Raw genomic sequence first — 141,763 nt, 5'->3', positions numbered from 1 at the left:
AGCATGCAGACCGCAGAGTCCAGGACGATACTCCCATCGGTGATGAAATCGAAAGAATGCTTGACTTGTGACTACAGTAGTGACCAGGCAATCTATTCTAATTGGGCGATATCGTCAATAACAGGGGTCAATTTGATGTACAATATGTGGAAATAAATGTCTTTAATATGCAGAATGATTCAGAAAAAAAAAAAAAGTTAATATGTGAATCTGCCCGTAAGTATCACATTTAAAATAATAAATTTGCCAGGTATTACGTCAGTCACATAAAGAAATATTTTCACATCAACCTCCAAAGTATAGTTAACAAGGGTTACATTCTCCACACAAGGCCAAAACCACAGAAGTTGTCCTCAAAAGCTTGTGCACATCTACCACTTAGTCACCTTGTGCACAATATCACAGTGCCAAACGTATCTAGTGTTGTTGATTAAATGTATTTGAAATGTTTTTGATGATGTCCATAATAGCATGATAATGGTTAACATGACATAGCATGACAATGGTTAACATGACATGTGTATAAAATCCTGAATCTGTTAATCTGCTGCCTCGATAGTCGACTAGCCAACTAATGTAGTCGACTAGCCAACTAATGTAGTCGACTATGTGTGTAAAATCCTGAATCTGTTAATCTGTTGCCCCGATAATCGACTAGCCAACTAATGTAGTCGACTAGGCTCGTGCTGACAGCAACTGGTTTTATAAAATGGACTCTGCACCTGCTGTTAAAAATAAGTTGTGCAATCAAAAGAAAGTAAAAAAAGTGTGGAACAGGTTCTTGGAGCCATCTTGGAAGATCTTCTTGAGAATTCATCAAGACACATCAAATTTGGCTTGGCAAGAAGAAGAAAATTCAGATTTGGAAAAGGTGTACTCAATCTAATCTTTGGGTTGTGTTCTTGTGTTCTAAATATAGTTTGAAACTCTCTGATTTACTATTTTCTGGTTAAAGCAAGTGTGTGTGATAACCTTGCTGTTTTTGGTTGTTAAAGCAAGTGTGTGTGATAGCCTTGCTGTTGTGTGGTTGTGCAAGTGTGTGGATGCCTTGCATTTGTGTTCCTTATCTTAGAATTTAGATTTATCAATTGTATTTGTAAATCTTGAAATTCTTGTGATATAGTGAATATATCTAGCTGTGGTTTGCTAGATGAACTGGATGTAGATTCGTAAGAATCGAACCAGTATAAATTTCTGTGTGCTTTATCTCTTTCCCTCTATATTTTGTTATAGTACAAATGCTCCGTACATCAAGCATCACACTATACCATTTCAATTGATTCAAAAGCAAAGGTTATTATCAAAACAATTTCAAAGTGCTAAAACTGGGCAAGATTTGTTAAAACCAATTCACCCCCCCTCTTGGTTGTGAAATATTGCTGCATCAATTCTAACATCTAGCACATATGTCGACATTATACAATAACTCATCTGATGGTATTTGAACTTTCAACGTCAAGGGGTCAAAAACTCAATAGTAACTTGCAGCAGTTGCACTATGTATACAGAAACAAACAGCAAAAAGATATGCCAAATATATATATTTCAGCAAGATCCTAGCATTACTCAGCCACACTGACTCCAACATTGATCTAGATCAACCAATTGGATAAGATTGTGTTGATGTGAAAACATCAACTATATACTTTAGTCAATTTGCTATAGGTGGAATCAGATGATACACAATCCAGTGATGAATGAGATGCGGGACCAATAGAAATGGTCAATAATGGCCAAGACCTTACCGGTAAGGATGTACGAGAATAGGAATATGACAAAGGTCAATACTTGATGCCGTTTTACATTGACAATGGAAGAAGCATCCTTCGTTTCTTTTTCCTTGCGAGTCTTACTTGCTTTGTAATTTTCATGCATAAAAGCAATAGGATTGTGATGCAGACTAAAATAAAAGCAAGTTGGATGTGCTTGAAGTACAGAGAGACTACCGAAAACACCAAGAAGGCTAAAATAATAAGTTCCCATATTACAAAAACCACCACATCCACCCTGCACCACACAAAAAAGGAGACGAAAAACATCATTACAACATATTATGTCATTAAAAAAGCATTGACAAATGCATAACCCACATAAAAAGACTGACAATCAGAGAGCATTGTCCACAGATATCCTTTTTGCAAATCATGATCATCTATTGACTATAGTATGTTTACGAATTAATGAGAAACTACCTATGATACAGATGTCTCTTCACAGATATTTTTTATATGTGCCAAATATACGTAATTTTTATTAAGAGTAACATATCTTAATTTACTAGAAATCCTTGTATTCAGACATGATAAAAGACCAAGATAGAGAGTTAAAGATAGAATATGAATTCTGTATTTTGTATTGACCTTCTACTTGTTTCCATGTTTTTGTGATTAGAAATTTTATTTGCACATTATTTGCTAGACTAATTAGATACTCACTAGATGGGCCTAATTAGTAGATGAGCCTAATAATCCTAGGTCCATAGTACAAGGTTTTGCAAACTTTTGTAAACAGTTGTTGACTCGTTTGAAATTGAAACTTATGATTTGTGAAAAAATTCTCTCTAAGTTCTTGTGGAGAAAAACTCGTTTTTTATCTTTGAATTGTTCATTCAAAGTGGTGAACTTTTATTTTACTCATCAATCATTCATGATTGTGATGTCTTCTTCATCTTCTAATCTTTTTCCACATTTTTTATGTTCATCACTCCTCTCCCCCCAACATTTAAAAACCTTCTCTTCCCAGTAATTGTAAAGGTGAAACATTAATTTGGGATTATGATTTAAGTTACCTTTCCAACTTCAACTAACATATACTGATTGATTATCATAGAAGATTCCAAAAGCTTGCGAAAGCTATGATATAATAAGCAAATAAATGTACAACTAGGAATAAAAATGAGTTAATGAATTTGGAAACATTTTAGAGAAGACATTCAGATTGAATAATCATCTCTGATTAGTTTAATTGAAAAGGGTATACCTGCCATCCTAAGAAATTGTGTCAACACTTGGAATTTAATCACAGATCCTAGACAAGTATTTCAGTATATATAGAGTCAAGATCAAATTCGATAGCATACCATTCCCCTTCCCTACACATCAAAGCCCCCCAAAGTGACCACTAACTAAGCCAATTATTTTCCTTCTGTAACCAGTGACTCTGCAAACTGCATGAAGTCAATTTCTCCCACCGCCTAATTTCAATACGATTTGTGCCACTATAAAATATCTCCTCCTTTCAGGATTAGCGAAAAAATAATATGAATCAAAACCTTGTATATCTGTCTGTATTACTATATCATTGTCAAGAAAATCAGCCCTATTTTAGATAACAATATTAGGCACATACCCAAATCAAGAACTGAATAACAAATGGTATGTATGGACAAAAAAACAAAAAAAAAGGTGGGTCTGGGAACAAATTGAATACTAATCCAAACAACCACGCCGAAACGAATAACCCTGTACCCCACCAATTTTTTTACTGTATTAAATCATCCTAATCATATCATATTCACAAGTAGAACAATATCCATCTCGATAACAAATATATAACATGAAATAAGCCAAATCATGGTGGGGGTGGGGGGCAAAACATTCCAGCTAAGAAAAATGAAAAATGAAAAAAATTAACCTAGCGATATTCATGATCTCGCAATCCCATGTGTACAATAATAAACATGAACAATAAAATGGGGGTTTTGATTAATAACAGGGCAAGGATTCCTAATTTGAAGAAAAAAAAAATAACAGAACTGAAATATGAATTGGGGTAGGGCATACCTGGAAGTGGTGATGTTTGAAGAAGTGGAGGAGAAGAACGAGACAGAGGCCCAGTCATGCTTGGATCGAATCTGATACTCGCGTAACTGTTCGGCCAGATTCGATCGCGTTATCATGTTAGCCTCTCTCTCTCTCTCGGGTTCTCCCTCTGTCTATTCCTCTCGCTTTCTCTCTGTGTCTCTCTCTCTTCTTAAACCGCAAAACTCTGATTCTCTCTCTAAAACGAAAACGTCGACTTGCGACTTTTTCAGAGCCAGAAACGAATTCGATTGTAGTTAGAGCGAACCAATCATGCATTCCATTTGTTGTAGTTTTACGTTCTGGGCTTTCAAATTGCCCGCTTGAAGCCCAATCATTAGGCCTAGTAATTAGTTTCTCTACGGCCTTCCATGGCACATTTTATGCCGAGCTTTTCTATTCTCACCCCTTTTTACTAAGTTCATCTAAAGCAAATAGTTTCTTATCTATAAAGATTACAACATATTTAGTCTTTTTTTTTTCTCAAAATAAAAATGTCATTAAATATTAACTTTGGGGATGAACTTCTTAAAAAAAAAATCATATATCACGAGTATAGTTATAGAAGAATTTATTTACTTTTATTTTTTTTAAAATAAAAATGAATTAGTTATTAATTTTTCCTGAGATTTTAAAAAATAACAGAAGGCAAGGTTCGCTCAACAGGTTATTCAGGTTCACACTCCTTGCGATTTGTATTGAGTGAAGAAAAAATAAGAGAGGTTCCGTCCTGTATCTTGGTTGTGGTGGTGGATTGATAGCCATGGCTTCCTCCTCAGCTTCTTCGACACCGGGCGCCGCCGCTGAGAACTCGAAGAAAGGGTTAGGGTTTTTGTCTCACGCGATGAAACGGAAGGACAGCTTCATTCAATTGTTCGCAATGACCGGAATCCTTCTCCTCAGCATGCGATCTTTAGGGCAGAAATACAAAATCCACAACCTCGAAGAAGATATCCGCGTCCTCAGGGACGAGAACACTTCTCTCTCCGACCGCGTCAGAAACATCAAGCGCGACCTCCTTCGAGAAGCTTCTCTTGACTCCTCCGGCCTCTTCGCCTCTCGCCTTCGCCGCCTCTTTTCCGCAGAATGATGATCCGTAAGTTTTTTCTACTGTTTTTGATCTCTCAACAAACAATTTCAACTGTTCCCGTGCTCTCTTGTAACGAAATTAGACTTGTCAACAATAATATCCTTTGAAGGTGTTTGTTGCTTTTTAGGAATACACCGCTATGCTTGTCGTATGGTAGTGATTCTTGTTGAGGATTTCAAATGTTTGGTCTTAGATATTCATATTAAATATAGTGTCCTGTGAGAGTGAATAATGAATAGAAGGGATAGACGATTTTTCATATAGCGGTTTCGACATCTATGTTTAGAAATTATAATCTTCCGTGTAGAAACTGATCTTAGTGATGCTAGTTGAATTTGATGATCAGATAACATTTCCTCTGAAATGAGGTTCAGTGGTTAGGAGTTTTGTTTATATATGTTAAGTGACTTTGCTGGAGTGATACTTGATTTTCCTTAAAACCTAATGCGAACCATTGCTCCTTCCAGCACATCTCAACTGCAATACGTATCTTCTTTGTACAATAATTCAGGAACAAATCATCAGTGTTGTCCTCAAACTATTACTTTCTCTAATGCAATAAATTGTTTTAAGTAATGTTTGAAATGTTCAAATCCATCATTTTAGTCTCTCTGTTAATGTATGCTAGTAAAGTTTAAGGGCCAATTTGAGTTTAGGAGGCTAGTTAATAGGATTTGGAATACTTTTTTTCTCGACTTAATTAGGGACTAATGAAAAGAGAGTAATAGTTCAGAGGGGGATTACTTTACTCATAATCCAATGGCTCCCCAGGTTTGTCCAATGCAGCACGACGCTCCGTCTACTTTAGCAAGTCCTTGTTCCTATAGGCTTTGATTTCTTCAATGTTTGCAATGTCTCCCTCTCTCTATGTTCTCTGGATTTGGTTAATTCATTACCTTGGTTTTTCATTCTCTCCTACATAGTGGTTGATTTAACTAACATGTCAAAAAGTACAGTTACGCCGTTATTTTACCTGTTTTTCTTTTGCTCAATGGTTTATATAACTACCATGGTAATCCTTGTTTACTTAACCCCTGATTTCATTCTTTCATGTACTTTGTAAAAACCGTTAAGATCAATTGTAAGCCTGTTCTTATTGGATGAGAATGGCTCCTGAAATGAATGTAACTCGGTATCAGTTTCTTTTAAATTGATCTATAAGACCAATGATAAGGTTCTTTATATAGACCGAGCTTATTTGGACAAATTTATCTATAAATTTCTTCTAAGCGAGAAAAATAAAAATGAAACTCTATACAAGTTAAAATTATGTTAGTGTACAGGCAATTTTGTTTGTTGAAAACTTATACGAGAAAGTTTCTATATAAGATAATTTTTTTTTTCTTTATTAGAAGGAATCTGTGGCGAAATTCATTCAAATAGGAATGACAATTGGAACCCATGATCACGATTCTTGTTATCACAATTTTATGAATAAGGTGTTTGTTCAAATTATTTCTTATAATGAGTGGGGCAACCCTCTTCCTTTTAGTTAGGCTAATTCATTCTCAATTCTAATGATATTATTAGCTTCCTAATGTTGCTAGTTAGCTAGATATACAGTAATCTGTGAAAGCTTAGAACTATAGATTCTCAAATTTATAATTGCCATCAGGTATTTTCCATTTATTTTTAACTGATGCCCTAGAGACAACGATTTAGTATAATCTTTTCTATATTATGTGTTTTAGTTTTTATTTAATTAATACTTTTTTTTTTCTGCTTGTTAACATGAGTTGTAAGATTTGTTAACATGAGTTGTAAGATCGTTTGAAGCAAAACTCTACTGATATGAAGCCTTCGACTTGAACCTACAATGTATTTAAATAAAGTAATTGAAAAAAAATCATAGGAAATTTAAAATCCTAAAAATGAATTTAATTTCTATACATTAATTACGCAAAGTCTTTTACATTATCATTTGCCTAGATATTGTAATGTGTAACGAGTTCTTTATGTTATTACGTGTCAATAAATATTTTTGAAAGTTAGATCTATCATTTCTTATTGATCTCTGCTGCCATGTGGGGTGGTGACAGATGTGTTGGTTGTTTGGAAGTATGGATTCATAGATTAAAATTTGTTTATTTATAGATTAAAAATAAAATAAAAGTAAGAAAAGTTATATGAAAAAAAAAAACAAGAAGTTAAGTTATGGAAAAAGTTAAGTTAGTCTAAAATATAATTTTACCTGATTATTTTCTGAGAATTACAAGCATGTGGAATTCGACTACTGAGTTAAGATTAGAAAAATATAGGATCTTGAAGAGAATAATCTAGTAGAAAAGTAAATTTAATTATTTGTTTTGAGATATGAATATTGGTCTCAAAATTAAAGTTAAAATATATAGAGAGAAAGTTTCTTAGAGTGTATTCAATTTTTTATAATAAAAAATAATAAAATTATTATCATTATCTGTATCATCTTTATGTACACAATTTTTATTTTTATTTAACCTTTTATAATATAATTATTAATTAATTTAAAAAATATATATATTTGTTAGTTAATTTTTTAGATGCAATCTATATTTTAAAATATTTTGTATAAATTCTTTGTATGTTCTCTTTTCTTTATAATTATTATAATTGTAGTTTCTACTACTAACTTTTATGTTTTTACTTTTATTGTTTTTTGTTTTATGCCGCTGAATATACAGTATCTTTAGTAATTATAAAATTAATTGAAATAATTTTTACAATTTTATTGTATATAGTGTTTTTTTAGATAATTCTTGATTGTAACAGGTATTTTAGATTAAAAAATAATTGGATTTAAAAAAATATCAAATTAAAAAATTAGTAAAATTTAAAACATCATTTAAAAAATAGTTATTTTAATTTAAAAACATATTTAAAGAACAAAATTAAAAACAATCAGACTATACAAAATAGAAAAATAATAGTATAATGGTATAGATAATGGCGGAAAAGTCAGAAAATTTGTATTCAAACTTTTTAGAATATATATGATAATAAAAATCAAGTTTAGTAAATATTAAATCAAATATATTAAATAATTAAAAGAACTGATGAAAAGTATAGGAAAAGAAAATTAAGATATAGTTTGATATAATTTCTTTTTATATATTCAGTTCATTTTCCTCTTGACAGGAGAAGACAAATTTATTGTTTATTTTCATCTATAATTTGGTTCCATTCCATTTTTAAGAATAATTGAAGTAAAGTTTAAATTTATTATTTCTATTTTTCATAAATTTTGTTTCATTTTTGAAAAAGAAAAATTATTTACCCACTTGATAATTAAATATTAATTTTAGATTACAATATTTCTGATTACTTTATATTGTCTCTCCTGTAAAAATTAAATGAAATTATTTAATTTTAATTTTAAATTGTTTATTAATTTAAAAAAATAAGATTTAATTATCAGTTTATTTTGTATAGTTCGTGTTTAAAAAAAAACATATCTGTATTAACTTTTGTTATGATAATAAAACATATTTAAATTATCCTTATGAAATTAAATATAAATAAATTTTATAATTATTGTTAGATATTTTATTTAATTTATTGATAATTTTTCATTATAAATATTTTTTTTCTAGAAAGGATGAAGTTAAAAAATTAAAATACAGTCAAAATGAAAAAAAGGTTAAATTTGCAGATAAACTGTAAAATTTATAAAATAATTATTGTAATTTGAAAATTCAAAAGGTAAAATTATAAATAAAATATGTGCAAAAAGAATCTTTATGTAATGGTATATATAAGTCTGAGCATACGTGGTATTTATAATTTCTTTTCATCAATGTGGGTCTAGACAATAAAGACTGAACGGTGTATGAATAGAAACTAATAAATTAAAATGCGTGTAGAAATTGAATTAATCCAAACTAATAAATTAAAAGGCGTGTATAAATTGAACTAAATAATTTTTTGAAATATACAGACTAAAAGATAACTTTGTTGACTGTAAGAATTAAAATGTGTAATTAAACCTAATAAAAATGCCATATAATAAAAGCTCTTAAAATAAATAATAGTCTCTCAAAATTTGTTCTAAAATATAAAAAAAAAAAAATCTCCAGTGAAAATTATATAAAAAAAATATTAGGAACAGTTAAAATAAGAGCGTTTTGGGCCCCATTTTTTGTTTTAGTAAGCTCAATCCGTAATTGCAATATTTCTTCCTGCACCTGCATATTTGCTTGCTTGCCGCACCCATATGACTATGAAAATAACATAAATATTCTTCATTCAAAAAAATTAACACGCTTAAATGTAGTTACATTATAATTAATTTGACATTTAGCCACAATAATATTATAATTAAATATATCTGAATGTACCTATTTATAACATTTGACAATAAAATGGATACTAGCTATAAAAAATTAATATAATTTTATGAGTTTATTTTCCAAATTATAAAATTTTGTAATACTTTTTTACACTTTATTTAGTTTTTTAATTATATAACAATTACTTTTTAATAGCATAAATTTGAATCTTTTAAAATATTAATTATTTTTAACAAATAATTAATAACCAACACACACTTAAATGTAGTTACGTTATAATTAATTTGATATGTAGTCATTATAACATTATAATTAAATACATTTGAATTTACTTGTTTAGTTTATAACATTAATAATATTATACATTATAATTAAATATATTTGAATGTACGTATTAAACTCAAACAACCTATCGAATTTTTATATTTAATATTACAACCAATATCAAATATATTTAATGTTATAAATATGTATAATCAATAACATAAGGTAATATTTGTTGTAAAATTTCATTTTGTGTAGGGAGTATCATTTGTGAGTAGAGGAGATTTTCCTGTTAAAATAATTATTAAATACATATTAATGGAAAAGAAGGAAAAATATATTATATTTACTGGTTATAGAAAATATTAATAAAGTAATATCAAATAAGTTACTAAGTTTGATAAACTTAAAATATTACATTAAATTTTTATATTTAATTAGTATGGCCATAATCAGTTATAATTGAATGTTATATAAATAGGTACATGCAAATATACTTAAGTAAAATATTAGTTTAATTATATTTAAAATTGATTATGTATAATGTAAGACATTTTTTTTAAAAACAAATTCTAACAAATTCTATGAAGTATTCGTTACTGTGAGTAAGAAATATTTTTTTTGTATTAAAAGAATTATAAAGTGCATATTGACGAAGGGGAAAAGAAAATATCTATAAAGTATTAATGACCGTTCAAAAAATTATCAGATGTGTTTATTTATTGTGTAATTTATTTCACTGCTCAATAAAGTGAAGACTAGTATTAATATAAAAGTTGTGTTTGGTTCACAAATTAAATTATAAAATATTTTTCGCTAATTGAATAATACAATACTTTTTCATTGTATTTTATGAGAATAATATAATACCTGAAAGTTACATTAAATTGAATGTGGAAATTCTATGAAAACCATTTTACTAGGATGATAATAGGATGACTCGGTATTAGTAAAATAACTGTACACGATCTCCTTAAAATAATGTGTGCGAGTTTTTTTTTGTTTTTTTTATATTTGTAGATATTAATAGATATTTATGAATTTTTTTCATATATATATATAATAGTTTGAAATAAATTTCTTAAAATCAATTACGTATAACATAAATTAAATAATATTTTAAAAAATTACAATTCAAATAAAATTACGTGCTGAAACATGCAAATTTAAATAAGTTATATCAAAATACAAATTTATAATTTTTTTCACCAGTTATTTTATTTTTTATTATTTCATTTAAAATTATTAAAATAAAATGTACTAATAATTATTTTTTAACAAAAAAATATAAAAAGGAAAAATAATTATAAGAGAGAAGATGGTATGGGAATGTCAGATACCATAATATCCTTACCTACCGATAAGTAATTAAATACATACAAAAATTACTCACAAATACAAATTTTGTTGTCATTTTATAATTTACATTTTTTTTTAAAGATCTTTTACCTAAATTTCATTTTATATTTTAATTTATTTGCTAAATACAATTTTTATATTAATTTAAAGACAAAAAGATATATTTATCTCGCAATAAAATGTAAAATCAATAATCTCCCATTTTTTTTCCTCCTATATAAAATAATAATATTACAAGTGTTTTTATGTACATTATTGAGTTTTTAATTAGTATTTTTCTATGTGTTTGTAAATCGAATTTCATAATCTTCAAACAAATTAAATAAATAAAACAACCATTTATCACAACATAAATTGTTTACATATATTACAAAAGGAGAATGATAATTTAATAAAGTTTTTGACAAACTAACTATTTAAGTAAAAAATATTATTTTATTACTTTATTTTAGTTAAAAAATAATAAAAAAATAATATATTTTAATTCCATTTATTGAAATGGCAAAGCATAATTTTCCATTCCGAAATTGTATGTAAAACTTTGCATTTTCTTATTACAAATTTTAATATAATATATTTTTTAATTATAATGCATGTAAATCACAATAAAATACATTACTTATATTTAAAATGAATATGGATTAGAATTTTCATAATTTTGAAAGCAAACAAAAATCATTGTACTAATTGAATTAATTAACTTTATAGCAAATACAAATTAATTTCGTGTGTTACTGTACAACCTATATTTCGTAAAACAAAAGAAAATCCCATTTTTACAAATTTTGAAAACGGAAAAGTTTTGTTTATTCCAAACAAACATATCATGAAGTAACAAACAAATCTCTTTGTGACATAGATAATTAAGAGCACACAAACAAAGTAACAAAAAAAACCAAAGCGGTGATCTAATCCAACAATGGCCGCAATTTAAAAGCGGAAATTGCTTAGCACTGTTACTTTGCACATGTCTTTGTTCAATTCTTGGGTTTAAAACATCCTCCGTAACTAATTATTTGTATGTTTGGTTGGAGGGAAAAAAACCAAAAAATTAGGCATAAATTTGAATGAAATTTTTTCCAAAAGTGAGATTAAAATTTAATTCTCTATTCGTTTGAACACATCATGTGTGAATCGTCCAAGCCCACAAAGAACCCATGTGGAGGACAAAACAAAACTGCATGGTTCAAATATAATTAAGGTAGTGTGTGAGGACCCACTACCGACACTTGCATCCAATTTCCACCCTCTGAAACAAAACCCTTCACTTTTTCATCCCTTCAATTTTTTTCCCTCTCTTACATTTTAACCTTTTCAATTTTTTCAATTTTTCACGGCTATATATATTACACAGACACACACTCACACATGCATCACTCCCTCTCTGTACCGCACCTAAATGTGAGCCACCCCTAATCATTTCTGACCCTTCCCCTTCCCTTTAAACCCTCTTTGTCCCTTCACACACTGTGTTGTTCGTAACTAAGAAACTGCAACAATGCATCTCAAATTGGCGGAAAAAGCTTCTGTTGCTGTTCTTCTCTTTTCTCTTCTTTCTATTTCTCACTTTCATTTTTCTGTGGCCGAAGACCCCTACAGATTCTTCAACTGGAATGTCACTTATGGGGACATCTTTCCTCTCGGTGTTCGTCAAAGGGTATGTCTCAGTCTCAATACATTTTTTTCTTGTTTTTCACCATCATCAAAATGGATTTGGATTTTTAATTCACAAATTAAAAACAGGGAATCTTGATCAACGGACAATTCCCAGGTCCAGATATTCATTCTGTTACCAACGACAACCTCATCATCAATGTTTTCAATAGTTTGGATGAGCCTTTTCTTCTTTCCTGGTAACTCTCCATTTCTTTCTGTTTATTGGAACATCTGTGCGTTCTGGGTTTTGATTTTGTTATTAAGATTGTTATTAAGATTAAAGAGTGTGGTCTGAGATTTTTTTAAAATATTTATGAAACAAAAATGTTCTTTAGATTCATGTTGGTGATGTTGTTGATGTCGTGAGGAGTTAGTTGTCTGATGCTGGGGTCGGTTGCACTTTTATTTAGACGCTTTGGCTGTTTGTTGAGTCATCAGAGTCTTGCTGGAAAGTGGAAACACTGAAATCTCGCATGTGCTGCATCGAATGTGTGGAAGCGGTTCCAGATCTAGCTTCTTTCTCTTTGAATTATAGTATTCAAAAGAAAATATTTCAATTGTTCAGGACAAAGGAAAAATGTTTTAGAAAAACGTTAAAAATTATCATATGATTCTTCGTGAAAAGGACAAAGCCACGTGATTGAGACACTGCGGTGCAATGTCTCAGTGGGAGAGTAAGGCGAGAGAGAGGACTTATTAAGTGTTTAATAATGTTTTTATAGAAAATAGAATATTTTCCTTTTGGAAAATATATTTATGTTTTTTATTTCTATATTTCTTTTGTTTTTTTCGTCCAGTCAAAGTGGAATGGAGAAAACCTTATCATCACAAACAACCCTCAAAGTCATGTCAAACTTAGATTTCTCTAGAAGAAACTAGGAACAGGGGTCAGACACCATAATCATAAATAAAATTTACAAAAATAAAAGGAAATGTTTTGTAAAATAAAAAATATAAAGGAAAGTTTCTAGGATTAGTGTTTGTGTAGGAAAGAAAAATTAGATTTAATAAATAATCTTAGGAAAAAAATAAAAATATTGTTATTTAAACCAGAGAATGTATTAATGTGATGGAGCGTTTACCTTTTGTAATTAATGGTGGACAAGCATTACCACTATGTTCCCTTAAAAAAAGCTATTAATGTGATGGTCCTTTTTTCGCTTTGTGAATCCAGTGTGACGTGTTACCTACTGCAAGTTTGTTTCCTAAAATCACGAGCACATGATTCCCTACGTTTACTTTTTAATCCTTCACTCAAGTAAATTTAACTTCCCTTATTATTTATCATAATGAAGTGTTTAAATTGTTAAAAATAAAGGTATAATTTTTGTTTAAGAAATAAATATATAGCTGAAATAATGATGCAGGAATGGGATTCAGCAGAGAAGAAACTCATTCGAAGATGGTGTTTTTGGAACAACGTGCCCTATTCCACCGGGGAAGAATTTCACTTACATTCTTCAAGTGAAGGATCAAATTGGAAGCTTTTATTATTTTCCATCTCTTGCGTTTCACAAAGCTGCCGGTGGTTTTGGCGGCATTAGGATTCTGAGCAGACCAAGGATTCCGGTGCCGTTTCCTGATCCTGCCGGCGATTACACTGTTCTCATCGGAGATTGGTACAAGTCCAACCACACGGTAACAATTCCTTTTCTCCTGCTATAAAATTAAATATTATTAAGTTTTTCGTAATTAATTAATACATGTCATATAAAAATAGCTACTCCTCCTTTACTTTTTGGAATTTTAGAGAATTTTAATTTTTGTTTATTTATTGCGATATTCAACACGTTATCATAGTGTTTAATTAATTTAAGGAAACGTTTATTTATTAGTGGAAACAGAATAATATAGAATACTATAAATAGACTTTATGTTATTTTATTAAAGTCGAAACTAGAAGCTTATTGTGCTTAGTCTAGACACTTACGTTTTGTTTAGGATGGATGGTGTAAAGTGAAAGATTAAATAAATAAATAAATAAAAAATAGTGAAATTTGAAACTGTTTAGATTAAAAAAAGTGAAATATATATATATATATATATATTTATTATTTATATTTAATATATTATTTTAATTATTTCTTTAGTGTAATTAAAATGTAAAGATTCAGAAAAAGTTAACCATTTATCTAATTATATTATGAACTATGGTTATTTAATGCAATTATAAGTAAATAAAATTTACAATGTAATTGATTATATTCAGAAATTTTAATGTTATATAATTAATTATATTTTAAAATATAGTTGATTATATGTTTTGTGTGCAAATCTCTGTATTTATGGCCTTTGTTTACTTTTGTTTCTTTTTCTTTATTTTTTAATGTTTTTATTTCTCAAATTTTACTTATTCTCTTATTTCTTAACTCTGTCAAACTTTTTTGTTGCCTTGAAACAAACGAGGAAGAAACAATTTTCCACAACCTTAGCTTAGAAGCAAGGGATTATCCCAACCTACAAAAAGCAAAAACATCCATTACCATGCCTTTCTCTTATTCTGTCTTTCTTGGAGTGAAGGAGAAGGAAAATTTAATTACTATTATTATAAGGTTAGAGAAACTTTTAATGTTTTTAAATATGATATGTATTAAAATTAAAATTAAAGTTTTGAAGTTAATTTTGTCCAAGAACTTATTTTATTGATTCTAAAAGTAAATAGTGTTTTTTTTTAATATGTCGATAAAAAAATGAACTCATAAATTTTTGAAAAAAATGATATTTTAACAAAGTTTTTTTTCATAAATTTTGACAAATTATCAATTTGAATAAAAAAAATACAAATTTAATACCTTATTTTGATTAAAAAATTATTCATTTTAATTCTATTTATAAAAACTTTGTCAAAATAAAAATCTTTCTCAAAACATAATTTTCCACTTTCGAATAACTGTATGCTAAGTTATAAATATGAGACAGAACTCGTGAAGAGTCATAAATAGCTGACATGCATGAATGCGTTGACTTGGTTGGGTGGCAATTCCTAGCCCTCCCATGCATTGCGTGTTAATAAATATTCATTCATTGATTCATTCATCACATTTTGAAAATCGCAAACTTGACATCACATTTTTTGGATTCTGTGATAAGAGACAACTTCCCCAATCGGTCACTGAAAATTGACAAGTGCTGATAATCGTAAAATCCAATAATTTAAAAGTGGTTGGAGAAATCGAATAGAATTAATCTATTTAAATATTGCATTATTATTTAATTATTATTAATACACATTTAACAAATTTGATGGGGACTACACGTAAGTCACCATAATCGAAGAAAAGATAAAAGGACAATAGGAAAAAGAATAAACTGTTTAACAAATATCAAGCGAATAATTAGTTTCTTATCACTTGTATGTCTAATAGAAATTAAAGATCCTATTAATATGTTTGAAATATTTTATGTTTAATGTTTTTAATTGACAAACTTTGTTCTAATAATGTCCCCTTGTATACTTCGTACATAAATAAAATATAGCCTTAAAGTAGTTGCTTACAAGATTTTAAAACTTTTGAATTATTGATGATAATTTATTTAATTTAAACACTTTTATTTGTATGAATAAATATTCTACTTATCTATCTGTTTATTTGTCAAGAATTTGGAAAATTTGCTAATTATAAAATTAAATTAAACCAAATTTGTTTGTTTGTTTTTTTTCTCTCTTTTTACTAAGAGCAATGATGTGCCATTTTTTAAGTGACTTTTGAATATTGAGAATGAGAAAAAGAAAAAATGAAAAATCACTTACAAGATGACACCTAAAGTTGTAAGAGAAAATTGTTAAAATTTAGTAGTTAAAAAATCATTTTTCTTTTACTAAATTTGTGGAGATCGATTGGAGAAGTGTTAGTCTTTAATAAGTGGATTTTAACTCACAAAAATTTAAGATGAGATTTGTATTAATTTTTGTAGATGAGGTAAGATCTTCAACAATTTCTAGTATCATTTTTATTCGAAAGATAAAAGAAATAAACGATGTTTTTCGGATTATATGCAGACTCTGAAAGCCCATGTTGATAACGGTAAGAAGCTTCCTTTCCCCGATGGAATCCTTATCAATGGTCGTGGACCTAATGGAGTGGCTTTCAACGTTGAACAAGGTACGATAATAAACCCTTGATATTTACTTCAAAAACTTAGGATAATCACGATACATTAATATGTTTATGATGTTTATGATGTTGACAACAGGAAAAACTTACAGACTCAGAATATCAAATGTGGGGCTGCAACATTCCCTTAACTTTCGCATTCAGAACCACAAAATGAAGCTGGTGGAAGTGGAAGGAACACACACTGTTCAAACTACGTACTCCTCTCTTGACGTTCATGTGGGACAATCTTATTCAGTGTTGGTAACTGCAGATCAACCTGCTCAGGACTATTACATTGTAGCTTCCTCACGATTCTCCTACAAGGTTCTCACCACCACCGCAGTTCTTCGTTATAGCAACTCTGCAGGCCCAGTATCAGGCCCACCCCCCGGTGGACCTACCATCCAGATTGATTGGTCCTTGAATCAGGCCCGCTCAATCAGGTATTCTGTTGTACAAATTGATACAAATTCATATAATATTTAAGTTGGTAGTCTTGGACTTTATTATATTTACTAATTCAATTTTGGTTTCTCTATTTTAAAATGATTATTCCATGTAAAATCATTTTTTGACAACTTGAGGTGTTATCGTTGGAGAAAATTACCAAAATTTAATTGTCTAAATATAATTGCTTTTTTTATTAGTGTTAATTTTAACTTTGAAAAGTACTTGTTCAGGACTAACCTTACCGCAAGTGGACCAAGACCGAACCCGCAAGGGTCGTACCATTACGGTCTGATAAACACGAGCAGGACCATCGTACTAGCGAGTTCCGCTGGTCAAGTGAATGGGAAACAAAGATACGCACTGAACAGCGTGTCTTATGTTGCCCCAGACACCCCTCTGAAGCTCGCAGATTACTTCAAAATCTCGGGTGTTTTCCGCCCGGGAAGCATATCCGACAGACCCACTGGTGGTGGCATCTACCTTGACACATCCGTTTTACAAACTGACTACAGAAGTTTTGTGGAGTTTGTCTTCCAAAACAACGAGAACATCGTTCAAAGCTATCATCTCGATGGCTACTCTTTCTTTGTCGTCGGGTAAGTTCTTGCAACTTTGCATACTCAAATTTAATTAACCACACTATGTTTTTACTAAAATATGTAAAAAACTGTTTATGTTATGCAGCATGGATGGGGGACAGTGGACACCTGCTAGCAGGAACCAGTACAACCTCCACGATGCAGTTTCTCGTTGCACGACACAGGTGAGTATCATACATGTGTGTTTTTTTTTTTGTGTGGTCTAACAACGTTGTTGATGTATTCTGTTTCTGACTGGAAGCTTTGATTGTTGATTTTGTTCAGGTATATCCGATGTCATGGACTGCTATTTATGTTGCCCTTGACAACGTGGGAATGTGGAACTTGAGGTCTGAGTTTTGGGCACGACAGTACCTTGGGCAACAGTTATATTTGCGGGTTTTTACAACATCAACCTCAATCAGAGACGAGTTCCCTGTTCCAAAGAATGCAATTCTTTGTGGCAGGGCAAGCGGTAGACACACGCGACCACTCTGAAGGGTTGACGCTAGTAGAAGAAGCATTCTAGCCTTAGAATATGAAGAGTAGTTAACTACTTATAATTTTATTGTTGAGTGCTTTCGTTTATTTATGGTAGTGAAACGATGAATATGAATGATTTTACTCCTAAATGACCCCAGCTCGAGGTCGCATTAATTCTTTTCCAGAGAAACATGTATTATCTCCGATTTTACTTGTGTTGTTGTTCTTGAGGTGAATCTGATTTACAACTTATAATTCATTTCATTGTTGTGCTGTTGTGATGCTTTTAGTTTCAGTTGCTACATACACAATTTTAACACTGATAAACAAATTGAGGTCGCGTATTTGGCCGTGATTTTAAAAGTTTTATTAACAATAAGAAAATTGTGTATTAAATTAATGTTTTATACATTTTTTTTTTAAATGTTCACTTTTACAATTTCATTCGATTCTTTTCTATCTTATTGGAATATAGTTGTGAGAGTAAATTTTACGTTAAAAAAAAAGTTGAGTATTATGATATAAACGAAAGATTTTGAGTTATGATTAATATCAATTCCTTTTAATATATTTGATTCATGTTTTATTGATAACTCTATGGAAAAAGTTATTATTAATATTTATAATTTATAAATTTATTATCTTGAATCGAAGAAAATATTGATATAAGTTTGAATTTATGTTTTATTAATATTATTTCCTTTTTATAATATTATCTTAAAATATACATCACTAATATTAGAGTTAAATATATTTTATTTTGATAAAAGAAATAAAATTTTTAAGTTATCTTTTTTCGAGTCGAGTCGTTAGATTTTTTATAATTATTGATCAATTAATTAATCTCTAAAGTAATTGTTATTTACAGTTTTAATATTAGTAATATTTTGTATTTTATCATTGTATTCTCTCAATTTGCTTACAATATCAAAAGTTTTTTCACTTACTTCTTTCTTATGCTCTTCTATGTTATTATTCACCACTACCATAACAATTATTTGCTACAACTTATAATAAGAACTTTGTTAGTAGGAAAGATGATGTATTTTTTATTTGTCATCCTTATGACTCCAGAAATTAAAAAAAAAAAGATCATTTGAATAATTAATCAGCCAAATTCTGTATCCAAATATTTACGAAAAACTATTTACAAAAGCGAAAATTTATGAAAAAAAAATATTTATTTTTAATTTTAAAATTTAATATCCAAATTTGAAACACCACATCAACGAACTTCACTTCACTTTTTATATCTATTAATTATTGTACATTGTGCAATTAGGGATGGCAACGGGGCGGGGACGGGTTTTGCTATCCCATACCCATCCCCGCATAAAAAATCCATCCCCATCCCCATACCCAAATTCAACGGGTATCAAACTTTTTTCCCACCCCATCCCTACCGGGTAACGGGTATAATCTTGTACCCATACTCGTACCCGTGTTCTAACTACTTCAATATTAATTTTTATAAAAGAAAAAAAATTACGGTAAAGAAAACATAATATTATGAACTATTCAATATTAGGAGGATTTTCTTCGATGCCAAATACCTTAAAATAAATTATAATTGTTTACATTTTATATTAGAATACCAAATAAAATTTCATGTGAACCAAAACATTTATTAAATTTGCAAACTACAACATTGATGAACTTAGTTGATAAAATTAAAAAATATTTCAAAAAAATATAAAAGGAAAACAAATATTCAAATTAAAATATATTTTAAATGTTTGTTTACTACAATTTTTTAAATTCTAATGAATCTCTTTTTTATACACTAATATCACTTAATCAAAATGACACAAAGAACAAATAATAAAAGGAAAACAAATATTCAAATTAAAATATATTTTAAATATTTGTTTACTTCAATTTTTTAAATTATAATGAATCTCTTTTTTATACACTAATAAAAAGTTATAATACATCACTTGATCAAAATGACACAAAGAATAAATAATAAACATAATAATAAAATTTTGACATAGATTTTGTATCTTTTGAACTTCAATATATGTTGTATAGTGACAAAAAAATATTCATAGAAATTACATTAAATTTTTATATTGTAGTAAATAAAAGTTATTTATACAATTAAAGTGAAAAAAATTACAGTATGATTAATAGTGAGTTATAAAATAACAAATAATTAGATAGAATATATCGAAATATTATTCTACATGATGAAAATAAACAATAAATAAAAATATTAAAAAACTAACAAATGTGTGTTTTAGAAATAATTTGAGAGACTATCGAAAGAAATCGCACAAAAGAAATCAAATGTATAATTAAGGTATGATGAAATGAAAAAAACCTTAGAGAACTAATTATTAAATTATGTTTGAAGTGGTTAAAAATAAATAGAAATATCATTAGTGACAAAAAAATTTGTCATTAAATTACAAATAAATTAGTAATTAAATTGGTCACTAAATCAAGTACCGATTCGATCATTGAATCAGTCACTAATTTAGACAATAAATCAACTACTACCACCAATGACGAAAAATAGTGACTGATATGGGTTACTGACTAAATCAGTCACCATTTCAATGTTTTGCTTGTAGTGAATTATCATATACTATTCCTAAATATCATTATATATATATATATATATATATATATAAATTTTAACCACTTCAAACAGAATTTAAAGTGAAAAAATTACATTATGATTAATAATGAGTTATAAAATAAAAAATAATTAGATATAATATATCGAAATATTATTCTACATGATGAAAATAAAAACAATAAATAAAAATATTAAAAAACTAACAAATGTGTGTTTTAGAAATAATTTGAGAGACTATCGAAAAAAATCACACAACGGAAATCAAATGTATAACTAAGGTATGATAAGACGAAAAATATCTCAGAGAACTAAGAAAACTTTTCAAATATCAACATATATACTTAATGGTTGAAAAATAACGAAAATTATTTTAATGAAACAAAAGAGTTCTTCAAATTAAACAAAAATTAATAATAATAATAATAATAAGTAAAAAAAAAAATTATATTACCTTAAATTGAGAGTATAAACATTCTCATGTGAAAGGAAAATTTATAATAAATAAAAAAATTAAAAAATAATATAAATATTCAAATGTGAGGCATAATTTTTTTTTATTAACATACATCATTTTAACATAATTACATAAAGGTTATGATAAGATAAAAAATATATTGGAGATGAGAATGAGTTTAATGACAAATGAAATAATTAAAAGAAATAAAAAATAGGAAAAAAAAAATATATATATATATATATATATATATATATATATGGGTTACTTGATTAATTGTGAATATTTTAATAATTTAAACGAGAATGAAGATATGGCAGTGATGGGTATTATGGCGGGTATATGTACATCCCCATACCCATCCCATACCCAATTGAAAAAGTCGGGATTCCCCATACCCAATTGGGAATTCCCCGTCAAAATGGGAACGGATTCGGACAATACCCACGGAGACGAGTTTATTTGCCATATCTATATCTATGCGCAATACAAACACGTCACTGTACCATGTCTAAATACATTGTATCAACTAACATACCAATTTATTCATCTCTTACTTTTCTTCCATCGATCTTCCTGTGAAAGAAATTGTTAAGTCATTTAATGCAATTTCGCATCTAACCATATCTCAATATTAATTATATCTATCGATTCTGAGATTAATTTTGTGTCTCAACTCAATCATTGAAGGCGAAATGGCGAATGCATCACAGTTCGACCCAGAGCTTGCGATTTCTCACAAATTCCCTGACGTAATTTTCCTATCCCTAATTTTTTTTTTTCATTTACTACTTATTTTCTTTGCGACGAACCGAATTATGAATTCTGAATTTCTGTTATCTCTGCAGACTACATACTCTTATACCGAAAGGTGAGGCGTTTTGTAAGTCAATCTTTCAATAAAAATTGATATTCAAATGCGCATGTTCTTGCAATTTAGTTTGACGTAAAAGGAGAATGTGAGTGAACATGCTTTTGATACGTGTTGAACAGGGATGCAGCACTTTATGCCTTAGGTGTAGGGGTGTGTTTATCAGATGCTGTTGACGCTGATGAGCTTAAATATGTTTACCATGAAAATGGTCAGGAGTTTATCAAGGTATAATTTGTTTTAAAACTGTTATCAGACAATGTGTAGTTTAACCTATTTTTTCCCCAATGAATTACCTTTGTTGACCACACATAGTGCGCTTGTGGGAGAAGGCTTGAGTTTTTTTCTCGCATGATATATATCCTTAAGAAACGGCGACAGGGTGGAGGGTTACTTCTATAGTTGGCTTAAGGATTAAAACTCTTTGCAGTCTCAATGAAAAGTTGAAGACCTTAACTCCAGTAGTTACCAAAATAAAGAAATAATGACGATTAGCTTATTTCTTCACCATTGGCAACTGCAAAAATATTGCTAAGAGTTCACTTTGGAGTTTACCAGAAGACGGTTGGAAGTTTAGCAGTTTTTTTTTTTTTTTTTGGGTGTACTTAGTAAATGATCAATTTAACACAATTTACTTTGACCCCAACTTAGTGAACACTAAGATTTTGCTACTAGTTCATTTCTGTTTAGGCAGTCTCTGGTGACATATAGTAATACTTCCTATTCACGCATCATTTTGTGTTTTATAGGTATTGCCTACGTTTGCGACTTTGCTTATAGGTAATTCTGGGGCGAGTAGTTTTAATCTTCCTGGCTTGGAGTGAGTTCTGCTTACTACTTTCATTATGTCTCTGCCTGTACTTCATGTACTGTTTGTATATAATCCCTTAGCATTTATTGTATTGTTGAATATATAATTTCTTCAATTTTAGCCTCCATATTCTTTATGTTGATCTTCTTGTTTCTCTGTCTTGATGCTTAACAAAAAGTAAAACTTTGTGTATGCTAGATATGATCCCCAGCTTCTGCTTCATGGACAACAATACATAGAATTATACAAACCTTTTCCTGCCAGCTCTCAGGTAAGGCTTTTTCATTAGAAATTGACATTCTGGACATTTAGATTGAATGGCCCATATATTGTTCCAATTTTGGCTCAATATTCCAACACATCAGATGGTATCAGCTGAAAAATCAAATTAATGGTAGATGTTAATGAAATTTTACTCATCAATTATCAGAGCACATAGAATTTCATCCTCAGAATGAACACTGAATTTCAAGTATCTGACAGTGTCATCATTTTTACCCATATGTGAAATAGCTATGTTAGCTTGGTGACATTTCATTCCAATGTAACTTACAGCAAGAAAACATATAGAATAACACATTTACTTGAGAAGAATGGCCTTTTGATTTTGGTTTAGTTTAATTGGAGAAAAAAAAGAACATATGCGGGTAACAGTTGAAGAATGAGTTCTGTATATTTCTGATATGTAAGTTGTTTGGGGTTAACTTTAACATGAACAAACCTCTAATTTCTCCCTATGTCCCTCAGGATCTTTAAAATTGTGATACTAAAAATAGTTCTTCGTGATTTTCATCAGCATGCTAAGGTTAACTTTCTATTATTACAATTTTCTCTCTTATTCTTTGTGGATAGAATCATGATATATTATTCTTGTTACAGATACACAATAAAATCAGTCTTGCAGGATTACATGATAAAGGTTGAATATCAAAAACTGCTTATACTTAGTGATTTGTTGTGTGTGTGTGGGTGTTTATTCTGCAGTCTCACTTTCACATCCTTGGAAAATGTATATCTTTATGCACATTTATTCATTTTTTTCCCTTAAAGATTGGATGTCTTTAATTTCAGGTAAAGCAGCAATTTTGGAGATTGAAACAAAAAGCTTTGAGAAAGATTCTGGTGATTTATTATGCATGAACAGGTAATCTGTTAGGCATGGAAGTAATGAGAATTTTAGGAAGAAATTTAAAGATAAAAGTAGTAAAGTTGTTAGTTGTTAGGGGGAGACTTTCTAGGAAGGTCTATATATTGTTATCTTGTGGATGTTGAGGGACGGTTTTTAGGAGTTGATGTTTGTGGCAGGAAGAACCTTCTGAGAAGGGACAACAGTTTTCCTTTGGAAGTTTCGGCTTTTACTATGCGTAAAGTGAATAATAGCAAGGCTTTATCTTTGTTTCTTTTTCTGTCTTGTTCTTTCATCACTGTTTCTAGGTTCCTAACATAATCCTGAAAACACTCTTTATAATGCTTTGTTATCATCACACTCAACTATCAAGTTGCTTGCAGGACAACTGTCTTTCTACGTGGTGCTGGTGGCTTCTCAAAGTCATCTAAGCCATTTTCTTATACAAACTACCCTTCGAATCAGACTTCAGCTGTTAAAATCCCTGAAAGTAAACCATTCTCGGTGTTTGAGGATCGTACCCAACCATCTCAGGCATGTATAGCTATGCAATATAGTTTGGAACACATTGAATTTTTCATAATCACCCTGCATCCCTTTTTTGGCCCTTCCATCATTTACTTTTATGTGCTCTGTTATTTTCCAAGACATTTGGAAAGCGATTTAGGATGTGTATCTTCAATTCGGAATCAGCTTACTTACCCACGTACAATGATCCTTTAATATAAATTGCGTGACATGTTTTCCCATGCATCTAAACATTGACGTTGATTCACCATGTCAGCTTCTAGCCATGCGCCTTAGATATTTTATTGTTCACTGTCTTTGGCTACCTCAGTCATTCGAATACCCTGACCGTAATGATTGAGCTAAAGCAATACACGGAATAAGTCAATTGAGCTAATGGAACAATGTGCTACGTATTTTAAAAGTCCAACTTATACCAAATGATTTTGAATTTTTAAAAGGAATTCCTTTGTTCCTTGCATTTGTAATGTTTAAAAAAGGATTAATATTTCATGCAGGTTTGCATGTAAGATTCTATTTCTTTGGTTATGGTAGTTTTGCACACACTATTAAGTCTGTCTTTCATCAACACATATTCCATAATCTGTATGCTGTCAATGCATTTTTAGCAGAAAGAACTTACATCTAGTTCGATGTCTTGCTAATAAGTTATCCAACCGATTAAGAACTGGTGGCTTACAGTGATGGTTTGACAGATAGTCTTCCAGCTGCTGAGGTGTCATAGGAAGAAAACTTGGGTGGTCATGGGTTTTCTGTGGTCAGGTTGTTTAGGAGTGTGCTGGCTGTCTGGGTATGGTATGGTAGTGTACTCGAGGTTGGGGTAACTTGGGCAGAGAGTTGGCCTTTGCATGGTAGCAGTGATCTGGGTTCTGTGGCTTACAGGTGTTAGGACTCTGACATTAGAGGTATCATATTTCATGATTTCAAAAGAACTAGGTAGCTGTTCTCCAACCTACTTTTTTTATTTTTATTCATTAAAAGCGAGCTTACATTTCAGAGCTTTTATTAAAAGAATATTTAACCTAACTCCTTTAAGAAGAGAAACCTAAAAAACTTATGCGAAATATTGTGTCCCAATAAGGACCGGACATGGGAAGTGTATGTGTTAGAAGGAATAAAAACAGTTAGGATGGTTAAGGAGGTTTGATGTTCAATCGATACCCAAAGTTGGCTGAGGGGGTGCCGGTGGGGGTAAATAGGACTCAACTAAGTGCTGAACGCACTACAATTGTAATTGAAGAAAGTGGTAGTATTCTTATCCTATCTTCCGTTCTTCTCTCTCTACTGTGTATTCTTCACTTTTCTAGCTCTCTGTTGAGATTCTTGAATCCATGGAAACCGAACACATCTTTGAAAACTTTTGATATGACTCTTTAGAAATTCTACACAGATTCTGAACGTTCTTCACTTTGGCAGGCATTGCTCTATAGGCTATCTGGTGACTATAATCCTCTGCATTCAGATCCCATCTTTGCGAAGGTTGCCGGGTTAGTACTCCATCCTGTATTCTGAATGCCGGCAGTGTTAAATACTTGAAAATTCTAATTACATTGCTTCGCTTTCCCCCTTTTCCCAGTTCAAGCTGGGGTTTGTGCTTAGGTGAATGAGAATTTTCCTCTCCTCTCAGCCATAGAACTTTTCGTTGATTGGTCATATGAATTATATGCATTGAGTTCTAGAAATAACGGTTACGTAGCATTTTCAAGATCAAATTCCATCAGTTTTTGTTCGATTTCCTTCATATGGATTGCATTCAATTGTTCGGCTGATCTAATTCTGATTTTTAACTTATTGCCAAAGATTCTCGCAGCCAATATTGCATGGGCTATGCTCATTAGGATTTGCAGTTAGGGCAATCATCAAATGCATATGCAGAGGAGACCAAGATTTGATAAAAAGCATATCGGGCAGATTTCTTCTACATGTCTACCCTGGTGAAACTCTGGTTACTGAGATGTGGCTTGAAGGCTTAAGGTTGAGTCACTCTCTGCTTCATTCATAACCATTTTTTCCTGCATTATCCACTTACAACTATTCAAAAATCTTGGGGAATTGCTATAGTGATTGAAAATTGAAATTGTGCAGGGTAATTTATCGGACTAAGGTGAAAGAGCGAACGCGAACAGTCCTTTCTGGCTTCGTCGATCTGCGCGGTTTAACTTCGTCACTGTGAAAGAATTCAGTTATGTGTTCAATAATATTGTGTAGGTTCATAACATAATACTCGCAGGGGTTTGCCACATTAAGTATCTGTTCAATAAGCCAATGATGCATTTTAGACAGATGATTAAAATTTAAAATGGGTATTTATGTAGAATAGTAAGGTGTTTTTCGCATGAACTTAACATATAGGAGAAAAAAAATTAAGATAACTGAACTTAAATTTTCCCATAAATTAAAATTAAACTATGTACTTTAAATTTGACATATTATATGTAAAAGTTAAGTTTAATTTATTAAAAAAAATTAATTTGTTATGTTTTTTTAAAGTTCTTATATTCTGATGATGCTGAATCCTTATCAATGTTTTGGCTAAATTAAACAACTCAAAGTAGACTTAAAAATTGATTTGATAAAAGAAGTGTACTTTTTTTTCTTATTCACCAATCATGACAACAGGAAAAAAAGTGCACACTTGATTTTTACTTTGTTCTTATTCATTTATGTTTCTTTTTATTCACAATATAGTTTGGCATAAGCGTCTACGTTGGTTTTTGCTGTCAGTTACAAATAGAATTTGAGAAAACAAAATTCTAATGTTGCGAAAATTGACCATTTCAATGAAGGAGTTAATTGGACGAGAAAATATTAAAAAAATAAAAAATATACATAACTCAAATCATATTGAAATTTAAATTATCACAATATAGTATCTAATATTTTAGACAAATTAATAAAAACACAAGTTCCTATCCAAATTTAAGAATATTGTCTAAAGAAAGGACCTAGTAGTATCTATAATATCAGTTAAACCATTAAAGTTTGTTACAACACAGGTGCATGTATCGATAAATAATTTCTTCCTACAGCCTCATCATTTTTTAAATCCATTTCTACCGTACCCTTTTTTGTTTTATTGAAATTCTCTCCTGTGTGCATCCCGACATCGGAATCCGGAATAAGCTTTCACAGAATATGATCTGAAATAGGGGTGGGGGGTGGGAGGTGGGAAATTGGCTTCCGAATTGTTGTTTCCGGATGTATAATATAATATATGATTTTGAAAAATTAAAATCCATAATAGTATACTTGGATATTTTTCGGAAAGATAATTCCAGAATAGATTTTATGTATTCTGGAAAACTAAATTCGGAAACAGAAATTTACTTTCCGGAAAATTTGTAGTCCGAGAGTTTATTGTCCAGAAGTATGGAAATGTGAAATTGATAAAGTAAAATCACTTATGTGTCTTCACATAGAAAGTCTGTGGTACCAAACATGCCGCGATCGGACGACCCAAAAGGCTCAGCTGTGGGCTTAGGGGCTGTGTAACTTTCCCTCGGTCATCAACCCCTAGTTCAAGGAACAAAGAGATGACTCAAAAATACGTAAAAGACAATTAGACATGTTTTGGTTAGATCCGTTCCAACCTTGACTGAGGACCTTGAACTAGTCGTTTTCTTTTTCACTTGGGGTACTTTGTAGTTTTGAAGAACATAAAATTTACGAGTTACTTCAGGGTCTTCATAAAGTACAAGTTAAAGGGCATCAAGTAGCATTTGTCTTTACTTTTTATATGGCATTAGAAACATACAACGCACAACTTTTTAAAAGCATTTATTATGAAATAAAAACAAAAAGCTTAACAAAGAGTAAAAGAGCTGCTATAATAATAACCTTAATTCCTTGCATAACGTACAAATTCCTTAAGAATGAATATCTAGGGAACAAATATTTTAGCAGACTTTAGTGAACCTAATGCCAATTAAATAATTGACAAAATCCATTGGGGCGTAGCACTGATAACTTGCAATATAATCCGTTAAAATTGTTCTCTCTAACCTGTGACCGAGTGGTTTCTATTCAATCCAATGTACTTCTAACATTTTAGCCATAAAACTGTACCGGTCAGCAGCTTCATCAATCTGGCAAATATATATCAAACTTGAGACTTGATATAACAAAACTGAGAAGGGAAAATCAACCAGGATCCGAAATCGTTACCATTTTCTGTGTTGGACGTCCAGCACCATGTCCAGACTTGCAGTCAATGCGACCAATTATAGGGTTTGTCTGGGGACTTTCTTCCAAGCTCGTACAGAGGACATGCTGCATGGTCTGAAAAATATTGAAATCCTCTTGGTGTTAAAAAAAGAAAGCTGCAGGACTATCAAGGTGAGTTTCTTGCCCATTCAGTAGTCAAATGAGAGTGAAACATATATGCATAAAAAATTTGACAATTAATTGAGTTTGTTTAAACAAATTTCTCCATAAACATAAGAAAGAAAAAGTTTTCTCATGAACTAAAATCAACTCACATTAGAAATCTCCTCAATTTCTCTAAAAAATAATTTATAGTTAATGCAAAACTAATTTTAGCAAATGTAGATATCTATTTTATATTTTCTTCTCCTAGAATGTTTGGAGAAAACATTAACTAGACCAATCTTCTAACCACTTATTTTATACTTTGCAACACAATTTATTAAATAGAAGTTAACTTGTGTCTACAATACAATCTGAATGTGAATTCATAAGAAGCAGACCAACCGCTAATAACTTCAATGTGTGCAGTGGCACAACACGATCATCATGATCAGCTGTCAACAGCATGGTTGATGGATACTGAATAGACTGATCAGTATGCTGTTCCCATGGTCTCCTGACATTATGTAGTGGAGAGTATCTACAACAGTGGATAATAGAAACAATCATTTTCAATACACAAGTTACATATCCAAACATTAGCAAATCACAGGAGTTCATTAAGCAATCTATTTTACCACATTTTTTATTCTATCCCATTTTACATATAAGAATTGAAAATCCTCAACTTCAACAAACCAGGAAGAAACTATATATATATATATATATATATATATATATATATATATATATATATATATATATATATATATATGATGCTTGAAATATTGGGAGTTAAAAACACACCAACAAAGAAAATAGGAATCCCCCAACAGAACTATTAATAATAAGATAACTGTAGCAAAATGCATAGGTTTATGCTCTGTACCTATGAAGACAACTTCAGCTTCAGGACCAAAGAATAATATGCTGTATATATATATATATATATATATTATATTTATAGAGTTCCTTATTCTTCCCTGTTATATTCATCAATGATAAGCGATCAAATGACAAAGGCTGAGGAAACAACGTCATCCTATATGAAAGTATGTCATAGATCTAATTCTAATGTAATGCCACTATCTCTTCAGTAAATCATAACTTGCTTATCAAAACAGGAGGTGCATGTGATGTGCTCTATGTGTAGTTTATGAATTCTAAAGAAGAAAAGATGGATAGACTGGATCTGAAGTTATGTAACAAAAAAATAAATCTGAAATTCCAGAACTAATGATAGTATGATACAAGTCCAACAAAGGGTTTGTCAATAAGAAATGTGGTAGGGCAAGGTTATGTGTTTAGCTATTTCTCTGTTCATTGTGCACCTAAATTATGATTAATTTATCCATGCCCATCAAATAAGTATTTCTGAAATGCCACATTTCAACTATCATCAGCCCTTTTAAATTGTCTAAATGCAACACTGCCAACGCCACACTTCCACCACCATCTCCATCAGTGCACTACGTTATCGTGAGATGCATGTAATTTCAAAAAATTTGCCACAAAAAATAAACAAACTAAACTTTTGTGATTTCATGTTACTTATTTCATACATCGCTGATATTTTAAGATAGGGTAAATCTTACTTGATTAGCCAATGAAACTCTTCCTCCTTTTCTGAACAACCATAATCTGAGGTCCAAGCATGACCTGGATAACTAATCTACATCAATATGTGAAAGTTAAAAAAAATATATACTGGGAATAACAGATTTAAAGAAACCTATGGTAAATTTGTGGAATCGTAGCATGTCCATTACACCAACATGAGCCAGAGCGCAACCAAATAAATCTGGTCTCTGTACAGAGAAGTAAAAATTTAATAAACAGAGAGATTTTTAATGAAAAGGTACAGATGAAAAAAACAGAAGACAAAGAAAATGAACTGGACCTGATTTATACAAGCACCAACAAGAAGTCCACCATTGCTTCCACCTTCGATACATAACTTTTTGGGTTGAGTATAACCCGTAGATACAAGGTATTCTGCTGCGGAAATAAAGTCATCAAAGCAATTCTGCTTCCTTGCAAGTGAGCCTGCTTTATGCCATTCCTCCCCATATTCTCCACCACCACGAATATTTGCTATGCAGAAAACAACACCTAAATGTCTTGTGATTACAATGCGACTGACACTGAAATATGGTGTAATGCTGATGTTAAAACCACCATATCCGTATAATAAACATGGGTGTGAACCATCCAAAATAATATCCCTTTTGGCAACAATGAACACTGGGATTTTGTTACCATCTTTACTACTCACGAAATCCTGAAATGTAGCAATTACATCAAAGAATTAGAACAATCAAGTTGAGCAACAAGAATACTCATGCAGAATTTGATTTCAAAACTGCCAATTTAATAAGGTGAAACTAAGAATTAGACGAAACGAAACAGTATCATCAGAAAATACATTTTTCTTACCTGTTTAACATGAAATTCAGATCGATCAAACCCAGGGACAACAATTTCACGAAATATCTTCATATCAGGAATCTCTGTTCCCAAGTTACACTGGTAGATGATACCAGGAGTTAAAAAGCTTGTAAAGCTAATGAAAACCACACTATCTTCACGCCGCCCGGAAACTTCAGAAACTGAGCCAATGTCAATTGGTAATTGGTGCAGCAAGGAACCTGTTTTTAAGTCTCTAATTTGCAGAGCATACTTTACATCACTCAAGTAACTCACTATCAGTTGGTTACCATTTACAGCACATGCTGACTCAAGTACATCTTTTTCTGACTCTTGGACAACATCAACCCAAGTAGTTGGTTCTTTCAAATCCACTCGGACTAATTTATATTTTGGAGCATCTTTATTAGTTAAAAATGTAAACACAGTATCATCATTCGCAATGACTTCATACCGTGCATCAAAGTTATCAATAAGTTTGACAAATGGGAGGAGAGAATTTCCACTCCGAAAGCTTTCCAGCCCATTAGGAATTTTGGACAAGTCACAGTAGTAAAGTTTGTTGACTGGATCACAATCTTCTGAAATATTGAGAAGAATGTACTGCACAATCAACAAAAACCGACAGTCATGTTCGTGGTAAATGTAAAATCATGTTCATATAATTCACTCTGGTCTTGTCAAGCAATAGATGAAAACAAAATCATACTATACTACACTACATTTTATTGCTTGCAAAGTTGTGAAATTGACGACTTTTCCTACAACCTTCTCTGATGCTATGTGACAACATAGATTCTCATTAGGTATATAAAATGTACATACTGATGAGTTGCTTACCCTTTTATGATATTTAAGTAAGATTTGAAAAGTAACAGAATAAAGCTCCAGGTTTGTAAGATGAGATGCTTCAAGAAAGAAAGATGCCTATTGAGCAAAAACATTTTATCACAGAAATATTTTTTACTTGTTATCATTGAAAATAAAAGCATTATCAGTTTAGTCCCTATAAATATTGTTTGATTTTAGTTCCTAAAAATTACAAAGTCATGCACTTTTGGTCCTTCATTGGTGAAGAACTAAGACCATATCATTTTTTTCTATAAAAAGTATGGATTACAAATGAATACATTATAGAAACTAAAACTGTCCCAATTTCAAATACTAGAACATATTTAAGCCAAATGGAAATCGGGCAAAGCAATATTATAAAGATCCAGGCTTTCTAATCAATGCTAAATCAGGTAAATAGATACCTTCTAAAAATTATGGAAGGCCCGGGCATCAGACATGAAGCATCAGTAGCATTAACATTAATTGCACATTTCTTATATTATGCGCATATAAAAAAAGTACAGATAAAGTCACATAATTATAAAGCAATGACAAAAATAAAGCACCTGGCCATCATCAGTAACACCTCCTCCAAACGAATATTTAGGGTTTTCAGGATCTCTCCAGCACAAAATATCTTCTGATTGATCTGTACCCAGAAAATGGTAATAGAGCTGATGATGAAGGTTAGCATTTGTTTCAGTCCCAGCATCTACTACTTCTCTATCTCTACAGTGTAAAAGCAAATAATTAAATTCATGTTTTATGCAAGATAAACTGAATCAATCCCATTATCATTCATCACCACGTTTGTAGAAAAATCACTCTTGACCAGGACAAGAAAATTGAAGATTGTTTACTCTCCAGGTTTATAATTTGCCATATTTGTAGTTGAAGAGAATAGCAAATTAGGATAACCAGCTCCCGCTGTCTATCTTCGTTTACGCCCAACAGATTCTATCAAATTGTAACGAACATGTGACATTTTGAAACTCAAAAACCTCTGGAACTGATAGCATGGTCGGATTCACATTAGATTAGAAACACATTTAAATATAAACTAACGTGATTTCACGTAAACATCCATAAGTTTAGTTCAACATTAAGAAACTTATTCTGCATCCAGAATTGAATCTGAATTGAAACAACTTTAGATAAAGTTTTGCATTAGGTGCAAAAATTATAATTGAGTTTTACTACTAATTTGCCTTTAAAATTAAAAATAAATCGCATCTTTTTCAAAATCAATTTCATACAATCAAATTCATTCAAAATTAATTTTGCAAAGTGCTATCTCAATCACAGACCGAGAAAAACCAAATCCTGTTCTTCCAGAAAAAAAAAAAAAAAAAAAAAGTGATAATACGAGATCACTTACTTTGGTGCTGGATAGCGGCTATAAAAGAAACCTTTGTTGTCATGCGTCCAACTAATTGAGGAAAACTTTACCTGAAACATATAATATTTACCATTACAACCATCAGTGGTTCATCTCTATACCTGTTGTTTTTTTTTTTAATAACGGCACAACATGATACTCACCCACAATAAAGTATCGGGCTCAACATTCCTGTCGTCAATTCGCAGCACTTTTATAGTCGTCCAATCGCTACCGCTTGAACTAAGCGCATAAGCCAAGTATTTACCATCTTCACTTACTGACAGAGTACTCAGCGACACAGTTCCGTCTTCACTGAAGCCATTGGGATCGAGTAACACCTCTGCCTCTCCCTCCAAACTCTCCTGAAATAATTCAACGTATAATTGAATCCGAGAAACTAAAAAACCAAACAAAGCATCGAGCGCGTAATAAGTTAGCTATCAAACCTGCACATAAAGAATATCTTGCGGCTGAAGCCCTGTGTTGTGGAAGTAGAAGTACTTATCCGCCCGTCTAAACGGCGCGTCGTAACGAGGATGATCAAAAAGCTTCGTTATCGTTTCCCTAAGCTTCTCTCTGGTTTCGCATTTTTGAAGAACCGAATCCGTCAATTTAACCTGTTCCTGTACGAACTCTTTCACTTCTTCCGCATCAGGATCTTCGAGCCTTAAACCGAAACAAATATATTAGAAGAGACTAAATGCATATAAAGACATTTGGACGAAACTTGTCTACAATTTCCGGAGTTTTATAACATTTTGGAATTAATTGGAAGTATAGAGAAAAATTAATCCGAATTGAGCATGAATAACGATTGAATTTGATTTGAGTACCATCGGTAAGGATCGGCAATTTTGACGCCATGGTAATCTTCGACGACGGTGTCGTCTCTGCGAGCAGGAGGATATTGCAGAGAGATATTTAGGGCAGAAAGCGAAGTCATGGTTGGTATTGCGAGGACCTTGAGGACGGATTAAGAACTGAAATGGCAATAGTCAACTTGGTGTGGAAGCGACTCGGGGCTCTAAATACTCCGAGATTTGGCAGCAGTACTCGCTTATTCTTCGGGAATAAGTATTCACCCTTTGTATCTTGGTGCTGTTGATGTTGATGGAAACGATGCAAATCAAAACTATGGTACAAATTTTGTAATGCTGTTAATAGCTGTTAATATATGTATTAAAATAAATTTTTTTATATTATTTTTTTTGAAATTTTATCTTTAAAGTTATCATTGCTTTTATTAAAATAATGATGTAATAAAAAAACAATTATTTTATAAATTAGAATTGTTATTTTATTATTAGTTTTTTAACAACTTTTTTCAATTTAGATGATTATTTATAATAAAAATATATATTACAATAATAAATTATACAAATCATTAATTTTTATAAATATTTATAGTAAAACATAAGACACATACACATCTCTTTCACTAGATATTTCTTCAAGTGTTTTTAAAGAAATCATTATTTAATAATAACATAATTCGTAATAATTGGAAAGTAGAGAACAATACTTCAAAAGTGTAAGACTCAATTATTTTGATATTCAAATGTTTTATTATAAATAATTTTATTATAAATTAGTTTCATTATTAGAGTTCTTTGATTTTTCTTTAAGAGATATTTTTTGTTATTTGTTTAATAGAATCAGTGAAATCGTATGATTAACCCTCGTAATTGACTCTTCAATTTATATATCAGTTTCACTATTTGCGTAAGTTGAGTTTCAGTCTTTTTTCTTGATCTATCTTTATTTTCTATTGCATGTGAATCTTTTTGTACTTGCATGTGTCATTTTAGTTATCAATATGAGTTTCTACTAATCAGTGGTCATAAGGGTATGTTTTAATCATTTTTGTGATATTTGTATATATAGATAAAGTATCATGAGTCCAAGAAGGGACTGGTGTCCTTAGAGCTGGTAGGGTCTTTTAAGTCGTTTTGTCAGATAAGGGAAGCTAATATGTATCTATATTATGTGATTTTGTCAATTTGATAATTGCGTGCTCCTACTTAGGGATGGCAACGGGTGAGGTCAGGTACAGATAGTGCCTACTCGCAACCCGACCCGCAAAAAAAAAATCCACCCACTACCCGTCCGTTTACCCACTGGATATCCGCTTAAAAAATATTCGCGGATATTTTTAAAACCCGCGGGTACCCGTGGATACCCGATACCCGTAAATATTTAAAAAAATATATATTTTATAAATTTTTTAATGTAAAATTATAAAAATAAAATATAAATAAAATAAAATTATAATTATAATTAAATTTGACATAATAAAATATACTGTTAATTTTAATTTTAATTAAATTTAACTTAATAAAATATAAATTAAATTTTATTTTTATTTTTTTGCGGGTAACGGGTACCTACGGATACGAATAGTATGATACCCGCACCCGGCCAATTTATAAGCGAGTATTAAAACATCCGTTATCCACTACCCGCAGGTAATAACTATCCGTCGCGAATTTTATCCGCAGATATCCACGGGCATGGGTATTTTTGCCATCCCTACTCCTACTATAATGGTTTGGAGATGAAATTGGCTTGTATGCTAAACCTAATTTAGTATATATAATTGATGTGGTTATGTATGAATCGACTTGTATGCTAAACCTAGTATGACTCAGTTATTATTGAACTAAAAAAACTTGAATTCAGTTCGATCCACTACAAGTTGGTGTATTAAACAAGTTAGTTCACTTAATTAAAAAAAAAAGATTAAATATATTTTTAGTCCATGTACTACTTATATGTGAAATAGAAATTCATCTTTCTCAAATTATATTAAATTCATCTTTATACTCTAGTAATGCATGAAATTCGCCCTCCACAACAAAAGGACGTTAACGTTGAGCTAACGTGCTAAAGGTCATGCTAACTGAACTAACATGTTAGAACACATGACTGCCATAAATCTTTCAATGTTCAAGAAATTGAAAAATCTTACAAATTCACAATATTAAACAAAAACTTTAAATAATTAAATGTTAAATTGATAATTCAACATTTTCATCACATTCTTATTCATATTTTGATATACACGATGTGTTTTAAAAATTTTAACACATTCAAAATACTCACTTATCTTTTCTACTCATTCAAAAATTTAAAATGTTTATGCAAAAAAAAAAATGTAAACGATAATTCCTTCGTTCCTAAATGTTTATGCAAAAAAAAAAAATGTAAACGATAATTCCTTCGTTCCTTCGTTCTATGTTAGTAAACGATAATAACTTGCATTAGCAAAACATGACTTTACCCAAACTCATTTCTCTTCACAAGATGTACAAGACAGAAAAGTAGAGGATCATCCCATACTTATGACCATACAAAACAGGCTTATGATAATATTCTCAATGAACTTAATAATATAACAAATGATAATCAGCTAACTGCTTTATGATTCTATTCTATCTCAGTTTCATGTATTTGCTATGAACTGAACATTCCCAAAGAACTTATAAATATAACCAAAGATAATTTGAGAACTGTTTCATGATTCTATTCTATGCTCAGTTATACACATTTGTTATAAACTGAACGAAACATGTGCTCAATTTAAAGAGACTTTAATTTCTCATGCATACTGTAACTGTATAAACAGTTCAACTTGTTATTACTGTTTGTCTCTTTTACAATTCTTTCTTCAGACTGAGAAAGCATAGTAGTATTTTTCATTTTACGATGTTACTTGAATAATATTTGAAAGGATGTCATTTCTCATGTTCAAAATACAAACCCTAAAACCTCACAAGATAAAAAGTTGTGCCTAATAATAACATCATGGTGGAAGAGGCAAGTCCCTTTACAGATTACAAACACACGTAAGTATTTTATACTTTTTCATGGTCCCCTTTGCTTGGAATAAGGGCCTATTCAAACAGCATTCATTCATTTACCTCTTCACATGATTCCTTTCCTTCCCTTTGAACTAGAAACATAACCTGTTTGGTATGAACAAAACAAACGGAACGGGAACAGAATGGATGGTCAGAGTAAGAAGGTGATGAAGGATATTTAGAGGGTCAAAAGAGGCATGTGAAGTTGTGGTGTAATAATGAGATGGTCCCATAATTAAGGCTAATTCCCAGCACTCTGCAAGGAGTACACTTGTACCAATTTAAATTGAAGGATTTTGTTTGTACAAAAAAAGATCGCTCCAAAACACATACTATGATCATTGCCTATGTCTATCTACTATGAACATTGCATAGCTAGCTTCTACCATAGCTGCTAGCTGTTGGGATGCAACAGCAGCATCTTTGAGGGGCCGCCACTATTTCAGACAGAGTCTCAGTCTCTCTGATGTCGTGCATTTTTGCACTACCCAATCACATTTCCTATCACATTCATCATTACCTTTCGTTTCACATTTTAATACAGTGACTTGCACACGTATTTTTAATATGAATAGCGTATACATAGGTCTACTAACAAAATTAGTTCTTGAATTATGCTTAATGCAGTAAGTATCCTCAATACAAAACAAATTCAAATAGCTTGAACTCATCGTAAACATAAAACAGAAGTCAAACTCTGAAAAGGTAGAAAAGGAGAAAAATAATCATGCTTACAGGGCACCTAGGATGAAAATTTTAATCACAAAGACTATTTTGATAATATATATATATATATATATATATTGATCACTTCTAGTCAAACTGTACCAGACACAGTATCCATTTTCAATCTTCCTATTGATAGAAAGGTATAATGCTGACTGAACTTTTATTGGACTTTTAACAAAAGGTAAAGACCTAATATCATTTCAAGGCAAGACAAGAGGAGAGAACAAAAGGTACTGAGTGTTGTAAGTAACCTAGTATTATTTGGCTACTCAGCTTTCTTCCCAGACCTGTAGGTTTTGAATTTATCTACCCGCCAAAGTGTGTTTACCTTACCATTCATTGAATATATATATATATATATATATATATATATATATAAAAGGTGGTAATGTCAGGGTTCAATCATAAGAGGGCTCTTGTAACGTTGTTAAAAAGGGTAGCAGTGTATTAGGGGCAACAGGGAAGGGTCAGTCATAAAAATTAATGCCAGCAGTTAAAGTACCATCTAATATCTATAGTCTGTGCTGCCTGCGGCTGGATATGCAAATCAAAATCATCAGAATCCATTTCAATTTTTTCACTTACAAATACACAATGGGAACACAGACAGTGATGATCATGCATGCAGCCATTAACCCCTCAGTGCAGTTCACATAAAATAATCAAATAACCAGACCCCAATAATATAAATCACGGATTCAAAAGTGAACTAAGAATAAAGATCAACAAAACATTTCTGCATGCACTCCGAAAACTACAGATCCTTTCCATGAAAGCTTCTGCTATCAAAATCAGAAATTCATTCCCACCGATCCTAGCAGGTTGCAGATTTACAAACTGTAAAACCTCTAATTGCAGAAACCCTAGATCCAGTAACTTCGAACAACTGCAAACAACTGAGGAGGAAGACAAAGACAGAAACAAAAACATAAGCTATCCGCAACACTGACAGATCATACACAAGAAGTGAAAGACCTCAATGCCATGGGAAACTCGTAGGGTTTACTGCAACCATCGGAGAAACCGCTAGATTCGTAGGGTTTCCACTTTCCAACACTAGCAGAAAGTAAAACAAGGTTCTCTACCCTTCATTTCTGACCCTGCAAGATTAAAACTTGAGAGACAAAAACATAGCATAATGTTAATATCACGAACACCCAGCAAGAAAAAATTTAAAATTAAACCCGATATTCTTCATGTAAATAGCTGGTGACAATATCCTACAGAGCCTTTATCAGACATGTAAAAATCACACAAAACCAAACATAAGACGAGGAAAAAACAAGAAGAATGGTGGGTTCAGTTTACCTACCAAGTTATGCTAATTAACAGGTAAAAACTTAAAAACCCACGAGTGAGAGCATTTTGAGAGTGAGATATATCACGAAGGCTTTACAAAGAGAAGCCAACACAGCTCTGTTGGCAGTATGTCCACCTCCTCGTAGTAGTGAAAAGTGTACGAGAAAAAAAGACACATGAAGTGGAGGTGGACAGAATGCCAAGAAACTCTGTAAGCACCCCTTTGTTAAACCTGTGTGAAGATGAAGTGAAGACAGAGAGAGAGATGAAGGCACAGCAGAAGAAGCAAAAAGAGAGACAATGAAGAGAAAGTTTGTGGTGTGGCCTATTTAAGATGTGATGGAGCATGAGAATAAATAAGAGAGAGAGAAGAGGGTTTGAGGTGGGTTTGATTATTGTTTAATTAATTAATTATTAATTAATGAGAGAGAATAGAGATGAGACTGAAAAAGATTTGATGAGCAATGAGATTGGATGGTTCATTCTTCCTGATCCTGAAGAAGAAGGGCATATTTAGAACGATCAAAGGTAGGATCATCATGGTTGTTCTCTTCTTCCCTCGTTCTTGATGAAAAGAAAAGAAGAAAAAAAAATCACTCTTTCATTCTTCTTCTTCTCTCCACAAATCTGTTCTTCTTCTCTCCTTTCACATCCTCGATTCTGATGCCCACAAAACAAACAACACACTTTGGATCTGTCTCACCAAGCTCTCTCTTTCGACACTTGGACGTGTCTGTGCTTAACATTTTTTCCCTCAATACTTTTCATAAATTATTACAGCTTTTATTATTGTATCAAAATGAATAATTAAATAATACCTTTTTATTACTGAATCTCTGAAAATGTTAAAAAAAAAATTATAGTTTAATATTAAACTTGAAAATATAATTTGGTTACAATTGAATGCAAATACTAAAGTGGACCATGAAAGTGTAAAAAAGCTTAAAGAAGAAAATGTATATTTAAAAGGGGGAGATACCTATGTTATAGGCTAAGGAATGAAATATTTAGAGTCAGATGAAAAATGGTTACCTACCTGTCAAACGGATTTAGGTGTGCTTGAGGTTAAAACTCGACTATGAAGAATATTATTAGTATGTTTGATTTTCTGTTCAGTAGTTTTTAATTGATTTTACATTTTCTAAGCACAAGCAGATGAGCAATATATTGAGTCAGATTTTTATTTAGATAAAGAAAAATTACATAATGTAGAAAATTTACTTTTTTTTTTATCCAAAACTTTCATCCTCACCTAAGGTTGGGCAAATGAAAGAGATGTTAAACCTTTGTTGCAATATTCACAAGATTTACTACAAAGGCCTTTTTTCCTCTTATTTTGAAGAGGTTATAATGAATTTTCAATACAATTATGATAACATTTGATATATGTATAATGGAATATAATTTCATATTTTTTAATAGTAAGTAATATTTTATTAGTATATTTGTTTTCTATATCATGAAAAAAAATACATAAAATTAAAATAATTAATTTAATTTTTTATATTTTATAAAATAATCTATTTTACTTTTATACATAGAATTTTTGATAATATTTTTAATTAAATTTATTTAACTTTAGTTCATATTTTATAAATTATTTTTTACATCAAATTATTTTCTAAAAATATATTAATTCAACACAAAATTTACATTACCACTTCAATTAATTCCCTTATAATTTTTTTTTTTTTTTACTTCTATGTAGCCACAGGTTTGGTGTGGCTGCATCTATACTATTGTTAGTGTGCAAGATTTTGTATTGTTGGTTGGTATATGCTTACAAAATGATACTTCAAGCCATATATATATATGGATATTTTCAAAATTTTACATAAAATTACATTTAAATATAAATGTATATAGAAATTAATAATATAAATAAAATTATAACATAACATAATAGTAAAATTAAAGTTAGTTTTTAAAATATAAATTCAAAAAAATTGTATACAAAATATGAGTTTTAAATAAAATTAATTATATACATTTAGTATAAAATTATAAATTTAAATTAAAAAATTATTGTTAATAATTGAAATAAAATATTACATATATATATATATATATATATATATATATTAATAATTAGTAATCAAAATACTCGCACATGCTATCAAAAGATATGTCAAAATTGTCTGTAATATACATGTTAATAGAAGAGCTTTCATCATGAATTTTCCACTAGACATTTAAATAATTTATAATAAAAAAATCCTGAAAACAATAAAATATAAAACTTGATTATAAAAAAAATGAAACTTAAAACTAGTCTAAAAAATTAATGAAATTCAAAATTGATCCTCACAAAGTAAGGTTTTTCTTTTACATTGTCTTTCACAATAGTTATTTAACTTGACACATTATATAACATCTAAACTATTACCTTATTTTTTTTCACGTGGTTATCATACAGAGAGGATCAGAATAAAGACTGAATTATGATATCTATATTCCTGTATTAATACAATAGTCAAAATCATTGGAAGAAAAAAAAATGCAGATTTTATCATTTTGTGTGATTCCTGCAGAAAAAACAAAACTACAAGAGTAAAAAACCTAAAACATAGGAATACTGCATACAGTTAGATTAACACTAATAATTTATATTAGTTCTTTTTTGCAGTAAATAAAATGATTTAGTTTAGTTGGTTTTTGCAGGAAAAAAAGAGGTAGAGAAAAAAAAAACAATGGAGAGGGACCTTTTTCATTTCATGAATGGAGTAAGTAAGGACCTACCTTCCACTACTTAAGAATCCAATGTATCATTTTCTGTCTTCAACTCAACCAAATAACTTTCAAAAAATCAAGTTAAAAAAAAAAAGTTTTGACCCAAAAAATTAGAAGTTGATTAAGTTTTGCATTGAATAAATAGTGAGTGAGAGAGCACAGCAGAGGAAGTATGATTTAATGTTTCCTTTTTGTCGTGTGAAACGTCGCACTCATGACGCCCACAAGCACAAAGCCACGCTCTTGGCTTAGAAAAACTCACTCATATAATGAATCACAACAACAAACTCCCACACAAATAATTACCATTACCATCTTCTTCTTCTTTTTCTATGCTACTTGTGTGTGTGCATGCATTTATGACACCAACCCATTTTACTTCTCTTATTTATTGCTTCAAATCTAACCCTCCAACCATAATTTAATATCTTCTTTCACCCTTTGGAAGTTCAAACAAGAAACCCAGAAGATATCAGCATCACTTTTTCTTCTCTCTCTCTCTCTGAATCACTGTCAGACACAGCTATGATTAAATCATTGGAACAATGCAAAATTATTAACACCCGCTTCTATTACTATTTACTATTACATTACAACACAATGCACCATTTTTTTTTTCTTTCTTCTGTTCGTAACCAAGTTCAACTCACTGTATTGTTCAACTCTCACTACCTTCTTCACTTCAAATACTGTTCTATTCTATTATTTCTTTCTTTTCCTAGTTGCTTCTTCTGACCAAACAAAATAATTTTGAGTTTTTTTTACTTATCAGATCAAATCTTTTAACTTCACTGTTTTCATTAAACTTTTAGTAGATATATTAATTAACTTTGTGTTTGTTTTCACTTTAGTAGACAAGAAATGTATTTGGTCCTTATAACACTTTACTTTATTCTAAATAAATTGACAGGTTGATTTACATGGAAATTGAAAAAAAAAACTTTTCAAATAATTATTTTTATTAATTTATATTGATCTATATATATTGAGAAATTGTTTGAGAACTATAAATTAAATGGAATGTGAGTTCTGAACATTTTTCTTTCAATTCTCCCTTCAAAAGTTTGGATTCTGCTTGCACCAAAAATGAAAGAGTAATATACTGACCATTAATCAAACTTAAAGGTTTATAATGATAATTCTCACATATGATCATATGTGACAAATCAAATTTTGAACTTTTATTACAAGAATTACATTTACTGTTTTATTCTATCTTGAGCTTTAAGTAAAAATAAAAATGCTTGACAATAAATATTAACGTAAATTGTTGAAATAAAATCCCATTATTATAATGAGAGAATACAATTAAGATACCAGCAATATAATGGTTTGTTTTATATTAATATCAAAATGATAGTTTTGACCATCTAAAACTTTTGCATCTCAACTCGTTTTATAAATGCACGATTGATTATTTTCTAATTTGACTGGTATATTTGACCAAAAAAGGTAAAAGATCATTTTGGTCGATTTTAAAAATAGAACTTCAATATGTATTTTTAATTTTGAAGTATAACAATTTAACATATACATATATACAAATTATACATCTATTTTAAAAAATTATAGTATTTTAATTTTATTTTTTTCTATTGAATAGATCGATCCAACTAAACATGTTTAGATTGCGAGTAAAAAAAGAATCCAATTCAAAGTAGGTAATATTTTTTTAGCTTCGTATAAATTTTTTGTACATATTTTTGGACCTGCTAAACAAACTTTACTTTAACATTCATAGTAATAATGAATTTAAAACTATTAATTAGGTAAATTTAAGAATGGATGAATGAGAGAGAAAAAAGAAAGTCACTGATTTCTACTAATTTTTTTGTGTGCGGTCTTATGTTGAGTAATAAAAATATATTATATTAATATTATAAATATATTTTAATATATTTTAAAATATTAAAATTAATTATAATCAATGTATTATGAAGATAAGGTATAGAAACGGTAAAAAAAAAACTTAAGAACTGTTAAAAAAATTCAAAAAAAAATCCAAATTCGACAAAAAAGATATATAAAGTTTAGAAGTTGATTAATAATATTGAAAAAATTGACCTGAGAAGATGCAGAAGAAACAACTTTGTAGTCCACTTTGAGTTTAACCTTTCAGAAAGGTACATGCCCTTTGCTCCCTGCCCTCTCTGCAGGGTAAGTGTCAACTTTTATTCTTCTTCCTTTTCTTTTCTTTTCTTTATTGAAAGGCATTTTTACGAGATGGTGCAACTGTGGGGACTAAATTTCAGGTATAAAAGTTACCATGGCGCAAACCAAAAGGGAGAAAAAGGGTGTTTCTCTTTTATCTTACCTTTTGCTGCATCAATTTTTTACTTTTGGGACACAAAAAGATTAATAATGAGATTATTCTAAAGTACTACTTATTGGGCTATTAAATATGCAGATTGGGTTTATTAGTGCCCTAATTGAATATCAAACAAATATTAGGCACACTCGGAACTAGGGAGTTACAACACTCCACTCAATTTTTCAAGACTCGATGCATATGAATCCACTATTCTTCATGATTATGAACCATTGTTATCCTAAATAACATGCTATCATTCATGTTCTTCATTTTATACAGAAAAAGTTTTTGGGCAATGATATGTCATGTTATGCCTATTCAAATAATGCTACTTTTGGGCCAACTACTTTCTCCCAAATAAAGGCCCAAACACTGTAGGTGCATTTGTGGGACCCCTCTCTTTAAAGTACTGTTAGCCTGGACTTATGTTTGTGTTGCTTTTGCTAGATGCATAGTTTACTTACAAGAATTTTAAGTATGAGATTTGTAACATAGATACACTTTTTTGCATGTAAATTAAAAAAGTAAAGTTCGTACGATATGATCTTTTATAAATTAAGTTATGAATGTTCTAACCAAAACTTTCTAAAATCTTTTAAATTATAGCATTTAATATTAGTGTTTGCCATTTTTTTTCTCCAAAGAACCGTAACTTCTATGTAACTTCTATGGAGAAATTATTATTTTGGGTGTCTTGATAATGATATAAATTAATATGTAATTAACATTTAATACTAAACAATTTACTCGTTTATGAAGAAATTAAAGAAATCAGATTACGCATAATTTTATTATTAGGTGTTTTTTCAATGAAATAGTTATTATATAAAAAAGTTTGTTATGATATAAGGTGCACTTTATTTATTTATTTATTTGTGAAATTATATTATTTATAATTGAGGTAAGATGTTCGACCCATTATGGAACGTGGAACTATACATCAGATGATCTCATAATAATATGATAAGTCAAATAAACAACAAAATTTATTAAAATTGATATTATGTAATTTTGGTATTATATTAAAAAATAACTTTAAACATAATTTAACACAAAATCATTTGTAGAATGACATTTATATCTATTTATATATTATAAAATTATCTTATTTCAAGTCAATATAAACGTTTTTTTATTTTTATCGACTATATTATGCAAATTTTAATTATTTTGTCTAAAAATAAATTTTAACTTAACATCGTGGTGGGTCACCAGTAGACTTAGGTAAGTTCCTAATTAAAGAAACGGTTTTGAAGTAAGATTTTGTTAAGTATACACTATGAATGTACTTTCTTTATTTTTTATGCCTAGTTGATTGCGGGATCTCTAACACTTCATCAATTTTTTTAGACATCAGATGATTTGATAATAGGTTGACAGGTCCAATAAAATTAAATTTATATGATTATATTATTAAACTAAGAAGTGACTTTAAATATAACTTAATTCAAAATATATTCATCTTTTAATATAATCAGATTTTCATATTATTATACTTTTTTTTGACATATAATTGATACATTACATAGTTAGGCATGTTAAAGCAGGTCAGGTATGCCAGTTCGCCAAACAAAAGGTAAGTCGGGTTGGAGTTTCCAACCCATCAACCCATCGTGGCACAATTCGCTAAAGTAGCGGGTTAAAGATGGACTAGTCCGTCCTAATCTGCCAACCTTTTTTCTATATTTAAAAATTAGAAATAAATAAAATTTTTATATTATATAAATATATATATATATATATATATTATAAATAAAAAATATAAAAAGTTACAATCAGTTTGTTGGCCCGTCCTGAGACAATTATAATATTCAACCCATTTTATTATAATGATCAAAATTAGGATAAATCAAATCGGACCGAAATAACCTGTTTTGAAATATGGAACGAAATAACCTCTTGTGACATATTGAAACTTGTTTTATAAGTTCTCATCGGTTTTACTTTGCAAATAAAGAAACTTTCGACTTTCCTGTTGCCTTATCTTTCGCATCAGCTTCACTTTCATCCCCAAAATGGATACAACCATTTATGCACACACAAAACAACCACCATTCTGCTTCATACGAAAAAATAAAAAAAGTAGACTAATCAAAACCAAAGATTAAATTTTTTACCGATCTTCACAGCAACTTTCATTGTCTTTGCATTGTCCTCTGTCTTAATTTTCAAGTTTTCAACGTCTGAAAACTTTTCCATTAATTTCTGTAACAGAAACGTATAATATAATGTAAATAAATTACAGTAATTAGAAAAATGTGATGGGGCAGAAAGTAGAAATATAATTTTTTCATCTGAAAACTTGTTCAAATAAGAATCAAAGGAATCAAACACAATACACATAATGAACTTAAAATTTGTATGAACGTGGATTTTGTCATAAAAATTAAGAACACATTGGATTTACAGCGTTGACACATGGTACGTTAAACAACAACTTCATAAAAGTAATTGCATTCTAAATAGAAAATATGCCTAAATGAAAAAAAAAAAAAATCTTCGAATTTGAAATGCAATGATGCAAATAGAAACAAAATAAAAACATTCAAACAAAAGAATAAACGCAAAACAAAGGGGCATTCCGAGAATCGAACTCGGGACCTCTCGCACCCAAAGCGAGAATCATACCACTAGACCAAGTGCCCACGCTTCTTTGTAACAGAATTTAAATAAACTAAATACAAATTCATATTCTTTCTCAGTATTCTGTTTGGGCTTTGCCTTACGTCTAGATTAACAACCACATTCCATTTCTTTACTTTGGGCTTTTCTTCTGTTCTATGTGATTTTTTTTAGTGTTTGGGTAGTTCATAGTACAACTTTGTATTATCATTAATAATGTACCAGTGAAAATTCAAAAGTTAAAACATTTATATCTTCATATATTCTATAATAAGAGACAAAAACAATTAAACACAGTTAGTAAAGTAGTTATCATAATTTTTTAATACATATGTACTATAATAATTATCACACACAAAAAAAAAAACATTTACCATAATACTAAAAAATAGAAAGGGCCGAAATAAACAAATGCGTATTTAAGTTTTACTTCCCTTGTTTTTTTTTATAAAACTAATAAATATTAAATTTAAATTTTGTTCAGTTTAACTTATTTAAAAATTTCAATTATTTTGATTGAATAATTTTTTTTAATTTTATTGTTTTCAGATAAAATGTTTTAACTACCACCAAATACCAAAAATAAAAATGAAAAAAGAAAAAGAATGTTGACACATTGTGCTTTAACAAATATATATATATAAAATGTCTTTACTATATATTTATTCTGATAAAAAAATTAAAAATGTCTATTTCGATAAAATTTGTACATCAATAAAATTATCTAGTTCTGGAAGTAATAATGTATTTTGACTAACTTTTAATTTTGATAATGCATAACTAATTACACTACTCAAATTTATCATATTTTTAATGATAAAAAAACCCTTACTAATACGATATTCTGTATAGTGAGAAATAGGGGAACAAAATCTATGCATAAATCAAATTATTATATACTTGACAATAATATTTTGAGTGATTTGGTGACTATAATAACACACAGTTGTTTAATCTTCATTTGTTTTATTTCAGGCAATTTCTTAATTTGAATTAAATAGACATCAAATTAAAAGAAAAAAAAAATCATCCACTCCAATGTCAGTTGATAAGGTTTGTAGAGCTTCTGGTATTATTTCCCTTAATTATCTAACACTTAAAATAGGTGTTCTATACTTCTTAAATGCACGCTACGGAAATTGATATTTTCTTTAATACTTTTAGTATCAAATATTTAATTAACATATTCTTTTACTTATTACGGTTATTCTCTCTCACACACACACGTTAACTGTCCTAATAAGTTAATTTTAACAGTTTTTTATGTAAATATATTTTTAAATATGAAAATATTTGTCCCAAATAATTCTCTTTGAACATGGTTAGCTTAAAAGTAATAAAGTGGCTTTTATAACTAAAATAATATATTTTTATCAAATTTTATATAAAATATAGCAAACTTGGTTAGAGATAATAAAATTTGTTTGACTTGTTAATTACTTATTTAGTTAAATTGAAAAAAAAAATGATATTGGGAGTGTAAGTGATAGACCACGCAGTGCAGGTGACAGATGGACGGTTGAAACATTGTTAAAGTGAATGGATAAGATATTAACGTGACCAACAAATAGGATAAATTCTGGATGGATATTCTAAGATTATTTTGGTATCAATTTTTTATATTATCCAATGTTTTGTTTTTGGTTGGAGTATTATAGCTTGCATGAACAGGGCTTGTTACTCTCCCTTCGAGCAACTTTGGGTCCAAAATTGTTTTGTTCAATAAAATAATATACGCATATTCGTCCCTCTTCATTATTAGTTAATTAATTCTCTAACTCAGGTTATTTTTAATCTAGATATTCATTTAACAAACAATGATAAGATAATGATATTCATTTCTCGAGTTAAAGATAGTAATATTTATTAAACATACATGAGTTTAAAAATTAAAAAAATCTGCGAAGAGTATAACAGCTTTATCTATAACAATATATAAAGGAAATTTTCCTTTTTGTGTCTACATTTCAAAATACTAATTTTACTCTTTAAATATAATAATTTTTTAATTTTTAAAAAATTGACTGTTACTTTTATAATTTTTTTATACATTCGGCTATTTCTGTTTATTCTCTTTTTCTTTATTTATCAATAATTATTCTTTCATCTGTTCTGATATATTTCACTTTATTTTTAATAAATATAAATTTAGTTTATATAACAACTTAATAATATTACAATTTTATCACCTACTAATATAATATCACATATATTTAAAAAATATATACACAGACGCGATAGCGACTGTGTTTATGCTAGTAAAATCTAATTATAATTTAACATAACTTTCAAGCATACCTTGAAAAATTATTTGAAAGTTACACTATGAATAAAAAGTAAAAAAAAATAGTTATAATGTATTTCAAGTCAATATTTTAAATTTAATAATTTATAAAATAAGAAATAGAAAATTGATGTAATAAAATAAATTATTATTTTATTAAACATTGTTTTATATGAATATTAAGAGTTGTCCGAAATTTAAAATGAACTTATAGATTCGTATCCTATCCTACTACTATACTATACAATAGAATGATAATTAGTTAGGTCAGACATGAAAAATCAAAAATGTGTATCTATTATCCGATAAAAAAAATCATTTGTTACTCTTTTTATTATCTATTAATATCCGTTTAAAAAATATTTGTTAATATTTTAGAACCTGCAAACATACTCAAGAATATTTTAAAAAATATTTTATATATTTTTAAAATAAAATATTAATAAAATTGTAAAAAAATATAAAATAAGTAAAGTTTAAATTAAATTTTAATTTTAATTAAATTTAATCTGATAAATATAAATTAACTTTTAATTTTAATTAAATTTAACTTAATAAATATAAATTAATTTTTAATTTTAATTAAATTCAACTTCACAAAATATAAATTAAATTTTAATTGATTTTTTTAAGTAACAAATATTCTCGAGGACATATAAAATGATATAACATCTGATTTATTTATAAACATTTTAACATCTGTATCACCTGAATATCAATTATTCGCTGTAAATTTTATATATAAATATTTATGGAAAGAGTTAATTTTATCATTCCTATTCATATCACAATCTATGTCATGTAAAATTGGTTAGAAAGAAAAAAAATAAAAAATGACACCATCCACGCTGATTAAATACTAGCCTTTAGGAACAATGAACTCATAACACATGATTACAATGGACATTTTGCCTAAGTAATGCAAAACTGTTACTATTTGAGATTTTGATTGTTTTTTGAATGTTCTCAATAAAAATAGTGGGAGAACTGGTTTTTGTTTTTCTTTCATTTAAATAATTGAATATTTTTTACTACATTGGTCATTCATAAGTACTAAAGAGTTTGAGTCTCTTTACACACTATATAAAAGTACATTTTTTATTAGTTATTATTGATTTTAAAGATAAATTTGTAAACTCTTTAACACACTACATAAAGACAAAAGACAAATATGTAAAAATGTACACTAAATAAGAGTCATATATTGAACAATCTTTATTAACTATTATAAATCTGTAAGAAGATGTATAGATATAAATTATACCTCCCCTCTTATGTCTAATGCAGGAAGATAACATCAGTTTTAACTTAGTGTATATTATATATATATATATATATATATATATATATATATATATATATATATATATATATATATATATTATTTTTTATATATTTTAAATTTTATAAGAGAATATTATACATTTTTTTAATATAAGAAACCAATTGTTTTTTAATAAAACATATCAGAATTTCAAAATGTATAAAATATTATTTTTTACAGTTTATTAAGAATTATATAGATGGGATATAATGTTTTGGTAAGAAAACAAATGTATTTATTAGATTATTAACTAATTAAGATACGCTTGCTGATTGGAAAAAAAAATACCATTTATACTATTATTGGTATTATTAAATACTAAAATTAAAATTTAATATTTATATTATTTTTCGTTTATATATTTTTAAAATAAAATATTTTTATTTTAAAATTTAAAATTCAATAAATTACATTGGATATCAACAAATATAATATGTTCATCTAACATGCAGTACATATTATATATATATATATATATATATATATATATATATTATGTTGTACTAGTATTAGTATTATTAAATATAAAGTTAAAATTAAATATTTATATTATTTAGTTTTATACCTTTATAATATAATTATTAATACTGTAAAATTCAGTAGAATACATCATATACTAATAGGATAGTCACTCATTCATCACAATTATATTTTCAATTTCTTAAACCTAATTATTCTTACTTTTTGGTACTAACATGGTTGGGATGAGTAAAAATAAATATAAACATAATTTTATATGTCAAATAGTAAAATACACATTTATTTATTACAACAATTTGAATGATTAGCACTGTATATATTTTATCATAAATTTAAAACTTGTAATATTATATGTTTTATCATAAAATTAAAATATTCAATATTATTAATTTAACTAATCAATTTAACAATTGAAATTTCATTAAATTTTATTTTATTTATTATATATAAACTAGGAGATAAATCTTGCACTTATTATCTTTTCTACTAGTTGTGTTCTCTTTCATTTGTATTTTGTGTAAAAACAAATCACATTCTCCAATAAACCACTAAGGACGAATCAAATAAGAACTGCTGGTAGATAATATTTGATATGTTGTAACGATACAAAATGGTAGATAGAGTAATATATTATATACAAAAAATGATTAAGTGATTAAGTTTGATAATATTTATTTAAAAACATTTTCAGTTATTTTCTAGATAAAAATATTTTTAACTGAGTAACAGTATAAAACGTCGCATTACTAATAATACAAATAATACACTAAATTTAACTCAAATTAAATGTCTTTTACCATTATTTATCTCAGTAACTATTCTTGATTTGTTGTGTTTATAATGACCATAATGTGAAATAAAGGTTCAAGCCGCGCGGGCCTAGTTTTATTTTTATTATTATATTTGATAACAATTTAAAACAAAAAAAATACAAAGTTAATAAATAAGAAACCTAGTGTGGTTCAAGGCATGCCTGCCTAGTTTTATTTTTATTTATATATTTGATAAAAATTTAAAATAAAATGCAGAGTAAGGTAATAAAAAAAAAAAAGGTATTGTGGTTATTAGAAATAGAGAAAATAGAATTAAATGTGTGATGTATTTGATTGTTTGATGTTTGAGGCATGGAAAAGCAGAGGAGTCAGAAACAGAGGTGCATGTCAACGCTCCTAAACTCTTCACACAGAACCACTCTGCAACAGTGTTCTCTCTCTCTCTGTCACCCTTCCAATAAAGGAACACAACCCAACCCAAGTAACATAGTAATATAATATAATATTTTTAATAATATTATATTATATAATAAGCTTTCTTTTTCTTGGGACTTTGTACCCTACTTACTGCATCCGCAATGGCAGAAAAAGCCAACTCTGCTGAGTAACCGTTCCCCCCACGCGGCAACCCTTCTTCTTTAATTCCCATTTTCTCCCGCTCTCAACTTCTCTCTTCCTATTTACTCCTTCATTCATTCATATTCATATTCATCCATCACCTTTTTCATTTCCAACACCACTTTTTTTCTTCTTCGTTTTCCACTGCCGTAGGAATGTCATCTGTGTCGGAAACCCACGCCGGAGAAGACGGAAAACACTACCCTGCTCCGCTCGCTCCTCATGACGACGTCGTCAGGGACTCCTCTCTTTTCTGGGACACTCTCAGACGCTTTCACTTCCTCATGGGTACCAAGTTCATGTGAGCTTCTATTTTTTATTCTTCCGTTAATTTGTTTATTTATTTTCAGACTTTTTTTCATTAATAAAAAATGTGGTGTTGATTTAATGGGGTTAAGGTTTGGTTTTGGAAAGTGTTTCTGTGATAGATATTGTTGTTATTAAAAATGGTTAAAATAAAATGAAATAATGTGGACCGTTTTGGCCTGGTCAACTTGTGAAGGATTCCTGTGATTGGAGGGAAGGAGCTAGATTTGCACGTTCTTTACGTGGAAGTTACCAGAAGAAGTGGCTACGAGAAGGTCCCTACAACCTCTTTACGACACTCCGATTATTATTTTATTTTTTATTTGTTAAATAAATTGACTAACTAGTGAAGAAATGGAACATGTTTTCTTTTTGTAACCCCCGTCAGGTAGTTGCAGAGAAGAAGTGGAGGGAAGTTGGTAGCATTTTCAAGTTCTCAGCAACCACCACAAGTGCTTCTTTTGTGTTGAGGAAACATTACTTGAGTCTTCTTTATCATTACGAACAGGTTCACTTTTTCAAAGCTAGGGGTTCTGTTTATACTCCTTCAACAGGTGCCACATTACATTTATTTTATATTTGCTCATTTTTAATTTTTGTTTAACCTGTTGATTAATGAATTGCGATTTTGCAGATGCATTTTCCGGGAACAGTCCTTCTTGGAGACCTGAATTAGCTATTGTGGAATATTCTCCTAAGCCCTCCAATAGTAGTTCCGAATCCCGTGCTGAAGGTGAATCGACAATTCTTTAAGTCAGGGAAAAAAAATTAAATTTCTAAGATTAAGTTGTTTAATTTTGGGTTTTGCTATGCTAGTTCTTGGAACTGTCATCTCTGTGGAATGGGTTGATTAATTTCTGATTCATTTATCGATGTTGTTGCTCTCTCTAATAAATAACCCACATCTTGCTAATTAATGAAACTCGGTTTCTCTTGCGTAAGCTAATTACATTATTGGCTGCTTATTCATGTCATGGACACAATTTATCTGGGACATACGTTGGTTGAATGTTGAAAAGGTTGACTTCAACAAACCCACTAATAAATGTTTAGTGTTATGTAAATGTAATTTGAAATGAATAATGGTTGGACAAGAACGATGTTGTAATTTTTAAGGTAGTGGTGTAGTTGGTCTTATTGGCATAATCCTTGTTGTTATAGCTGATGCCGTTTTAAGCCAGGAACAATAATGCACTTATTTTATGTAAGTTGTCTGCACTTTGAAAGTGTTTGTTCAGTGCTGAAATTTACTGTTTGTTGTGTTGTGTTGTTTGTAGAAACTTCATGTCTCTCAGGAAATGGAACAATAGAGGGAAAATTTGAGTGTGGTTATTTGGTGTCTGTGAAACTGGGTTCAGAGGTTCTGAGAGGGGTGCTTTACCATCCAGAAAAAATGGTTGCTCCTCCTTCGATTCCGCAGCACGAAAATGCGATTGTGCCATTCAAAAGCAAAGGTAACCGTTCTGGTCGTAGGAGAAGAAACAAGAGAAGGTGGGACCCTAACTATCCAAAGCCGAATAGGAGTGGCTATAACTTCTTCTTTGCTGAAAAGCATTACTCTCTCAAAGCTCTCTACCCGAACAGAGAAAGGGAGTTTACCAAGATGATTGGGCAGTCATGGAACAGTCTTAGCCCCGAAGAACGAATGGTAATTGTTTTTTTTTTTTTTGTTTCTTTCTATGTTGTTGTTATCTGGATTATTACAATGTAGTTTTTGATTAAAGCATGCATGTTGGAAAATAATAGATGTTGGTTAATGATGTTTGGTGCAGGTTTATCAGAACATCGGGTTAAGAGACAAAGAAAGGTACAAGAGAGAACTGACGGAGTACAAAGAGAAGATGAAGCTTAGGCAGACCTCAGAAGTTGGACTTCCATAGAATCTTACTGCTTACCCTTTTCTGGAAACCAAAGAAAGAATGGCTTAGAAATCTTGTGGACTTTTACATACATACCATTCATGAGGATAATGGTCCATTGGACATTATTGTTTTTTTTTCTTTATTTTTTCAGAAAAAAGAAAACCAGTGTCGATCCTTTCCTTTCGTTTAATCAATCTATTATCTTCCTAAGTTTGTTCTTTCTGGATGGATGGTACAATCAAGTATAGCGTGGTCCACACAATCTTTTATATTTTTAATCTTTAAAAAAAAAAAGAAAATTTGATTTAAAATCGTTTAACTCCTTCCATTTTTTTGTGGTTAGAATTTCTCTGAAGTGTTTTTTGAAATGAGACAATGCATCCATTGATATATAACTATTCATCGTATTATTATTTTCAAAACACTTAATTACTCCATTTTCATGATATTATCATTTTCAAAAGTAAAATATCCGTAGAATTCCTCCATTTTAATGAAAGATTGAAACCAAATATTTTCTAGACTGTTTTCCTAAAATAGATAATTACTAGGGGATTACACAAATGCTTGTTGGCCCAAACTTTGTCCTTGTAAGAAATACTTCGCTATGTTGCTTAAAAATATCAGTGGTTCCTGTAGTGGATTTATGATTTTGGACCCATAATACGTTAGTATCACAATAAATTAAATATAGTTATTAATATTCTTAAAATAAAACGTTTGTTCAAGTATACTTGTTCATATAAAATTTATGGCTAAACAAGAAATAATATGTCAAGAGACAATGAAAGTGATTAGATGATATTTAAATATAAAATAGATCTTCGTTGTTTAGCTAAATCAAATGTAAAATTGTGAGAAAAGCTTTACATCTCTTTAATTATAAAAGAAAAAAAAATAAATATAAGTACATAGAAATTTCTAAAAAAAATAAGACACAGATTTCAATACCAATGGTTCAACCATGAAGACAAAACTTTGGATACCAAAGAATACAAAGTGTTCAGTAACAATACTTTCTATATAGCTTTTCTAAAAACTGTTTCAATATACTTACGTATTCCTATCAATCTATTATGCAAATATATTTTTAAATTGCAAGTCACTTCCCTATCATACTAAGATTTCTAAGTTTTTCAGAATTGTTTTCATTCTATGCTAAAGTCAAAAGGTTTCCTATTTACAAATAAGAAGTATTGATTTATTTTTTTAAATTAGTTATATTAAGAGATAATTAACATAACTATGAATCACTTTTTATTTATTTATTTGTAATTATTAACTGAAATGGTATTTATAATCTTTGTTTGTATACTAATTACTGAATTAAATGTTTGTTAATAAACGGAAAGTGTAATTGATAATCCAATTATAACTCTTTCTAGTTAAGAATTAATAATCGAAACGTTAGGATTTAATTTTAACTGAAATAGTCTGACGTATGGAACAATTATAGTTACTTCAACACATAGCAAGTTTTCTCAATTAACTATTTCTAATGTCAATCTAATGAGAAAGAACTCTCACCTGGGAGCCATGTACGTCATAGAGAAATTATGCTGTAAAAGAAATTTGTATATTTTTCACAAAAAAGGAATATAAAGAATAACATACTATGGATGATACAATAAATAATATTATAAAATTTTAATATAAAAATGACACATCTCTAAAGCAAATGAAAATGATTTTGAGAAGAATAACGAAGAAGAGAAAAATGACCACACAAGACCTGAATCGAGATGATAACTTAGACTGAGGATGATAAATTCAATAGATTATTTTTATTATATAATATATTGTTCGTTTTGTATCTTAATTTCCATAAAAGAATAATAATCTATATTTTCTTCTTGAAAAATCATAATTATTACGCATTCCAAGTGCAAAAACTGTAACATAGTAGAAGTGGTCGTGATTTATTATGTGATATTGACCGCACACGGCTAGAAAATATTTTTTTTTTCACTGAAACATATCTGAAATGTAGTATTATACATGCAATCAAATTATTATCAATGACACACAATATTATACTATTAATAAGTATTTTTCACTGATAAAATGAGTATAGAAGTTATTTGTTTGCATAAAAAATAATGCAACCAACAGGAGAATGCCTATCATATGAATCTCTCTTTCAAAGAGAGAAACGAAAATAAATAAAGAAAGAAAAAGATGATGTGTGGATAAATTACAAATAACAGTGTAAAATACTAAAAATTAATTTAGTTGTGCCTGACTAAGTGTGAGTGTGATGTTATGGTAGTTTATGCGGGAGGCGAGAGAAACAAGGTGCGCGAGTGTTTGGTGGGTGGGTGATGCCATCAAAGATGTATATAAACTAATTTTTAATATATTAAAAAACGATTTTTTTATTGTGTTTATCGTCATTGATTAATCTGTATGGTTAATTTTTTTGTACAATCCACGTCGATTTGGGTTAGTCAAGGTGCGCATTGCTCTCCTCATTAATGATGTTATTTAAAACTCACTTCTATTAATTTCTCGACACAAGTGTCGGAACAATTTTTGTTTCATGCAGAGGTCTTTTGATGTCCTTCAAACTTTCCTTGTTCTTGTTCTTGTTCATGTTCCTCTCATATGGATCACTGAACTTTGCTTGATGACTCGGATTCAGTAAACATGGGAGACACAGCGAGTTGCAGTAGCGGAATTTTGAACTCTGGATGGAATCATCGATGTCCAAAACAGAGACAGAAGGTCGGAGTTTACAACGAGGTTTTGTGCAGACTTAAGGAATTGAATGTCCCAGAAGCTGTGGTTCCTGGTTTTGAGGACGATCTTTGGTCGCACTTCTATCGCCTTCCCGCAAGGCACACCAAATCTTCGTTTCTCTTACTTTTTTACTGTTTGATTGTTCATACGTTGTTTTGGTTTAGTTTTGGTGGTGATCATTTTTGGAACTTGTCATAGGAGTTGTGAATTTGTGAATTGAATTAATGTTGTGGTGTTAGGTATGCGTTGGACATGAATGTGGAGAGGGCAGAAGAAGTTCTGATGCATAAGAGGTTACTGGACATCGCAGGAGGCCCAATTACAGCAATCGGACCTGCAATTGAAGTCCGTCTTGTACAGGTCATTTTCGTAACCACAATGGCCACGAAACGCACTTTTTTTTTTTTAACTTTTTTTTTACCATCAAAATAAGTTTTGACTTCTTATGTTTGCTTCGGCCTTCATGGGTCAATTTTCCTTGAATTCCAATCACTATAATAGTATATAGTATATGTTTGTGTATGACGCACTACTGGCTATTGGCATTAGGCGACATTGTTGGCGAAGGAACCAACGTCACGCTTCCTTTTCTACAAACAAATTACCTATAAAAAATATATAAATGGAAATCTATTTTTTATTTTTTGATTTTTGACTTTATTATTTACTAATGGCCAACATTCCCTTTAATTATTAACTTAAGTCTCTTTAACTTTCTAAATCCTATGATCGAAATACAATTCAGAAAAATTCAGCATATTTTTTGATATTGTTTTTTACTGAATATTAAAAATACATTAATATATTCATACTTTATAAATTATTATATTGATACTTTACAAATATTTTTAATGTATTTTAAATCTTTAAAATTAGTGATTATAATGGTATTTTAAAAACACAACAAAAAAAGAAACACAAAAGAAACTCAATAGAAAAATCCAAATTCTTAAAAAATGTAAAAGAAAATATTATGTTTAGAACTTTGTCGAGGATTATAATTTTGTATGACAGATAATTTAGAGTTTAAGAATTAAAGATGTAATTTAGAGACGATTAAAAAATTACTCAGTAAAAATACTAATATTTGAATTTTCATTAAAATTATCAATTTCTTCTCTCCATTTACCAATTCTTTTCACTTAAAAATAGTACTTCTCGAAAACAATCTCAGATTGATAATAACAAATAAAAAATATACAAGTTTAATAGCTAAAAGCCTGCAGTGTAATTTTTTTCTTTTTAAATTGTTATCCAAAAATACATCATTGTGTTACATTTAAATTAATATGATTAATATAATTTTAAAGTAATTATTATAAAATTAATATACTTTATTGCATATGATGTTTTATGATTAAATAGATAAAAAAAATTAACCAGACGAAAGGTGTTTTCTCAAATATTTATACATTACAAATGATTATGCTCTGAATTCAATAGTACGTAGAACATAAATTTCTTCGCTTTATATATCAGGTTCGTTCTGCTTCTGCTGGAGGTTCTAGTAAATCCCTTCTTTCAAATTCACAAAGTAAAGTTTGTCCCGAAGATTCTGATGTTCCAGGCAGCATGAGGCATGGTTATGTCAATTTCTATTGTTTTTTAACACTATATTGAATTCATCACTAACTTTTTAAGTTGCATTATAAAGTTTTTGTTGTTCATGCTTTCTCAGCTTCCATCCTCCACCTGCATTCGGTTCGTCATCTAATATGGAACATAACACCCAGTTCTTACCAGTTCGAGACAGGGATAACTATTTGAATTTTTATACACATTATGCTCGGTAAAACTTCAATTATAATTTATTTATCAGTATACCTTTTCCACCAAATCTAGTGTTTATTTGTGTAAATTTCATTTTCTTTTTAATACCATATATAATGTATGTAATGATAATCTAAAGAGTTTCTTACTATCACTTTCCGTTCTCCTACTTACGGCAGGCCAATGCATGAAATCACAATTTCAACAAATGACAAACCAAAACTTCTGAGCCAGGTAATTAATTAATCTTCTAGAATATTCTGTTAGGAATATAAGTGTGAGTCTAAGTCCCACATTGATTAGAAATGAGAAAATAAAGCACCATATAAGGATCAAGGTCCATAAACTCATTGTTTTAAGGTTTTGGGTTGAGAGTGGTGTCAATATTTTATGTGGTTGGGCTCAGACCTCATTGGTGTTTGTTCTTTCCGGTCGTTGTCTTAAATTTTTGGATTGAGAGTGGTGTCAATGTCTTATGTATTGATTATTCGCTCTGAAAACCCTAATAGTATGATAATGTTTGACTGGGAGAGGAATGATGGGATTAAATTTCGTTCTGTACGCATAATGTTAATGGGTCACAGTCTCTAATTTCGGTTTTATTGATCTCATTGTTTTATACATCTATTGATAACAACATCAATAAAATCTTTTTCCCACTACACTGATAGCTACCAAAAACTATTGATATTGTTTTATAATTAGTGAGGACTGAACTTATGGATACCAGAATGCTGGTGTTATTAATCCAGGTGTCTGACTTGAGGTGTGCTAATATGCAGCCTCAGTTTACATTTCTTTTGTTAATTTTTGCAGAAATCAATGTTTCTATAATTTTAAGGTTTTGTGTTGAACTACAGTTGACTTCCTTACTTTCTGAGACTGGGTTGGACATTCTGGAAGCTCATGCTTTTTCGACAATAGACGGCTATTCATTGGATGTTTTTGTTGTTGGTGGTTGGCCAATAGAGGTATCTCCCTATTATTTTACAGATTGAAGTACAATAGTTCATTGAATTTTATTTATAGGAAAATCAACAAGTTTACATGACAGATGTGCATGCTTGAAATTTATAGGAGACGAAGAAGTTAAAACATGAACTAGCAAAGAAAATTCAGAAACTCCAGGTAGACCCTCTATATGTCACTGATAATGCATATTTACTTTATATGAAAAAACCCTTTTGCTTTATAAGAAAAATGGTCAATTCTGCCCAAAATTTCATATATAGTTATGGTAACAGTTTTACTGTCAGTCATAATAGTTCAATTTCCCTAGTTAATGACAGAAGATGTTCACTTTGAATAGAAGTTAACTGGTTGAATTGAGAAATATGCATACACAAGCGGTAGAATCTTTAATGTTCTTGACTCATATTTAGCTTAACAAATTCATTTTTGCTTGCATTTCCACTTATATAAGAGAGAACCATTCATAAGTTATTATTTTTGGTGGAAAAATTCCTGAAGCAACATCAATTGAAAGAAAATGGGAGTGTTCCTACTACTAGTACTACTGCAAAGCAAGAGCAAACAGGGATGAACTTTATCTGGAGAATCGATGCCGGGTGTCTGAGATTTGAAAAGAAAATTGCATCTGGACCTCTGAGTGATTTGTCAGTATTATCAATCCTTCTTCTTGATTTGTTTGTGGATCAGTACATTTTTGAGTAACTGATAAATTGAAACAGGTATAAAGGTACATTCTACAATCAAGATGTAGCTATCAAGGTTCTAAAGCACGAGAATTTGAATGAAAATATACAAAGGGAATTTGCTCAGGAAGTGTATATCATAAGGTTCGCTTTATCAACAATTTCCACTCATCACCGAGCCTTTTCTTCGAATTTCATTAATATTTAATGAAGATTGTTGTTAATTCATAGATTTTATAAATTTACTCCTTGCAGTCAAATTAAGCACAAAAATGTTGTTAAATTTGTTGGCGCTTGTACACAATCCCCAAACCTGTACCTGGTCACAGGTAAAACAGCGTTCTTGTTACTTCTTTCTTATTGATTAATGGGAAAAAGACACTGTCAATTTCAATGCATATTTTTTTTTTGACAGAATACATGCCTGGTGGAAGTATGTTCGACTTTTTGCATAAACAGAAAACCGCCCTTGCTCTTCCAACTTTACTCAAAGTAGCCATTGATGTTTGTGAAGGAATGAAATATTTGCATCAGAATAATATCATACATCGGGACCTTAAAGCTGCTAATCTTTTGATCGATGAGAATGGGGTTAGTTTACACTGTCACATTTACTTCTGACTCTATTGGCTTATAACTTCTTTGTAACATGTCTTTGTGTTTTACTTTTAAAATCTTTTCCGACAGGTAGTTAAGGTTGCTGATTTTGGTGTGGCTAGAGTGCACAATCAATCTGGCATAATGACTGCAGAAACAGGAACTTATAGGTGGATGGCTCCAGAGGTCTGTGTATATTTATGAGTATTGCAATATAGGGTTGATCACTTTAAATTTATTAAATGTATAACTTACAGGCATGGATGTGGCTGTTTAAGGACACGATAGGCAGCAGTTTTTGATGTAATAAGATGAATCTATAGACAGGTTGGAATGAGAATGACGGTTTTTGTTTTTGTTTTTTCTGATGAACAATACTTGATGCTAACATTGTTTCATTACTGCTTTTGGTTTCCTATGTAACAATCTCCAATAAAATACAATGGTAGGCACTCTGGTTTTTATCATGGAGGTTTTAGTTGGCTATGTAAAACAACTAAAAAGATTGATATTTCTTCTTGCCTTCTATTTCTCACTGTGTTGATTGTGATTAAACTTGTGATTCCCTTGACATATGGAAGGTTATTGAACATAGACCATATGATCACAAAGCCGATGTGTTTAGCTTTGCCATTGTTCTTTGGGAACTGCTCACAGGAAAGGTAGCATTTTTCCCTTCTTTTACTTTCTCTTGTTTGATATTCATGGAACCAAAAAAACTAGTTTCCAAATGAACAAAAATGAGTAACATTATTTAACAAAAAATGGAGAAGAAAAGACTTAATAGGTATACTTTAGACATTGTTTTATCAGTATTACATTACTTGCTCAGACTTCACATCTTTGGTCTATGTTTTGTTTTATGACTAAACGACAGCTTCCATATGAGCATTTGTCTCCATTGCAAGCAGCAGTAGGAGTGATCCAGAAGGTATTTCTCAACTACAAATTACATATCAGTGAAAATGGACACTAAATTGAAAAGCTCTATCTCTAGTATCTTATGCTACCAAGCCACAAAAATGTTGTGAAATTGAGTAAGTTTTTTGGATGTGAATTGCAGGGTTTAAGGCCAAAAATTCCAAGCAATACTCATTCACAGTTAGTGGAATTGCTTCACTGGTGCTGGCACCATGATTCATCTCTGAGACCCAATTTCTCAGAAATTCTGGAATTTCTGCTACGTGTGACCAAAACGGTATGTGTAGAGGGATTCTTGACAAATTTTGTGTTACATTCAAAAGAAAAATCGAAGCCTCTACACCACTACTTTTTCTTGAACAGGTTACTGGGGAATGTGAAGGCTAAAGAATGCATGAAAATTGTGTACACATAGACATGTGTGATTTCTCAATTTAAAGTAAAGTTCGTGATTGATTATGAAGTTAATGTTAGGGTTTGGGTAGATGTATATAAATTTGGATTTATAAATGATAGGAAGACGATCCACATGTAAGATTTTAGGGGAAAAACAAGTGGAATTCTGTTGTACATTGTCATGATTCTAAATGATGTTAAATATTTCTTAAGTATAATATGTGTTAAGGATATGTAAACAAAAAATTATTCAAGAAAAAGAATGAGGCAAAAAGAATATAGTTTTTTCTTTCTTTCTTTTTGATGTACGATCAAAATCCTCATTCTTTTAACTAGCGCAAACACATAGGTGTGTCGATTTTTTTATTATATTACATTATTTTAACGAATTTAATTTAATATTTGTATGTTTGTTTAAATGGAACATATATATTAATATTTGTATGTAATTTATAATTTGAAAAAATTTAGACGAAAGAATATAGATTAAATATTTACGTGACATAGGAAGAAAAACAAATAACATAATTATATTGTGAAAGTGGGGTATGCACTTATTTTAAGGGAATCGGATTTTTCTTTTTTTATTGTTGCATATGTTACAGAAATATAGTTTGACATTAAAAAAATTAGTTTTAAAATATATACCCAAAATATGTAAATCAAATAAGAGTATTCCTATTATATATTATTATTAATTATTAATTATTTATTTTAAGATGTAAAATCAATTATCACAAATTTTAAAGATAAGATCATCGAAAAAATATATACAGAACGTATATCTTGAATATTGTTATAGATTTATTTTAATAAGTAAAAGTTACTTATCAAAATTTTGAGGGTTAAAATTAGAAGAAAATGTGTATATCAAATAAATCATTACGAAAATCTATTTTTATTATTGATTTTTATGAATTAAGAAATAATGATAATAATACAATAGTTAAATTTTTTTATTATTGGTTAATATTTATTCAAAATCTATAAAATCGTGATTAAAATTCAATGAATAAGTGGGATCTACAATTAGTAATGTCGTGTCTTTGAATACTTTTCTTTTACAAATCCGTTTTTTCCTTCATAAAAACATTACTATAAAAAATAGACACCTTTAATTTCTTAAAAATATAAAGTACATTGATTTTTTTATTATAGAGAAGAATAAAAATGGGATTGGAGGAATTGTTCTTTTATAAAACTCGACCCGCATCCTACAACAGTGGTAAGTGATAATAAAGGCAGCAAATGGTGGAGAACTAGATTCTTGTCAAAGTGTGATATTTAAAAAAAATACATTGAAAATTTAATTTTTAATAGATTTTAATTAAAATGCAATTACTTTGGGTTGGTCCTTTTACATTAGCATGACATCCGTATTCTAGCTTTTGTACTTTTTTTTTCTTAAGAAAGTACTAATTTTTAGTTAGTATAAATGAAAAAAAACGTCATTAACTATAATAAAAATATAGTTTAACAACTAAAATAAAAACTGATGTTTATAATAAGACTTTCTTTACTCAACATTGTTTTTTCTTGATTTAACTACATTGATTTATTCTGTTGCTATTTTTTCGTCAATATGTATAAAACTTGTCTTTGTCTAATAGCTAACTCTCAATCAAAGAACCATACTCAACAAAAAAAGAGTCATACATATGATAAAAAGTAAATAGTTTATAAGTATAAAGAATGTTTATATTATTTATTTACTTATATTTATAAACTTACATATACGTTAAGTTTAATGATATTTATAATAAATATATAAACTTTTCTACATTGACTATGCCAAAAACTAAACTCCATAATAAATCTGATCACAAATCATAAGTCACTTTATTATAATATATTATCACAAGATAAAATACAAAAAAGATAATATAATTTTGCATGTTTACGCTATACTTTAGTTAAATTCAATTTTAAGTATAAATGAATTATTTTTTTCATCCTATGAATAGAAAAAGGGTTTTTTTTCTTTTTCATAATTAGTTTATTCAATTCCAAAATTTTTTAAAACCCTTTTAGTAATTTACAACAACTCATTCCCATTCTCTGACATATTTGCGCGTTATACATTGATCCAGTGAAATAAGAATGAAAGAACATGCATCAGTAAAAGTGCATGCAATGGAGCATTACCACAACTTAATGAATAATTCTGAACACTTCCAAACACTTTATTCTTTTGAACCTTTATTACATGCTTCAAACCATTATTCGTCACTTCCCACGGATTCATATATTTTGGCATCAATAGAGAGGTTATGTCTAAATATTCCCAATTCTTTCACCGTCTGCACACATTCTGGATTAGAGAAAGAAAATATAAAAAAAAGTTACAAAATGGGATGAATAAAGGGGCGAAAAATTCATATTATAAAATATATTTTCTTCACAGACATACACAGGAATAATATTTTTACATATAATTTTTTATTGTCTTACTGCACAAAGTTTAAACAGTCTCACTTTTTTCAATAGAATATTATGTAAATTTGATGTGCAGCGAGCATTTTTGGGAAACGCTTTTTGAGTCTAGCACAACATAAAGAAAACAAGCCTAAGGCTGTATAATTCTGTGGCGTAAAAGAGAATCTAATGACCCAAAGAGAGGAAGTTGTGCTTGATTTCGAAGATAACAATGGCGGAAGCAACAACAAAGATGAAAATTTACCATCGAAAGGTGCTGTCAACGGTTCAAGTGACAAGCTTCATCAAGACTCGCGGGAAAAACGCAGAGGCAGTGAATCAACAAGAAAGAGAAAGCAGGAACAGCAAAAAAACGAAGAAAACCACCTTCAAACTTCACATTCAGAAGAAAATGTTGTGAGGTCCTCTTCGAACAATTCAACTCCACGATACTCGTGGAAATCATCGATGAGCAGAACAAAGTCTCGGCTGATAGACCCTCCTGAGGAATCATGCGCAAATTCAGAGTCAAGTGAACAAAAAGTGGCAGAAAACGATGACAGTGTTGAGGACATGCCAGAAATTTACAAGAAAACGAGGTTCAGTGCGTTCTCACTGCTTCAGTGGCTATGTCTCGCCTTAATAATCGTAGCGTTGCTTTCAAACATTTGGGTATCGTGTTTGCAAAAACTGAAACTCTGTGGGATTCCTCTGTGGGAATGGGAGACAATGATTTTGGTTATACTTTGTGGACGTTTGGTCTCAGGTTGGGTGATTAAACTAATCGTGTTCTTCGTGGAACGCAATTTTATACTGCGAAAAAGAGTGCTGTATTTTGTGTACGGTTTGAAACACTCGGTGAAAAACTGTGTCTGGTTGGGTCTGGTTCTGCTGGTGTGGCATTTTATTTTGGTCAACGCGGTAAAGAAAAAGGTCAACGACAGGATTTTGTCGTGTGTGACAAAGGTTGTAGTGTGTCTGTTCATCGGCACTCTTTTGTGGCTCATTAAAACGATCCTCGTGAAGGTCTTCGCCTTGCACTTCCACGTGAAGACGTTCTTCGAACGGATTCGGGAGGCTCTGTTCAGCCAATACGTGATCGAAACGCTGTCGTGTGATCGGTTGAGGGAAGAGGAGGAAGGTGAAGATAGATCCGTTGGGAGGGTGTTGTGTGATAAGAAGAAGAAGAAGCAAGATGAGGAAATGTCGATTGAGCAGTTGCATAGGTTGAATAAGAGAAATATATCAGCGTGGAACATGAAGAGAATGATCAACATCGTCATGCATGGGTCGTTTACTACATTGGACGAACGTATCTTTTGTTCAGATGTTGAGGATGAGCCTTTGCTGCAACTTCGAAGCGAAAATCAAGCAAAGATCGCAGCTCAGAAAATTTTTCATAACGTTGCGCAGCCAGGATCCCAGTAAGGCTTCTTAATTACGTGTCTCATTCTTAGTTCTGAAGTTTATCAATCGAAAATGATTTTTTTATTTTTACAACTTTCTATTACAATTTTAGATGTCATTTTTTAGGTAGGTTTTCATTTTTTCTTTTCTCATTCTCAATAGACACATCATGTTAAAAGAGAAACTTATCAAAATTTAGTAGTTAAAATATGATTCCTGAAAACGAAAACTCTACGATCGCAACAGATGCATTTTCTTGCAAGATGTGATGCAGTTCATGCGAAGAGACGAGGCTTTGAAGTCTATGGATCTGTTGGGAGCAGCTTGTACAGACCATGGGATTAGCATGTCTTGTCTTAGAGAGTGGATGGTATTGTGCTTGAACCTATGACTATGTTTTATGTTCCTAAATTATAATGTCCTGTAAAACGGTTTTCTAAAAATCTTGTCTACAGGTGAATGCTTTCAGGGAGAGAAGGGCACTGGCACTATCACTGAAAGACACAAAAACTGCAGTGGATGAGCTCCATAACATGTTGAACATGATTGTTGGCATTGTCATTTTGATTGTCTGGCTTGCCATACTAGGAACTCCAATCTTACACTTCCTCGTCTTCATGGGATCCCAGCTTCTGTTGGCAGTGTTTGTGTTTGGGAATTCTTGCAGAACTGTTTTTGAAGCAATCATCTTCTTATTTGTGATGCACCCATTTGATGTTGGTGATCGATGTGAAGTAGATGGAGTCCAGGTAGAGGAAATTCCAAGTTTAATTTTGTTTCCAATAAAACAATAAGTTTTGTAATTGTCTTGTTTGGTTCTTAGATGGTAGTGGAAGAGATGAATATACTCACAACAGTGTTTCTGAAGTGCGATAACCAGAAGGTTACATACCCAAACAGTGTTCTCGCTACCAAAGCAATTAGTAATTATCAACGTAGTCCAGACATGGGAGATGCAGTGGATTTCTGCATTCATGTCTCCACTCCATTAGATAAAGTTGCAACTATGAAAAGAAGAATTATAGAGTATGTGAATTACGTTAATTTTTCAGTAAGGTCATGTTTGACAGTACTGTGAAATTTGGAACATTTAGTGTTACATGTTTTGTAAATTGTAGGTATATTGAAAGGAAGAATGAACAGTGGCATGTGGCACCAATGGTGATAATGAAGGATGTGGAAGATTTGAACAAAGTGAACATGTCAGTGTGGCTTACACACAAAATGAATTATCAAGACATGAAAGAAAGATGGAACAGAAGAGCGGAATTGATTGAAGAGATGATGAAAGTGTTGAAGGAACTTGATATTGAATACAGGCTTCTTCCTATTGATGTGAATGTTAGAAATCAACCTCCTCTGCTTTCGAACAAGCTTCCGTCCAATTGGAAAACTTGTGCCACCTCTCTCTCTTAGTCTCATTTTATTCAATGTTGAGTAAGTCTTTTTATGGTTTTTAAAACGGCAATGATACCATGATTTCATCTTTTTTTATCCACATCTTTTACTTTCTTACCTGTGTATCATTAATTAATATAAATATATCTAATTAAACTATGTCAAGAAATAAAATGAAATTCATCGTATAATTTTCCTTGTAGACCAACTTAACCAAATCAATCATAATACATAATTTATTCCATTTATGTAATACATTGGTTAAAGTTGTAGTCTCCTCTTGTTAGGAACACGGAATTCAAGTGTGAGTCTAAGTCCTACATCGATTAGAAATAAAAAAGTAGAGCATTACATAAGGAAAAAGACCCATAAATCTATTGTCTTAAGGTTTTGGATCGAGAGTGGTGCCAATGTCTTATGTGGTTAGGTTCAGGTTGTATTGGTGTTGGTTCTATCCAGTAAAATCCTGATTGGGCTCAGGTCTCATTGGTGTTTGTTCTTTCCGGTAAAAAAAATTATGATGTTCTTACATTTATATAAAACGTTTTTACCCTTATAATATCTAAATTTACTTATATAATAAATATTAATATGAAACAAAAATGATTTTATAAATAAAAATGAAATCAAATTACATAATATATTACTTTTAAAATAACAGAGTAACCTTAAAGCCAAATTAATCTTTCAGTACAAAAATAAGACAAATTTTAAAACGTTTTTAATCTAAATATTTATAATAAGAAGAATTATTTAGTTTTTTGTTTGTCTCTACACTGATATAGAGAAACGGGATGTTTTAGTGATAATAAAATATAAAAAACTAATTTATCTGTAAAATTCGTTTGATCAATTAATATTGGTAACTTTTGATAAAAATTAAAACAATCTTTTTTAACTGACTAAACATTTTTCTAACTTCAGTGTTTAATTTTTAATTGTGTGTCACAAACAACAACAACGAGCTAGATAACATAGCAGTGGCGTGTTCTCAAATTCAAATCCAAAAGATAAACGGGCTAAATGACTTCAATTAAGTCAAAGCCCATTAATGTTTACTTATGGGGTCTTCTCCCTGCACCTCCAACAGTTTTTCTGTACCCCCAAAATTTACCCTTATACCCTTATTTAACATACCGGTGAAAGTGGATGAAAGTGGGTACGGACGCAGTAAATTTCATTTACTGCGTCGCCAACATCCCTGCACCCCCAAAGCGTTACCATCACTATTTCTTCTTCTCCCGTTTCTTCTCCCTCCCTCCCACTCTTCGTTCATTTAAAATTTTGCTCAGTTTCATTCTCTGTGGTCTCTGAGAGTTTTAATTTTTCTGTCCTTCATTCTTTCATTGTCTCTGGTGTGGTGGTCCCTCTTCCGGTTTGTATCACTTTCATTAATTTTTTTTAAAGGAATGTTGTTTGTTCTCGCTGTCTCAGTTTGCGTTGTGTTATTCTGGTTGAAGGTTCTGTGATTGTTGGTTGTTTGAAGGAAGGTGCTATTATCACTAACTGCATCCTGTTATCTTCTCTGCAACTGTGGTACTTCCCGTCTCTCTAGGTTAGCCTTAAGCTTAATATTTTTTTTTGTTTGTGATGTGAAACGAAATTTGTTTTCCGTTTCAGAAACTATAACACAAAGTCTTATATGAAACGGATTCTGGCATGCGTTTCAAACATGTACCAAATGGATTACGTAAGCCGTTTCACGAAAAAAGTCAAAATGTATGGGAAACAGATTACGAATTCCGTTTCAGAACTTTACGAAACGGAATTCGTAATCCGTTTTCCATACATTTTGACTTTTTTGGTTGCACCCCCGTTCATAACAAAATTACACTTTGTTTTTGGTGGTGTTGGGATGCTGTAAGTCACCTTTCATAATTTAATAATATACACTTTGTTTTTGGTGTTTTAATTCAATAATGGCATATTGTTTTCTTCTTTATCAAGTTCATGGCTTCCTGCTATTTCATTCTGATATTGCTTTTGACCTAAATCCCTTTGCAGTCTTTGGCACTTTGCTCTGGTGGAAAAATGGATCTCACTCCTTGTCCACTCTAATTTTTTCCCAACTTATAGACTTTATAATTTTATTGTGGAAAATTTATAATTTTATATGTGGAAAATCTAATGCCATATCACATCACCACTGAACTAATGCAGCGCTACTTCTTTCTATTGACATGCAAGGAGAATATCATTTGCATTGTTGGCTTTAAAGGAATTTCCGTTCCAACGTGCTTTATTATTTATATGCATGACTTGATTTGACATGCCCTTGGGTCCCGTGTGAAGACTGCACCGAAGCTGGAGATACCTCCTTAAGAGTGACTCCGGAAGTCCAGCCTGAAGAGCCACTATTGTCCATTGCACTGGAAGATGATGAAGCATCACCAATGATATACTCCTCGGGGTTTTTGTTGAAAGATTCTACACGAGAAGTATCCCATTTCATGATCTGCTTAAGCATGGCTTTTGCAGCTTCATTCACCAGAGGTTGCAAAAAAAGTATTCGAGAAGAAACAAAAGAAATTCCCGCAGAAGCTGTCTTCTCCAGTTAAGGTGGTATCGGCTGCGAAGAGTAGCACCAAGATTAGCACCAAGAGTAGCACCAAGTCTGTGACACTTAAGAAGAAAAACCCAACTTCCCCTTTGTCTTCTCTTAAAAAGAGCACTACGAACTCCACGGCTAAGCAGTCTAACAAGAGGAAGTCTAAGGCTCTAAGCTCAGAAGATGACGATGTCACTGATTCTCATGATGAAGTTATTATAAAAATCAGAGATTCCACAATCCGTTTCCTATAAAACAAAAAAACAAAAAAAACCAAATGGAAAACGGATTCCACAATCTGTTTTCTTAGAAAAAAGGAAAAAAAAAATCCAAAACAGATTTTGTATTCCGTTTCAGGTTTCTGGGAAACGGGTTCTACATTCCATTTCCTTAAAAAAAAAATAATAAACCAAAACGGACTTTGTATTCCGTTGCACGCCTTGTTCGTTGTCAAATATTCAAACCATTTTCTTCTAATCTACTGCTAAAAATAATTAAATCAATTAAAATATAAATACACATGCGGTGAGGGGTGCAAGGATTTTGGAGGTGCAGTGTGGTGAAAGAGATAAAAGAGATAGTAACTGATTCTTTTACTATGGATAAACATGAAAATAAAGTAGGTTTTGAGGATACAGAAAAGATTATTATTGGAGGTGAAGGAAGAGGCCCCTTACTTCTTACTAATTTTTAAAGGTTATCTGTTTCATCATGCGCCTCCTTTTTTTCTTACTGAACGCCATAAAACTCTTAATGACCAAATTATCTCTCAATAAAACTATAATAAAAAGGTGAAAATGATCCCTGCACCTCCATCTTTCAATGTATTACGGGTTACACAATTCAAAAAGTATTTTTAAATTCAAATATATTTTTCAAAATATATATTTTGACACATTCAAAAAATACATTTTGATTTATGTCTTCAAGAATATATTTCTGAATCCGAATATACCTAAACGATTACATAATTTGGAAGACATTAAAAAATTTACATTCTAAAATATGCATTTTGAAAGATATTTCGAAATTCAGAAATATTCTCATAAATATATATTTTAAAATATTATTTTTTAAGTACTTTTCGAATTGTAATATCTGAAAAATATTTTTAGATCTAGAAATATTTTTTAGATTATACAATCAATGTATTTAAAACGAAATATTGGTCAATCATATATAAAAATTATTATTCAATTTATATTTATACAAATATTTACATTCAATTAGAGCTGTCAAAACGGGTAGTCCGACCTGACCCGGCTTGATCCACGATGGGTTGATGATTTAGTGAGTCAATCCAATCCGATTTACTTTTTAGTGAGCCAAAAAAATTCAAACTCGGTCCGACCCACCACGGGTTGGCGGTTTAAACGGGTTGGCTCATGAGTTTACTTAATTAAAAAAAATATTTTTTTTATATTTTTTTTCAGTCAAAACTAAATTGTAATTATAATTAAAGTTTAAATAAACTTTTATACAATCCAAATACAAATCAAAATAAAAAAAAAATACAAATGATTTATGTGTTGGATAAAAAAATAACTTAACATGATCCAAATGTAAAACCCAATTTAATAAAAAATAAATAAAAACATTTGTGTGACCCTTTTATTTGCGGGTTGGTGAGCCAACCTGACTCACCATGGGTTCAATCCGGATGAGCCAGGTTTTAAATGAGTCAGGTCAAAAATCAATCCGTATTAAAATTTGTAAAAAAATTTCAACCCAACCCGGTCCAAACCCGTGGTGAGTCGGATTGACTCGCAAGTTTCAACCCATTTTGACATCTCTACATTCAATTCATATTTATATTTATTTTCATTTGAAGAAAAATTGAACAAACACTAGTTTAACTTTTGCAATGTTACTTTTATTTGAGAAAAATCTGTTTCTTAAGAAAATAAATGACAAAAAACAAGTTTCTTTTCGACTTTATTTTAGTTTGACCGAATAAAATTTTCGCTTGAACAGAGACAAAATAAAGAGTAAGTATTATGTCTATGTTTTATTTTTATTAGAGCGAAAATCTTGAGCGAAAATCCTCAACAACATAATCAAACAGGATTTCAAATACAATTAAAAAAAACATTTTAATAATATAACTTCTAAACATTTTGATTAATTAATCCAAACCATATAATTTACTCAAAAGTTATCATTTACTCATTCCAAATCAACATTGATCCTTAATTTAAAGTATGCATTTTTATGTTCATATTAAATTTATAATATATGATAAAACAAATTATTGAAATTTACTTTACTTAGCTGCAATATCTAAAAAAATTATATATTTAACATATATGATCTAGCTACCAGATGAACTGATCAATAACAAATACTCAATTCATAACATTTTTAAATAGTTTCATCACCTGTAATCTTCAAAGCAAGCGTCATTTTCAAATTTGAGCAATAAAGCTACTAAAAATTTAGGAACATATAGTAAAGTATCTAAAATAACAAAATCTCAATGTACACAAGTTAACATGACAACTTTTTAAAAATAATCTCAATAAAATTAATGAAAAAATAAATTAAAATATTTAAAATAAATTAAAAATTTTGATTGAATAGAATTCTAATTACTAAGAAGAAATTTTAGAAAGAAAGAAGGAAAAGATCCAAGAGAGAAGAGGAAAAAAAAATGGAATGAGAGAGGGAGACCACGGGCTTTACAGTAATGCTAGAACATATTTACATCAAAAGAATAGTAAATTTGTTAGTAAGTTTTTTGAGTATTTGCATTACATAAACTCTGATTACAAAGTCAATAATTTAATATATGCAATAACAGTTCCCGATTCAATCAAGCTAAGTAAAATAATATATATTATAGGACATACTCACTATTTTTGTAAGGGTCAAAACGCTAAATATAACTATATATAATATATATTATATATTATATCATTTTCGTGTTTGGCAAGGACCTAATTTGTCAAAAGAAAAACAACCGTGTACAAAATCTAAGATCTTGTAATCTTTTTTAAGAATTGGGACCAGGTAAATGTTTAGTTTACAAATTTATTTGAAATAAAATATCATTAAGACAAAGATTTCATATACCAGTAATAAATTAAAATTTATCATACATGTATTTTTAAAATAAGGATCAAATAAATTTGTAGTTTGAAATTGAAATTTGTTTATCATATATTTTGATATGTATTGGTCCTAAAACTTAGAAATAAATAAATATAATTTTTATAATTTAATTATATTAAATTTTTTACATATTAAATTTATAATAATATTATTTATTTTAGCTTCTTTTTATTTATAGTTGTTAGATTTTTATATCTAAGAGAGTTGAACTCACAAGTTTTCTTTCCTTTTTTTTTCTTAGTTACCAGATCACATTATCACTCATTTATTTTAGTTTGTTGTTATAATTTCATTAATTACTTTTTAGTTCAATGTATAATTATTTAAAAAAAATTATTCTATTATCTTAAAAAAAATGTTTTGCAAATGTGGCGAAAGGTGTAAATTTGTCACGGGAATGCCTCAACAACAAGTAGGATTCAAAGTGAGTGACGACAAGCATCTATCCATGGATATTCATCATTAATGGTATTATATCAAGTTTAAGAATATTTTCATGTTCGAGGTTTTTAATTTGTTTTTCGAGAGAATTTAGGCGGTGTATCTGAGACGAGTTATACTAGTTTTACATATTTTTATTTTAGTAAAATAATTAAATTACATTATTTGAAAATTATTTATTTTTCATTTCTTTTATTTTATAAAACAACTAAATATTAAATTATTTTGTATTTAGTTTATTTCCAATGCTTTTATTATCTCTGTTTCTATATTTATTTTTTAACTTAAAAACGTGTATTTGAATGTAATGGACCACAAAAATGTCTTTAGCCAATAGATCTAGCAAGGGGTCATGTTAGTTTTCTTTTTTCTTCATTTAATTATTGAGAAAGTTGACAAATAAACTGTATCTATAGTCTAATATAATTTATAAAAACTAAACTTAGGAACAGTGACATAATAAAGTTTAATGATAATTTACAAAGATATTTAATCAGCGAAATTATATCTAACTCACTTGTTCATTAATTGAGTTTGAGCTGAATTAAAAATATATTGATCTATAATTTATTAGTAATAGTTTTTTACTATAATTATTATTTAATTATTTCAATTATATAAATTGACATTTAGTTATCAATTATTTTTAATATTACAATTAATGTTGCCTTATTTATATATTAAATTTGTTTGTTTGTTTTATATAGATTGCCATCTTAATTTTCACCCATTATTTTTACAATATTATTGTACAATTATAGTTAATAATTAATGAAATAACATTTTTATTTTTTATATTATTATTATAGATGCTATTCACTTTTATTATATACTTTAATAAATACATAAAATAAATTTGATAAATATTCTTTAAAAAGTTAAGACATACTCTACTTGTAATAATTTTATAAAAATAAATTAATAAAACATTATTTAATAAGTTAATAAAATTTATTTTAAAATGTAAATATTTAAAAAAATTTAACAAAAAAAAAATTAATCAAATTGACCGAACTTATTTTTAATTTATCTCATATGATTTAGGTTAACTCACTTTTAGATCATCGGTGAAAACTGTATTCTTTCTGTATAACAACAACCTGCATGAAATTTCTTGTTTTTTATATATAAGGAAGATGAGAGAGTGATTAGATATCATATCCTTTCATAAGCTTTCTCGATTCGTCGCGCTGATATGTAATGCTAATACTTTATTCATGGTGTTTCTTTGGTTCTGGATGAATTAAACTCATCTGAATTATTTTATATTCAATCACTCACGCAATGGTTGCTTTTCCATAATTTTAAAAAAATATATTTAACCAAAATATTACTTTTAATATATGAAAAATGATTTTTGATTATTAAATTTTAAATATTAATACCATGTTAGAAGTGAATTTTAAGTCTAAATCAATCCTACAAAATTGCTTGTAGATGAAGTTTACACCTCACTTATATTATTATAAATTGACATTATCTTTACTGATACTTTCAACAAATCTCTCACGCCGAGATATATCCGTTAACGATCCAATATAAAGTGAAACAGAATATCTAAAAAATTCACTAATAATTTTAAAATATTAAAAATAGAAAAATAAAAAAATAAAAACCACTACCGTATAAGGTTAAAAAAAAAAAAATTGCATATTATTATTTTCTTTAATATATAAACATAGTAGGTCCTGCGCTTCTCAAACATCCAAAACATTAATCCATCCAGTGCTCACTCACGTACTTTAACACTCTCCAATAACCTTCACCTCTTAGTTTACCGTTACTACCAAAAATGGCTACACTAGTTTCTGAACCATTCCAAGCCATGAGCTTGAAGCATGTTTTCAGTGCCTCGGGCATTAAGGGCAAACGAGTCACTGCACTGTCACCACAAGAAAATGCCCTCACTGATTTCATTCGAACAATCATTGCCGAAAAACCAGACATTGACTCTCCATTCAGCGTCCTAGATTTGGGGGTCGTAATGGCCTTGTTCGAAAAATGGGCCACAAAACTTCCCACAGTCCAACCCTTCTACGCCGTCAAGTGCAACCCCAACCTCTCCCTCATCGCCGCCCTCGCCGCCCTCGGCACCAGCTTCGACTGCGCCAGCAAAGCCGAGATTCAAGCCATTTTATCCCTCGGAGTCTCACCCGACCGCATCATCTACGCCAACCCTTGCAAACCCGAATCCCACATCCGATACGCCGCCACCGTAGGCGTCAACGTCACAACCTACGACTCTAAACACGAGGTAGAAAAGATACGCAAATGCCACCCCACGTGCGAGTTGATCCTCCGCATTAGGCCGCCGCAAGAAAGTGGAGCGCGCACCAGTTTGGGCCTCAAGTACGGCGCGCTTCCCGAAGAAGTCCCGGAGCTTCTGAGCGTGGCTCATGCCGCCGGACTCAAAGTTACCGGCGTGTCCTTCCACATTGGAAGTGGTGGAGGCGACGCGCAAGCTTACGAAGGAGCCATATCAGCGGCAAAGTCCGTCTTCGATACGGCTTCCCGACTCGGCTTGCCGAGAATGCGTGTTCTCGACATCGGCGGCGGCTTCACCTCCGGGCCGGTGTTCGACGCCGCGGCTATGAAAATCAACGCGGCGATTCAAGGTAGCTTCGGGAATGAAGAGGAGCTGGTGGTTATCGGCGAGCCGGGTCGTTACTTTGCCGAAACGGCTTTCACGTTGGCCACGAAGGTTATCGGGAAACGCGTGAGAGGTGAGTTGAGGGAGTATTGGATTGACGATGGAATTTATGGAACGCTTATTAACATTGTATTTGATTACGCTACCGTCACGTGCATGCCACTCGCCTGCACCTCGAAACCTGAGAACCCTTCTTGCATGGATTCCAAAACCTACTCTTCCACCGTGTTTGGACCAACCTGCGATTCACTTGACACTGTTCTGTCAGATTACCAGCTTCCGGAGCTGCAAGTGAACGATTGGCTCGTGTTCCCAAACATGGGTGCTTACACAACCTCGTCCAGCACTAACTTCAACGGCTTTAGTTCCTCAGTGAAGTCCACATTCCTCGCATACACCAACCCTATTACGCGGGAACAGACCATGTTGTAGTCCAATCCCAAACTGAAGATGGGCTTTTCTTAAACATGTGTTGTTTTTGATTTGTCTCTCTTTTGCTTGGGAAAGTCAATAATGGCGGAATGGGTGGTGGTGACCGCCGCGTGGTTTCTCTCTTCGGTGTATTTTTTTTTTCATTTTGTAATTTCAGGGCTTTTTATATTTTGGACTATGTTAGAATTAGAATTTGTATAAATGGGTTTATTATTTTCTTTTTTTGAAGATGGGTCAAGTTGTTGGACGTGAAGTCATCTTCCCTAACGAACTTTTTTTTTTTTTTTTAAATAATGTAGTACTATACTATAACATTTTTGCTTTTAAAAGAAAAATAAACAGTAAAAAAATTAATAGAATAAAAGTAAATTTTAAATTAATATATTTTAAAAAAATAAATAACTTATAAATTTAAAAAACATTGATAACTTATAAATTTAAAAAAAATAACGAAAACTGAAAATTAAAAAAAAAAATAATCAAAACAGTTCATTTAAAAAAAAGGAAAAAAATAATTGAAATATTTAAAAAAAAATAATGAAAAGTGAAAAACTAAAAAAAATTAAAACTGAAAAGTAAAAGGAAAAAGAAATGAAAAGTGAAGTCGTCATGCTACAGTACGATTTCACTTCTCAATTTAGTAGAAATCGTTATAAAAAATAACGACATTATTTTTTTTTAAAAGAAAAGCAAAACCGGTATGGAAGAGGACGGTTTCACCCTTAAAATCTTTAAAAAAAAATCAACTGATCCTATTTTAAATTTTTTGATAAAAAATCCTCATATACAAAAAAAACCTAATTTCAGACACCTAACTTAGATGTTCCGATAAACTTGGTTTATTGTTCATACTCTACTTTTGTAAGTTTCATGTTTTATATTTCTTTCTTTTTCGTTTTTCGTTATGTTTATAGGATAATAAAAAATAATTAGATTTTTTTAATTTTATGAATTATTTGAAAATCAACAGTAAAGAAAGAAAATAAACAAATATAATAATTTCTTTAGGGTAATGGTATTTCAACAAAAAAAAAAACTAATAAAATTTTACAAACTAATTTTTTAAGATAAAAAAAATACTACTTTACTACTTTATTTTAATTAAAAAATAATTATTATTTATACAAACTTTATCAAATTTGTAAAATAAAATCTTTCAAACAAATAATTTTCCCTTTTTTATAACATCATACACGTAAGAGTTAACTGGACTATACTTACACATTCGCCTAGGGCACAGGCTGCAGACCTAGGTGCGATAAAACTTATGAGCTTATCTTGACAGAAACTATTAAAATTGTGATTCAATAGGCTTCGTCGTACTAATACGTTATTTTTTTAACTTCAACCAATTATTTAATATTTTTAATTTATAAGGTTATTATAACGAGTATTTTAATAATTTAAATGAAGATGAATATTGTGATGGATATAAAAACTATTAAATCTTATTTTCGTATCCAATGAAAAAAAGTATGATATTTAATATACTCATACTCGATAAAAGTATAAATTTTCCGTCAAAACAAAGAGAATTTTTTTTTTGAACACCCTTACGACAAGTTTGTTTGTCATTTATACATATAACATCTGAATCAATATGTATAATATGTTATTGTATAAATTTTCTTATAGTTGAATATTAAGCTTTACACTTCTATGTTACAATATATATGATCTTATTTATGGAGAAGTTGTAATTTAAAAAAAAATGTTTAATTGGGCAAAAAATGATTTATTAGCCTGTGGACCTATCGCTACCTACACTCCCATCAAATATTTTCTCCCATCCCGTCAAAAACTTCCTGAAAATACTCTCCATAATAAGAGGAGCGATTTCGTTCGAATTTTTTTTTTCGAAAAATAAATTCTGATTACAGGGTGTAGGAAGCAATTTGGTAAGTTACAAAAAGCAGTAGCCCAAACATTTTAATTTGACATTTAAGAATGGATCGGATTACTTATAGCCATACCCATGATAAAAGATAATTTCATTATTCTTCTTTTTTTACTTTACAAACTACTTTACCTTTGTATCTATGACATAGATAAGTAAGTCTTTTACGAGTTGTTTTTTTTCTTCTAAATTTTAGGGATTAAATTCATAAATAAACCTAAATAATGAGTAGAAAGTTGCATAGTTTAACAAATTCAGCATGAGGAATGGAATTTTTCCACTCTGGTAATCATAGAAATCATATCACAATTTAGTGGGGATAAAATTTTGTTGGCAACATTATTTTAACTATCAATAAATAAGGATAACAAGTTGTAAGTACTGAAGAAGAAAATTTTCATATCCAATTTTTCCTATAAAATATTTTAAAAATAGCTTTAAAAACTATTTATTTTTTGTTAGATATAATGTTTAAATATATATATATATATATATATATGTATATATATATATATATGTATATATATATATATATATATACATATATATATATATATATATATATATATATATAATACCTTCGCAAAACATTTTCAAGACAAAAGAAAATTAATTTTTTTATAGGTCCTTACAAAACAAATATGATTGTATTGATTTTCATGTTACTCTTTGCAAAACATTTTCAATAATTTTGAATGATATGAGAAAAAGGTAACGGTTCTCTCTATTTTGTTTTATTCCTTTTTACTTTAATTTTTAACTATACAATATCAAAATAGTTTAAAAATAAAATTAATGTTAAGAAAAACATTACTTAATTACTCTGAGATTATTTTTTTTATACTATTCATTTATTTGTTAGTTATTTTTTTTATTCATCAAAATAAACGGAGATAATTTCTCTTAATTATATTTTTTTCGTATTTTTATTTATCTAAATAATCGTATATTTAATTGTATTTGTGGATTGATTATTAGTAATAATCTCAAACTCTTTATAGGATCTAATGTGTATGTGTGTTTGGTTTTCTGTTGGATACATCCAATATCAAATTTCTAAAATGAATCTATGTTAAAAAATTGTTTAAAACATTCCGAATTAATTTTTAAAATCAATTCAAGACGATAAATTGACATTTAGACAAAAAACACTCTAAATAAAATCAATTATTTTCTTTTATTTAGTTAGATAAAAAAAATAGAAAACACAAAAAATAATGTGGTTTTCTTGAAAGTTTGTGGTGAGTGTCTTACCAATAAGATTCACCACCACCTTTTTTTTTCTTGTGTTAATTACATAACAGAGATTCTACTGCATATGTATGTGACAGTGAAAGAAATGAAAAAAAAAAAAAAATCTACGCCACGTCAGAGGATAACATCTGATTGAACCAATGGCAGCAATGGTGATGAGATGATGAGATAAAATCTTCACTCTGCATTATCTGCATCACCCATTGCTCCTCTTCTCTCAGCCACACAAACACCAATCCACACCTTTCTCCATTCTCTCATTCTATAAAACACAACTTTAGCTTTGCAAACAAATTTGATTTCCCCTTCCACACTCAAACCTCACTCGCCACACCTTCCTTAACGAACAGACATGGCCGCCGTCACCTCCGCCGCCGTCGCCATTCCCTCATTCACCGGCCTCAAGGCGAGTGGAGCAACCAAAGCGAGTGCCGCAGTTAAAGTCTCAGTTCCCCAGGCCCCGCGCTTCGGCATCAAGGCTTCCCTCAAAGACCTTGGAGCCGCCGTAGTGGCCACCGCCGCCAGCGCCGTCCTCGCCAGCAATGCCATGGCCGTTGAAGTCTTGCTCGGTAGCAGTGACGGAGGTCTGGTGTTCGTTCCCAGCGATTTCTCCGTCGCCTCCGGAGAAAAGATCGTGTTCAAGAACAACGCAGGGTTCCCGCACAACGTTGTTTTCGATGAGGACGAGGTTCCCAGTGGCGTGGATGCAGGATCAATCTCCATGCCCGAGGAAGAGTTGCTGAACGCACCTGGTGAGACTTACAGCGTCACTCTCAGTGCCAAGGGAGCCTACAGTTTCTACTGCTCGCCTCACCAAGGAGCTGGTATGGTCGGAAAAGTCACTGTTAACTGAATCTCTGTGTCTGTGACAGAACAACAAGATTCCCGTGGTTCCTTCTTGTGATCTTGTTTTTGTAGAAGAGCTTAATCTACATCGTTCTTGTTATCATGGGATATATATATTGTTTATGTCATGAATGAACCCATATTATGCCTTTCTTGTAATTCATTTACTTCCTTTCGTGGATTAATTATTCTCCCTTTAATCCTCGCTCGTGTTGGTTCACTGGTTAAGTAACTATTATTTTCTTTGAATAATTAATGAAGTTAAAGAAATACTGTAATCACTTCCACGGATGACCAGAAACAAGTATACTCTATATTTAAGAAATTAAAATTATTTAAATCTTAAAAATTTGAAAATATCTATTGTATGTCAAGATAGTTATATCATGCAAATAAGTTTATTTAACTCTTCTTTTTGTTGATCTTTAAATTGTTGGAGCTGAGATTCATAATTCATTACGAGATCGTACATATTTTTTTCTCTCCTTTAATGAAAAGACTACAATGCGATGCACTGCAGAAAATAATATTTACAATTACGAAACGTATAGAAACCAAATTGGATATTAAGAATGTGCAGTTATAAGAGATTACAAAATTTACGAGTACGGATTTCACTCTGTTCAATTATATATATTAATTTATGGTATAGAAAAACATCTATCTATAATATAAATTAGCGATATATAAATATATTTGATACTGAAATGTTAAATTTGCATCGGCAGAGTGAGTAACAACTGTTGTCTGATTTAAGAATTGGGGATGCAAATGTACAAGTGGAAGGAAACGAATGAATGGTTTTTGGACGTTAGACCATTAGGCAGAAAAGAATTGATGAACATGTACAATGTGGGCGTAAAATGCAGTCCACTAATAATTACTATACGCAGCCTGTAGCATACTATATATACCTTGTAGATGATTCAAAAAATGTTTTAACTTTTTCTATACCAATTGAGCACTCTCATCTGAGGCTTTTTTGACGTAGAAATTAAGAGTGTCTGCTATGCCTATGTGGTTAATGCATCAGGAAGGTTGGATCTGGAGCCAAGCACCTTGCCTCCAACATCTGGGAAACACTCAAATCCAGGTATGGACTTTACCTTCCCATTGGCATTTATATTCACAGGATATTTCAACAGGTGCCCTTGCAATGGATTATTATCGTCAGATGTGTACCTCCTCCAGTTATCTTCAGCAATACTGTTCACACTTTTCACGCATTCCAGACTTTCAGGATCCTTGAAGCAACCTTGTATGCACCCTATGTGTTCTGCCCATAAAGACATCCTATACCCATATACCTGCAAATACCGTAACTAAGTTTTCTCCAATGAAAGACAAGCCTGATTCAATTCGTGACCCAATTTTACAAAAAGGTTCATGCGGAGTGACTCTCCCTAGTTAAAGGGGTGCAGAATGTTGAATAAGCCCGAGAGAAGTAGATAACTAACTAACTCAATTTACAGTATATACACTCACACACACACACGCACCAAAAAGAAAGTTATGTAAAATAATAATTGACAGCATATATTTAATGATACAAACCTGACCATGCGGATGTCCCTTTTTCTTACCCCATGTATGATGGGGTTGATACGCACCCATTGCTATCTCAGTGTCTCTTGATCCAGCCATAGATCGTTGATTGATATTGGCAGACCCAAGAATTACATATTCGTCATCCACAATCATTCCCTTGGCATGTACATAAATCATGAACCTTCGGAACTTTTGTGAGGCTGAAATCTGATTACATAAAGATGTTAATGTGATTAGATGCAAAACAAGAATAATAACCCCGAACTACTTATCCACCAACCAGTAAATTGGTCATTACTTCGCAATTAAAAAGCAAGAACTTGTTTTCTAAAATCTCTCTCATTGTAACTTGATATTAGAAATAAAAAGAAGTCTTTAAAAATGGAATCAACATTAAACGAAAAGTGTTTTAGAAATAATGTTACTAAATAAGCTGAAGTAAGTTCAACTGTCAATTGCTTGTTTATTGATTCGTTCCTTTAATAAGGTACCAAACTCAGAAAAATATTTGAACGATTACCGTTTCGCCATTATCTGGAGACGAACTACTTGGACTTAAAAAGTCATTTTTCAACGGCTCTCGGTTTCCAAGACAATAGAAGTTGAGATAATCTTGTGGATGATGGTCAAGTTCCATAACTTTTAATTCCCGAGCTATGACACTATACATCATTTGCATAGTTTGTGCCTGAAAATGTGAATTCCTTTTTAATTAATAAATATAACACTTACAATTGATCAACGAACAAATTTTTCCTATTTTAGACTTTTGCATGATAAGCTAGCAACGTAATTTTTTAACTAACCTGCCAAAAGAGTATCTCTTGCACAGAAGCAGAGGAAGGGTTACCTTCGGGCCACATTGGGATGACTATATAAACTGTAAATCTCTCCTTGGATCGTATCTTACTAACTATCTTCAGTGCCAACTCCATCGGAATTAGGTTATCAGCACCTGATCAATGAAAAAAAAAATGGAATTTTTGATAGGTAGAAAATGTTACAAAAAAAATATAGCGAAAAGAACGATGTCAATAACCAAGTTTGGTCCCACCAGGTGGGCTTTTATTGAGGGAAAAACAATGATCTTTCAAGTGATGCAGGTATTCAGGACACACAATCGTAGTAAATACCTTATAATTTACTTAGACCCAGTTTTTCATTCATCGAGTGTGTTAAGCAGATGTTCGATTTACACCATGGGACCTAAAAGCAACGGTATGGTGATATGATCCAAACTCATTCTTACTGTTAGGCCCAAAGGAAGAATAATAGCATATTTTGTCTTCTATTAATGATATTCAAAAAGGATATTATTAGGAATCCATTATTGTTTCTGTATTGTGTGTAACAACATTATTCTAGGATACCGACGTGTGTATCATTCTGTTGGAATCATAATTAGGTCTATTTCTATTTTTTCCTTTTGTTTAAGGAATTTTGTAGCGTTCTCTGCTTAAAAGCAGCAAAACCATGCTACAGGCTAAATACTAGTCATAGGTGCTTATATAGAAATTGTGAGCACTAAGCAGATGCAACAAGTTACATGAGTAAGTATCAATATTCTGCCAAAACCTGCATCTTTGTAAACTGGCCAAGCAAAGGATGATCCAACAAAATATTGATTCTCGATATAAATAAAATGTTGAGCAGATCTGATGGCATGTATATACGCTGTTTGAATACTCTTGTCTATAACCAGATTTTTTGCACACACAAGGTTCTGCAATGAATGGCAATAAAAAAGAACTTAACGAGACAGGGGAATCCAAAAAGTTGTAAGACATTATTATAAATATTGAGAAACTCAATGTTTGGATAACTTACCTGGGTCTCAGCTTCAAATACATCCTTAGGAAATCCTTTCAAAGAGCCAGAATCTATGGATCGAAAAACCTGTGAAAAACATAAACCAAGTACAACTAAACAAATTCTCTGTTGAAAAAAAAAACGGAACAGAAGACAGAAGACAGTGAACTAGTGACCTGAACATGCCAATTTTTAGGATCGCCTTCCTTCGAAACCCAGAGTTCAGGATCATCAGTTTGAATTAATTCTGAAGGACTAAGGATCCAAGAGATGCGTTCTAACTTGATCAAAGAATCATCGTGCCAGTGAGACACTCTTTTGAGCTTTCGACCCAACTCAGACCATCTCGTGGCCTTTTTCCAACGCTGCTCAAAATTAGCGAGTATATCATATGCAGCAGGGCCTTCAATTTTGCAATGTAAATCATGCCATGGTTGCCTTGGACCTTTGGTTCCCGTCTATTAAGAAAAGTGGAAGACGGGACACATTTCAGTTGGTAACCGTACACTTACGATCTCAATATCGGTATCAAAACAAACATCAAATGACACTTTATATTTATGAAGCAACTACATGATGCGAAGTGCCAATATCAACAGTATTTATAACAAGCTAAACCTGCCGAATGAGTGAAAGGCCTGAAAGCTTTTTGTCACTATTTTTAACATGTTAAAGAATTATAATATGTTAAAACAATGTCCTAGTGAATGAATATCTATACATCAAACTAAGAAGTCGCTATTAGCTTATGAACATGTATACTCTTATTAATTAACCTCACAGAATAAAACAACTCTACTTTTGCCTATTAGAGAAGGAAACAGGAACTGGACATAAACATATATCGACCTAAGAAAAAACGCTTTTATATGTGTGTGTAATCGATGCATGTTTTAGAATGCAACAACTTCTACGTCCTCAGAGATCATGAACTTACGCAAAAAGTGGGGTTATGATAATCGTCCTGATAAACAGTGTCAATATCGCGAAAAAGTCTGTGCTCAGGTGTATCATAGCGGCCATCACAAAGATCTAGACCACCTATAAATGCAGTTATCTTCCTATTATTGCCATGTGCTTGAGTATCCACAATCACACATTTCTGATGATGTGTAAAGAGCGTTCCAACGACCTGAAGTTTGGCGCCAAGTAATATAGTCAAAACATGTTATCAAATTTTCAAAAACAAAAATAAAGTGTTTTTAGAAAGAACAAGCAACTTTGTTGAGATTGAAAAAATCTCAACTGTTGATTGTTAAATTAACAATTTTTTTTTTTCTGGGTTAACTGTTAAATTAACAGTTTACATATGTCAGGCATGCAATTTGGACAACACAAAAGGAAGGGTTCCAACTAATTCAGTGACACATCAATGCAAAGTTCAAGGCAGGAATTTATCCTGTGAATGGGAATTAACTTCCTGTTACACTTTGCATGATCTTGTCAAATAAATTGTTTTTTGTCTATTTCTCTCTTCATTAACATTTATAGATTTTGATATGGCCTCCCCTGTTTACTGTCTATCAAGACAAAGAAGTATTATTTTATCATGTAAAATTTTAACTTAGGATCCATCCCTCCTATGCATATATTAAAACTAGAGAAATATTCTGAAGACATGGAAAACGAACGTGATCAAGTATCTAGAACTTTGTAACAGAAAAATGAAAAACTCTGGGAAAGCTGCTAAACCATAGCATAAAGCATGCCTGCTGCCTGAAAATGCTAAGCTTACTGCTGGCATATCTGGGTGACAGTAAACATCTAACTGAAGAATGCTTGAAAAACTTTCGAGTTTCTTCATCATGTGTTTGCATTACTCCAGCCTGCAATCAAATTTACAAACTTGTAAGGTTGCAAAAAGAAAAAAGTTAACAGACACCATATCCAACTAGGCAGAATGCCAAACAAAGCATATATGTCCAATTGGTTTAGATGTTCAAGCAACTGGGAAGTACAAAATCGAAGTGCATATAAGTTAGAAATTAGATGATGAACACACAGTCATGTGGCTATACAACATATCAATTGAATACGTAATTTGTCACTGGGTATTAAAATAAAGATTGAAGAGCAGTACAACTGTAAGGACCGATTTGAATACCAAAATCCAATATCAGTAACGGAGGATCATCAGACCATTCCTAAAAGTTATGTCACAAGCATGTTCCAATAAAAGAACAAAAATCACATCAACATGTTACTCCTCAGACTTTGTAAGCTAAAAATATAAATAAAAACTTCATTTACAACTATGTCTGGATTCTGTTAGGGAAATAAACTCTGTTTTTTTATCATAATTGGTTATTCTCAGTGTGTTTGCGCACCTATATTTTGTGTGAATCGAAGTTCTCAAATAATTAAGATTTGAGTTTCTTTTGGAAATTCAGTTTACACTATACAATTTATCAATTTTGAATAAAAAATGCAATACGTATTTATATGGTGAGAACAATTCCTGCTAGAAATGGAACAAAGATGAACAGTACTGTAATAAATGGATGCTTAATTTATTAAGTTGGTGGTGAGTTGTCACATGTCAGTTTAATTGACAAAAATCAATCAACTTACAAAATAGCAAATAAATACAAGAAGATTAAATTAAAACTGCAAAGCTATCATTCATCAGTCTGTACAGTAAAATTTCCATTTAAAAAAAAAAAAAAAAACAAACAAACAGAAACACGAATAAACATTGCCATCGAACATTCCATTTTTTCACCACAAAACAAGTACTGAAACATTCAATTTTCACCACAAAACAAGTACTGAAACGTACGTACCGTGTTAATGAAAAACTTGCTGTGCGAAGTCTTATCATCCCAAACCAAAAGTAAAACTCGCAAACCTTCTTGGGACTTGTACTTCAGCAACTCCCCCAAATTCAAACTACCACCGCTTGGTAAGGGTTTGGTAGGCTCTCTCACGAGCCTAACCTTGTGGTAGATGGACCAACCCACAATGTAAACCAAATGGTGCGCTTCCAAAATAGCGTGGCATATATCTTCCCAGCACCTCCCATGCTCAAACACCACACCCTCCTCTAACTCAACCTCCGGCAACATCGCCTCTGGCACGTGCGCGTCCTGATACAGCGTCACCGCCCCTCCATGCCGGACCGGGAAATACGAGTCCCGAACCACGAACCGATCCGGATCCGGTTCTTTGAGAGACCGGAACAAGCGAATGTCCTCGCACTTCGTGAATTTCATCGCTAGGCACAGCGCACAGTCAGGCTTAGGCGGCTTTCCGAACGAGCCGATGATCGGAAACCAGTCGCTGATTGGTCCACCTGCGAGGATCCTCTCGGCGGAGATGGTGACGATTCCGATGAGGTCGGCGCCGAACATGTCGTTGTCCTTCACGAAGAAGTCGACCTGTGCGGCCGGGTGCGCGAGTGGAATCTTGAAGTGCTCGTCCCAGGCAGGGCTCTGCGAATTCGAGATGACGCGGGTGCGCGCGACGGTGGCTCCAGCAAGGCACACGGTGACGTAAGGATCGCTGGTGATGATCTTGTGGTGGTGGTGGCGCGCACGGTGGAGCTTCCGTTTTGCTGAGATGGAGGTGCTGCAAGTGTTGAGGGCGGAGAAGAACCTTCGGACACGCTCAGAGAGCAAATCCATGTTGGGAAGGCAGCGAGCCTCGACGATTACCAGATCGAGGGTCCCATGGAGGTAGACCACGGTGCTGTATTTTTGAGACATTGTGATGGGGGAGGGATCACCGGCGGGTGAGATTAGATTGAAGGAGGTTCTGGAAGGGAGAGTGATAGGGAGCGTCGTAGAATAATGCAAGGCGGAACCTTCGAACGCTCGCTACCACGATACGGCGTTACGGAGGTTACAGCATTATTACTCCTCCGTCGGTTTATTTTTTCGCCGGCGAAACCCAATGGTATGTGCAATAAATATTATAACTTACTTAATATGGTGGCGTTAGCGGGAAAGAGAGAGTAACGGGATTGACGTTCTCTGCTGTTCGTTGCCGTTGGCGTCTAATTTTGGACACATCAACACGTGTAAATGGCAGATTTAGGGGACGTGCAGTGGTAATGGAACAAGATCCACTCGTGTGAGTCCAATAAATACTTTGTGGGCCCTTTTTTACTCCTTTGGGCCTGCCCTGTCACCTCATTCCATTTTCTACCTTAACGTATCCATATCCATCATTAATTATAAATTGCTGTCAAATGTCTTACTACCATACATCCTACTCTTATACAGACTATGCAGTTCTTATTATTCCTTCTTGTTAACATCTACATATTTATATTTGACAGAGAGATTCAACATAATTATCACAAAAATAAGACAAATCTAAAAATTATTAAGAGACCAAAATTTATTTCTTTAAAAAAATAAAGATTAAGGTCATAAGAAAAATCATTGAGAAACTATAAGTCAATATTTTAGAAAGAATAAAGAAAAAAAATATATAAATGCTATAAGATGTTAAATAATTATTCTATCAAATAAGACGTAACTGCTTTTGTGATTATCACATTCTTATTTGATGATAATATGTAGGGCTTATTTGATGATAATATGTAGGGGTGGGTGGCAATTTAGGACGAGTAGGCCGCTTGGTCCGTAGATTCGCAAAAAAAAAAAATATGAACAATTTGAAATATTGAATCTGTTGGTCTACACAAATTCGTTACGCACAGGCCTGTAGTTTATGTGAGGTGAAGGAGGCAAGGTGGGATAGACTGACCTACTCATTCGTTTACAAAATTAAATATTCTTATTTTTTCAATTTTCACACAATTCATTATGTTGTTATTGTAAGTTTCTTTTATTATTATTATTATTATTATTTATAATCATTGTATATAAGATAATGATTTTAGTCCTTGAATATGAAATATCTTTTTATGTATTTTTAGATTAACAAATTTATACTTATATTGTAAGGTGACACATTGTCATTTTATTTTAGCTATAATCTTCACTGTTATTGTTTATTGTCTTTGGTTAGTTAAACTAATTTGAATTATTTTGATAGAAAATGAATATCAACTATTATGGAAAAAAAATTATTTATCTCATTTTTGAATTACAAGATGGACTAAAATAGACGAAACATATCAAAATAGACCAAACTAACCCGTCTTTGTCATATATAATAATATAATCAATCGATTAAATAGATAAGAAAAAATCAAATAAAAAACTAAAGATTGATATTTTTTTGGCTAAAAGTAAACTTATTTTAAAAATTAGCATTTATTGATAACGCGCTTACGAAATAATAAAATTCAACCATACAACTTTACACCTACCTATCTTATCATGACTTCCCAGTTGCAACGTGATAACTAAAGTAGGATTAATAACACTTTTTAAATTTCATTATTTAATTATTTTATTCCATTTATTTTTACTATTAATAAAATATAATATTTCATTTTGAAAAAAATTAATAATATAATTAATTTTCATCTATCTAATATAAAAATTGTTAAGTAATAAATATTAATCATTTTAATCTATTTATAACAATTTATAATTGACAATAATAATTTACTAAATTGGCAACGTTAACTTCAACATATAAAATTATCATATTATATTATTTTAAAACATTAAAAAAACGTAATTGAATTTTAAAATAAATACATCGATATATTAACATAATTTAAAATTGAAAAACTTGACCGCATAAATAATTAAAAATCATGATTGAAACTTCTATTTCAAATTAAGCAAAACAAAACAAATAATAATAATCTAGGCAACAAAATAACAATGACCGTAAACTATAAAAGTTGACCTTCTTATCCTTTTATTTAAATCCCATAATTGATATAAAAGGAAACAGAGTATCGAATAGTATGAAACTATCAAATGTCCATTCTGGGAAACAGCTTATATAACATATTGTTTCCCCATAAGCATCACTAAAGACAAAACTCGTGTCGACCACAAAACGTTTGCTATCGTTAAAACTAAAAAGGCTCCTTCTGATTTATTTTTGCCTAACTCAAAATTGGAGGAACCACTCGAAGCATCATACTTTGAACAAAAGATACCATCTGTAATAAAAATTCAACCACAAAGAGCATGTAAATACATAAATATAAAAATTCAATGAAAATAAAGTGAAGTAAGGCCCGATTATACTTCAAATATAATAATATATAGGATAATTTTTTAATTGACAATTAAAGAATGCAGTCAGTTGTCTAGTATAAAAATATAAATAAGAGAATCTAACCTAAATGAGTCATTGATATATTTAGGAAAGCTTCTTATTAGGAACTTTTATAAAAGAAGATATAAATAACTAGTTAGATTTAGTTATAAATTAAAAATAAAGATATAGAAAAATTATATTTGAGATTTTCTACAAATTAACTTTTTATAATTAATGTGTTTTTTCTTCTTAAATTTCTCATGGAGACATTTTTCTATTAGAATTTTAATGTGTCGAAAATCTTATATCAGATAAAAACAAGTATAAAGAACCACAAAATTCATAAACTATTTTTTTTAAAATTTTACATTGGAAGTAAAGTCGCAATCTTTTATGAGTTTGTTAGAAATTTCATTGGTGCAAAATCTTTCTAGTATCTCCATTCAAAAACCTTAATAGCAATATATATTCATTTCAGTAATGATTCATACGAATATGGTATAAAATAATATGGAGAGACTCACACTTGTTATTTTAAGGTAAGTTAAAAGTTTTAAATTGAGTAAAAAACGAACAATATATAAGTAGAAAGACCAATAGAAAGACTTTATATGATAAGTAGTGTTGTGATATTTTCTATAAATCTTTTCGTGTCTCATGATTGTCTCCTCTCGAAAAATCTAACATTCTAAATATATCATAAATAAAAAATCGTGTTACATTTTAGTGTTGTGAATCTGCATTATGTGAATGAATCACCCTAGTTCAACTGAACACTATAACTAAACTAATTACTATTCACAATTGTAATAAAAATATTGGAAAACATCAATATCAATATCAGGGAAAAATTAGAACATTCTCAATCAAGTTAAGTTCTTACCGAAGCAAACCCAATGCACATTATACTAAATCCGGGAAAATTGAAAGGTGCCTTTTCAGAAAGGAAGAGAGCTGAAAATTGAAAAAGGTTCTTGTTAATAAATTGGGGTGACTATCAAAATCTAATGTCACATATTCGCATGCTCTCACCTGTTAATGGAGAGAAAACTAATGGAGAAACTATATGTGCAACTGAACATATGCCAGAGATGCAACCTTGAGCCTTTCCCTAAAAGGAAGAGAAATGAGGAGGAAAATTAAACAAATTTAAAGTTATCTACCAAATGTTATTGTAAAAAACAAAAACTGAAAATGAAAAATATTCTTCACTGTATTAAAAATATCTTAACCAGCTTGTTTAACGTTAATAAGTATTATTAACTCCGTACCTGCTCATGGGGACCAACTTGTTTAGACACAATACTTCGTATCTGCAAATGTAAAATGAGATCACTCACTCAGCATTGTGTTTTGAATAAACTATTTAACTTGAAGGATGATAATGATGAAGAAAGTTATGCTTTTAAAGAATATTGAAAGATAAAATGAGGAAGTAAAAACTCACACAAGGTTGTGAGAAAACAAATAAAATTGAGAACATGGCAGAAGCATAAGGAACCTGTCAAAATTCACACAGTATAAGTTATATCACATAAAAGGAAAAAAAGAAGAAACGCAGACAACAAAAGGATAATAGAGATGTATACAAGTGTGAATAATCAACCACTATATCTCAAGTTTAACCTTATAATGTTAGGGATCATAAACTCTAAGATATAATGATATTATATATGGAAAAATAATTTACAGGAACAAAAATGCAATTAGAAATAAAGTTGCAAAAGACATACCAAGGAGGACCACGCTATGCTGTAAAGGAACATCTGCATCCAATTTTAAAAATTTAGAATTTCATAAAAGAGAAAATGTTGTATGATTGTATTAAAAAAAAAATACTCACGTGTACACAGTGAAAGAATAGGCCTATTGAAAGTAGCCTTGCCTCGCCCAGAATAGGAGCCAAAATGGGCATAACAAGAAGCTATGACAATCAATATTTAATATTTAGATTCTTAGTACATGAACTCAAAGAAATTCAAGATTTATGGAACAACAAGAGGCATATCAATTAATTGATAATTGAAACATAACCATGTAAAAATACCTGCGACACAGTCCCTGAAATTCCAGAAATGACCATCAAATCAGCAAATTGATTCTTATCAAAATGAAATTGAGCCTTTAAGAAATACTGCACACCAAAGAAAACAAAGTGTTACCAAGGACTGAAACTTGACTAACTAGCTCTAGTTATATACATAAAAAATATTTTAATGTGTCAACTTGTCAAAGATAATGCAATTGTAAGTATCAATTAATCCATTCTATAAGGGTTTAAAATGAAAGAAATTAAAGTTCAGTAAAATTCTAATCAAATATAACAAAAGCCTATAGCAGGGTATGACTCCAATAAGCCAAGGGAGAGTTAACAAGTAAAGATATATAAATACAACATTCTTGAACACTATCATTTGGTTTGAAGCTAAGGAACAAGATTCAACCGATGAAGAATGTGTGTAAGGATCAATGTATGCTCTAACACTGATATATAAAACTGCATAAACTTTCCCAAAACCTAAACTTACAAATAAAAACAAATCAATAATGTGTGAGTGTGTTATAAAAAATGGAACTCGGGAAGGATAGAAATTAAAGAAAAAGGTATATGAAAGGTGGAAAAAAAAAATACCAGCATTGATCCATGAAGGCCAACATCGGCAAGGTTACTGAAGAATGCAACAATTGCTGCTTGTGTAATAGTGAAGCTGGAAAATCGAATCAAAGGTGTATAATTATGACAAAAAGAAAAAAAGAATGTTTCTTTGATGGGAGGAGAAGAAAGAAAATTGTTGTACCTGCTAGTGAGGAAGGAGGTTAGGTCCTTGAAAGAACGCAATGCTTTAAGAAGATGCTTGTTTCTTTCCAATTTTGCATCGACCGAAGAAACTGTGGGCTTTTGTTGTGAAATGATTGGGGTGTAAAGGTGTCTGTCATCAATGACTGAATCTGGAAGAAAAAGTTTCATGTACACTGCTCCAATCACAGCAATAAAAGTAGACACCTTATTCAGGGAAAAAGGTGTTAGCATTTCAATTCTAAGAAAAAAAATGAGAATAGGGTATTGTAATTGCAGAGAGAAAAGGGAAAGCAAAATACCTGAAAAGTTTGGGCAGTGGATAAGAATCGTGCTGATAAAGTGGCACATACGAACGCAGCGGATCCTATCCCTGAAATAATTCCAAATGCAGTGCTTCTTCCACTTTCTGGAATGTTATCTGCCTGAAAAATATAGAGATGTAGTAAAATTAGTGAATGTCTCAGAAAATGTGTTCATAAATTAATATCAAACAGAGTTGTTGGATAAGAAAATGTGTCCAAAAAACCGAGCATTATATGAAGTTGGAGAAAATTAACAATGACTGAGGATAAAGAACTTGATCAAGAAGAAACAATCATTGTGTCTCATCGCTATACAGGGTCAACAAAGTCATTTCCTTTCATATCAAACAAAACCACTACTGCTGTGCTACTTATAAGATGAGAAATGTCATAGTACATTATAAGATCTTGAGAAGGTCTTAAAGAGTTTGTATTTAATCAGAATATCACTGTGTGTTAAATATTTCACCTTGAAATAATAATTGTATAATATTAAATTAGGTTTAAAGGTAATTTTATTATAATATTGAATTAAATTTAAAGTTTACTTCATAAAAATAATAAATATGAATTACGTATTTAATAAATTGTTATATATATATATATATATATATATGAATTTGAACTTCAAATTTAATTATTTGAATTCGGAATAAAAAGTGAATTAGAGCTTAAAATTCGAGCTTTGAGGGAAAAAAAACATAAGATAAACCACAACCAATCATAGTGAAGGGGGAAAATGACCTAGAACTCAACAACAATTCTCCATCTAGATCAATTTAAAAAAGAGAAACATTTTTTTTTCAATTCTTACTAATATAGTAACGTTTTGTTTCAGTCTTAAAAAATGAATTATCTTATTTTTACTCTGTCGTTAAATAAAATGTATTCTGTGATTTTTTTATTTGATTAGATAAGATAAACGAAGAATCATATTGGTACATCTTTTCTAACACAACAGGTACCTCACTAGTAATCCATAATTGTACTGTCATTTATCATAACAAAATGCATTTGTTTAAAGAGACTTTTAATACAGAAATCATAATATATTTGTTTAAACCAATCACTAAGATAACTAAGGTCTTTTAAGAAATAATAATAATAATAAATAATTGAGTGAATAATAACTTATTTAAAGTCAAGAAAAATATCAAAGACTTACCACATAAGCTAGAGCGAGGCAAGGGACGCTTCCTTCGCAAACCATTGAAATGAGTATTTTGAACACATAGTAAACATAGAAGAATTTTTTGGTCCTGTTGTAAGCTAATATGCCTGTCAAACAAAGATCATTTACTATTTATAAACACCAAACACAAATTCATCACACGTGTTTTCTTAATCTACATGCACAATATTCGAATACACCTAAAAAGAATCAGGTGTATTTTTAAACTTGATTTTTTATTATTGCCATGTGTGTTTATGCAACTTCAAAAATAAAATAATTTCATTTTAATTAATTATGTGCACAACTTTTTATCTCTTTGTATATTGTGTAAAAAAAAAAAAACTTGCCTTAACGTTTAATTATGTAATATTACTTTACTCAAAAAATGAAACTTTAATTTTAATATACCTGTGGGAATGATTGTGAGGATCATAGGAACTGTGAGAATGGCCTTCCTCCCATACTTATCGGAGAGATTACCTAACAGTGGCATCATCACAAGCGTGCCCACTCCAATCATCTGTACAAAATCATGGGTTTTTTATTTTTATATACGGAGAAAAAAAATTTATATATATATATATATATATATATATAACACCATATAAGAAATTAACACATCTTTTACTTAAAAACTTCAAAATAATGAATTTACGCTTTTTATTTATATATTGTGTTTAATTGTGTGATTTCTATTAGACTCATATTTAAATTATTTCATACAAAAAATACATATTTTCTTATTCGTATCATTAAAACATTGGGTAAAAAATGGTAGTCATACTCTTGGTGCGGTATTTATTTGGTGGTTGCATCTTTAGGGAATCTTCTCTCTAATCTATTTTCATGTTTGAATTAGGTAGATTCCTTAAAAAAGTCAAACTCGTTATCTCTCACACCAACGACTTATTATCTATAAATTACTCTTTCTAAATCATTTTTAAAAATCTATGATTAATTTGTAATGGGTTGAAGCTACAAAAAAAAAAAAACATGTCGTGGAGACAATAAATATTTTCGAGACTCGATCAATGAAATTTGTATGATGAAAGATTTAATTAATTGAAAAATGTTCTTCTTGTGATTAGTAGTAGACACTATATTTCATTTTGTACTGTGTACTGGACCAAGTGATGGGTTTGTCCTGACATAACTCGTTACGTTTTTATTAGGCCCAATAAGAACTTATTAAAGTGGGCCTTATAAAGTGACAAGTGTTCTCAGATGGACAAAAACGGTACTATCGATAAAAAAAAAAAAAAACTGATTCACATTGGACGAGACAAAAGAAAACTGAAACCACGACAAGCAGAGGAAAAAGCATGGAAATGCATCAAACATTAACTGCTTGGAAAAAAGTTAAGCAACCGAGTGAGTTTTAAATTTTGGTAACAAGTTAGAAAAATTGGAAACCTATGAGGCTAACGAAATCACAAGGAAATTTCTTTCTCTGGTGGGGACAGGGTTACCCAAATAGACGTTATCTCCGTCACAATTTAACTTTACCACTAATTAATTGCTTTTGAATTTTGAGTTTCTCTACTCAACACTCATCATTTATGGGTTACACCAACAAATGAAGTATCATAGATTCATCAATTTTAAATTCGATGTGGACAATAATCTTTTAAAATTTTATCTGTCCCAAATTAATCAGAGATATTCCTTACGATTTTATTATTTTAAATTGTAAATTCAATTCTATTTAATTTTTCAGCCACCTGTGTTAGTTGGTAGTAATCGGCTTAAACATGAATTTTGTCAAGAAATAATTGCTAAATGTTATCTTTATTACGAAATTACGAAAAGGTAATGTTTTTAATTTAGGAAAAAAATGTACTATGCATTATTATATGCAAAGCAAAAAAAAATAATATCAGAAACAAAAAAGTTTGTTATCAAACACGCCATTTAACGCACAAAAAATATATTTAATATGTTCATCTTAGAAATAAATGTAGCAAAAATAAATGTATATCAAGCTTTTCATCCACGACATTTTTCATCGACGTTGAACCGAGAATAATAAATAAAAAAATAATAATTTCGTTTGCAATAATTTATCACGACTATATGTCTAAGTTATCATAATTTAATCGGAAATGAAAGGATGTAATTAATCCAGATTCTTTTTATTATGTAATACGAGGTTAATTTATTTAAGTCCCATAATGAGTGGGATGAATGTCTGAACTAACGCATATGAAAGTTGATTCATAAAATAGTTTTCCACCAAAAGGATGAAACATTAATACATGAAAATTTAAACACTTTGCTAAATTTGTTAAATATATGGAAGAAAGTGAGTTTCATCTGGTTTTATAGCAGTTCTCCTACGTTTTAGCCATGTTTTGTGTTGCTCACTAATGAGAACTTAACTCAAATTCCAGTAACTAATCACAGATTAAGGAACTCAAACATATAAGATTGAAAGCAGAATGAGTGAAGAAAAATTGCAACGAATGTATAAACTCACCGCTTGTTGAAAACCAGTGAGGTAGATGGCAATTGAGCATTCATCTTGTCCAGGACAAAGAGCAGCCATTGTTACATCAGTGATGGCTGGCACCACCATGAATATGGCAAAGTTGTGAAGAAACACTGTCATGAAGAGATGACTCAAACCATATAATTTCTCCATGATTACCCTCTCTCACACACAAACACACACTCTTAGTTTCCCTTTGATATGACTAAAGAACTACCTTGCTAGAATTCTAGGTAAGGTTTCAACTTACAGGGAAAGCTACCTCTCTACTTTTAGCCACACTACATGCATATTCATGGTTCACTTAGAAGCACCCTATATATAAGACTATGACCTCAAAGCTAATCATAAGAGACCAATGTGGTGTACCTCTCTCTATTGCTTTTACTTGTGTCTCACAATTTTGCATGAGTTCAAGTGAGTTGCACAGTGTGAAGGTAAAAAAGGAAGCAAATGCTTGCTTTTTTTACACAAATATAAATTAACAGTGACGGTATTGGTTTTTAGTCACGAAGCTGAAGTGCCGCTAATTATTTTTTCGAGTATTTAGTTAAATTCTGTCTGTTCAGTGGAATGCGTGGCGTCAAAGATTATATAAATTACTAGATTAACTTACGCCTCGAAGCGTGCAAGTTTATGAATACCCTTTTTTAAACAAGCAAGCAAAGCATCATCCAAATGGGCTAAAATAATATCTTGTGAAATTAATGGATTAAGTATATATAACTAATGCATTTAATTAGACAAATATTGAAAAGATAGGGGATTAATCTCTCGTTAAGTTTTAATTAAGGACGTGATGTTATATTGTATGTGTTTAATTTAAATCAAGAGTTTGAAAGCTTTTAACGTTTTGTCTCAGAAAAAATATCTTTGGGCCACTAAACTACATGTCATAGCTTCATAATTCGCTTGTCCTGTTTAAGTATGTGTACATAATTTTTTGCTTTGAATATTTAATAACGTGCATGAAAAAAAATCAAACGAATAAGTTTATGCTTAGTCATGTTGTTTATGAAAAGTATGTTTATATCCTGCCCACATAATTTAATTCATAATCGAATAAAGTTGTGTTAAATATCTAAAAAATTAAAAAAAAAATAGAATATGAATTTAAAACTTCATTAAATTTTATTTTCTCTTAAAGAACCTTTTTCAATATTTTTATTAACTTAACAAAATTCCTTATATAAAAGAAACACACAATATTTTAATATATGAAATTATTAGTTATAAAAACATAAAACTAATAATATAAAAAGTTCAATTTAATAGTTTTGTGTTTAAAATACGATTATAAGCATAACAAAAAAAATATTTTTATCTTTAAAAAACTGTTATATAAATTTATTTTATTTTAATTAGTAAAAATAATTATTCCAAAATTTAAATAAATATAATAAAATAAAGGATCAATAGTTATACCTTAATCCGTTTATTTAACATATCATTTATATCCAGTGGTATAGTGGTGCATGAAAATATAGCTTAGACATTAGTAATAATAAAGCTAAACTTTTTTTGGACAAAGTAATTAGTGATTATCATTTAAATAGATTTTTTTTTCAGAATCCAATAAATTTCAAATTCCAGAGATACAAGAAATTAAAAAGATAAATAATAATAAGACTAATTTAAAAAAAAAAAAATCAAAGCACAAGGCTCAATCTCTCTAATGCGATGCGAAAGAACTTTTTTTCAATTTGATTACTAACTCTATCTATAACAATTCTTATTCGCCTAGTTTTGTTATTGCGATTGATTTTTCTCTAATAATCATTGTTAGTTGATCATGTAAATCTAAATGTAATATTTAGAAGAATTTTAAGAACAATTGCGAAAAAAAAAAATAGTTTGAACTTAAGATTGATCATAACAAAATTATAATTTCATTTATTTTAATAGACTCTATAATATTTGTCATTAAAAATTCATTTCAGTTTAAGACTAGTTTTAGTTCCTAAAAAGTGTTAAAATTAATAAAATATAGCACAGTATCAATAAAATAAATTATCCACGCGTATTAAAAGTATAAAAAAATCATTTACTGTCATAATAAAATAAAATAAAAATTCTATAAGTAAGTTATTTTCTGTTACCAGCATTAATTGTCCCCTGATATTAAATAAGTTAAAACACGGTAGAATTATGTGATCTGATTGGTTACAGTTATATGTAAAAAAAAAATGGTTATATTTTAGTTGTCACAATCTTGAGTATATTATCAACTATAAATTTTGCTTTAATAGTAAGTGACTAATCCAATATTTTCATTATTTAACTTTTTCATTGTCCTTTATTATGCATCAATACAAAAAATTAATGAATCCTGTTATACCAATTTTCCATTTCATGGTGACAACAAATTAGTCACAAGGGATATAAACCATGTCGAATTCTTATTTGTGTCTAAGGATAGTATATCAACCATAATCTACTATTGTGGTAAATATTAAATTAGGGTACAATTTAGCAAATTATTTCTCGAATATTTGTAGGAAAGGAACAACTAAAATTAACTTATACATAAGTTCATTTATGAAATTATTTTATTTTTGAAATTTATTTATAAAATTACCGTATAAATAAATTTATTTTATTTTTTCTTATAAATGTTAACGAAACTTTTATCTAAATGTACCTTTCATTAAAATTGTTTTATGGTAGTTCAATTATGCGAAGGACTTATTGAGTAACCCATTTTATGATTTGTTTAATTCAAACCTAGTTTTTTGGATAAATATTAAGACCTTTTGAAATCTACTTAATTTAATTGAAAATTATATATTTCAAACCATTTGAAAGAATATTTAGAGAAAACAACCAACATATTTAAGGAAATGCAGTAATAATAATGAAATATTATCAATACACTACTGATATATAGTAATGTATAACAAAATATTTGAACATTATATATTTTTGTACTTCATTTTAAAAGTTTAGAAACGCTTTTAAGTGTAAGTCCATTATTAAGTCCCCCAGCTGTGGGTTTTATCACATATTAAAATTCATTAATACATAATAGTAATCAGGAGCGGATTATACAAGAAGCGGGAAGTGGCCGTGGCACCCCAAAATAATTTTGATTTTTCTAAAAATTATATATATGTACTTTTGGATTTTTTTAAAATTATATGTATTTTTGAAATTTTGAAATTTTTTAAAATTATAAGTAATACACTTTAAAAATTATAGAAATTAAATTGTGTTTTTTTTTATTTATAAAACATAATATTTAATGCTACTAAATAATAAAACATAAAAATGAATATAATAAAGAGTATAAATATTTAGGTTTAATTATTTTTTATCTTTGTTTTTATCAAAAAAATGTCAAATTTTGACTAAAAAATCAAAATAAATTGAGACTAAATCAACTAGAGAATCAACTTACATTTTTGAAAAAAAAATCAAAAAAGTAATTAAAACAAATATTTATTAAGATATTTTTTATTTTTTTTTTTATTTTTTTTTAGATTTTTACAAATTTGCACTCATCTTTCAGTCTCATATGTTTTCTTTTTACTTTTAAATAAAAAAAGAAATTAGAGACAAACTCAATACTTTTACTCTCATTTGTCATTTGTTTTCTTTTTTCTTTGAAGAAAAAAAGGCAACTCTCTTGTTTCATTTGATAATAAACTATTAGTTTAATAGTTATTAACATTATTTTTATTCCATGAACCTTTGTATATTATTTTTTTTATTAATATAGAAGAAAAAAAAATGTATTATCTGTTTTTTCAAATCGATTTTGTGACTTGATTATAATATATTTTTCTTTTAATAATTACTTCTCTCAATTTTTCATTAGATTATGATAAATTATTTTTTAACATCAACTTTTTTAAAAGTATATTGATAAAGAATGAAACCATAAAATGATAAAAGAGAAGTTGTTGGTAAAGATGAAAACAAGATAGATTTTTCTTCTTTACATATCTTAAAATATTGTACTAATGATCCAACCTAATGATCAAATTGTCCAATCAGAGAAGTTATTTTTTAAAGGGTTAAATATGTTTTTGGTCCCTCAAGTTTTAGTAAATTTTGGAATTAGTCCCTCATCAAAACTTTATACCAATTTAGTCTTTTATCTTTCAAAATGCATGAATTTAGTCCTTTTAACCAAATTTTGTTAAGTTTATTTGACGTTTCAAGCGTATTTCATGATAGTATTTAAGTTAACATTGAAACAAAAATGTGTTGAACAGTGTAAATAATTTAAATACTATCATGAAATGCGCTTGAAACGTAAAAAATAAACTTAACAAAATTTGGTTAAAAGGACTAAATTCACGCATTTTGAAAGATGAATGACTAAATTGATCAAAAGTTTTGATGAGAGACTAATTCCAATTTTCGCTGAAACTTGAGGGACCAAAAACATATTTAACCTTTTTTAAAGCATTATACTAATGATGTAATATAATAATCAAATAATTACATTATTTTGGCCCCTCCAAATTTTGTGGTCAAAATCCGCCAACGATAGTAATCATGTTTTTAGATATAATAGACTTTTACAATATTAAATTTAGACTTTTGAAGAAAAAAACACGATTAATTCATATCATTTTATTAAGAAATCTCATTATAAATAATATTCAACTTTTAACTAATATAGGAATGAGATGGCTATATACATGTCCTTTATATTTCATTTATATACTCGTCCTCGTAATGGTATTAATCTCTTTTTAGATTACAAAAGTATATTTAATTTGTTAAGTAATTTAGTAAACTTATATTAGTTTTCTTTTAGTTATCTGCTTTCTAACTTATTGATACACATTTGATTGTGTTTATTTTTATTTACAATTATTTGATATTTATTTAATAATTATTTGATGTTTACACGATTATTACTATTTTTTTAATAATATTATAGAAAATGATGTGTATCATTTTCACATTGATATTTAATAGTAGAGTTAAATATATTTTTTGTCCTTTAACTTTAAGTAAAAATTGAAATTAGTATTTTTTAAAACTTTGGTTAAATTTAGTCTCTCAACTTTATAACTGTGTGAATTTAGTCATTTGAACCAAATTTTATTAAATTTATTTGACGTTTCAAGTGCGTTTGGTGATAATATTTGAGTTGTTTACACCGTTTGACACATTTTTACTTTAATGTTAACTAATAAACTATCATGAAATGCATTTGAAACATCAAATAAACTTAACAAAATATGGTGAAAATGACTAAATTCACAAAATTATAAAGTTGGGAAACTAAATTGAACAAAAATTTCAAAGAGAGATTAATTTCAATTTTCACTCAAAATTAAGGGACAAAAACATATTTAACCCTTAATAATATAATAATTTTTCTTTTTTGTGATTTTTATTTTGGTAAAAAATATTTAATTAATATTTAGTATAATGAATGAATAAGTATCAACATGGATATAGGATAAACTCTTTTTTGGAACATATAAAAATGTAACATAAATTAACTTTATGCTTTTCAGTTACAACTTACTTCAAGTTTGATAAAGTAAAACTCCACAAAATAATCAAATAATAAAAAAAAAAAGAGGAGACAAATAAAATTCGTGTGAGGACAACATATATCTGAGGTTTCTATGTTGCCAAGTTGTTGTACAATTTCTAAATAAGAAAATGGTTGTTGATTCTTTCAACATTGTAATGATACAAGAGTTCGTTGTGACAGCAAGAGATATCTTTTAGCTGGTTAGTTTTTTGAGGACCAGTTCTTGGGGAACTAAATTTCGTTAAGACAACTCATTACAAATGTCTTATGTTCTATGTTTGCGGTAGAATTAATCTATTCTCAGACAATGGTGAGAATCTAGTAGTAATTTTTAATTCTTAATATCATTTGCACTTATTTAATTACTCATCACTTTTTCTTCCAATGGAATTATGACTCCAACTATTACTAATGAACCATAGTGGTTTATGAGGACTCAAAATATCATTAGAATGAAGTCTTTAATTATTATAAGTGTATTTAATCATCAACAGACATAAATTAATTAAAACATTATTAACTCATGTCGTATAGTAATTATTTTGTTTGCAAAGAATTGTTTTGCTTTCTTTTTCATTTGTATGGTTATTTAAAAAACTATAGTGTGTTTAATTTCAATGAACTTTTATATATTTAAAAGCTAATAACAAAGGAAAATTCAATTACAATATTAAAATATAATTAAATTTTATTTATTTAGAATGTCTCGATATTTTAAATATTTTCAGACAAATTTAAACATCTAAAATAGCATGAATAATTTGAAAGGATTAGATTAATACATGGTTAATCGTACAGTTTATAATTCAATAATTTTGAATATTCAAATACAACTTAAATAATTATAATCACTTCATAAAAAAAAAACTTTAAGCAACTCATATTAGTAATTTAACTATAAATAACGATAGACCAATGTTAACGAGTATCTTAAACTCACCTTACTTCAACAAATGATTCTACTTTCATTTTTAAATTCACCCTTTTCAATTGTTTACATGCTTAAACATAAGCTAACAGTAGTAAATAAACAAATTATCGTCTCACATCTTATTAAATAAATATCTTATATTTAATGGTAATAAGTGAAGCTGAAAAATTTTCAGAATCAAGGACCACCAAGCCATTGAAGGTTGTGTTTCAGAATCTTATAAGATTGTATTTCAAATTAAAGGTTAGGCTGTGTTTAATGAATTTTGTTTTTTTGTACGGATAAAATTGATTGTTCTAGCTTTATTTGTTTATAAGGGTGACTTTTGCAGTTTTGAGACGTGTGTTTGAAAAAGCAAATGAAAGTAGAGAAATAACTTTATTTATATAAATTGTGGAAAATTGAATTGAAAGTTGAGGGTTTATAAATGGAAGTTTTAGAAAGTGGAAATTATGATGGTCACCATCACATTTTATGTGGTAAGAAGTGATCTAAACACAAATGTCATCATGGTTATATGAGACGAAGTTTATTCAGATTTTTCTTAAAAGGGCAAACAAAAGAGATAAAGGTAGGTGGGAAAAAGGAAATGGGTGTGGGAAATGATGATTCAAAGGGTTACATAATGAAAACCAAGTGAGAAAAAGAAAAAAAAAACCCAAATAATTGTAACTTTTTAAGGAGAAATCATTCTAATACTATTTATTTAATTAAGAAGAAAAGTCAATACGTTGGAAAATTAAATATTGGTAACAAATAAATTTCATATTTAAGTACTGCCATAAAAGTACTAAATTATTTATTATTATAACCGGCAGTGCTAGTACATTCTCTCTTTCGAAACTATGTCTGTTCACATCCATTAAAGAGCAATAATTATTATAGTTATATATTCTTCCACAAATATAACTTTTGGTGAAATTAATGTTTTGAAACATATAGGTAAGGGTATTAGTTAAAAAATGTTATGAATATACATTATGAGAACAGTAGTGTTGGACTAAAGAGTAATATTGAAGATGATAGTTTCTGTTGTGTTTCACTCTGTGATTGTTTAATAAATTAATAGAAAGCAGCCAAAGAAGTTTCACGCGCAAGCACGTGGAGTGGAAAGAAAAGAGAAACAGGATTTGGGAGAAGTCCAGTAGATCAATTAATAGCGGGTTAACCCAGCCCACAGGCCCACTCCAGAAAGTAAACCTCAAATAATCGTTTTTCATATTCTTCAATCTCTTCACTTCACTACTCTCACTCCCACAACCGCAAACCACAATGGACTCTTTCTCTCTCCTCTGCACCGGAGCGCTCCTCGCCGGCGGCCTCTACTGGTTCGTGTGCGTACTGGGCCCCGCCGAGCAGAAGGGAAAGCGCGCCACGGATCTGTCCGGCGGGTCCATATCGGCGGAGAAAGTCCAGGACAACTACAAGCAGTACTGGTCGTTCTTCCGCCGCCCGAAGGAGATCGAAACGGCGGAGAAAGTCCCGGACTTCGTGGACACCTTCTACAATTTAGTGACCGACATCTACGAGTGGGGGTGGGGCCAGTCCTTCCATTTCTCCCCCTCGATCCCCGGCAAGTCCCATCACGAAGCCACGCGCCTCCACGAGGAGATGGCAGTGGATCTCATCCAGGCCGGCCCCGGAGACAGAGTCCTGGACGTGGGCTGCGGTGTGGGCGGCCCAATGCGCGCAATCGCGGCCCATTCCCGCGCGAACGTTGTTGGAATCACAATCAACGACTACCAGGTGAATCGCGCCCGCCTCCACAACAAGAAAGCAGGCCTGGACTCCCTCTGCGAGGTCGTCTGCGGCAATTTCCTCAACATGCCCTTCCCCGACAACTCCTTTGACGGCGCTTACTCCATCGAGGCCACGTGTCACGCTCCCAAGCTCGAACAGGTCTACGCCGAAATCTTCCGCGTGTTGAAGCCTGGTGCACTCTACGTCTCGTATGAGTGGGTAACCACGGATAAGTACCGCTCAGATGACCCGGAACACGTGGAGGTCATTCAGGGCATTGAGAGAGGTGACGCCTTGCCTGGTCTCAGAAGCCACACTGACATAGCTGAAACCGCGCGTAAGGTAGGGTTTGTCGTGGTTAAGGAGCGGGATCTGGCTAAGCCACCGGCTCAGCCCTGGTGGAGCCGCTTGAAGATGGGTCGGATCGCGTACTGGCGGAACCACATCGTGGTCACTGTTCTTGCCGCCTTGGGAATCGCACCCAAGGGGACCGTCGATGTGCATGAGATGCTTTTCAAGACAGCTGATTATTTGACCAGAGGGGGCGATTCCGGGATTTTCTCTCCGATGCACATGATCCTCTGCAGAAAGCCCCACGACAGTGACGACGACCACGTCCAAACCTGAGTGAGTTGAGTTGGCGACGACAAATTGGATAACGAAAACAAAAACACCTCCTCGTTTCTTGTCTCCGGTACTTTTTATTTTTTATTTTCATAATAATTATTATTATTATCTTTTGATTAAGTTATTTTAGCTTCTATTATTACTGTCAGTAGTATGAACTTGGTGTAATTCGGATTTTGATCTTTCTATTTTAAATTTTAATTTTGCAATGTATCACATTTGTTTGAATGAGGACGGTTTTTGATTGGGAATGAATCGAATAGAATGGGAGAGAAAATGTGCATCAGTAGTGGTAGTCTGGTTGATTTTGGGCTAATTAATTGGTGGAGGAATCTGAAAAAGTATCTGAAATGCTGGGATTTATGGTGGTGGTTGTTGAAGAGGATATTTTAATGAGTGGATTAATGAAGAAGGGTTTTGTCGTGTGGGAAGGGTAGGGTAGGGAAAGAACAGAGATAGAACAGAAGAAAACAGAAGAGAGCACATGTTAGATGGGTATATTAGCGTGTGATTAGGTGGAGACCACTGAGGATGGGATTAGCCTGGTTGTATTGTAACGTGGTTATGTTTGAGCTTTCAGTGTCTGAATCTGCCCTCGATGCCTGCTCAGTTGCTTTTTTGGTTTTACTCTTGTCACGTTCTGCCTCCATTTTTACTTCCCCCACACCCACCGTGACATCTGGACATCTGGCCCGCACTCTCTTTAGATCTGCCAAACCAATAACTAATATATGGGTACATTGTTTTAAGAAATATTTGAGTATTAGTGATTTTCAATAACTATCAATTATAACCCAGTTGGAAATTTAAAACCTATTTTATAAAAGTTATCTAGTATGTGTATTTGTGCAGGGTTTTTAAAATTATAGTATATTTATAATTTGAGTCTATAAAATATAATTATAAATTAATATATAACTAAGTAGTGGTATACTTCATGAACAAGTCTCTATTGAAACACAATTGGAAGATCCTATCCCTAGTTTCTATAATAACTACCAAAAGTATTTGTTGTTCCTGTACATGTGTCAAGAGTATCAATTTCTCTTGACATGCATAAACCTTTTTTGTCGGGTCTGGGAAGAACAAATTGTTGTTTTCTGACACTTAGTTCTTGTAAAGAGATTTTGATGAAGTTTGTAAATAAATATGTTAGATGTGTTTTTATTGAGTTCACAAATGACTTATTCAACACAAGTTAAGAGAGAGGATGATATTGTCTTGTAGTAAGTTCACAAATAATAGTATTGTGTTGACAGTTAAGGTGAACTGTAATGAAACCGTGTATCTTTCTACAGCTATTATTTAGTCACTTGTATAATTAAAAATTCATGAAAATTTAGTTGTCAATAAAATAATTTAATGTTTTATAGTGAATGGAACTAAATGCATTAATTGAAAAGTTTATAGATTTTGACCAAAAGTTTAGAAATTCCTAGTATTTATTAAATTATTAATTTTTTAAAAATTAAAATTTAGTTAATACATTTTTTAATTTACTTGAAAATAATATAATATTTCTACTTATTATTTTGTAGGGAGTGTTAACTTTGAGATAATGTAAAATTATATCTTCAACGGTTTTTAACAAACCCCACCTTGAGTAATGTGGTTGAGTTACCCACATGGTGTTTTTTTTTTCTTACCTCTGAAAAGTTGAGGTTTCTAACCAAACATGATATTTACATATGTTCATGTCATAAGAACTTATGTTAGCGAGAAAATAGTTTTTAAATGGAATAGAACAACGAGTATAATTTGATGCATAAAATGTAAAACATGAAACTTATATAGGAAAGAGAAAACTTAAGATTTGGAGAGAATAAAACTTTCTAAAAAAAAGAGAGTTAGAATATCTGAAACTCTATTATCTTTTAAGTTGTGTCGCGTAGTTAAAAGAAAGATGAGAAATAGTCTTATCATTTTAGAAAGCATTTAAAAGAAAACAGTTCAAAAGTAAAATTTGTAAAACCAATCACTAAATAATTAAAATTATAATTTATATATTAACATATTAGATTCAAATATAAATTTTAACTTTTAACTATTTTAAAAAACATCTCAACTAAATTTAAAAACTGGATTTTAGAATTTATTTGTATATTTCTTATTCTCTTACTATAAGAGTTTTCTGTGGATATAAAATTACTTCATTTTTATATGTTTTCTTTTTGTAATACTTCAAATTACAATCTCAATTTGTTGATCTGCCTAAAATATGTTGAAAGGTTGAGAACTGACATTGCTTTACTAAAGTTGCCTTTAAATTTTAATTAGAAAGTAGCGCTAAAAAGAATTACTTCTTAAAAAGAAAAAAAATTTAGAATTAAAGTGTGAAGAACTCGATTGCGTGTTCATTAGTTTTACTCTAAAAAAAATCATCTCAATCTTTATTTATATGCACTAAGTGAGTGCTAAAAGATGACATAAGTGACGGAATTTTTGTGCCTCTTATGTCCTCTTTAATAGGATTACTTTTGAATATAATTTAATGTCATTTAATAAAATTATCATCAAAATATATGATAATAAATTATTTATGTAAATATTGTTATTTGTATTTATTTAAAAAATCATATGAGAATGGAAAGATGTTAATAAAAAAATATTTTAAGTGTTGGTATGTAATGATAAGATTCAAAGAATTAATTAAGCAGACAGGTAGGTGGTAATATCAAAATAATTTTTTATATAAATTGACATAATCTTAATATTATTATTTTTTACATAAAATGATCAAAATTTAAGTGACATAATAAGGCTCTATCCATCATGAATGCTCTAAATAGAACATACTTAATTAACATGAAGATAGTTTTGTTAAATTTACTGTTAAACCAAGATTAACTCTCATTTATCCGCGTAATGGATTTCAGACAGGGACACGTGCACACAACTCAACCCATTAAGTGAAAGAATCATGTGATGTTAACATGCTTCCTTTAAAAACTATCTTTCATTTTAGAGGTTTTGTTGTATTTATTTTTGTTAGGTAAATATAATATTTTATTATTAGAAGTTATGGTAAAACAGAAGTAAGAGAAAATAAATGATGTAAGAGGAGTCTATTTATTACAGAGTTAGCCTTTACATCAAAGCATCAATTTCGAAAATTAAGGTGCTCTTTTTCAGTGTGTGGAAAGGATCTCGAACTCTGAACAAAAAAAATAACAAAGTAAAAATCATATTCCACTTTTCTGTGGAAAGGAACTTTCACTCTGGAAAATTTGAGACTTTTTTTTTTTTTTTCTCCATGGAAAGTAAAGGCACAGGAAAGTAGAGTTTTTTCTCATGTGAATTGATTTTATAAAATTATTATTATGATGCAGTCTTTATCATTCTTTCTGCAAAGATATTAACCTTTCAAAATATAATCAAATAATAAAAAGATATGAATAATAAAATGATATTTGAGACAGTAGCGACAATTACATGTTTAAAAAATTTATATTTATTTAAATTCCAACTGTCACGGTACCCAAACTACCGAACATAGTCAGAAAAAAAAAATTCTAGCATATGCATAGAAACAAAATTTGTGTAACATAAAAACTAAAAATTGTCAGCATGACGTTAATAAATTTTAAAATAACTCCAATATTTAGAACAATTTTAAGTCACCAAAATTTGGGGTGACAAATTAACATATCTTAAAACTGAATTTAATCTAATATACGTAGCGTTAAAAATATATTTTTCACAAAAAAAGTAGTTATAAAGAAAATTTTAAAGAAAAATTACATTTTTTTTCTTAATTTGTCTCCTTGAAAATATAAGTCATACAAAAAAATTGAATATATTCTTTTAAAATCATATAATTTGAAAATTAAAAATAACTTTTAAATTATATAATTTAGAATTTATTTAATTTTCTAAAAGTCATTTCAGATTCCACAACTACGAAAAATAATCTTCAAATTATACACTGATTTTTTTTTTCAATTTATGAATTTCACTATAAAAAAATACTAGAAAATTTTTTTATATAGAATGCATATATGGAGATGCAGGAAGAAACTACACATTGACTAAAATAAGGTTACTAGTGATGGTCTGATGTTGGTACGTGTAAAGTTTAGGGCTGCTTTTTTTTGCACCACATTGTTTTCTTCCTGCACCCCATAGCCTTATTGAAACGACTTCATTGCCTTAGTGAAAAATTCAATAAAACAATCTAAAATAAATCACTTAATCCTCTACTTCATCTCCTACACTCACCTCGATTTCCTTCATCGGTGAGATGCTTTTGAATATAAAATAGTTTTTGTTTTCCGGCAATGGTGTTTCCCAGCAAAATCAATGTTTTTTTTTTCTTTTCTCACTGTTGCAACCCTTAAATCCCCATGTTCTAAAAGATTCACCACCATCAATGACCAAGTTTCTAAATGTTTTGTTTTTACCTCCCCATTTTCGTTTTGCTGAAGAAGATCTTCCCAAACAGAAGCACCTCTCTTAGTCAAGAAGCTCATGAACCAACATATTCGTGGACATAGATGGAGAAGATGGTTGAGCTGGGTGTGGGTTTTTGAGTTCCGGAACATCCAATTTTTTTAATCCAAAAATACCTTTTAAACACTTAAACTAAAAAATATAAAAAAATTACATTATGAATAGGATATTCTGAAAATATATTTTGAACACGGAATAAAAGAATATTTTTCTAAATATACGATCTAAAATATATTATTTTATACTTTTTCAATTGAGTGTTTCAGAAAATATTTTTAAATCTGAAATATACCTTTCCGAACATAAATTTATAAAATTAAAAGAAAAAGTACACAATTTTATTATATTTTTGATGAAAGATAGTTTGAGAATTATAGATTTTATGGATTGGAGGAAAAAAAAAACGATGGATTTCAGGAAGAGGTAGTCCAAGTTTAGCTAACTGGTCCTTCAACTGTGGGGTATTTGTGTCGCGGAGGGGAGGATATAGAATCCAATTAAATGGTTCTAGATATTTAAATGCACAAAATTGGCTTCAATTTAAAAGTTACTTTGAATTTGGTTAAGTTTGGTTTTAAACTGTGAATCAATTTCAAAATATAAACTAATGTGAAAGAAAAAACTTAGTTGAAGTCCAAATGAAGATTTATTCATTAAGGTATAAGTAAAAGTATTTTAGTTAAAAGATCAAAGTAACGATACTTTAAATCAGATATAAGTTTAAAATTATGTAGATTAAATTAAGTTAAAAATATATAAATCAACGCTTCTGAAAAAAATTCTCTAATCAAAATTGATCGAAATAAACTAAGATAATTGACCAAAAGATATATTCATTGAAGTCAATGAAAGATAAATTGACTAAAATCGAATTTAAGTTTTTTAATTCAGAATGCTTTTGAAAATTCTTTAATCAAGACTAAGATAAAATGTTCAATTAAATTTGAGTTACACAATTGATATGCATCAGGATGAATTGATTAAGGTTGTGTTGATGATTTTCAAATTAAAATTGAGTTTATAATTGAATAACTAACTAAAGTGAGTTTAAATTAAGTTCAGGATGTTCTGGGCTATTTTTAGAAATCAAGTTAATCTGAATGAAAGTCAATTTAGATATATTGAAATTGGCTAAAGATTATCGGATGGAAAACTTATATATAAGATGGCAAAAGTAAGTATATTTGTCCGAGAGTATTTGAGAATAAAATGTGTGGTGTATAGTTAATATAAGTGAATAATGAGGATTTTAATATTTGTTTATAAATAAGTTAGGTATAAGTATTAGATATTATTTATAAAAATTTAAAATTAAAATTAAATTTATATGATATTTTATATTTTTATAAATTTTACTAAATATTTTTATTAAATATTTGTGGGTATACAAGTATGTATGGATACCCTCACATATTCACAAGTTTTAAACAAATTTACAAAAAAATTTTAAACAGTTACCTGATAAATAAACAAACGAATAGCGAGTAAATCTTCTTTTCATATTAAATAACGTAACAACTTATATTTAATAAACACAAAGTTAATAATTCCTAAACTTATCCTAATTCCTAAATGTATCCTATATATAAAGGTTTTATTGAATTTGGATTCTCGGTTGAGTTTTTTTGTGCTGTGTCTTCATAATACATTGATTATCACTAATTTTGATGTTTTAAAATATATTAATAAAATATTTAAAATGTCAACAAAGTGTATTTTCAATGCTCAGCAGAGAACAACACCCAAAAAACCAGTAAAATATCTGGACTCGGTTTTATTACATAAAATAACTAAAAACTAACGAAAAGATATCACCAAACACAAATATTATTTATATATATAAATATTGCACACATTAATTTTAGATTTGAAGAAAACAAAATCTATATCAAATTCATTAATTACATTTTTATTTTTAATTATTTATATACTAATATATATATATATATATATATATATATTGGGTTAATTATGTCTTTCGTCTCTCAACTATTACTAATTTTTTGTTTTAGTCCCTCATCTAACATTTGCACTATTTTAAACTCCGTTAATTTCATGTGACAGTTATCAAACGGAATGGCACTTAAGGATCAGTTTTCAGTTGACTTAAAAAATTTTCGGATGTGGTTATTTTTTTGGTAATGTGTGAGGGTTTGTGCCGCGCGCAACCATTGACATTGCCACAGTGGTTCCTTCTTCCTCAAAGACTATGGCCACCACAGACAACCACCGCAACACCCACCATTGGCACACCTCGCCGACATTGGCAGCGGGCCTCCTCCTTCGATTTCTCTCTTTTATGCGAGTGTTTGCCTCCTCCGTGATGTGGAGGAGCTTTCTTGGATTCTCAGGATAACCGGAAGGGTGTTGAAAAATGGTAAGGATTTTGTGGCAGATGGAGTTTTGCCTAAAGAAAATACAAGATTATCGGCTTTCTTCGAGCAGATTTCCATTTACTTGGGCCCTGCCATCGTCCTCTCCAACGCAGCCTCTGGCTTCTCAACGTTTCTCACCGTCCTCTGCTACACGGCCCATCCTTAATCATCTTCACCAATAACTTCGTGGCTTTATCAACTTCCTTAATCCTACACAATGCCCGAACAACCGCCATAAACGGCTTTATCGCACACCCCCTCTTCTCCTCAGGGATATCCTCCAGCATCTCCAAAGCCAATTTAACAGTTTCATCTTGTCCACAAAGCTTGCCAACCAAAAAGCTAATTGTACTCATCAGTGGTCGTTTCTTTTTCTCCATTGCCACCACATACACTCCATGGGCCTCCTTCTCCATTGTCACCTTCTTCTACGCGATGTCTGTCACCGCCATTTTCTGAAGAATCCAGTGAGAGCTCATCATCAAGGGTGAGTGTGGAATTAGGGGAGAAAAATCGAGGGTTGTTGAAAATTTTGGGGGAAACTTGATTTGGGGATTTTGGAAAAGCTAGGGTTAGAGATGCGTTGGTGAATTGATGAGCAGTTGCGAGCACCATGGTACGTGTTACTCGTGCAAGTATCCACGTCCACATTCTTCTTCTTCTGGAGAATGCGCGTAAAAGAGAGAGACTGAAGGAGGAGGTCTGCTGCTAACGCCGGCAAGGCACGCCTGTGGTGGGTGTTGTGATGGTTGTCTGTGGTGACCATAGACTTTGAGGAAGAAGGAACCATTGTGGTAGTGCCAGTGGTGGAGCAGTGCACGCAGAACAAACCCTCACACGTTACAAAAAAAATAACCACATTTGAAAAAACTTTAAGTCAACTGAAAACGGGATCCTCACATGCCATTTTATTTGACAACTGTCACATGAAATTAACGGAGTTTAAAATTGAGGACTAATTTCATCCAATTCAAAACGTCAGGAACTAAAATAGTGCAAACGTTAGGTGATGGACTAAAACCAAAAATTATAGCAATAATTGAGGAACGAAAAACATAATTAACCCTTTTTTTATTTCAAATTTTTATATGTATTTATTTTCGTCATTTAAATAGTTGTTTATAAAAAAAGTGAGTGAGAAATTATCAATTTCTGAGCAATAACTTGTAGAAAATGTTTTGTACAACCACAAATTACAGTTTGAATCTCGTTCTCTATGAACTTCAACTTGGAATAGAGTAAAGATCATAATTTTGATGCCATGATATATTTTTGTACACTACGATACTCGTCTACCATAACACCTTGCCAATTGCATTACTTGGCTGTAAGTAACTATTCATCTTCACATAAAGTGTTTCAAAACCAACTGAAAAATGGAAAGAAAAAATCAATCTTTTTGCATTTTGCTGTCACGAAAAAAACAAAAACAATCAGTTTGTCCCGTGCAACTGAAGTGGCATTGGTGGAGCCATGGTTCTTCTCTTCCACAGGTTAATTTCTTTCCGTGGTTTCAAATTAAGCACACCAACTCCACCACCAACCAAAATCGGTGCAGAAAAAGGTATCATAACCTCTTCATCCTCTTCTTCACCGTCACTACTCTCCACTCTATAGTCATCGGAATAGTAATCAATTTCCTCTTCATCCGCCGCCGCCGCCGCCTGAGCCACCCTCCAATCAAAATTAGCAAGAGCGTCACGTCCACTCGAGAACCTTCTCATCTGACTCACGTGCGGTGCACGTGCCGCCGCACCATGACCATCATCCCTGTCACGAATATCTCCCGGAGCAGACGCGTTGGACTTTCTTCCCTCGGATTTTGGCTTCGCCGCGTGGAATAATAACATCTTCTGAAACGTTGAAGCGTGCTTCTTCACCTCTGTGTCTCTTGAAGCAGTCGATGATTTGTTGCAAGCAACTTCTTTTGGCCTGGTCGCGCTCTTGGTCTTGGCTTGTTTTATCTGTTTCTTCTTGTGCTTGATCTGACCCATGCAGGAGATTTTCGGTGAAGTGGGTTCCTGAGAATAAACTCCATCGATGCCATTTCTATCGTGGGTTTTTCTTCTAGCTTCGTGTGGTATCATGGACACGATAGGTTTCGATTTATGGTCCCTTCCTGGGCTGAACGGAGGGTTTTGAAATGTCATGGTCACTGCTGCAACTGCTTTTGGCAGCACCTTCAAGATTTTGTTCCTAAGTTTTAGTTGTTTCACCATAGCCACAATTTGTGAAAGATCAGTAGAAGAAGCTGGAGTTGGATTTTGATAATGTTTGATAATGTTCTGTGTTGTGTTTTGTTTCAATGGGATCGACTCTATTTATATATATCACCTTGGATTGTTTGACTAAGGATAAGGGTGGAACATGTTATTAGTCTTTTTTTATTAGTTTATTAATCATTGATTGTGTCAAGAAAGGTAGGTATTTGAGAACGGGTTTTGGTCAAAGAAAACCAGTGGTGTGACTCGGCAAATTAAAAAACAGCTGTTAGTTTGGGCCAATAAATGCTAGTAACATAACTACAATTTTTTATTTAATATTAAATTACGATATGTGTTATTTTAGGTTATGTTTATGTAACTCAAAACTGAGGACAATTTTTTTGAATTAAAATTTTTATTTTGTAGGAGTTAGATTTTGCAAAATGATTCTTTCAATCCTTGGAATTAGATGATGATGTGACATTGATGGATAAGTTAATATTTAGTGTAGATTTAGTTAAGTGATATTTTATATATATATATATATATATATATATATATATTTTTAGTTATTGAGATTATTATAGGACAATAGTTATGTTGATCATCTGTCACAAAGTATATTCAATGTTTACATTTAACACGTAAATTTAATTTAATAATATGATTGTTTTTGAAAAGAAAAATATTTATTAAATTTTGTTAACTCTGATGTTATTTAGAAGGATATTGTTTTGATCATTGTTAAAATGATTTTAGTTTTTGATAAATTATGATTATCACCTCTTTCTAATTTTTTTTATTTTCAATCAAGATCTTTATTGGATAGTGACGACTTAGATTAGATAAACTCTTATTGTGTTTGTGATTAAGATTTTGCAATGTGTGAGAAAAAGTGAGAAATGTTCATGAACGAACATATTGATTAAGAAATTAAATAATAATAACGCAAAAATATGTCAACAACAAATTAAAAGTAATATTTTACAAAATTAAAATATTAAAAATATTTCTCTAATTAGAAGACCAAGAGAAACAATATACTCAGTTTGAATCCTTAATTAACTTTAGAAAAAAAAATTATCATTTAAATCAATTTGCTAAATGACAATAACAGTCTTTCATTTGCCAGTTTTCATCAAAGGAGCTAGTGTAGTAGTCTAACTCTACAACCTAAACATAATATTCTGTAAAATTGAAAAATAAAAACTTTCAAGTTGGAGGAGAAAACAATGATGACGCGATTTAAAGTTAATGCTTCTAATTATTTTTTTCTTATTGTCTATATTCAACATTTCATAAATATGTTAAGTGTCACATTGTTATTTTTGCATGTTAACTTTAACGTGCATGTGTCAAGCTATCTGAAAATATTTAACTAAAATAATCAATATCAATACCATTAATTCAGAAATAGTAATAACTGAAATCAAATTAACATATCTAATTAATATTTACAAATATATATATATATATATATATATATATATATATATATATATATATATATATATATATATAGTTATACGAAATTAAAACATTATTTACTTTATTAGGTAGAAGACGTAATAATACAACTAGTATACTTAAATATATGTTTATATCTGTAATAAATTTTTGATGTTTTGCGCCCTTGATGTGGTCCATTTCTGACTTGTTAAGTTTTGACCTAAATCATTGAACGGGGCATGTGGTTTTTGAAATAAAAAAGAAAAAGAAAAGAAAAAGACAAAGTTTTCGTAAAATAAGACAACTAGAGTCACTACATAAACGTGGATTTTTTCAAGAAAGTTTCACATCAGAATTTTAAATTATCGGTTGTCGATGTTTGAAATGCTTTTAAAATCTTCAATTAAGGTTAACAAGTTGTTTGATGTAACATCACACAAATTTATTATTATAATGGATATTTTTGTAATACTCATCAAATAAATATATTAATACTAAAAAATAAAATAATAATAATAATAAATGTTAAATAAAAGGATATTTTCATCGGAAAAGATTCCACCCTTTGCATTAATTGGACTGTTCATTAGGAGTTTTATAAGTATTAATTAGGTATAAATTAAGCACTCTCTGTAGTTTTACTTATCCTTTAGTTTTACTTTGTAAGTAAAGTCAAATTAAAGAAACAAATTAAACTGTGTCATCTCTCTTTTTTTCTAATAAACTTATGATATCTTTAGTCTCGATTATCAATTAAAGTTGTTTTAGGTAAACTCGTTTATTTTATGCAAGGTAAACTAGTTTAAAGAAACAAAACTATTTCCTTTATTTATTATAATTTTACAAGCTTCAAACTAAAATCTATTATAAATTATAATTCTTTTAAAGAACGGAATAATGCTGTTTAAGTGATGAATTGTAATTAATTTTACTTTTTTTAAGTGAGAAACTAAACTTTCTGACTTTATTTAGAATTTTCTGTTAGGCCTTCTTAATTTAATAAATTTAGATTTTAAATTTGTGGCGTTTCTTTATATATTGCTTATGCTTTAATTAAAAGAAAAAAATGTCTTGTCCTATTGCTTGATCTTACTTGTTTTCCAGTGTCTTTATATGTCAATAATGAAGCATATTTGGCATGTGGCTTTTGCTGTACTGAACTCTAATGTTCTACCGTCACATTCGTTATTGGAATATATACGACGCTGAAACAGCTAATTGAGCACGTGCACATCCGCGTAATCAACACGTGCAAGAAATGGTTTTCCCACGTTGTTTGTTCTGGAACTCTACACTCAGTAACCGTGTGAATGGTTTCATTTCAAACATATAACCGGAGTAAGGAGTTTAACAAATAATATTTTTGGAAGAAAAAAAAGTGTGTAAAAAAATATTATATGATTGCCGCATGATGGGTTCTAAGTCATCAAAAGTTACGCGCCGTTGATCAAATAGGTCAAAGGTCTTATTATACCACACTGAATATTTATTCAGCGTCAAACTCCAAGGATAACGTCTCCAGAAACAAGTATGTATCTTATGAAATGAATTTCAATTATCTCATAAAAATGCTTTAACTGTTATTCATCAATTATAATGAATTTCAATTGTCTCATTGGCTTTCATTCATACCTCACAAATGTGCAAACTACCAATTGGAGAACAATAACTCATTCGAGTTCCCTTCACATAACAGCATTTATCAATTAGGCTCAACAAAATGCTTCAAATCACATTTGTGCTTTTCCCTCTTGAACACCAGAATTTCGGCCACAAACCAAATAATAAAATCATGGTCATCACGTTTATAAATTTTCCTTCAAAAAAAAAAAAAAATACTCCATCGAAGATTTCAATCAGCTATAACACCATTCTACACTACGAACATAAAATAGCAATAGAGACTAGAGCACCTAAATTAAAAGAATAAGGCACATTTTGTCTCATCAATACCAATTAATAAACAGATACCACCATTTGTGTTACTTTCAACACTAACTAAAAAATGTGGATGAAGCAAACTCTACAAAGGGCGAGTGACGAATCCCCTCGAAACCATCTTCTCCACCAACTCTTCGTGCTTTTTCAACTGTCCAGCGTTTCTGAGCAGCTCCAGAACAGTTTCATAAACTGAGAGATTGGGTCTAAGGCATTTTTCTTCAACCATTTCCTTCAATAACTTGTAAGCATTGTTCCAGTGCTTCATTTCACAAAACATCGAAATCAAAATCCGGTAAGTGTTTACATTAGGCTCAACCTGATTCTCATCCATTTCCTTCTTCATTTTCAGAACCATATCCGTAGATCGCGACTCAGCAAACATCCTCATCAATATATTATAAGTCAAAGTATTGGGCTGGCACTTCAGCTCCTTCATTCTAGCATACATCCTGTGCGCACCATTCACATCATGCAACTTAGCTATGCATCCAAAAACACAATTGAAAGTGGACGCATTTGGAGCAACCCCTTTTTTCACCATCAAATTGAGAATCTTCACAGCCTCATCAAGATTCTCATCCCTGCAATGACTCTCAATGATGAAATTGTAGCTAATGGTATCTGCAGGACAACCTAGCCTCTTCATCTGATTGTAAATCTGCAATACCTTCTCAGTCCTCCCAGCCTTCACATGAACCCGCATCAAATTGTTGAAAGTAACAGCGTTAGGATCACACCCTGCATCAATCATCTCCGCGAAAACATCGTGAGCACGCGTAATTTGCCCGCATCGGCACAACGAATCAATCACAATGCTGTAAGTATAAACATTAGGCTTAATCCCAGCCATCTTCATATCACTAAACACCTCTTCAGCCTTAGATATGTTACCAGCACGACACCACCCATAAACCAAACTAGTGTAAACTAAAACATCAGGCTCAAACTTATGCTTGAGACTCTCAAAAAACGATTGAGCCTCATTTGCCCTTCTTTTTTTACACAAGCTACTAATCACAATTGAAAACGCAACCTTGTCGGGAGTGCAGCCATAGTCCTCCATGCGGTTGAAAGCGTGCACCGCCTCTGCAGGTAATCCGGCCCTCACGTAGCGGCGGACGAGAGCGGAGAACGTGTGAACGCTGATTTCGACGCCGCGAGTCTTCATTAGGTCGATCACGTGCCACGCGAGGTCGAAATGTCGCAGCTTTCCGGCGAGGTCGAGCATCTCGTTGTAGGGCTCTGGCGAGGTGGGAAATCCGTCGAGTGCGGTGGCCCAGTTGAAGAACGCGAGGGATTGGAGGAAGGGGATGCCGTGGCGGACAGCGCCGCATTTCTCGATGACGCGGCGGGCGACGGCGGGGGAGAGTGTGTGAGCGGCGGAGAGCGCGGAGAAGTCAAGGGAGAGGTCTGGGATGGTAAGGTTGGGAGTGGGGGGCGGGGCGTTAGGGTTTGGTGTGGGGTTTCTGCGGTGGTGTTCTTTGATGGCGGCGTGGAGTTTGTCGGCTAAGGTGGTTTCCTCGGAGGATAGGATTGGAGTTTGGAATGTGTCGTTTGAATCGGGTTGGAGAAGAGGTTCGGGAAGTGAAGCCGAAGAACAGTGTTGCTTGAAAGTGCAGGGTAGGAGCGGTGAGAGGGAGTGGCGCAACCGTGCACATGATTTGATAGAAGCCATGGATAGGTCAAGTAACGCTGGTGCGCCGTTCGTGTCCTCCGATTGAGAATTCAGAATCACTCAACTAAAACTATGTTAGTGGCGCCGAATAGGCTAAAGAAGAAGAAAATAGTCGTGGACCAGAGCTAACACAATGCCCAAATTGGGCTAGGTTATGTACAGTTCCTATTTCTTATTTAAAATAAAATTCAGGTATAATTTGTTTGGATTTTTATATAATTATTTAATATTTGTACTATATATAAAATATTTTTTTATTTATATTTATTTTTAAATAAAAACAACTATTTTATCAGTATTATCTTTTTAAGTGATTTATTATTTAAATTTACCTTACGTTTGCTTTCATGGAGGGTTCCTTCACAGTTTTGACATTGACTCCTAAGCAATGTGTGATTTATCGGGTGTACTGGAATAAATATTCAAGTAAAGGGCAAGGGGAGTTGTCAATCCCACCTGTGTATAAACAATCATTATGTTCCTGAAATATTGTCCACTTTGGAGCGAGGAACTCTATCACGGTTTTATTCTTAAAAAAAGTCTCGAATAGTAGAAGAGTATTTAAATTACATTTGATATTAACAAATTTATTAAATAATTAACATTAATCAAATGATATTCTATTTTATTACATTTATATTAAAATTTAGAATAGTTAATTTTGCTAATTAAAATAATATAATTATGTAGTGTTATACAATTGTAATTTATCCTGATAAATAATTGTTTATCTTTATATTCATTAATGCATATTTTACTTTATTTAAAGGATATAAATAATATATTACTGATAATTTATTTAATGCAAAAAAAAATTAAAAAAAAAGTTAAAAAAAGTTTAAATGTTTAACATTTTATGACTTGGTAATTAATTATGTTTTAATTTTTAACAACCTTAAAATCAAAGATAGACTGTTAAAGAGAAAAATAAACAGTACACCAACATTAAAATTATTTTATTACTTAAATATTATTATTTTCTTTTTTATATCAAATAAATTATCAATTATAATTCTATAATATTTTTGAATATTTTTTTCTTCTAAATAAAATAAATTACATCATTGGTTATTATTGTCACGACAATTGTGTATGAAATTTTTGTAAAATTTAATATTTATAATTATTCTTATATAGTGACTTAAACATTAGCAAGACCTTTCTATTATTATTTAAAAAAAAAAATTTAAGTTTTTTATAAATATTATTGAGTTATTATTTTTAATTTGAAAATTAATTTCGCTATCATTTGAATAAATTATAATTTTAAATTTTAACATAAATTATTTATAGATAATTTTTTAATGAATTTAAAGAAATAAAATTTTACAATATTTATTTAAATAATCAATTCAATTTATAACTTCAACAATTTTCAAATTTTATTAACAAAAGTTTTAATCATTATTAAATAATTTAAAATATGATTACTTTTAAGTCACATAATTTCATTATGAAATAATAATTTTCCAAAATACCATATTAAAAAATGCAATAATTTTAATAAATTTATTGAGTTAATATACCACATATGTTAAATTGATTTACAAAATGCTTGCTAATAAAATATCATATTACAATTATAAATCTTATTTTTTTAACTGAGTTAATATAATTCTATTGGTGAATTATAACAATGTTTCATTATAGATTGAAGTATGTTTTTATTTAATTTTTTAATTTAAGTGAATTATTTATTTTGTATGAATTTCATCGTATATGTAAATCATGTATGATCTCATCTAACAACCTCGGTTTATTACATCATAAATTATTTAATGTCATTTATTATATCATAAATTATTAATAACGTTGATTGTCTAGAAATCATATATTTCGAATAAAATTAGTTTAAAGTTATAGCAAGAAAAATCCAATTTTACTTGTTTGAAGACTTAAAAACATAATTAACTATTTAACTCTGAATGAAAAATATTTCACTCATTAGCTTAAAAAAAAAAGCAACATTCAAAATAGTAAAAGTAAATAAAAAATATAACTTTTAAGTATTTTGTATTAAGCTTGTAAAAAAATTGATTATTTTGTTTAACAGTCAGAATAAATTTTTTATTTGTTTAAATGTTTTATTACTAGTGATTATTACTTTCATCTTTTAATATTTAATTTGATCAGAGTTGTTAAAATGGATAATCTGGTCTGATCCGACTCGATTCACCATGGGTTGATGATTTAGTGAGTCAACCCAACCCGGCTTACTTTTTAGCGAGTCAAAAAAATTCAAACCTAACCCAGCCCACAGCGGATTGACTTACGGGTTCACTTAATTAAAAAAATATTAATTTTTTTTCGTCAAAACTAAATTGTAATTCTAATTAAAATCCAAATAAACTTTAATACAATCTAAATACAAACCAAAATAAAAAAAATACAAATTATTTATGTGTTGGATAAAAAAACAACTTAACATGACCCAAATGTAAAGTTCAACTTAATAAAAATAAATAAAAACACTTATGTGACCCTTTTATCTGCGGGTTGGTGAGCCAACCCAACTCACCACGGGTTCAACCGGATAAATCGGGTCAAAAATCAATTCATATTGAAATTTATAAAAAAAATTTAATTCAACCCGACCCAAACCCGTGATGAGTCGGGTTGGTTCGTGGGTTCTATAACATTTTGATAGCTCTAAACTTAATTTTCCTTTTTATTTTTTTGAGAAGAAAACTAAATTAAAAAACCATAATATTAATAATAAAACTTGGAAAGCTTATAAACCTGCATTAAAAGATCATATAACATCAATTAATGCGATTCAATTTATTAAGAAGACAGATTATATTTTAAATTAAATTTTTGGTGGCGCGTTACTAAAACAAAAAAACATACAACACGCCACCAAAGCGACATGTCAACAAACTTTCTGCATTTGGAATTTACATTTTAAAAATTATTTAGAAAGAAAGAGGAAGAGCACTTGTTAGGAAAAAAACCGGGGAAATATTTTGGCTGAGTAATGAATAACTGCTGGAGTCAACCAAACCGTGACAACATTCTGAGGACTAATTTGTTTAAGTAGGACTGAGTAAATCCTACATTCATTGTTAGGGTTTTGGAACGGAACAGATTCCGTTGTTCACCGAGCACATGGCGAAGGGAAAGCATGTGCATACCCGTGCACAGGGGAAGAAGTGGTCAACATTTTCACTATTTTTGTGGATGCTTTTCTTCCTCACTCTTATCCTTGTCGTGCTCCTCGCTCTCGGCATTGTTTATTTTCCGACTACCGATGACGATTTTCCAACCGCGGATCTCGCAGCCTTCAGGCGCAAGACCTCTCAAAGGTGCTATAACTGTGAATTCATTCTGCTCCGTTCGATTTCATTTTAGATGAACATGCGTTTAATCGTAATTTTTGTGTTTAATTGTTGCGCGGTGAAAGTTTGGAGAAAAATCCGGAGCAGTGGACCGAAATTCTCTCCTGGGAGCCAAGAGCGTTTATCTATCACAATTTTCTGGTCAGTTTTCGTTCATCTACTTATGGATCTGCCACTTCTCGTTCTTTAATTTTTTTAGGTCATGAGTTTTTTGTTGAACAGTTGAGATTCGAATGTTTCGATCCTTCAATGGTTTCCTGGATTATCAAATTGTTCAAGCGTATATTAGAGTGCTAAGTCTATGATTCTGATAATGATTCTGCGAGCGTTTCAACTATACAGGAATATTGATGTGTTCCAATTCTTAGGTCATTTTTTGTTGTTGTTGTTGTTGAACCCTTGAGATTGCGAATATTTCGTTCCTTCAATGTTTTTTTGGATGATGAAATTGTTCGAGCACTGATTAGAGTGCTAAGTCTATGATTCTGTGTCCGTATCAACTATACAAGAAATTGAGGTGTTCCAATTAGTAGGTCTTGTTTTTTTTTTTTTGTTGTACAGTTGAGATCGCGAATATTTCGTTCATTCAATGTTTTCTGTATGATCAAATTGTTCAAAGTATAGAATACAGTGCTAAATCTATGATGATGCGTCTGTGTCAACTATCAAGGAAAATTGTGGTATTCCAATTGAAATCTTTGCAATTATTGGTTAGGCTCAGGGATGACTGAGTTATAAGTGAGATCTTCTGTTTAGTTTGGGATAAAAGAAATTTCTGGTGTTCGTGTGTAATATTTAGATTTTGGGTTAACTCAAACTTGCTGAAAGACTTAGGGTTTACTGAGAGATTGTATTTTACTGCTGTAAATTCTTGCAGTTGCAAACTGCTGAAATTTATATTTTATGCAAATGTTAATTTTACTTATCATTTGAAGCAGTCAAAAGAAGAATGTGAGTACTTGATTGAACTTGCCAAACCTTACATGGTAAAATCAAGTGTTGTTGATAGCAAGACTGGGAAGAGTACAGAAAGCAGGTTTGATCTTTTGTCCTGTGTTTTTTAATGGAACCAATAATTGTGGGTTTCATTTTTGTACACATTTTTGAGAGTCTAGTTGCAATGAACTAATCTAGATATCTCCTGCTTGTAGGGTTCGAACTAGTTCAGGAATGTTTTTGAAGAGAGGAAGGGACAAAGTTGTTCAGGATATAGAGAAACGAATTGCTGACTTTACCTTCATACCTGTAGGTATGAGTTTTATCTCTTTCCTTTTTTCGTTCATTTGGTTTGATTAGCTGGATATGTTGCTTAGCCATACAAAAGGTATTGGTATACCAATTGCTCGCATTTCAGGTTAAGCGGAACTATAGTTTTTTTACATAAAAGCTCTTGAAATTATTTACATCTATCATTAAACTTGAAAATCATAATTATCTTAAGGTGAGTTTGCTTGTTATCTGGCATTCTGAACTGTTTTGCTACTTTTCCCCATTCAGAATAAGATTAGGATTCAATGGAATTTGTGAAGTGGGGATGTTGGAGTTAGTTACAAAGTAGTTACAGAATTAGTTTGGTGATTATAGGGGGAAGAGCGAGGGCATCACTTTAATAGTTAGAGTGATAGAAGGAGATCTATAAAGACTTGTTAGCATTTAGGAACTTAGTTTGTATTTTTTATTTTTTATTTTAATTTTTTTGTAGAAAGTGAAAATACTTGGAGGAGAATTGTTCTCTTTTCATTGTTGTCATTCAATATGTAACAACTGAAGTATTATTTCTAGTTCTTTCATTTTCCGTATTCACATTGCTCTCTAAATTCCCATGTTCTGTTTATAGGTCCCTAAATTATTGTAGTAATTGTTCTGTATATAGGGGATGGAGATCATAACCAGAGTATTTTTTAATGTCATAATGAAGTTGTCTCAGTACATTTATTTTTGTTATATTCTGAGATTCATGACTTGGGAGGTCCATGGGGCAAATGGAAACACAGGAGGTCCTTTCTGGGTTTGGACACAGGGCTCCATGAACCTATGCCTAGCTGGACTAAGGGCCACTGTGTATATGCATATGTATTTGTCAAAAACATTTTATGTTTGTTAATAGCATTTCCAATCCGTGGGCATGATTTGACTATTTATTTTTTCTCATTTACTAATGCTTAAATTTAACATCTTCAGAGAATGGAGAAGGACTTCAAATTCTTCATTACGAAGTAGGGCAAAAATACGAGCCTCACTATGATTACTTCCTTGATGAGTTCAACACTAAGAATGGAGGCCAACGGATTGCTACAGTTCTTATGTACCTGTAAGCTGTCATTGTGTTTGCAAATTATGTTCTTGCCTGTGGTTTCTAATGGATTTTAGATTGAAACATGATATGTCCCTACGTTTTTTTTTTCTGCTTTATCTGCAGTTCAGATGTTGAAGAAGGTGGTGAGACTGTATTTCCTGCAGCAAATGCAAATTTTAGCTCTGTGCCATGGTGGAATGATTTATCCCAATGTGCAAGAAAGGGTCTGTCCGTGAAACCAAAAAGAGGCGATGCTCTGCTATTTTGGAGCATGAGGCCTGATGCCACATTAGATCCATCCAGTTTACATGGTTAGAAACTGTTCATAATTGTCACCAGATGAACTGTAAATACAGATTGTTACTAAAGTGCGCTAAGTTCAAATTTATACATATTTTACCACATTCAATTATGAGCCATTTTTTTACATTTAGGCTCTGATTGATGTATGCATTTGCTGCTGTGTTTATTCTTCTGCATGTTTGCTCTATTTCAGGCCTCTGAGAAAATTATAATGAATATGTTATATATGAACCATATGTTGAGAATATTCTTGCCATGTCATTCCATACTTTTTTCTTACCACTTGTGGAAATTAAAAGCCACACGACACATTATTCTATTCTCACAATTTCTTTTGGTTCCAGGAACCCAATGACTTGTAAATTAATTTAAATTTTATCTTTGCTTCCAGGTGGTTGTCCAGTAATTAGAGGAAATAAATGGTCTTCGACGAAGTGGATGCATCTCCGTGAGTACAAGGTTTGAGCCATCATCTTTGCAGGTACTTCTAGATACCAATTATGAAGGTATTCTTTTTTTGTAAATAGTCACATATGATCTAAGATAACTTTCAGATGAAAATTCACCTCCCGCCTTTTTCTAGACCGGACTTCTCAATTATATATAAATAATATATTTGCTATGTACCAAAAAAAAAAGTCCAGGGATGGTCAGCCATTGTTTCTCCAAAAACAATTTTTTGCCTTGTTTTGCAAAACATCTCATTGTATATATGAATGTTCACATAGTAAACACTGTAGCACCTACCTTACTGTGGTTGTTGGATCATTGAACCTCCTCAGTTGACACATTTACCGAGCACCTGATGGTTTTATATTTGCAGGGTTAATGTGGTATAGTGAGTATTTCATCGCTTTTTTGGACTGGAGAAACACAGGTTCAATTCATTCATACTAACCTCTTATACCTGGTGATATTTTCCTTTGCTTAGGTGCGCCAGTTTTCTTCACATGTAGAATACAATCATTTACTTTTTCTTTCCCCATGGATAGATAATTTGGCGCTGCTGAGGGAAAAAAGAGTGGTTATGGTTAATGATTGGAGTTACAATTTTTAGTCTTAATAGAGTTTTCAAAGGGAAGATGTCTCTAGGTAAGAGGCTCACTAGGGAGTGATGGGTTGAATACAAGTAGAGATAATTTTGTAATTTAACATAGTGAAAGGATAGCATATCGGTCATAGAGAAGTTTTTGAGAATGTGATGTGTTTCTAAGAAGAAAGAAAAACATATTTGGAGAAGAAACAAATTTTAGTTTGTAAAAAAGAATATTTTTCCAGCAGTATTGGTGTAATTTTTATTATGTGTTGTTTCTTGGTTTAAATGTTCGTCATCAAGTCACCATTATATAGTTAATCTCATTTATTAGTATGATTATTATGTTGCACAACTATTCATTGTAGTTGTGCATAAGTATAAGTAAAATCACATTCACATACTTTAGTCGTTATAGAAATGATTTATTGTCTAGGGTGACATATAGTTAAATTTTATTACAGAAAATTTAGATGTTTTTTGGGTTAGAACTGGGTATCTAGGCAAAGGCCAGCGTACTACCTACCCATGTAAGCCTTGTGGGTTTCAGTTTGCATTTTTAAGCTAGTGCCAGTTTGCATTTTTTAGCTAAAAAATGAATGAGTTTTACACGTGGAGTCCGTGGTTACCCTCATCCCCGGAAAAAGAAGTCTAATGCTACAATCCAATTTATTAGGATTTTAATTCTGTGTTGTTAGAGAGGGTTTCACCTAACAAAAAACTTCGATTTGCATTCAACTTCCATTTGAATTTCAAATAGTTTTTCTGAGTTTGCCTTCAATTTAAAGTCATAACTCACCTCCAGCATATACTATGCTACTTTGATTCTGACATACAAAACATTTATTCTTGTCTCAATACAAAAATTAAGGCAATTTTTTTGTTTGCATGTAGTATTGTAGATATAATGAACAAAGTTTGAGAGTGAAAATTGGAAGAACCTAAAATATTTAATGTACTTTATACTTTATATTTGAATTTTAAATTTTCTGTTTTAATGTAATGAACACTTAAAATGTGTTTGAAGTATATTAGAATTATTCTTTACTTTATTTTTCTGGGTACAATAAGGTGGATGTGGTCTACTAAAATTGAAGTTCATTTAAGATGTGGGTTATACAGTCATATGTTTTTTTATTTTTTAAGTATGGATTATTGTGATAAACTCAAGTGCATATTCATATGTTTTTTGTTTAAGTTTGGATTATTGTGATAAACTCAAGTGCATATTCAAATTCGCTTACGACATTCTCCCCATGACAAGGGTAAGGGCGACAACCTAAAATGAATATCTCAAATATTTAGGAATAATATTGATAACAAATAAATCTATATTTGCAGGTATTATCTAATTTATTTAGATATTTTTAATATATTTAGCATTCTTTTAAAATTTATTTAAGTATAAAGTATTTATTATTATTTAATGTTGAAAAGGATAAAATGTGTATCTTTTAATATTATGTTTTTTAATGACATCATATTTTCTTTTTTTAGATTTTTTATTATATTTTTTAAAAATTTGTAAAAGTATAATTTGTTTATTATTATTCTTTCATTTTGAAAAGGATAAAATGTGTATCTTTCAATATTATATTTTTTAATGACATTATATTTTATTTATTTTTAGATTTTTTATAAAATAATTTAATAAATATATAGGTGGTTTATCTAATTTATTAAGACACTTTTAATATATTTGGCATTCTTTTAAAATTTAAAAAAGTATAGTTTATTTATTACTATTTAATGTTGAAAAGTTTTAATATTATATTTTTTAGTGACATAATATTTTTTTTCTTGATTTTTGTAAAGTTATTTACTAAATATATCGATACGAGTATAAAATAGATAAGGATAAAACATATAGTTGAAATTTTACTTTGAGATGGGAATGAATATGAATTAATTTTAGAGTCGAGAAAGATCCTCTTACAGGAGTTTCGTTAAAAAGTATTTTTTGTAGTTTTTATATTATTTTTTAGACTCTTACATAATCACATCATTATATTTAGAAATTGTATAAAAATAATCCTAAACTAAAGGTGATAAAACAAATTAGTTGATCTTATTTTGATCACTCTGTTTTGGATTCGTAAAAAAATAAAATAAAATGAAACAGAGTATTTGTCATGTTTAGATAACTGTCAATTCTGATTTACTCCATCGAAAAATTACTTTATTTTTTATTAAATATTTAAATCAAATTTAACACAAATATTTTTATTTAATTAATTTATTAACTTGTTTAATTAAATGAACTAAAAAATTATTAGCTTAACATAATAAATCATCTCATTATAATTAATAACTGAATTTAATTAGTAACTGTTACAAATTTAAATTATAGTATCAATATTTATCATTCAACTAATATTCAACTAATGCAATTAAAAAAAACTTTTAAATATTTTTTATTTAATTTTTAATTAAAAAATATTTCCCTTTTACCAAACTGTAAGCATGCAACCCAATTTTTTTACTTAAATATTTCAAATTTACACTAAGAACTAATACTTGACATAATATAAACATTTTGCACTAACATCATAGAACTTGCTTAAACTTTTAAAAAGAAATTATTATTTTAACAGACATACAAGAACGATGTGGTCACCTTTAAATTTTACTAAAATGACACAATTTTAAGAAATAAAAAGAAAACGGATACAAATTCAGAAGAATGATTTTTTTTTAAGATGTAAAAAAACTGCAGTCATGTAAATTTTGGAACCATTGAAGGTTTGTAGTTATCTTAAGAAAAAAGAAGGTTGTGGTTTCCCAATTTGTCTTACTATATAAACAAAAAGAAAAACATTTTTTTATAACTATATTTTGAGTTCACTTTTGGATTAGATTGTTTTATCCTTTTACCAAATACAAATAAATCTACTATTTAATAATAATAATAATACAAATTAGGTAATTGCACAATCTTTTAAATTGTTATTTATATAAAGAAAAATAATCACTTTTTTGAGATCACTTTTGAATTGTATTGTTTTATCTTTACTAAATAAAGATAAAGTTATTGTTTGATAATTATATAACTTGGGTAACCACACAACCTCTTTTACTTAAAAAATAACTGCACAAATGTTCAATGATTACATATTATATGAACATGGTGGAAACAGGTAGTGAATGGTAATAATAATGTAATGGCAGTTACAATATGGTCGACATAATTAAAACAATAGAAATAATGGTGGTGATGACAGGGATTGTATACAACAATTATTGTAACCAAGATGGGCTATCAAGAGAGAGGATAAGGGAGAACAATTATCCTATCTAGTTACTTTCAAGACAAAAAATACACCACCAATAAAATAGGATAAAGAATATGATATTGATACATTGAAACAATTTAATTATAATAAAATAGAATATCATTATGTATCGTACCTTAAACATCAAACTAACCACAAGGAAAAAAATGAGACATAGGTAAGTGTAATTTAACTGAAATATTAAGTGTAGTCAAATTAAAAAGGCAAAATACAATACAAGAAAAGGTTAGCATCACTGCTTGAGTAAAGCTGATAAAATCAGTTAAGATGATTTTCACATTACAAGCAAGACCTAAAGAGACTACAATAAAAAAAAAAAAGTAGGTAGCATGATTGTTTGTCATGTCAAAAGGTGGAGAGGAATAAAAAACGACATTGGAGGAAATTGCCAAAGGAGATCTCTAGGGACTTCTAAATTAGGAAAATAAAAAGAAAAAAATAACATGATTTTTTCAGTAAGTTAAAATTTAGGAAAACTATATGTGAAAGTTTATACCGATTAGTTTAAGCATAACCTTTATAAGTTCTTACGGAGTATTTCATTTAAATAGATCATTGACTTTGTTGTTGTTCAGTCTGTCTTATTTTATTAATTTTGAACAACTTAAAAAAATAAAAAGCTAAAATTGATAAAAGAACTACTAGTATTATGTAAATGCAAAATGATGCACATATCTAGACTTTTATCTAACAATAGTTTACAGATATAAAAAAAAAAAAAAAAGAATGCGAAGTAATTTGACAAGACGAAGCTGCTTACAAAATATGAATGCAGTGCCCTCGTCAAAAATTTGAACGCTTTGAGAAAGAAACACTCTCACTACCAATTCTACGAAGCTGGCTCAAAATCTCATCGAAGTCTACAGGGGGTTCACATGAAAAGTGCACCAGCTCCCCTGTATGGGGATGCTGAAACCTACAAAAACAAAGGAATAACCGCAAAACCTTAACAACTTTGTTATGAAAAGAGATAAGAAGCAAGGTTTAAAACGTTAATAGGCTTTTATCATCTCACCCGAGAGTCAAAGCATGAAGGCAAGGCCTATCTAGCCTAGAAACCATTTGAACAATTTTGCCATGCAAACTGATAGGAGTTCGGGGCCTTAGTAGAGACAAGACCATGCTTTTTGTCCCTCCATACACCTCATCACCGAGTAAAGGAACTCCCAAATACTTAGCATGAGCACGGATCTACAAAAGTAAATATGGATTGTTTTGGGAGGTAAATTGTTAGCTAGTTCTAGTGGAATAATATTCTTCAAAATATTAAATGCCATTAGAGATTTTTCTTCCAAATATTGGTATCTATTATTCGTTTACAATTGTGTAAATATATAGGGTGTCCTTGGATTTCAGTTGGAACGTTCAAATCCACTTCCAGTTTACTTTTGTGCCAACATGTTTGACACATTTTTTCAAATCCAGTTAAAGGTAAAATTCACCTTAAACTCTAATTGATTTAAAAGCTACAGTGAATTGCTTTTCTTCAAACTCAACTGAAGTTAACTTCCTAACTGAAATATAAAGGAAGTTTTTGTAAAAGGAAGAAAGAAAGGACAGCAAAGCTCTACTTAAATTCCACCGGCAAAATCTGCAAACAAGATGTGAAGGACCCTGTGCTGACAACTCTCAGACCTCCCAAACTCACTTCACAGGGAATTCTGCAAACCTTCTATTAAGACTATGCGAAACAGATAAATGGCCATCCAAAAAGAAATTACAATTCCAAATCACCAATTACAATATAAAGTAAAACTAGAATCATAAATATCTTCAGTCCAGTTTACTTTCCAAAAACCCTCCTTTTTTGTTTTCCCCAGTTTAAAAGACAAATTCCCATGGGGAAGATTCATGTGTTTTAGATGATAGCATGTAGTGTTTATACATCTTCAGACGGTTAACTATAAAAGTTGACTGAAAGTTGTTTCGGCAAACATACGGGTTCAAAATAGGTAAACTAGTGTTTATGCAGTATACGAGCTCAACATCAGGGGAAAAAATGTAATTTATCCATGCATCATTTCTCCGAAGTTATGCGTCATTAAGTACCTGATGAGTGCGTCCAGTTTCCAACTTCCACTCAACCAATGAACAACTTCCCCCAGCAAGTATCTCGATTACTCTGTACCTGAGATATGGTAAACAAAAAACTTTTAGATGAACACATGCTCCTGGTGTAGCACTTGCTATAAAACCTTAAATATACCTGTCCTCATGGGCATCCTGCCACTTAATGGATCACACAAAGTGAAATACTCAATGATTTTAGTTTTGATCGATTTTTAATGGAAAACCCCATGGATCAAATATCTTCCAGATCACATTTGCCAGTCACACAAGTTAAACTAATTGTCGAGTTCGTGTGGATTAAATGATAAAAATTGAATTCCATGTCATGTAAATATTTGAAGTATTTTATGTAAATTTCAATTGATATGTTCCAAATTTCACAAAAAGTCGAATATGATAAGAGGCTACTAAATATAGTTCACATTAGTTAGCAAATAACCAAATATAAATGAAGTGTATCAGGACCATAAATCACCTACTAGCAGCATGACGGGCCTTTCTAGAATTGACTGGTCCAGCTACAGCAGTCATACGCAACCGGTTATTAAGATCACGGCCAACTGGAACCTCAACTCGCCCAGAAACCGGAGTGGGTACCCCAGCAGTAAGACTAACATAAACCCTCTTGATGGTGCGTTGTTTAAATTGCTCGGATAATTTCATATGCGAATGCTCATCCTGATAGCAAATCATACAAATAGAAGGAACAAAATGGAATGTCAATTTTTCAACGAATAAACAAGAAATTCCTTTCTTTGCTAAATTGGGTGCTAATGCAAGGTTTTGAGAAAGTCCAAGAAACACCTTTGCAACAACAAGTAACCCACTTGTGCCTTTGTCCAATCTGTGTACAATCCCTGGGCGAATTGATGACATAGACAGTCTAGAATGTGATCCCTCATAAGAACTTGCCATGGAGCCATAGCTATTAACCTCATCATCAGAATCTTCTGTATCTGAAAGAGCTTCATCTTTAGAAAATTCAACATTTGGAAGATTGCAATGGTGAAGAATGCCATTGACAAGTGTCCCCGACGTATTTCCAGGAGCTGGATGCACAACCTAGGTAGTAGACCAAATAATGAAATTGGTAATTTCAGTATTAGCTGCTAATAATTATGCCTTGTGAATAGTCCTTACATGATTAGAAATTGGAGTTAAAAAGATAGATAACTTCACAAAAATCTTACAAGTAAGGTTCAGAATTACCATGTGTGCAGGTTTATTTATGACTAGAACATGCTCATCTTCATAAACTATATCCAAAGGTATATTTTCTGGCACAGCCCTCAACTTCTGCAACTCTGCGATTGTGCATTTTATCTGATCCCCAGCTTTGACGTTGAAAGAAGCCTGCTCAAACGTCAATTAAAAAATGTAACTTAATCTGTGTAGTTCAAAACAGTTAAAATTAAAAGTGGGAAGACTGGACAACGATTAAACCTATCAAGGGATAATGAAGGAATCCAGCTATTGCAAATGAAAAAGAAAATTATGATTACTTAATCAAGAATTATAATCCCCGCAACTAACCAAAGCACATTGCTCTGGTTGATGCTTTGATTTCTGAAATTACCAAACAAATACCAGTGTCAAAAATACAGTCAAGTGCAGGTGTTTGTAAATCACCTAGGAATCAATAAATCATTTTTGCATTTTGACTGTCATGTGGAACATATCAATCATTTATTACAGTCTTTTGTCAACAGATTCAGAAAAAGCTGTCGTTAGACTCTGAACATTGTATCGAACATCTTAATGAAGAAGGCATACAAATTTGGATTCAGATGATAACCGTAAAAATATTCATGATTGATAGAAAAATAATCTTCTAAATGGATTCTTCTCTGGATATGACATGAGTATTTCCCACAAAATATTAAGGAAATGGATTTCTGAGTAATTAAATATCCAGATTGATTATTTAATAGTTTATTAGTATACAATTATAAAAGAATTCCATACTTACGCAACAATGCAAATAAGTTGGTGACTGGTCACAAGTCTAAAAGATTGTACACTTCCCATTTCAAAAGACTAAATCCTATTGCGGTAATTATGTTGCTCAATGTTCTTATGTCATCTAGTTTCAGGAGTAGTTAGTCATTTTTCAGTCCAGCACGATGTTAAATTCTCAGTTAATAGTACGTCTTAGTTAACTTTATTATTAACATAGCCATTCTATTTTATTAGTTTGTCAAAAATAGAATACATTAAAAGGAAATTATATTTCATTTAACTAAAACAGTCAGGTCAATGAGTGTGAATATAGGCATACTACGAATATACATAGGTACAAGGATGGACACTAAAGTTTCTACGTGTGCAGATATGGATTCATGAACTGCGGTATAGTGCCTAGTCCAAGCTCTACTCATTGTGATCCTAAAGTACGAGTCCTGTGTAATGGTGATTCCTTAAACTCTCCGATCGCAGCAAAGAAAACCAGCATTACAGATTAATTTCAATTTCAACAAGGCTATCATTACCGAAAGGAGGCGCCTCCAATATCTAAAAACCGGGAAATGGAATATTTTCTAAAATTTAAGCACTGCACATTTTCTATTCAAGTATAAGCTACGCATAAACAGGATATCTTCCACAACTGAAATATGCAGATTTATATCGTTGCACAAATTGTCACAAATAACTTTGAAACTCAATTTAAGAGAAACCAAAAACACTCGCACACACAATCCGAGCCGGTCATCTACAGGTAATTGCAGTTTTTCTTAGTACTGTACAAAACGAACGTTACAATCAGGTTCAGAATCTAGTGCATGAACGCAGCTCTGAGATTACCTTATCAACGACACGACCATTGACATGAACGAGTCCCGATTTGATACTTGATTGAACGCGTGCTCTACTAATGCCGTTGATGCGGGAAGAGATCCAACTATCGAGTCTTAGTTTTGTAGATCCTATTGTGCTATCGACAGCCTCCTCCAGCCGCACACCGGAGAAGTTCAATTTTCTATCTCCATCGGAGTCTGAGTCGCCAGAGAAACCAGAACCAGCGCTCGCTGTGGTAGAACGAAATTTATAGCTCGTAGAACAGAGAAAGAGTGAAGAAGGTGAGGTACGAAACTGGAAATGGAACGCTGTGGATGTTGAAACGCGGCAACATCCACATGAGTGAAACGATAGCATTTCTACTTGATCGATACTTGTTCACTTTTCCGTTGAAGGTTGGGATAAAAAATGTGACGGAAAATTTCAAACGACGACGTGTTAGTTGGGTTAAAAAGAAGGCGGAACCATTCTGGACTGTTGCGCATAAGTAAGGAGGCGCGGGCCCACTTTCAAAATAAAAATAGAATTATGTTTGAGTAAAGACAGCGTTCGAATTAATATTTACAAAAATAGAATACTATTTATTAATTTTTTTTTGGATTAGAAAAACTTTGAGTAATTACTGTTCCACCACCTATCATTCTTACTCTGGACACAATTGAAAGTAAATATTTATAACGTATTTATTTATTAATAAATTAAAAAAAATTATGAAATACTACTCTCTGAATACAACTAAATAAAATTAGTTCTTAATGTCATTTAACTTCATCAATTTTATTATCTAAAAAAACAAAATAAAATCATTAGACGGTGCTTTGGAATGATATACATAAATACAATAAAAGTAATTAAAAATACTTTATATTTAAATTTTCCATAATTTTTTGAAGAAACAAAAGAATCGTATATATATATTAAAATCGTATTTAAACACATAAGTACATGACAATTTCGTTTATACTCTGATCATATCTATTCATATTATTACATTATTAGAAATTTTAATCTTAGTTTCAAAAAATATGGAAGACGAAACAACACCTTTCTCTAATGCTATGAAGAAAAAATAGTTGATTCCTCAAATTCATAAACGTCTTAATCATTTAAGAACAAGGAATGACCATTTTTCCGACAGAAAATCAACATTCAAACCTAAATTCAGATCACGTCCGTTTCCACTCCTTATCGATGGTAGTATCTCCTTTCGCTTTATCATATTGTCATTTTGTTTCGGCCACGTATATTCCCAACAAGTAGAAAAACACCCATATAAAGCTCCACAATGGAATCTAAATAATACTAAAGGACATTATTCCAGTCCCCACCCTGGTGCGGATTAGAATATATATTTATATCTGTGTTTATAGATATATATGTATATAGCCAACTCAAGTTTTCACCCTCTTGGCCACAAACGAGATGACTCAGTTAATTAGAACAGCAAGTTAATTAGTTATTAACACACTGTTCTGACGTTCCACTGTTCTGACGCATTTGGGGTGCACTTCATAACCACATTGGAGACACTGGTAGGCCCAACTAGACCCTTGTTCATCGCACACACAGCAGATAAAGGGTCCTCCACCGTTCCCATCAGACACCAAATTCAGGTCATGTCGATGCCCTTCGTGATAAACCAGTGCCGGAAGATCCTTGGCCTCTTCCTCAAGCTGCTTTTCCAGCTCCTCCACTTTGGCGTTCGTGAAAGGGTACGCGTTCTCTTGGTACAAGTTTATCAAGCTCCTACCATGCACTGTTATTGTTTTACCATCAGGACCTATGATCACCAACCATGGAATCCCTTGCACGTTGAAGTGTCGAACGAGGTTCTTCGTCTCGGAGTCTCCGAAAGGCAAGGCTAACCAAGGCATGCTGCTGTAGTATGACTCAAACGATGCTCTGTCACGGTCGCTGGATACCAGCACAACTTCGAAGTCTTCCTCTCCCTTCTCCGCTAGCTCCTGCTTAATCTTCTCGTAAACGGAAATCAGTTTGGGAGTGAACTTGGCGCATGGCACGCACCACTCCGCGGAGAAGTAGAGTGCAATTGTTTTACCCACTAGAGAAGCAACAGGTACCTGTTTACAAAACCAACACCCGTCACGCGGAACAGGAACATGAATAAACATGAACATGAATAGGAATAGGAACAGGAACCTCTGCATGCACTTCTATAGGAACAGTGGCATGCACTCTAGAGTGTTACTTACCTGTTTAAGTCCAGAGTGAGTGTGACTCAAAACATAGTCTCTATGCTGGTTTGACAACAAATTAACGAGGGTTTGATTTTCACGCTTCACTTTGTCCTCTTTTCGCAGCTGCTCCAACCTCTCGTTACAGAATGGGTAAGCTTCGGCTCCGTAACGGTAAACAAGTTCAACCCCATCACGAACTGTTCCCTCATCTTTACCATCCTCTGGTTGCAACAAAATCAAGCACGGAATGCCTTCCACCTCGTACTTTCTGGTCAACCATTTCTTTGTTTCCAAATCGGAGAACGGTATCGCTAGCCATGGCATGTTCCCATAGAAGCTACTGAAAGCATCCAAGTCTTCGTCAGAGGACACGTACACAATCTCAAACTGAGGGAAACGGCTTTTCAAGTCCTCGTAGATTCCAACTAGGACTTGGGTGAATACGCGGCATGGTGGGTACCAATTCGCACCGAATAATAGACCCACTACTTTCCCTTCAAGATCACAGACCTTCACCTGCATAAGATGCACCGTTTCCAACAACCTCAACTTAACCAAACAGTGAAGTTTCAAGATGTCAAAAAAAATTATCTAACTTAACTTAATAGGTTATTTTATATTTGTTACAAATATATAATAGATCGTATACGAATATATCATACTTGAACAATCTCAAATAGTGCATTGTGTATATAAGCTACGACCAAGTGGAGAAATTGAAGTTACCGATTTTGACGGCAATATCTTAAGAGCAATATTATCAGAAGAAAATATATTTTCCAAGTAAATAATAAAAACAAATAACTTCTTATAATTAATATAGTTTCAACGAACTTGAGTTTAACATGACGAGAAAAAGTTTGCACGAAAATTCTAAAGAAAGAAAAGAGGGCATCACGTGGATACGTGTTCGTACGTGTCGCTGGCATAACACAGTCTAAGACCATGCCGGACAACGTACGGCTACCTTCCAGCGATGACCATGTGTCTGGTCTGTGAGGTGTCAATTAACTATGGGGACAGGGAAACGAAGATACATGAAGATATAGATAAGAACCCATTTTTCTTAACACATTCCTCAATGTACCTTCTTCTATTATATTCTGTAAACTTCGCAATTAATTGATGACATGTTTCTATGAAACCATAAAAGCGTCACTTTATCTTAATAAGAATTCAGAGATATATATATATATATATATACGAAAGAAATTGAAAGAACCAAGTAGAAATAAAACACCGACAAAGGAGTACCGAGTACACAATGATATATAAAAGCAAGGGTACATAACAACAGAAACAGAATCCAGTGCTATCCGAAATTGTGAAAGAGACGGGCCACCGAAATGGCCCAGTGTTTTATTTTGTAGGGGATAATGGGCCACGTGTCCAACGCAAAGCGTAATAGCTAGGACAACGCTAGAGGAAATGTTTAGCTGACACATGTCCTTCGATTCAATCCTTGGTCCTCCATCACACACTGATAGGGACAACAACTATTGGACATGTGTACCTCGTGAATGCTTTGCATCTATGATCCAACTAATCGAACAACTCCATAGCCAACAAGAATATCATCACCATTCTTTTTTAATTCCATTTCCAACTCTTAAAATAACCAAATTTGGGTTCGGCAGTTACAAGTGTCTAAATATATTCAACAAAAATGCTGGTACATAACCCACCTTTCTTAGTTAACCAAAAACTAATGAAAGGAATGACACCCAATAAATTTTTAAAAATATTTACATTGATTATTTTAATTTTTCAACTTCCCTCTTTCTTTATAGATATAATAAAAGTTAAACTTAAAATTAAAAGCAGGTTTCTTAGTTGAGCAACTTCAAAGACAGTCAACCTTAAAGTTTAAACAACAGTTTCTTAACCAATTGACTATAGTAAAGCAACAGTAGTTTACTTAAGCAATCGTTTTTTACGATAGCACGGGACCCACTTATAAGTATGTACAACGCTCCATTGACGGTGCTTTATCTTTACGATTAAAGAAGAGTTGTGTAAAAACAAAAAAAATTGGCTTCATATTGGGGAGGGAGGAGTCTCAACTTTTTTCTGCAGTTCGTATAAACAACACCCTTTTTACACATAACCCATTCTCTCTTTCGTACAGTATATTACTTGTAAACATGCTATAACTCAGTGGAATCGTAAGCTTAGGTTTGTTGGGGATGGATTCATGAACTTAAAGAGTAAGGACTAAACCACTATGCACTGTTCAAAAGCAAGTAGAGTAGAGACAAGCCACATTAGACAGCACAAAAAGACTTGCTTCTCTCACCTTATTCTTACCCGTTTATTTGGGCGGGTAAAGGACTCGGGCGGGTCAGGCTCTTAATACCCTTTAATGGTTCTCAAGCAATAAAGGTCATGGGAAGTGGATTTACCCATCCGATTCACATTTAAAGAAAAAAAAAGACATATATGAACATATTCTGCATGCAAGTTCACAGATAATCAGAGAGATCATAACTAACCAGAGCTAGTTTTTTTCAAATTGAGAAGTTGCATCCTTTGAATAAGACTAATATGATAGTTGTTTTTAAACCCTAGACTATGATTTCAGTGTAGGAAGATTAGCACTGGGACAACTTGGTCCAATCCCTTCATATTTTTGAGGTTGCAAATGTTCCAAGTTATGATATATATAACATATCACATATAAATAGATAAATCCAGAAACATCTTACCTGTTCAAAACTCTACAAGAAAACAACTGACACAGTGGGTCTTCACTGAGCAGGCTTGGGTTGATATAACAATTGTTTTAAAAGACATAAATATGGAGAATATTGTACAGATATAAGCGTAACTAAAAAAACCATTTTTTGTTAGCAGCTACTAAATGACTGAACAAAAACACTTCACCCGCCACCAACGTCTGCAGCAGCAACCCACCAAACATGTTTTAATTATTCAAATTTAACAATTCGAGAAAAACGTTGCAAGACTAACTCCTGGCCACCAGAAGCCACAGCGAAGAGCTTGAAATAAAGGAAACTGAAGAAATAGAAGGATTTACATATTCATATATATTACCATAAATTACTTTCTCGTTATTTTCTGGTTATTATTATCTTTAAATTTCTAAAGAAATCTTGATATTTTCGGCTGCTAAGAACCAAAGTTGGAGGGCCATGAGGAAGTCTGTAAAAACGTATAAAGCACACAGATGTTAAATCATATCAAGAACAAGACAATTTGTAAAAGACGAAATCTGACCAGTGACCACAATCTCAGCCAAAAGTGAACTAAACGATACACGTATTATACCGTAGAAGCACACTCTATCCTAGTTTTTTTTTCTTTTTTGTTTATACAAAGAATATACTATCTATCTTCAGCTATTACTCTGATAAACAAGTGAGTTATGAGAGAGATAGAGAACCTGAACCCCAGTTGGAGAAAGAAGATAATCACGATCTTGGGAAGCAAGGAGTTGCGAGAATTTGCCGCAGTTAGAATTATCATTTACCAGGGCTTGAGTTTCTTCCTTCATCTCCGCTCTCATCACTTTCTCTCTCTTTTTTTCTTTTTTTTTTTCTTTGTTTTGTACTCTGTAGCAAGCTAGAGATGAAAGCACCGGGAGGAGGAGAGTACGAACGTTCTCATACACTCAGACACTTATATTCATTAGAAAAATAGAATCACATTCTTTCTACATCATTACATCCTATGCATCCGCAAATCACACATCAACACCTTCACACGTAGCATTCATCTGCGCCCCGGGATAATACCAGCCTACACCGCACACACATGGGGAATGATGGTGCAGCCTTTTTGATTGCGCAACGTCATCCATGTGCAGTGAAGTTATAAAATGAAGGCCACGTGTATGGTGGTGATTTCTGAATGGGGTTATTATTAGTTGCTGCATCTTCTGGCTACGGTGATGTCGAAGGTCCGTGTTGTCATAAAAGACTTTTGAATTTGAATAAATTGATGATGCCGAATACGGCAAAACTCTTCTTCCAACACCTGTCACTCCTTTAATTTCCTCTCTTTACTTTTCACTCCTCACTCCTCTCTTTCTGCTCAAGCTTTCATAGCCTACTCTTCTTCCGTACATTGTGGTTTGTTTGTAACGTGTAAAATCACACTTTCCGTTATTACAAACAATTTTCACGTTTAATTACATCCTTACCTTCAATTTATCATTATTTTATTTTTATTTTTGCATATTTTGCTTCTAATTTTCGAAAATGATGTTTGTCACCTTTTCTTTGTTTC

The 141,763-nt window shown here is 30.8% G+C and overlaps 19 protein-coding genes, 1 long non-coding RNA gene and 1 other non-coding gene across 30 annotated transcripts in view; 11 read left to right on the top strand and 10 right to left on the bottom strand.

Moving 5' to 3' along the window:
- LOC114163063 (lysine histidine transporter-like 8) overlaps positions 1–143 on the top strand; it is a 5,093-nt gene extending 4,950 nt beyond the window's left edge. The window contains exon 5 of the mRNA XM_028047125.2: positions 1–143. This exon is cut by the window's left edge and continues 564 nt beyond it. The gene's annotated coding sequence lies outside the window, so the exon portion shown is untranslated.
- Positions 144–1,415: 1,272 nt separating this feature from the next.
- Positions 1,416–4,071, bottom strand: LOC114163066 (NADH-ubiquinone oxidoreductase chain). The gene is made up of 2 exons (XM_028047127.2): positions 3,783–4,071; positions 1,416–2,007 (listed from the first exon to the last, which is right to left on the bottom strand). Exons 1-2 carry the CDS (start codon positions 3,896–3,898, stop codon positions 1,800–1,802), a joined length of 324 nt encoding a protein of 107 aa, XP_027902928.1. The 5' UTR covers positions 3,899–4,071; the 3' UTR covers positions 1,416–1,799.
- Positions 4,072–4,443: 372 nt separating this feature from the next.
- Positions 4,444–5,149, top strand: LOC114163064 (uncharacterized). Its single transcript, XM_028047126.2, has one exon. It carries the CDS (start codon positions 4,564–4,566, stop codon positions 4,888–4,890), a length of 327 nt encoding a protein of 108 aa, XP_027902927.1. The 5' UTR covers positions 4,444–4,563; the 3' UTR covers positions 4,891–5,149.
- A 6,991-nt stretch (positions 5,150–12,140) lies between these two features.
- Positions 12,141–18,301, top strand: LOC114195885 (L-ascorbate oxidase homolog). The gene is made up of 8 exons (XM_028086314.2): positions 12,141–12,435; positions 12,522–12,631; positions 13,802–14,072; positions 16,435–16,537; positions 16,629–16,974; positions 17,212–17,577; positions 17,666–17,744; positions 17,845–18,301. Exons 1-8 carry the CDS (start codon positions 12,277–12,279, stop codon positions 18,055–18,057), a joined length of 1,647 nt encoding a protein of 548 aa, XP_027942115.1. The 5' UTR covers positions 12,141–12,276; the 3' UTR covers positions 18,058–18,301.
- A 3,289-nt stretch (positions 18,302–21,590) lies between these two features.
- On the top strand, positions 21,591–26,733 carry ECH2 (enoyl-CoA hydratase 2). Of its 2 annotated transcripts, XM_028048532.2 has the most exons (12): positions 21,591–21,670; positions 21,771–21,832; positions 21,929–21,951; positions 22,074–22,179; positions 22,701–22,771; positions 22,961–23,033; positions 23,642–23,681; positions 23,834–23,906; positions 24,272–24,422; positions 25,833–25,903; positions 26,217–26,390; positions 26,502–26,733. In XM_028048532.2, exons 2-12 carry the CDS (start codon positions 21,776–21,778, stop codon positions 26,587–26,589), a joined length of 927 nt encoding a protein of 308 aa, XP_027904333.1. In that variant the 5' UTR covers positions 21,591–21,670; positions 21,771–21,775; the 3' UTR covers positions 26,590–26,733. The 2 variants fall into 2 exon arrangements, with proteins under 2 accessions (XP_027904333.1, XP_027904332.1); XM_028048531.2 differs by having other exon boundaries at positions 21,601–21,832.
- A 525-nt stretch (positions 26,734–27,258) lies between these two features.
- On the bottom strand, positions 27,259–34,480 carry LOC114163347 (uncharacterized). Its single transcript, XM_028047604.2, has 13 exons — positions 34,197–34,480; positions 33,810–34,029; positions 33,525–33,725; positions 33,361–33,431; positions 32,549–32,711; positions 31,158–31,751; positions 30,622–31,002; positions 30,454–30,529; positions 30,317–30,380; positions 29,127–29,262; positions 28,581–28,694; positions 28,419–28,501; positions 27,259–27,929 (listed from the first exon to the last, which is right to left on the bottom strand). The coding sequence occupies exons 1-12, from the start codon at positions 34,304–34,306 to the stop codon at positions 28,436–28,438; spliced, it is 2,196 nt and encodes a 731-aa protein (XP_027903405.1). The 5' UTR covers positions 34,307–34,480; the 3' UTR covers positions 27,259–27,929; positions 28,419–28,435.
- A 2,595-nt stretch (positions 34,481–37,075) lies between these two features.
- On the bottom strand, positions 37,076–40,009 carry LOC146883999 (uncharacterized). The gene is made up of 2 exons (XR_014984506.1): positions 39,265–40,009; positions 37,076–39,066 (listed from the first exon to the last, which is right to left on the bottom strand). It is a non-coding gene; the product is annotated as an uncharacterized LOC146883999 (long non-coding RNA).
- Positions 40,010–46,865: 6,856 nt separating this feature from the next.
- Positions 46,866–46,937, bottom strand: TRNAP-UGG (transfer RNA proline (anticodon UGG)). Its single transcript has one exon. It is a non-coding gene; the product is annotated as a tRNA-Pro (tRNA).
- Positions 46,938–52,365: 5,428 nt separating this feature from the next.
- LOC114162911 (HMG (high mobility group) box protein with ARID/BRIGHT DNA-binding domain-containing protein) lies at positions 52,366–54,771 on the top strand. The gene is made up of 6 exons (XM_028046906.2): positions 52,366–52,694; positions 52,896–52,974; positions 53,088–53,253; positions 53,334–53,432; positions 53,977–54,347; positions 54,472–54,771. Exons 1-6 carry the CDS (start codon positions 52,549–52,551, stop codon positions 54,577–54,579), a joined length of 969 nt encoding a protein of 322 aa, XP_027902707.1. The 5' UTR covers positions 52,366–52,548; the 3' UTR covers positions 54,580–54,771.
- Positions 54,772–57,053: 2,282 nt separating this feature from the next.
- Positions 57,054–62,857, top strand: LOC114164204 (serine/threonine-protein kinase STY46-like). 3 transcript variants are annotated; one of them, XR_003599509.2, is made up of 16 exons: positions 57,054–57,398; positions 57,540–57,660; positions 58,780–58,877; positions 58,979–59,089; positions 59,250–59,304; positions 59,931–60,041; positions 60,148–60,198; positions 60,541–60,686; positions 60,762–60,869; positions 60,981–61,054; positions 61,141–61,316; positions 61,413–61,508; positions 61,580–61,649; positions 61,904–61,984; positions 62,200–62,253; positions 62,386–62,498. XR_003599509.2 is itself a non-coding variant. In XM_028048780.2 (16 exons), the coding sequence occupies exons 1-16, from the start codon at positions 57,208–57,210 to the stop codon at positions 62,628–62,630; spliced, it is 1,632 nt and encodes a 543-aa protein (XP_027904581.1). In that variant the 5' UTR covers positions 57,055–57,207; the 3' UTR covers positions 62,631–62,857. The 3 variants fall into 3 exon arrangements, 2 of the variants coding, with proteins under 2 accessions (XP_027904582.1, XP_027904581.1); XM_028048780.2 differs by lacking the exon at positions 61,580–61,649 and adding an exon at positions 62,607–62,857 and having other exon boundaries at positions 57,055–57,398; positions 62,386–62,520; XM_028048781.2 differs by lacking the exons at positions 61,904–61,984; positions 62,200–62,253; positions 62,386–62,498 and having other exon boundaries at positions 61,580–61,682.
- A 2,263-nt stretch (positions 62,858–65,120) lies between these two features.
- LOC114164203 (mechanosensitive ion channel protein 6-like) lies at positions 65,121–69,602 on the top strand. 3 transcript variants are annotated; one of them, XR_003599508.2, is made up of 7 exons: positions 65,121–66,478; positions 66,708–66,831; positions 66,917–67,210; positions 67,285–67,487; positions 67,580–67,898; positions 69,320–69,395; positions 69,480–69,602. XR_003599508.2 is itself a non-coding variant. In XM_028048779.2 (6 exons), exons 1-5 carry the CDS (start codon positions 65,244–65,246, stop codon positions 67,875–67,877), a joined length of 2,154 nt encoding a protein of 717 aa, XP_027904580.1. In that variant the 5' UTR covers positions 65,121–65,243; the 3' UTR covers positions 67,878–67,898; positions 69,320–69,548. The 3 variants fall into 3 exon arrangements, 2 of the variants coding, with proteins under 2 accessions (XP_027904580.1, XP_027904579.1); XM_028048779.2 differs by having other exon boundaries at positions 69,320–69,548; XM_028048778.2 differs by lacking the exons at positions 69,320–69,395; positions 69,480–69,602 and having other exon boundaries at positions 65,122–66,478; positions 67,580–67,976.
- Positions 69,603–75,650: 6,048 nt separating this feature from the next.
- On the top strand, positions 75,651–77,322 carry LOC114196020 (ornithine decarboxylase-like). The gene has a single exon (XM_028086507.2). The coding sequence runs from the start codon at positions 75,752–75,754 to the stop codon at positions 77,039–77,041; it is 1,290 nt and encodes a 429-aa protein (XP_027942308.1). The 5' UTR covers positions 75,651–75,751; the 3' UTR covers positions 77,042–77,322.
- A 3,117-nt stretch (positions 77,323–80,439) lies between these two features.
- Positions 80,440–81,238, top strand: LOC114195932 (plastocyanin). Its single transcript, XM_028086380.2, has one exon. It carries the CDS (start codon positions 80,545–80,547, stop codon positions 81,043–81,045), a length of 501 nt encoding a protein of 166 aa, XP_027942181.1. The 5' UTR covers positions 80,440–80,544; the 3' UTR covers positions 81,046–81,238.
- Positions 80,487–88,556, bottom strand: LOC114162149 (phospholipase D delta-like). The gene is made up of 10 exons (XM_028045937.2): positions 87,179–88,556; positions 86,105–86,221; positions 85,333–85,527; positions 84,572–84,853; positions 84,414–84,482; positions 84,162–84,309; positions 83,393–83,541; positions 83,107–83,274; positions 82,593–82,793; positions 80,487–82,345 (listed from the first exon to the last, which is right to left on the bottom strand). The coding sequence occupies exons 1-10, from the start codon at positions 88,097–88,099 to the stop codon at positions 82,052–82,054; spliced, it is 2,544 nt and encodes an 847-aa protein (XP_027901738.1). The 5' UTR covers positions 88,100–88,556; the 3' UTR covers positions 80,487–82,051.
- Positions 88,557–90,149: 1,593 nt separating this feature from the next.
- On the bottom strand, positions 90,150–97,570 carry LOC114162515 (Major facilitator superfamily protein). Its single transcript, XM_028046432.2, has 14 exons — positions 97,283–97,570; positions 95,215–95,326; positions 94,798–94,910; positions 93,630–93,752; positions 93,329–93,534; positions 93,163–93,238; positions 92,578–92,664; positions 92,374–92,454; positions 92,264–92,296; positions 91,978–92,031; positions 91,802–91,843; positions 91,563–91,641; positions 91,414–91,484; positions 90,150–90,429 (listed from the first exon to the last, which is right to left on the bottom strand). Exons 1-14 carry the CDS (start codon positions 97,445–97,447, stop codon positions 90,373–90,375), a joined length of 1,299 nt encoding a protein of 432 aa, XP_027902233.1. The 5' UTR covers positions 97,448–97,570; the 3' UTR covers positions 90,150–90,372.
- Positions 97,571–104,917: 7,347 nt separating this feature from the next.
- On the top strand, positions 104,918–106,308 carry LOC114164155 (24-methylenesterol C-methyltransferase 2). The gene has a single exon (XM_028048698.2). The coding sequence runs from the start codon at positions 105,001–105,003 to the stop codon at positions 106,093–106,095; it is 1,095 nt and encodes a 364-aa protein (XP_027904499.1). The 5' UTR covers positions 104,918–105,000; the 3' UTR covers positions 106,096–106,308.
- A 7,845-nt stretch (positions 106,309–114,153) lies between these two features.
- On the bottom strand, positions 114,154–115,228 carry LOC114196318 (uncharacterized protein At1g76070-like). Its single transcript, XM_028086924.2, has one exon. The coding sequence runs from the start codon at positions 115,136–115,138 to the stop codon at positions 114,353–114,355; it is 786 nt and encodes a 261-aa protein (XP_027942725.1). The 5' UTR covers positions 115,139–115,228; the 3' UTR covers positions 114,154–114,352.
- Positions 115,229–118,354: 3,126 nt separating this feature from the next.
- Positions 118,355–120,378, bottom strand: LOC114195908 (Pentatricopeptide repeat (PPR) superfamily protein). The gene has a single exon (XM_028086354.2). It carries the CDS (start codon positions 120,186–120,188, stop codon positions 118,596–118,598), a length of 1,593 nt encoding a protein of 530 aa, XP_027942155.1. The 5' UTR covers positions 120,189–120,378; the 3' UTR covers positions 118,355–118,595.
- Positions 120,379–123,109: 2,731 nt separating this feature from the next.
- Positions 123,110–128,283, top strand: LOC114196125 (putative prolyl 4-hydroxylase 3). Of its 5 annotated transcripts, none has more exons than XM_028086658.2 (9): positions 123,110–123,493; positions 123,592–123,667; positions 124,465–124,562; positions 124,678–124,775; positions 125,708–125,837; positions 125,946–126,133; positions 126,517–126,606; positions 126,949–126,963; positions 127,057–127,447. In XM_028086658.2, exons 1-7 carry the CDS (start codon positions 123,297–123,299, stop codon positions 126,588–126,590), a joined length of 861 nt encoding a protein of 286 aa, XP_027942459.1. In that variant the 5' UTR covers positions 123,110–123,296; the 3' UTR covers positions 126,591–126,606; positions 126,949–126,963; positions 127,057–127,447. The 5 variants fall into 5 exon arrangements, 3 of the variants coding, with proteins under 3 accessions (XP_027942459.1, XP_085522711.1, XP_027942458.1); XR_003606626.2 differs by lacking the exon at positions 127,057–127,447 and adding an exon at positions 128,053–128,283 and having other exon boundaries at positions 123,112–123,493; positions 126,949–127,002; XR_003606625.2 differs by having other exon boundaries at positions 123,112–123,493; positions 126,949–127,002; positions 127,118–127,447.
- A 2,112-nt stretch (positions 128,284–130,395) lies between these two features.
- Positions 130,396–135,767, bottom strand: LOC114162392 (Pseudouridine synthase family protein). Its single transcript, XM_028046261.2, has 7 exons — positions 135,324–135,767; positions 133,731–133,874; positions 133,326–133,583; positions 132,997–133,199; positions 132,501–132,579; positions 131,467–131,642; positions 130,396–131,367 (listed from the first exon to the last, which is right to left on the bottom strand). The coding sequence occupies exons 1-7, from the start codon at positions 135,672–135,674 to the stop codon at positions 131,235–131,237; spliced, it is 1,344 nt and encodes a 447-aa protein (XP_027902062.1). The 5' UTR covers positions 135,675–135,767; the 3' UTR covers positions 130,396–131,234.
- Positions 135,768–136,614: 847 nt separating this feature from the next.
- LOC114164127 (putative nucleoredoxin 2) lies at positions 136,615–141,191 on the bottom strand. The gene is made up of 3 exons (XM_028048660.2): positions 140,919–141,191; positions 137,531–138,031; positions 136,615–137,398 (listed from the first exon to the last, which is right to left on the bottom strand). Exons 1-3 carry the CDS (start codon positions 141,039–141,041, stop codon positions 136,766–136,768), a joined length of 1,257 nt encoding a protein of 418 aa, XP_027904461.1. The 5' UTR covers positions 141,042–141,191; the 3' UTR covers positions 136,615–136,765.
- Positions 141,192–141,763: the final 572 nt, after the last annotated feature.

The sequence above is a fragment of the Vigna unguiculata genome, chromosome 9 (assembly GCF_037176805.1).
Source record: "Vigna unguiculata cultivar grain cowpea cultivar isolate G323 ecotype 2 chromosome 9, ASM3717680v1, whole genome shotgun sequence".
NCBI classification, from domain to species: Eukaryota; Viridiplantae; Streptophyta; class Magnoliopsida; order Fabales; family Fabaceae; genus Vigna; species Vigna unguiculata.
The sequence above is the reverse complement of the archived record's forward strand: the minus strand, read 5'-3'. Positions and strand labels throughout refer to the sequence as shown.

Excerpts from the sequence above, each read along its gene's own strand:
- LOC114163066 (XM_028047127.2), bottom strand. The coding sequence starts at position 3,898 with ATGATAACGCGATCGAATCTGGCCGAACAGTTACGCGAGTATCAGATT. Across the intron at positions 2,008-3,782 it reads TCAAACATCACCACTTCCAG|GGTGGATGTGGTGGTTTTTG; the intron begins GTATGCCCTACC and ends TGTGTGGTGCAG.
- LOC114163064 (XM_028047126.2), top strand. The coding sequence starts at position 4,564 with ATGGCTTCCTCCTCAGCTTCTTCGACACCGGGCGCCGCCGCTGAGAAC.
- LOC114195885 (XM_028086314.2), top strand. The coding sequence starts at position 12,277 with ATGCATCTCAAATTGGCGGAAAAAGCTTCTGTTGCTGTTCTTCTCTTT. Across the intron at positions 14,073-16,434 it reads GGTACAAGTCCAACCACACG|ACTCTGAAAGCCCATGTTGA; the intron begins GTAACAATTCCT and ends GATTATATGCAG. Across the intron at positions 17,745-17,844 it reads TTTCTCGTTGCACGACACAG|GTATATCCGATGTCATGGAC; the intron begins GTGAGTATCATA and ends GATTTTGTTCAG.
- ECH2 (XM_028048532.2), top strand. The coding sequence starts at position 21,776 with ATGGCGAATGCATCACAGTTCGACCCAGAGCTTGCGATTTCTCACAAA. Across the intron at positions 22,180-22,700 it reads ATGGTCAGGAGTTTATCAAG|GTATTGCCTACGTTTGCGAC; the intron begins GTATAATTTGTT and ends TGTGTTTTATAG. Across the intron at positions 23,034-23,641 it reads CTTTTCCTGCCAGCTCTCAG|ATACACAATAAAATCAGTCT; the intron begins GTAAGGCTTTTT and ends TTCTTGTTACAG.
- LOC114163347 (XM_028047604.2), bottom strand. The coding sequence starts at position 34,306 with ATGACTTCGCTTTCTGCCCTAAATATCTCTCTGCAATATCCTCCTGCT. Across the intron at positions 30,530-30,621 it reads TTGGTGCTTGTATAAATCAG|AGACCAGATTTATTTGGTTG; the intron begins GTCCAGTTCATT and ends TTCTCTGTACAG. Across the intron at positions 29,263-30,316 it reads GAGTTTCATTGGCTAATCAA|ATACTCTCCACTACATAATG; the intron begins GTAAGATTTACC and ends CCACTGTTGTAG.
- LOC114162911 (XM_028046906.2), top strand. The coding sequence starts at position 52,549 with ATGTCATCTGTGTCGGAAACCCACGCCGGAGAAGACGGAAAACACTAC. Across the intron at positions 53,254-53,333 it reads TGTTTATACTCCTTCAACAG|ATGCATTTTCCGGGAACAGT; the intron begins GTGCCACATTAC and ends GCGATTTTGCAG. Across the intron at positions 54,348-54,471 it reads TTAGCCCCGAAGAACGAATG|GTTTATCAGAACATCGGGTT; the intron begins GTAATTGTTTTT and ends TGTTTGGTGCAG.
- LOC114164204 (XM_028048780.2), top strand. The coding sequence starts at position 57,208 with ATGGGAGACACAGCGAGTTGCAGTAGCGGAATTTTGAACTCTGGATGG. Across the intron at positions 60,042-60,147 it reads TTGGTGGTTGGCCAATAGAG|GAGACGAAGAAGTTAAAACA; the intron begins GTATCTCCCTAT and ends TGAAATTTATAG. Across the intron at positions 61,055-61,140 it reads AAACCTGTACCTGGTCACAG|AATACATGCCTGGTGGAAGT; the intron begins GTAAAACAGCGT and ends TTTTTTTGACAG.
- LOC114164203 (XM_028048779.2), top strand. The coding sequence starts at position 65,244 with ATGACCCAAAGAGAGGAAGTTGTGCTTGATTTCGAAGATAACAATGGC. Across the intron at positions 66,479-66,707 it reads GTTGCGCAGCCAGGATCCCA|ATGCATTTTCTTGCAAGATG; the intron begins GTAAGGCTTCTT and ends CGATCGCAACAG. Across the intron at positions 66,832-66,916 it reads CTTGTCTTAGAGAGTGGATG|GTGAATGCTTTCAGGGAGAG; the intron begins GTATTGTGCTTG and ends TCTTGTCTACAG.
- LOC114196020 (XM_028086507.2), top strand. The coding sequence starts at position 75,752 with ATGGCTACACTAGTTTCTGAACCATTCCAAGCCATGAGCTTGAAGCAT.
- LOC114195932 (XM_028086380.2), top strand. The coding sequence starts at position 80,545 with ATGGCCGCCGTCACCTCCGCCGCCGTCGCCATTCCCTCATTCACCGGC.
- LOC114162149 (XM_028045937.2), bottom strand. The coding sequence starts at position 88,099 with ATGTCTCAAAAATACAGCACCGTGGTCTACCTCCATGGGACCCTCGAT. Across the intron at positions 84,483-84,571 it reads CTAAAAATTGGCATGTTCAG|GTTTTTCGATCCATAGATTC; the intron begins GTCACTAGTTCA and ends TGTTTTTCACAG. Across the intron at positions 83,542-84,161 it reads GCCAGTTTACAAAGATGCAG|GTGCTGATAACCTAATTCCG; the intron begins GTTTTGGCAGAA and ends TTCATTGATCAG.
- LOC114162515 (XM_028046432.2), bottom strand. The coding sequence starts at position 97,447 with ATGGAGAAATTATATGGTTTGAGTCATCTCTTCATGACAGTGTTTCTT. Across the intron at positions 92,297-92,373 it reads TATTCTTTCACTGTGTACAC|ATGTTCCTTTACAGCATAGC; the intron begins GTGAGTATTTTT and ends AATTGGATGCAG. Across the intron at positions 90,430-91,413 it reads TGTGCATTGGGTTTGCTTCG|ATGGTATCTTTTGTTCAAAG; the intron begins GTAAGAACTTAA and ends TTTTTATTACAG.
- LOC114164155 (XM_028048698.2), top strand. The coding sequence starts at position 105,001 with ATGGACTCTTTCTCTCTCCTCTGCACCGGAGCGCTCCTCGCCGGCGGC.
- LOC114196318 (XM_028086924.2), bottom strand. The coding sequence starts at position 115,138 with ATGGTGAAACAACTAAAACTTAGGAACAAAATCTTGAAGGTGCTGCCA.
- LOC114195908 (XM_028086354.2), bottom strand. The coding sequence starts at position 120,188 with ATGGCTTCTATCAAATCATGTGCACGGTTGCGCCACTCCCTCTCACCG.
- LOC114196125 (XM_085666585.1), top strand. The coding sequence starts at position 123,297 with ATGGCGAAGGGAAAGCATGTGCATACCCGTGCACAGGGGAAGAAGTGG. Across the intron at positions 123,494-123,591 it reads AGGCGCAAGACCTCTCAAAG|TTTGGAGAAAAATCCGGAGC; the intron begins GTGCTATAACTG and ends GCGCGGTGAAAG. Across the intron at positions 123,668-124,464 it reads TTATCTATCACAATTTTCTG|TCAAAAGAAGAATGTGAGTA; the intron begins GTCAGTTTTCGT and ends CATTTGAAGCAG.
- LOC114162392 (XM_028046261.2), bottom strand. The coding sequence starts at position 135,674 with ATGCTATCGTTTCACTCATGTGGATGTTGCCGCGTTTCAACATCCACA. Across the intron at positions 132,580-132,996 it reads GCCCGTCATGCTGCTAGTAG|GTACAGAGTAATCGAGATAC; the intron begins GTGATTTATGGT and ends ACCATATCTCAG. Across the intron at positions 131,368-131,466 it reads CTTCATGCTTTGACTCTCGG|GTTTCAGCATCCCCATACAG; the intron begins GTGAGATGATAA and ends TTGTTTTTGTAG.
- LOC114164127 (XM_028048660.2), bottom strand. The coding sequence starts at position 141,041 with ATGAGAGCGGAGATGAAGGAAGAAACTCAAGCCCTGGTAAATGATAAT. Across the intron at positions 138,032-140,918 it reads TTTCTCCAACTGGGGTTCAG|GTGAAGGTCTGTGATCTTGA; the intron begins GTTCTCTATCTC and ends CATCTTATGCAG. Across the intron at positions 137,399-137,530 it reads CTCACTCTGGACTTAAACAG|GTACCTGTTGCTTCTCTAGT; the intron begins GTAAGTAACACT and ends TTTTGTAAACAG.